Source organism: Euleptes europaea, chromosome 4 (genome assembly GCF_029931775.1).
Source record: "Euleptes europaea isolate rEulEur1 chromosome 4, rEulEur1.hap1, whole genome shotgun sequence".
Taxonomy (NCBI): domain Eukaryota; kingdom Metazoa; phylum Chordata; class Lepidosauria; order Squamata; family Sphaerodactylidae; genus Euleptes; species Euleptes europaea.
Genome location: NC_079315.1, coordinates 21,486,469 through 21,630,647, shown reverse-complemented (window position 1 = coordinate 21,630,647; position 144,179 = coordinate 21,486,469). Strand labels below are relative to the sequence as shown.

Below are 144,179 nucleotides of genomic sequence, written 5' to 3'. Positions count from 1 at the left end.
TCACAGGAGTGATGTTATTTTAGAACAGAATAAGAACAGAGTTAGAATAGAATCATAGAGTTGGAAGGGGCCATGCAGGCCATCTAGTCCAACCCCCTGCTCAAGCAGAATCAGCCTACAGCATCCCCGACAAGTGCTTCTCCAGCCTCTGCTTAAAGACTGCCAGCAAGGGGGGAGCTCACTACCTCCCTAGGTAGCTGATTCCTGTTGAACAACTCTTACTGTAAAATTTCTCCCCCTAATATCCAGCCGGTACCTTTCCGCCCTCAATTTAAACCCATTATTGTGAGTCCTATCCTCTGCTGCCAACAGCAACAGTTTCCTGCCCTCCTCTAAGTGACAAATATTTAAAGAAAGCAATCCTCCTCTCCTCCAGACTGAACATTCCAAACTCCCTCAGTCTTTCCTCATAGGGCTTTGTCTCCCGGCCCCTGATCATCCTCGTTGCCACTATAAAATCGAGCCGGTGCAGAGGAGAGCATGTCATCTACCTTGGAATAAGTTCCTGGCAAATATTATTTCCACTTTCCACTTATTATGTGATGCCGATAAACTAATTTTCTGGCTTTCCGATATTGACCCTTTTGTTTCCCAGAAAATGGCACTTTATGGCCAAGCAGCCAGGAAAATTAGGGCAAAGAAAGCCACTGAATGAGGAAAGGAGCCAAACTGGTGTGTTTTAATCTTATAACTTTTAAGGGTTTTATATATATTTTAAGTTGTTGTAATATTGTCTAGATTGTAAAGGCCTATGTGTGTGTTAAGTGCCGTCAAGTCGCTTCCAACTCATGGTGACCCTATGAATCAATGTCCTCCAAAATGTCCTATCTTTGACAGCCTTGCTCAGATCTTGCAAATTGAGGGTTGTGGCTTCCTTTATTGAGTGAATCCATTTCTTGTTGGGTTTTCCTCTTTTCCTGCTGCCCTCAACTTTTCCTAGCATAACTGTCTTTTCCAGTGACTCTTTGTCTTCTCATAATGTGACCAAAATACGATAGCCTCAGTTTAGACATTTTAGCTTCTAGGGTCAGTTCAGGCTTGATTTGATCTATAACCCACTGATTTGTTTTGTTTCCCATCCACAGTATCTGTAACACTCTCCTCCAACACCACATTTCAAAAGAATCTACTTTCTTCCTATCAGCTTTCTTCAATGTCCAGCTTTCACACCCATGCATAGTAATAGGGAATACAATGGCATGAATTAACTTGATCTTGGTGGCCAATGACACATCCTTACACTTAAGAATAATTTCTAGCTCTTTCATGGCTGCCCTTCCCAATCTCAATCTCCTTCTGATTTCTTGGCTGCAGTCTTCCTTTTGATTGATGATGGAGCCATATGGCCATGCACAATAAACATGACTTACAACTACATAAGCCCCCATGAACCTATTGGAAGGAGTCTTTAAGGTGCTACTGGACTCTTGCTCTTTTTTACTGGAAGAAGAAGACACACAATTACACAAAAAAAGCTACACCGGTTTTATATAAGCCTTTATTTACAACTTGTTTAACAACTGTACACTGGTTTTGTAGCCTTGGAAGCATTATTGTCTTTGAACTGAGAAAAAAAAATAAGATGGTTCGCACTCATAACCATTATTACCTTGGTTGTCTATATACATATATGTATATTAAAACCACGGCCAGGGCGCTCTGGCAGGTACAGGATAAGGATTCATAGGCAAAAAAAAAAAAAAAGGAGGGGGTGGGAAATTAACACATGGTGATTATAGGAATTTGTTCTTTTACAGAAATATATCACTGGCAATTTCACAAACAGGAATTTTGGTAACCAGTCAACACCTAGTTTAGGACAGTCAAAACAAGTTGCCGTTGCAAAAAATGGGGAAAAAGAAAAAGTCTCTTACATAACACACAGTAACTGAGATGTTGAAAAACGCGCTTAGGATCTCAGAAAATTGCAGCTGCTTCATGATATCGATGCTTAGAAACAAACAGTTCAGAATAGCCAGCAACACCAACCTACAAGAGGTTCCCAAGTGTAACCTCACATTTCTCTACTCCACCTAGTGGTAAAAAAATGGCATAGCAAGCAAATGGGGGGGAATTGAAGGAATACGAAAGGCTCTGGACCATAAACTACCTATGCCATCAGGGCGCATATCAGGCACAAAAGAAAAGAAAAAGAAACCTCCAGAACCACCACACCAGACCCCCTTCAAGACACATCCCCTCAAAGAGCTAATGGGTGGAAATTATGCAGGGGGGTCGACAGGAGGAAGAGGGCATTAATGTTCCATCACTGGAGGTAGCCTGAATAATAGACAGAAGCACAAGCCTGACGAAGAGAGGGTTTGGTGCTGCCAGCCGAAGGACTTGGGGACCTTTGCACACTGAACGCCAAACCCCCACAAACACTTTTTCACAAGCGGCGGGTCCAACGAGACACAGACCTACCTAACGTAATCTAGCTACCTTAACCAACAAACTACCCACCAGCAGCTCTTCTGTAATGGGAAGAAGAATCCGGGTCTACCTCTACCTCAGGGAGATCTCCCCCATACCTCAGTAGGCAGTGGCAGGCATTCCCCTTAACCCCCCATCTTTGACTCTCTTTTCAGAGAGCCTGTGAAGTTGGAGACCGAATACCCAATTCTGGCCTTGCTCTCCTCCTTTGCAACTGAGAATATAGTGGGAGGTGGGGCACGACTTTTGTCTACCCATCTTAGAAAGACGGACGCACGTTTCTCCAAAGTTTTTGAACATTAGCCTAAAACTGGGAAGGAAAGAAGATGTCTAGCCTCCTCCCCTTAGGATTGCCCTGAGCTGGATGGCCCAGGCTAGCCAATCTTGTCATATCTGGGAAGCTAAGCAGGGTCAGCTCTGGTTAGTATTTGGATGGAGACCACCAAAGAAGTCCAGGGTTGTTACACAGAGGCAGGCAATGAAAAACCACCTCTGAACGTCTCTTGCCTTGAAAACCCTAAGGGATTCGCCGTGAATCAGCTGTGACCTGAAAGAACTTTCTCTCACCAACCCTTATGATCAAGTACATGGCATAACAGAGGTTATAGAATTCAGGGAGATGCTCTCTCCTGCTCAACAGGTGGTGGTGGAAAGTGCCATCAAGTCACATCCCACTTATGGCAACCCCGTAGGGTTTTCAAGGCAAGAGATGTTTGGAGACGGTTTGCCATTGCCTGCCTCAGTGGAGCAACCCTGGACTTCCTTGGTGGTCTCCCATCTAAATACTAACCAGGGCTGACCCTGCTTAGCTTCTGAGGTCTGATACTGGGCTAGCCAGGGTCATCCAGGTCAGCGCACTGAACAGGCAGTAATGTCCCCCTCTGCTCTGAACCTCATCCATCTCTCTAGGGTTTGGTGCTTGCAACAAACACAAGGAAGATCTCTGCATGGACACACAGATCTGCAGAGCAGTTGGGATTCTGTGACCAGTGCTGCCAATTTGGCCAAACAGTTTTCAGCACAACCTCGTTCACCTTCAGGATGGAGACGATTCCTATGGCTTGGAGGAGGGACCAACAGTGGTAGACCTCAAAGGCAAATCTAGCCCCCTCAGCAGTTACCAGCAGGCTCCCCAGTTTCCAACAAAGAAGGAAGAGGTATGCAGAGGGGGTGGCAGCTCTAGTCATGAGACTCTCTGGTAATCCATTCGAGGAAACACAAGCAGGGCCCCCCTCTTCAAAGCAGCCTTCCCATACAAGTAGCTACTGACTGACCATCCTCCCTGGGATGGTAACTGTAACAGTAACGATACAACACGACCATAAAAACAACACTTCCTCGGGTTTCCTATCATATTGCCACATTTCCTAAAATCTGCCTCAATACAAACATGAACCTGCAGCAGCATAAGTAGATACTTAAGAGTAACTTTTAAAAAAAATAAGCAGCTTAAAAAAACCATTTTTTAAAGGCAGCATAAAAGCATTCTGAGTTACACTGTCGGCATATTGTACATGAATAATAGTAATATTTCATAATGTTAAAGACATGTTAGTGCAATCTGAAAGGATGTTAACGGACAGGGATCTAGAAGAGAGAACCAAGGTCAAACACAGAAACACCCAAATCGCCCCCTAGAAAGGGACATTTGCCATATGGTTCTGAAGTCCAAGAAGAAGCTCATTAGCGACTTCTTATTCCTTTCTGGAGCTGCTTGCACACGCAAACATGGAGGGGAACAAAGGAGGCCTCTATAAGGAAAATGTAAATGCTTTGCTACAGAATATGAAGGGGGGCAGGAGGAAAACTAAGGAATTATCGACATTAAGATGGTATGCAACATCAATAAATAATATATTGCATATATTTTGGGTCAAGACTTGGGAGTTGTAAATAGAGAACCTGGAAGAAGTCAGATACCACTTCCCATTTGTTTTCTCCAAGGTGGCGGAGGGGGGGACACCAGTTCTCAACTTTGCAAGAAATAAAAGGCAAAAAAAAAAAAAATTAGGACAACATGTCTCCTTTAGTGCACTTTAAAAAAAACACAGTAAACAAAGGTGCATTTATAAAAATACATTTAAGATTAAATGCTTTCTAGCTTAGTAAATGGAAGGTTTGCATGAGGCTTGCGGGTTAATACTGTTAATATTAAGAATGTGCAAGTTAAAGCAGGGAGGTAAAAAATGAACGCATGAAGAGCTATAGGAACCTTGTTAATCTTACCCAATTGTCCTTTTCAGGTTTCTTAAAAAAAAATTTTTTTAAGACTATCATTTCACTGTCTTAACAGATCTGAGGGAGTGAGGGCTTTTAGAATATTGGAAGGGGAAGTAGGAAAGAGGAAATAAGACACTTCTCTGCAAATGACTCCTCTCTTTGAAAAGCAGGTACCCAAAAAGTCTTAAAATGACAGGTCAAGGTTTTGGTTATAAAGGCTGAATTTGGGGACTGGTTAATACAGAAATCTCAAACTGAACAGTCCTTGTTTTATGAACAGTGGTGCAGGTCAAGGAATCTCAACTCTGCAAACTGAAACTGGGGAAAAAAGAGGTTGGTAAGATGCATCAAATATTTTACACCCATTGAAAAGTTTTTAAAAGCTGTTTAAGAAAGATATCTTAAGCAATTTAGCAAATCTTGTTTAGTTCAAATCCAGCTACTGCAGCAGCAATTTTTGTAGGCAGGAACTTGGCAGAGGCAACAGAAACGGTTTGTACAATATATAATACTAAGAGTTGAAAACACTTTTGTATGTTAATCCATAAATGTTACTTAACCTACTGGACAGGCTTACCCACAGGGTTGCCAGCGTTGGGAAATATCTGGAGATTATTGGGGTAGAGTTTGAGGAAGGTAGGGTTTGGGAAGGGGAGGAACTTCAATGGGGTATAATGCCATAGAGTCTACTTTTCAAAGCAGCCATTTTCTCTAAGTGAACTGATCTCTGTCACCTGGAGATCAGTTGTAATCCTGGGAGATCTCCAGCCACCACCTGGAGGATGGCAACCTTACCTATCCAGACATACCTAACTTGAAAAACAAGTGGGGCGGTGGACTCCAATATGGAGAACTGGGTTTGATTCCCCACTCCACATAAGCAGCTGACTCTAATCTGGTAACCCTGGGTTGGTTTCCCCACTCCTACACATGAAGCCAGCTGGGTGACCTTGGACTAGACATAGTTCTCTTACAGCTCTCTCTGCCTTACCTACCTCACAAGGTGTCTGTTATGGGGAGAGGAAGGGAAGGAGATTGTAAGCCGGTTTGATTCTCCTTAAAAGGTTGAGAAAATCGGCATATAAAAACCAACTCTTCTTCATCATCATCCTATGGTGATCATGTTAATTGATACTTAATCGAGTAAAGACCTTATCCATGAGAGAGAAAAATGTAAGGACTCAAATCTACCAGATGTCCTTAATAGGAGAATACAAACATGAAAGGAACATCTGAGGGTTTATTGGAGTAAAATACAATTCGCTAATTTTTTAAAATTAACAACTCCTTAAAGAAAAGCCAAAGCATACATAGGTTAAGTATACCTTGCATTATTATGAGTATTTAGCTAGTTTGTAGCCCAAAAGAATCCAGAGGACAAACCAATAAAGAAAGCCAATCTATAATGCATAAATGTGTAAAATCATGAACTTTAACAACTGAAGAGAAACATTTTCATACGTCCCATATTATTCCACGAACTTGCTGTTGAATGTTAAAATTAGGAAAAACTGAGGAACTTTTACATCCTTATATAGTACAACTCTTACACTTTGTCTTTACCCATTTAAGCTACATTAGAACATCCATTCTGTATTTTTCTTTTAGCCAAAAAAAATCTCCCTTTTATCAAATGAGTGAATGGATCCTTTCCATCCCGCCCTGATCTTTTAGACAGAATGCTTCCCTCCACCACAAAATCTGGCAAAGGCAGCAAGATTTCTCTTGAGAAATCAAATTGCACAAATCCTACTGAATTAATGGCATTACATTAGTTAAGGCTAATGTGCCACCGATTTCAACAGGACTTACTGCAACTAACTTTTTTTTAATTAGTTCTTGAAAGCAGTTTTTCATGGTTCTTTTGACCTACAGGAGAGCATGTTCAATTTTCAAAGTATCAGAACAAAACTAATGTATTTTTTTTTATTGAGAGGTCTCGATGGGACTTCGAAATTTGTTTACCTGACCACCTCAATGCAAGCAAGAAACAAGCGTAAGTGGAGAAATACTTTTCATGAAAGCTGAATGACAGAGAGGAATGAGAAATCGAAAGACGACATGGAAGGCAGAAAATACCAATCAACAGGGAAGGGGGGAATCAGCAAAAAGAATGAAAACCTGAAGCTGGAGGACCGGTCAATCCATTTATAAAGGTTGTGTTCAAGTTTCTTTCAGGCACAGAACCAAATGAAATTTTATCACATTCGCATGGTGGTCTGGAAACAATAATTATTTTCCCTCTGAACAACCCCCCCCCCCCAGGTTTTTAACTCTGTTTTGCATAGTGGAGCATACCACTGGTTAAAATGGAGAATAGCGGACATCTTATATGACTAGAGCTTGATCCGTCCTGAGAATGGCCAAGTGTGGTATTAGTCAAGACTAACAACCGCGCCTCTGTATGCAGTGTGTTACTAAGGAACCCATTCAACCAGCTTAAGAGATAAAATGGACACCAAATAATTTTGCTTGTTCACACGACATCAGTTCTCTCTGCCCTCTTGTTTGTTAAAGCACAAAAAAAAGCCACTTCACCAAGTGAATTATCCTTAGAAGTTTTATTTTTCTGCATACTGGGGGAGATACCTGGCTTCACCTAATTTGAAATACTATTACAAAAAGCCAACATCTATACGTTTAATTGTGATAAAAAGCAATGCTGCTTTTTATTAATAAAATGTACTGTGCGCTCTTGCAAGAAAAGGGGAGACGAATTGACCGTTTTGAACTGAACCGTGATTTTTTTAAAAAGAAATCCACTTTCTAGTAAAAGGGATTTCTGCCATTTTTTTTAAAAGGCAAAACTATATTGGAATACTTACTGTGACTCATGTTGACCTTTTAAAAAGAAGGGTGTCAAACAAGAGAAATTCTTTGTTGAAAAACAAACATATCAAAGATATAATTAATAAATAAATAGTTAAACAAGACCTCTCAAGTTATTCTAATGGTGGAAATGCCCCACACTGAGCCATCTCAAATTCCATCAACATTAATTTAAAGACAAAAGGAATCACTCAACACTTGGAAATCCTCAGCAGACCAGAATCCCAAAGGGAAACGCTATTCTTATTTCATGATTGAGACCAAGCATCCATAACTTCAGCCAGGTGAACATTTAGATTTGGCACCAAAAAGGAGCATGAACACGCGGGCCAGAATCACTTTGCACGGGCGGCCCCTGCAAGGCGATTTAATAACCTCACCCTCCTTACTGGCCTATCAAAACAGATGTTAAGTACTGGATGGCCGTTTTCAAGACAGTGTAGCAAGAAACAACCAAATACATTTCAGTGCAGAAAGAGGTGACCCCCTTCACCGCATTTGGTCACCCCTTTTTAATTTCCCTCGTGATGGTTTAACAACTTGGAGCACCGTTCCTCGGCAGGGTCCAACCATGCGCTGAACTAAACGCCCCGCTTCTTAGGCTTTCCGGACAGGCACAGGAGCATAGCAACAACCCTACGAATGGCCTGTTCTCCACATAGTTAAGAGTGCCACATTTTACAGTGGTGTCCCATGCGGTAACAAAGGTGCGTCTCTTTGAACCAATGGAGAAATAATCAAATCATCAAATCCCTTAACGCTGAGATGGCAGAGAGGGGATGTGAGCAGAGAAAGCAAAAAAAAAAAAACCCACAAGTTAGCCCGCTTCTCTAAAACTAAAGCCGAGGGAAGGAGCGACAGAAGCACAAGGGTACCTTATTGAACCACCCCTCCCTCCCCGACGAGGGACCTTGAGGCCAGGTTCCAGCTTCTGCTCACATCTGGGCCATCGCAACACATGCATTTTGTAATTATTCTACAGAGCATCGTTGCCTATCCTGTCATATCGTTTAAAAACAGACAACTTACACAGGGATGAGGGGGAGGAAAAAAAGGAGAATAATTCCCTTTTTATACAACGGCAGCCCTGGAAAGGACGACGGCGTCTTTCTCCAACAGAAAACTTCCAGGTCTGCTACCCAGTCCTCATCGGTTCGGGGAGACACAGAGAAGGGGAAGGTCTATATGCAGGGAGGGGATTAATGATTACGCTCCACTAGGTATCTTTTGATGTTTTGGCACATTAAAAGGCAAAAAAAAAAAGTGGAGGAAAATTAAAAACTTTGAGAGGAGTGGTGTGTTTTTTTAAAGCCTTCCTGAAAAGTAGAAGTTAGTTGTAGGAGCAAGGGAAGACAAATACAGGAGAGGATGCTGGCGAGGTTTCCTGAAATGCTGTCCCTTGCCACACAAGTGGGTCTTGATCCCAGGATGGCTTCCTATCAAAAGGCAATGCTTCCCTCTACCTTGCCGTGGCTGGCTGGACGTGGCCTGGATAAGCTCTTCTCGTGCTGGTGGCTTGCCTTTGTCTAGCCAGGAAGGACTGTCCGGAACCCGTGCTGGCAAGTCTGTCTTCTGCTGCTTTTTTATGAAGAGTCATCCCCTGTGGAGTGGAAACAGGCAAGCACGCGTTTGGCTGACTTCCCATCATGCAGATTGACCGGGCTGCTCTGTCCCTATCTGTGCCCCCCATTCATAAACCTGGATTGAGAGTACCGATTCTCCCCATTTTGCTCTAACCACCACCCCCATCAAACTGAAGACTGTAAACTAATGATCCTCCCAACCCCCCCCCCAAAACTAATAAATGTCTCCAGTAACCAAGGGAATTTCCGAAACCGACTCCAAAACCGACTCTACCCTTGTTCAGAAAAGCAGAGATTTTTTTCAAAAACACCACAGACCCGAGCAGTATTTTGCGCTTCACCTTGGGCTGCATTTTGAAGGCTTGCATTGGCTTCAGTATACTTACCATGTTGTACCAGGCACTGACGATGTATTTTTCTTCTGTTTCTCTTTGAGTCTTTGTTTTTTCAAATTCTTTCTAATTAGGAAAAAGCACATCAAATTCTTTGGATTATTTGACACGCATGTTTTTTTAAAATCAGCTTTTAAAATAGGGCTGCTGGTTAAGCGTCTAACAATTTAACCACCCCTTTTAATGGAATTAAAGAAATTATTGCCCCAGTCTTGGCTACCTCACCAAGTCACTCAGACCTGTTTTCCTTGGGGTAGACCCTACTCCTATCCTACCACTCCACTGAGGAAAGTTTATTTATTAATTCATGTATGTATTAAAATATTTATACCCCACCTTTCCTTCTGGCTCAATTTTGAAGTCTTCCTCAAGTCTAAGAAGGCTTCCTTGAATTCTACTGGAGGAAGAGCCACTCAGAATTGTTGGATCCACCCCCTTGTTTCTTTCTGGGGGTGATTATGAAGACGGAGCCCCTGTCTCCCTTCAGTAATACAACCGAGCTTTTCTGGGTTTGGCCAGATACTCAGACACAACAAAGCCAAATAAAGCTTTATTGAGAAAAGATTTAGAAAAAAAGATTTAAAAGCACCAGTTACAGTTCTGTAGCAATAAGCAGCAAAAGAAAATAACAAAGCTAACTCACTAAATGCATACTGGGAATCTTTCACAGCACAGATGATACTTGAGGCCTGAGGTATCTAGAGCATAATACAAAGTCTTTCTGGCAGCATAACAGGAAGGAGGAAAAGATAGGATAAGGAAAGGGATATCTAACTTCTGAATAGCTACTTCTTAAGGAAAAGCTGACCTCAAACAGGTGACCTCTAGCTACCAATCACTGAAGAAGAGTGGGTTTTTATATGCCGACTTTATCTACCTTTTAAGGAGAATCAAACCAGTTTACAATCTCCTTCCCTTCCTCTCCCTACAACAGACACCTTGAGAGGTAGGTGGGGCTGAGAGAGTTCAGAGAGAACTGTGACTAGCCCAAGGTCACCCAGCTGGCTTCATGTGGAGGAGTGGGGATACTAACCCGGTCCACCAGATTAGAGTCCACTGCTCATGTGGAGGAGTGGGGAATCAAACCCGGATCTCCAGATTAGAGTCCATCGCTCTTAACCACTACACCACGCTGGCTCCTTTGAAGCTTCTAGGTGCCGAGAACAGGCTAACCCCTCCCAACCAGACATTCCAGGGAAGAAGCAAGTACCCCTCCAACTGAAGTTCCCAGCTGGAGCTAATAAACCAGATAAGGTTTGGACTCACTGTGCAACTGGGACATCCACACATTCACCATGGTTAGGACTGCATCAAGGGACATTTTAAAACCCCGACTGCAAGGTTACTGCTGTAAGTGTTTCCGATTGGGAGCCTCAGGTGGAGAAGACCAAAGCCAACCAAGTTACCTCTAAAGAATGGTACATCCTGTCACGTTCCTGCAGCTGATTCTTTAGAGCCTGGATCTCTGGTCCTGAGCCCTGGTTCTGCTTGGGGTCTAAGGTACGGATAACCTGTAAGGGGCAAGAATCACACGTGTGGATCAAAGTGCTGAAAGCATATACACATGGAAGCCTTCAGCATAGGAAGCAATGAAGTAGCTTCAATAGGAAGTGAACACATTTAAAATTTGAAGTTGTTAAAGCTCGTGACAAACTTCTGCCTTTATTGGCCAGCTGACTGTCTACAGCCCAAAATTTTCCAGACCCTCTTTTGGTCAGTAACCTGTTTACCAGTGTGTCAATTCCTTCATATTGACCACCTTACAGTAAAAGCTCAAAGAGACTCCGTGACCACTCTATGGTTAGAACTGGAGCTCCCAAACCTATAATCTATTATATTTCAATTTGTCATTAAATTTCTGTACTCCCTCTTTGAGCTATCAACAGCTCCTGGTATGTTTCAGTCATTATTCTCAGATATCTCTGTGTCCACCAGGACTAGTAGGTTAGGCAAAAGATTTGCCCTTCCAGTAGAGTGACTGAAAGCTGCAACGAATAGTATTCGGAAACCAAGCTGTAAACAATTACAAAACAAGATCTTAAATTAGGATTGGTCCTTAGTGTTTAAGGATGCAAATCGTAAATGTTCACCTCACTTCTTCCAGATACCCTTTCACAGAACTTTTTCCTTGCCAGACTATTTCCGCTGGTTATAAATCCATACATTTAGATGAACTTTCTTTTAGCAAGGTATAATGCCTTAGACTCAGCTGAGACACAATGGAGATACAATAACATTACTGCAGAAGAAAGCAAAAGCCCATTTTGTCTGGATCAAGTAGTCTCCCTAGCCCACATTGTTTTAGCACATTCACAAAATAATACTGCATGAAAAAATATATATTACTCCCTGGATAAAACAGCTAATGACACTTTCTGAGAAGTGGATGCTGCGTTATCTCCTGTCAAATAGATCAGTGAATTGCGTGAGAGATGTGGCAACTTTTCTCTTTATGGCATCAAGAATTTTTTTTTTCATCTCCCCGCCTTTTTAAGAGTGAAATGGTAGATGAATAGCTAATGGCTGATAAATTTAGAGAAAGGAAATAAAAGGGGGAAGCTCAAAGAGTATGCTAATCAAGTGCTAGAAATGCTCCTCCTTCCTGCTAGGCCAATCCAGAGGTGTAAAGTGGCCTCCATTCTTCTTCCACCCAAAGTGGAGGTGTGGCTTCTTTGTTCAAGGTTGCCTCCATTTCCACCAAGGGTTAAACCTTGACGTGACTACACGTCGTGAGACCGGCAGCCCTTTAACGGTTTCACTTGTTTGTTAAGCACCTGTCCTCCCAGCCGATCCCAACTGTAGAAATCTGCCAGAAAGCTTTAAATGTCACTGATCATTTGCACAGCAAGCTTTCTCTCTCAGAGCTGATCAGAGCTTTGGCATGCCTCGCTGGCTTCTATTCTGAAGAAACAGGCAGCCGACACCACCTTCCTAGAACACCTTGAACGAAGCATTGTAATTCAGAGTAAATGTTTGTACTCTCCTGGCCAAACCAGTCGAGCACCATTCAGTGGAAGTAGACGGTGTTTTTACTACTTAAAAACAAAACAAAAACAAAAAAATTCTGCTATGTTTAGAAGTTCTCTGATTATTATTTTTTACTATAAGTTTCAAATACATTCTGATTTCCTTTTGTCATAAATCCTTTGGAAACGCTTTGATTTAGAATGCCTGGAGATCTACCTAGGTAAGACTTCAGTTATGCTATCAGGATAAGCTAAAATAACTCTGGAGTTCCTCAGCACTTATAATAAGGTAACTAATAAGTGTCCTCAGGAGCCTGGTGAACAGCTGAACTAGCAGGTTCTATAGGTTTTTGCCTTCTGACTTGACCAGGAAAAGGAGTTAGAGATACAAGGCAGATATCAAGGCTAGGAAGAACTCTGCATGTGCTCATGGACTCATTCTCCCTACCTATCTCATGGGGTGCAACTAGCTTAATTTCCCCAAAAGCATTAACAATAAATGTTTGGGGGAACTGCAAAAAGAAACCCTTTTTTGTGTGTTTATGGGGTGGTTTGCCATTGCCCTCCCTAGTCATCCACACTTTACCCCCAGCAAGCTGGGTGCTCATTTTACCGACCTCAGAAGGATGGAAGGCTGAGTCAACCTTGAGCCAGCTACCTGAAACTAACTTCCATTGGGATCGAACTCAAGTTGCAAGCAGACCTTTGACTGGAGTACTGCAGCTTACCACTCTGCGCCATGGGGCTCAGTGGGAGACCCCATGTTTTATTTGAAAAACGCCTGTGCATATCGAAACCATTTGCTTATCAGGTACAATATGCAGAAGTATGGAACGGGCCAGGTTCACGTAAACGTGGGTCCCCACAACCTACATATTCACTTCTATATATGGCAAGAGGAAGGAGGAATGTGTGAAGAAACCGATGCAAGCTCAAGGCACCAGACACAGAGTTAACGGAAAACAGTAACATCCAAATAGTCCAATGTGCAGCCAGAAATCACAGCTGGGGAGGGAATTAACGCAAGTCTCTATATGATGTTAATACCATCAGGGCAATTTATTAGGCTTTGGAGAGAGAACAAGTTGCAGCTCTCTAAGTGACATACGAGCAGAGCACAAAATACTTACGCTTTTGGCCTTTTCCAAGTACTTTTTGTACCGCTCTTCCATTTGCTTCATTTCTTCTTCTTTTTTCCGTAAAGCTTCTTGTAATTCTTCTATCTTGAGGGCTTTGCAAGGAGAAAAAGTCTACATTTCAGAATAATGCGGATCCTGAAAGCCACAGCATGCTGCTCTAATCAAATAGCCTGTTCAGTTACACCAGTGGTCGGCAAACCGCGGCTCCCGAGCCGCATGCGGCTCTTTGGCGCCTTGAGTGCGGCTCTCGGTCGGGTGACCGGAGAGGTGGCAACGGCTGTCGTCGCCTCCGCTGTGCGAATGAACTGAGCCTCTCCTCCCACCGCTGCTGCTCGCCCGCTCTGGCCGAGAGACGCTCGCCGCAGCCCTCCCTCCCCCCCCCCCAGTGTTGCTCAATCCCCTCAGGCAGGCCTGGGCAGAGCGGGCGGGCGTCCACACATGCGCGAGGAGAGAGGTGCGGGGACCCATCACCCGACCGACAGCCACGCGAGGTCCCCGAACCTGCTGGGAATCCTGGCTCAGGCTGTCTTGTTGAGGACGCGCTCGTGCCCCCTCCCCCCGCGCCTCTCCTGGCCAGGGCGGAGGAGCACAGCAAGACGAGGGGCCGCACCAGAGCCTCCTGCCTCCCTCCAGCCCCGCGGGGCAGCTACCAAGAGCGGCTGGATGGGCTGCTGCGCCCTTGCAACATGCAGCGACCCCCCAACCCACCCACCGCAGGTGCGCGCCCGGGTTTGCTCAAGTGGCCGCGCCCCACTGGCTTCTCTTGGAAGCGGCGGTCGCATTCCCTGGTTCCCACCTGCTGCGCCATTGAGGCTTGTCCGGGCCCGGATGCCGAGCCGGGGCTGGGGTGGGCAGGCTGGACCCCGTCCCCGGGGCAGCCCTAGACCCCCTCCCCGGCGGAGAGGAGGCGGCGGCAGCGGAGGTGCATTGCGGAGGCTTTGCCTCTCTAAACGCACATTTTCCCCAGCCTAATTCTCAAAGCTCAAAAATAAGCCCCCATGCAGAGTTTTGAGAATTCAGATGGGGAAAACGTATATCTACAGAGCGGCAAATCCAAGGCAAAACCTCCCATGCGTTTTCGCCCCAAAGGTCACCCAGGGAACTTCACAGCCACCTCGAACTCAGGTCGCGCCAGAAAAACACGGGCTGGTCCGGAGCGGACTGGCCCGGGCCCTTCCCTTCCAGACAGGCATGGGGCCGACCTCTGCTGCAGCAACGCCCCGGGGCCAACTCCGGGTCGAGCTCATTTGCGCCTCTCTCCGCCCAGGTTCCTACTTTCCCCCCGTCCCTCCCTCGATGCTCCTCCCCTTCCCTCGCCACGCTGCAGGGCCGGGAGCGCTCCGGGGCCGCCAGTCACTCCACCTCCTCTCTGGAGTGAAGGAAAAGTCCGCCGCGCTTTCTCAACGCTCTCCGGTCGGCTTCATCCCTTACCCCGCGCTCCGGCTCAAGGCTTGCGTCTCCCCCCATCTAGCTTTGGAAAGTGCGCGTCTGCACTCAATCACATGGCACGTTAAGCAATGCTCCAAAGATGGTGGTAGCGGCGGCCGGAGGGGGAGGCGTTGGTGGTCGGGTGCTACAGAGCAGCGGGCTGGAAGTTTTGTGAGCGACCGGTGGCACCGGGTGCTGGTGAGCCTGAGCCACGAGGCGCTGGTGCTGAGCGGCGAGGAGGGAGCTGCCGCTTGGCATGCAGAAGGTCCCAGGTTCAATCCCCGGCATCTCCTGTTAGGTGGCTCTCAAAAGAAATCTCAATCGTTGTACTGTTGATATTTGGCTCTGTTGACTAAGGAGTGTGCTGACCACTGAGTTACACAAAGGCAGATCATGAGAGGGAGGGCACCTTGGCCATCTTCGGGGCATGGAGTAGGGGTCACTGGGGGTGTGGGGGGGGACACGTAGTTTGGAATTTCCTGCATTGTGCAGTGGGTTGGACTAAATGACCCTGATCTGATTCCTACCACACAAGTTACAGCCTGCCTGTGTTTCTAAGCAAGCAGGCATGTTTTTTGCAAAGTAAATGCACACTCATAAGATCAGGATTCTGGATTTTACACATACCCAGCAACCCTCATAGTACAAATTCAAGGAACACTTATTTAATTTATTTGTTTGATTCATTTATACCCCAAGGTGGCTTAAATCATTTTAAGGGCACCCTAGGCGGCTTAAATCATTTTCCTCTCCTTCATTTTATTCTCAAAACAACCCTGTGAGGTAGGTTAAGCTGAGAAAGGGTGATTGGTCCAAGGTGAGTTCCATAACACGATTGGGGATTTGAACCTGGGTCTCCCAGATACTCGTCCAGCACTCTTAACCACTATACCACACTGGCTCTCACTGATGTCAGTAATAACATCTGAACAGTGCTTTTGTGTGTTCTGCCTGGGTCCTGGCATGCCAATGGGACAGGGCCAGAGGCAAAAAACCAAAGGGTGGAAGTCACAGAACTCTAGGCCCGTGGATCTTAGCCTGTGGCCAGTGCCTGTGACCTTCCACAAGAAGGCTCACTGCATAAAGGTCTGACTCGAGATGTAGTTGGTTATTTTTGTTCAGTTTAGGAGCCCCGTGGCGCAGAGTGGTAAGCGGCAGTACTGCAGTCAAAAGCTCTGCTCAGTACTGCAGTCAAAAGCTCTGAGTTCGATCCCGACGGAAGTCGGTCTCAAGTAGCCGGCTCAAGGTTGACTCAGCCTTCCATCCTTCCGAGGTCGGTAAAATGAGTACCCAGCTTGCTGGGGGTAAAGTGTAGACGACTGGCGAAGGCAGTGGCAAATCACCCCATAAATATAGTCTGCCTAGTCAATGTCAGGATGTGACGTCACCCCATGGGTTAGTAATGACCCAGTGCTTGCACAGGGGAAGACCTTTATCTTATTTAAATAGCTTTTTGCCATCAAGTCCAACCCCCTGCACAATGCAGGAAATTCACAACTACTTCCCTTTATTTAAAAGCATTAAAATAGCACAATGGCATTTCCTGAGGTTGATAACTATAACCACATACCAAACGTGTTTCGGCCTATAGGGCCTTCATCAGTGGATAATTGAAACCCTTGTTAAGACTGCACACATTTACAGAAATAAATTAATAAATACATATACAAACAGTTCAAACCCAACCAGGCATGTGCATGGCTTGTAAAATCTATTCCCAATTACTCAAACATCTGGTCAGATAGGTTCTAGTTGTAATACTGGTTAGTATATGTCTCTCATATGCCTGGTTGGGTTTGAACTGTTTGTATATGTATTTATTAATTTATTTCTGTAAATGTGTGCAGTCTTAACAAGGGTTTCAATTAACCACTGATGAAGGCCCTACAAACCAGACTGTGCCATAATTATTCCCTGCCATCCAGCCCTTAATAGAATAAAATGGGCTGTCTCCTTCTAGATTGCTTGGTCCCGTGAGCACAAACAGTGGGGTGAATTTTAATCAAAGAAATTCTTTAAGAACCAGGTGCAATCCAGCTTCATACAAATTAACAGGAGCATTGCCGTCGGTATCAATAAATTGGGCTGACTATTAATCCTCATCATAATACACGGTGAACGAAAACATTAGTTTTGAGCAACTACATTTATTGCAAATTACTGCACTGTCCATATAAAGCCATGTTTTGGGCTCAGCTTTTTAGCTTTAAACACACACACACACACACACACACACACACACACTGCTTTTAAGATTACCCAAATTAAAAAGAAGTTCCCAATTACAATATGAAACAGAAAACTACTCACAACTGTTGTTATATCGAGGTTCTAGATCTTCAATGATTGCACGTTTTTTCTGTAGCTCATTATTAGCTTCGTGCAGCTTTTCGCTAGGGAAAAAATAATAAAAAGACTTAAGACTACAGAATATAGCAAATATGGATATGACGAAGATCAAGCATCTCCATCTGTTTGTAAAATATAAACTGCAGGCTTGTGCAGCTTCAGCTTCCATTGGGGCCACAAGGCATCAGGCCCTGCAGTTTGCGTGTTACAGATGGACATTATCTTTGCTACACCCATTTTTGTCCTCTTATTCTACATTTTAGGGATAGATAAGACAAATAGATAGAATTTCAGATGCCTACAGATGGAATTAATGAAACAAAATGCCACAAATACCTACCACAAAATAAGCCTTGCTGAACTTGTGTTGCTGAACCAACACATCTAACACAGAAAACAGTCAGCAGACTATCCAGAATTCTCAGTTCCTCCTTACAAGGTAATTTGTTCTAGAGGGATGGGCACCATTGCTTGTCTTGGTTCTGGTATTCTTCTAGGCCTGCGGCGCTCACTCAAATCAAATCAAATTTATTAATACGGTCAACTGACCAATTACATGCCAACACATCAAAATTTCCAGACTCAATAGTTTGGCACCGCAGAATCAGACTGCCCGTACAAATAAAGGTGTAAGTTCAATAAAAACAACCCCTGGTTAAAATTATCACCTTAAAATTGATAAACTTGTAAAATATTTTAATGTTCATTCTCTAATAAAGTTCTGCATATTTTAATAGCAACAGTGCAGAACTTGGCAGTTTGGAGCGTGAGCTGAGGATCTTCTCCTAATAGGAGCTTCTTTGCCAAAAGCTCAACTGACTCTTCAGGGAATTTACCAAGCAGGGGTGGGGGAAGTGTGGTCCTCATTCTGCCACTTGCAGAGAGCCACATTCACCATTATCTTCAACCAAAAGAACCGAGCATGAGGCATGCACCTCTGGGAGGCTCTCAGTTTACCCATTGCTCCAGTGGCCACTGTTTCATGATGGGGACCACCTGCCAACCCCATGTCCCACTGGGCAAAGGCTTTGTCCGCTTTCCTGAAACATGGGGTACATGTCGAAGAGCCCCATGCGACTCCCGAGCCACTAAGTGACTATCATTGTGCTGGGCTTTCACGTTAGTGATGGTTGTTTTGTGTACACAGATGACATCCTTACTCTGTTCCTGTCTTACTAGAAACAGACTGTTGGTTTGTCTCCTAAGAGAGGAGAAGGAACAAGGACAAATGCTGATCAGAGTGTAATACCAGTTGTAAAAGTACATTTAATAGTATCCCAGCGAACAATGTGCCACTTTCCCTGGCTTTGCAAACTTTTCATTTACCGAGAGAGGTCAGTGTTCCACATCTGTGTTGAGCTGCAATTTTTTGTGCAAGCAAAATTAATTGTTAACTCTTGGAAAACTCTCTTCTAAGTAGCCTGAAATAACATTAGCTCATCTGGACCCAAAACAAACATTTGTTTCACTTTATAATAGCATAACAGCACCACATAAGATAACTTCCATTTACATAACCTCTCTGATAGCTTGCATTTGTATCAAGAAAAACCTTAGATATCCTCAGAGGGATAAGATACAATCTACTAAGTGTGTGTGTGTGTGTGTGTAAAGTGCCGTCAAGTCACAGCCGACTTATGGCGACCCCTTTTGGGGTTTTCATGGCAAGAGACTAACAGAGGTAGTTTGCCAGTGCCTTCCTCTGCACAGCAACCCTGGTATTCCTTGGTGGTCTCCCATCCAAATACTAACCAGGGCTGACCCTGCTTAGCTTCTGAGATCTGACGAGATCAGGCTAGCCTGGGCCATCCAGGTCAGGGCCTACTAAGTATACCAACCCCCCCCCCCAAAAGATGGGAAAATAATACAAAGAGAACCTATTAAAGACCTACGATAACAGACATCAATCCTAGAAATCTCCATCAATTGCTATTTTTGTTTTGAAAATGGTTGACAGGAAAGGGGTGCTACCTTGACTTAAGGAAGGAAGCTACAGGGAGATGTAATAATTTACAGTTACGGCGTTTTGTAAAAAGGCCTCATGATGCTGACCAGTCAGTCAAGGAATAAATGGAAAACTGGTCTGCAGAGACATTATCTCTAGAAATAATATGGCCCCCAAATTGTCAGTCATAGTTTCTTTCTGTGTAAGGGTAAGAGAGATCCACTTTAGTTTACTTTACTTAAAACATTTGCATATCTTCCTTTCTCACAAACATCCCATGACCCAAAGTGATGGTGTACATTACCCCTTTAAAAGTTTTTCTTCTAAAGATAAAGAACATGAAGCCAGCTGGGTGACCTTGGGCTAGTCACAGTTCTCTTAGAGCTCTCTCAGCCCCACCTACCTCACAGGTGTCTGTTGTGGGGAGGGGAAGGGAAGGTGAATGTAAGCTGGTTTGATTTTCCCTTAAGTGGTAGCGAAAGTCAGCATATAAAAAAAACCAACTCTTCTGTCTACACAAAGAACTAAGGCAGCAAGTAGGTTGATAGTTTTAACCTAATACTGATGGTTTCAGGTGATGGCCTTAAGTCTCTCCTGTCAAAATGCACATTTGCTGAATCTGTGTGACACTGGCAAACTGAGCATGTCGTGGCACTGGATTGAGCGGGCAGCGTGGAGGAAGCATTGAAGTGCTAGAGTGATGAGATGGGGCATATGTAGAAAAGCAACTGAGCGCTGTTGCATCTATCTGCCGAACCTCAGGCCTTGGGGGCAGGTACAAGCTTGGATATTTGTGTCCACTAGTTCTCAGCAGAGGCTAAGTGGAGAGCCAGCATAGTGTAGTGGTTAAGAGCAGTGGACTCTAATCTGGTGAACCGGGTTGGTTTCCCCACTCCTACACATGAAGTTAGCTGGGTGACCTTGGGCTAGTCATGGTTCTATCATAACTCTCTCAGCCCCACCTACCTTACAAGGTGTTTGTTGTGGGGAGGGGAAATCAATTGTAAGCCTCTTAAAGGTAAAGACTCCTTAAAGGTAAAGAAAAATGGTATGAAAACCAACTCTTCTCATCCTTCTCCTCCTTTGTGAGGGGCCGTGACTCAGTGGTAGAGCATCTGCTTGGCATGCAGAAGGTCCCAGGTTCAATCCCCGGCATCTCCAGTTCAAGGGACTAGGCAAGTAGGTGATGTGAAAGACCCCTGCCTGAGACCCTGGAGAGCCGCTGCCACTCTTGAGTAGATAAAACTGGACTTCGATGGACCAAGAGTCTGATTCAGTATAAGGCAGCTTCATGTGTGAATGAGTGCCAAAACATGAGGAGTTGGGGGCAGCAGGAATTCTCTGAACCTATATTTTAAGACCTCTGAAGTCCCAAACATGCTCAGGGGTTCTACGTCTTGATTATCTTAAAAAGCCCCACAGGTGAGCGTACGCCCATAGCAGGGTTTTCACCCTTTGACCCTCTCATGTCTCCCCTCCCTCTGTAGGTTGAACGACCCCAAGATGTCGGAGGCCGAGCGTCAGTCAATGGAGAGTGAGCGGGCCGATCGCAGCCTGTTTGTCCAGGAGCTTCTACTGTCCACTTTGATGCGGGAAGAAAGCTCTTCCTCTGACGAGGACGAGCGCGGGGAGGTGGCCGATTTTGGTGCTATGGGCTGTGTAGATATTATGCCTTTAGATGTTGCTTTAGAAAATCTAAATTTAAAAGAGAGTAATAAAGGAAACGAGCCTCCTCCACCTCCTCTTTGATGACATCCCACTTCGCAGACAATGTCCTCTGTGCTGTATTTGCCAATGAAAGTGGACGACAACTATCTTGGGTTTGTTTTTGGTGATTGTAATTTCAGGTCTGTCACTCTTGTTACATTGTGTACATTCAAAGGAAGAGAGAGAGAGATAAAAAAAAAGATATATATGATAATCATTTCCACTTAAAATAATTTTTACTTCTAGCAGGTAAATGTAGGTTGCAGCGCGGAGGAAAAGACTCCTTTGCGCCCCTGTACTTTTGACATGCAAAAAAGGCTCTCTTAATACTCCACATTCAAACTGAAGAGGAAAAAAAATGAAATCTCTAATGAAGCTGCTGTGTGTATTTATGAATATTAATGAATAAAAACTGCTTGGATGGTTTACCTTTACTGCATGAGGTTTTTTGCAGCGTGCATGAGTTTTAGTGACCTTGTCATTTAAAACGAGAATTTAAATACAAGGAGTAAAACTATAAAAACACCTTCCCCTCCCCTCCCCCCGAAAAAAAAGCTTTCCCATTATTCAAAGGTTACACCACCAAGCTAGTGCTCGCTTAGCGGCGTGTGGCCATCAGGTAGCTTTTGAATAATGTCTGTCGGAACCCACCGTCCCTGTCTGCGCCGCCGCGTTGGCACGCCGCGCAAGCTCTGCAGCGGGGCAGCTTGCCGTTTTCCAGGGTGTGGCGTTTTGCTCGGTGTGACCCTTGTGTTGCTCTCTTTAACCATCACGACATCCACGTGGAGTTTCAGCCTGCTTTATTTGCATCTCTGGGAGGCCACTGCCAAAACCTTCTGGCAAAGAAGGGGGGCTTTTGTGTGCCCTTGAATCAAAATACTTGTTCGACTTTGTTTAAGGTTTTTTTTTCTTTTTTTGTGGTTGTTAAGCAAAAAAAAAAAATTCAAAACTGTTAAACATGTTTTTATTCAGGTGTAGATGATTCATTTATTCATTGTCTTAAAACAAAAGAAAACAAACAAGTTTAACCTGAATTATGTTGTCTTAGTTTTAAAGCCTTCACAGTCTCAAATCATATGTTTTTGAGTTATTTATGTATTTGCTTCCTAGTTTGCAGAGATTTGTCAGTATCTGGAGAGCTTGAGGGAGGGTGACTTCCCAAACCTTTGTCAATATATTACAACTGCATTCTTAATGCTAACTCTAGCACCTTTTTATTTATTATTTCTTCTTGATTTTCTTTTCTGGCATAAAGTTTTTAAAAAAGAAGCCTTTTAATTGAATCATGCCACCTACATGCCTATATTATTAATCCTGTATGTATAAAAATGTACAGTGTTTTTGTGCATAGACTTTCATAATAGCCCCAAGGCAAAGACAGTGGGGGGTTTGGTTTTTTGGGGAGGGGGAGGGAGGGGATGTAAAGTTAGACTATAACGACAAAATTGCACACAGCTTCTGATAAAATCTAAACTAGGCTTAGACCATAATCATGTTTCTCTCTGGTTTTCCCACTCTCCTCACCCCTCTTTTTCCTCTGTACCCTCCCGTTTCCACCACATTACAAGCATCTTAGAATAAAATTACAGACTTGAACAGCAGGTGGGGTTTTCACAGAACTCTGATGTGGATGCTTATCTAAAATGGCAAAAACCCTGCCTCCCGGTTTTTGTTTCTGACTTGTTATTACTATATAAAATACAGTCCTAGACTCGTTTTCTTTTTAGTCTCTGCAACAGAATGTTCTAAGGGGGAGGGAGGGGATTTTACACCAGCCCTCTGGTTACCTTGGGAGTTTAACCCGGTAGGGAATTTTTTTTATTGTTGAGGATTTTCAAAAACCAGTTTTCAAGCTGTAGTCTTTTCAAACACATCTGCACATTACAATAAGACACACAGTTCAATAAAGCATTTTCAAGACTGTTGTTCAGTGGATTTTTCTTTGACGTTGGCGTTGTCATCCAGACAGATTGATTCCAGGCCGTCCCTTCCAGTTACGTTGTACAGGGACCTTCGCTGGAGACGTTCTTGGCAGATGATGCCCGAGCCCTGACGTGCCTTTCTATATTTTAAAAAAGTTCATCCATGTTGTAAAAATTGGGGCTTCGGTCCTAACCACGGGGCGTGGGGCAGTGGCTAAGATGTGTGTACAGAGGATGCTGTGTTGGGGCTGAGCCACGAGGAGTGGCGGAACAGCGGCTTGAGATGTGAAGCTGGCTCCCTGCGATGGGTTGAAATGAATGTTACATGGCCGTGAGTTGTCTATGACTTTCTCAACCGCCAACGACCGTCCCCCTGTGAAATTGTTGGAGTGAAGAGTTTTAGACTGCAGTGTTTGGTACAGCATGGCCTAGAATTCCTCTGGGGTAAAGCCTGCAGTTGCTCCTGAAGCTTCCTCAGAAAGAAGCGCTCAGTGAATGTGTTTAGGGTTGGATTTAAAGTGTGCAGAAGTGGCCTTTTTCCTTAACCCAAACTAAACTGAGTTTCATCTTCCATTACAGCAAGTTCTTGGTTTTATGTAATGTATTTGTAGGGATCCTTTTGTTGTTTTTTATTAAGGGTAGTACAGGAGGAAGACAGTCCTTCAGGTACCCTGTCCCCAAGCCATTTAGGATCTTGAAAGGTAAGAGCCAGTACTTTGAATTGTGCCTGGAAAAAGATGGGTAACTAATGCAGATCTTTCGGTGCTGGAGTGATACAGTCCCTGTGACCAACCCCTGCTACTTTTTGGACCAGTTTGGAAGTTCTCGAATGGTTTTAAAGGCAGCCCCATGTACAGTGCATTATAGTACTCCATTCTGGGATATGATCAGAGCATGGATTGCTGTGGCCAAATCATGCTTTTTCAAGGAACAGCCGGAGCATGCAAGTCAGCTGGAGCTGATAAAAGGAGCTCTGTGCCATGGAAGAGATCTAAGCCTCTGGCCATAGCCCGGGATCCAGTGGCACCCCCAACCTATGAACCTGCGCCTTCAGGGGCCATGCAACCCTCTCCAGGACAGATGAGCTCCTCAGTCCATTGGCAAACAGCACCTTCATCTCTAGGCTGAGCTTCAGTTTATTAAAGGTGAAGGTAGTCCCCCGGGCAAGCACCAGGTCATTCCTGACCCATGGGGTGACGTCACATCCCAACGTTTACTAGGCAGACTATGTTTATGGGGTGGTTTGCCATTGTCTTGCTCAGTCATCTTCCCTTTACCCCCAGCAAGCTGGGTACTCATTTTACCGACCTCGGAAGGATGGAAGGCTGAGTCAACCTCGAGCAGGCTACCTGAAACCGACTTCCGTCGGGATCGAACTCAGGTCGTGAGCAGAGCTTTTGACTGCAGTACCGCAGGTTAACACTCTGCGCCACAGGGCTCTATTTATTAACCCTCATCTATCCTGTAACCTCTCCAGGCACCTATTTAGGAATTCCACAGGCCTACCTGGCTTATCTGTTAAGGAGAAATAGAACTAGGTGTCATCTACATACTGGTGGCGCCTCACTCCAAATCCCTGCATGACCTCCCAGCAGTTTCATGCAACATTAATTAGCATGGGAGGACAAGATGGAATCCTGCAGGACCCTATAACATAAATGCCATGGCTGAGGTGTAGTCCCCTGGCCCCATTTTCTGAAACTGATCAAGAGTGGAACTTGCAAAGCATGGCCCCACCTCACACACTCTTGAGTTTTAGGCTTGGATCCCTTGGAACATTTTTGCGGATGGAAACTCATAAAACAACTTACTTGCTTTGGGAGGGGGAGGCAAGAAAGCCCTGCTTCCTCGGATGAAGCCTGCCAGCCAAAAAGAAATTGTGAACCCAAGGTAAAACGAACTGTCAGTGGGGCAGATAAAAAAGTAGAAGCTGAAAAGACCCACTAGTGAGTCCTTGCTCCTTGCAACCCCATTGTAGATGATGTAGGGGAGGGACTGTGGCTCAGTAGAGCATCTGCTTGGCCTGCAGAAGGTCCCAGGTTCAAACTCTGGCATCTCCAGTTAAAGGGACTTGGCGAGTAGGTGATGTTAAAGACCTCAGCCTGAGACCCTGGAGAGCCACTGCCAGTCAGAGTAGGCAATACTGACTTTGATGGACCAAGGGTCTGATTCAGGATAAGGCAGCTTCGTGTGTTCATGTGACCTTGGAACACAGGTTCATATTGGTAGATGCAGACCTACATGTATTTGGGGTCAGTTGACTAAAGCTATCAAAGATCCAAAACAGCACTTTCAATTTGGGCACAGGAGCAAACAAAGCTAGGGAAGTTGATACAACTCTGGATTTATATATATTTGTTGTGGCCTCTGCATTGTGTACCAGCTGAAGTTTCTAAGAGTCTGCAAAAGCAGCCCCATGTCAACTGTTCTGCCATAATCTAGGCTGGTTGTTAAGTGTGTGTTGGGTCAGAAATTGCCGCAGCTGGCAAGCCAACCTGAATTTCAGAAATCATGTTGCTTCTATGACTGGTAGTCTTCTGCATTCTCTTTCTTTATTAGTACACAAACAACAAAATCCAAGCAATTTAAATAATGAAAAAAACCACTGGTTTTCAAGGAAATGCAGTATGCAAGTAGAACCATCACAAGGACTCTGTAACTCATAACTATCAATTTTAGATAACGTTTGTAGGCATTGGCAGGACCCTAGATCACCTACCCAAATTGGCAATTTGAAGTCTGAGCTGGTGAACTATATCCCAACACTCATCTATGGCAGCAATATCTTCAGCATATAACTTCCCTCTAATGGACTGCTCTGTCCCTCTTCAAACATTCACCCACGTGTTAACTGAACGCCTATAGTAAGGATCATTCATCCTCTCCTGGCATCCCTTTATTCGGCCTAACATGGAGAAGGTTTTGTGTGGGCACTTGTATACATCCAGGGGCTTACTGCAGCCCTTCACCTGTGAATGCACAGATGAACATCTGAATGGGGCTTTGGGAGTTGTCAGCATCTGATGAAATGGGCTCTGGATCACGAAAGCTTATGCTACAATTAATTAGTTAGTCTTTAAGGAACCCCAAGACTGTGTGTTGTTTGGAAGCAACAGACTTACACATTAACCCCTTTGCAATTTACAAGGGAAGTGAAATTAACTGTGGCTCAATCTAAGTGAAAATAGCAGATTATGGCTCCAAGACTGGTTCTTCTCAGTATTATTTTGAAAGCCATCTCTGCATCATTAAATTTGGCTTAGGTTTGCACTTGAAAGTTGCCAGTAATCAAGGAAATTATCTGTCCTTTTTGGGGGGGTGGGGGTGGGGGTAGTTTTCTCAAGGCCCAAATGTTATGGCACACTCACAGGCCTGCAGCTACCCAGGGACACCCCACAAGTTTACAGGACTGAAGCTGGTGGGCAAAGGATGGAAACACTGCTGTGTAGCCAGAGACAAAAAGGGTCTCCTGGCATCCATCTTGTTTGGGCAAGGCTGTAGCAAGCTGACTGGGCTAAGTCCAGGCATGTCCCCATGATTAAATGTAGAAATTTCTTTGGGTTATTATGTTATCCCTTTAAAATAGTAGTGTCTTTCTAAAAGCTAAGAGTTTCCCTAACCTTTTTTGAGTCTGTAGTCCTGCAATGTTGCAGTGTGGGATAGTTTTCAGAAATCAACACTGGATGCTATACTTTCAAGAGTGAGTTAGACAAAATAAAATCAGAACTCTAGAACTTGTGAATGCAGATTTCTTAAGCATCAGTAACTGCCTAACGTTTGGTGAAAACTCCCCCACTATGTCTGTGTCAACATCTCACTTTGTACCATTATAAACATCTCCTTTGCAACAGCATGGTGTAGTGGTTAAGAGTCGTGGTTTGGAGTGGTGGACTCTGGAGAACCGGGTTTGATTCCCCATTTCTCCACATGAGTGGCGGACGCTAATCTGGTGGGCTAGGTTGGTTTCCCCATGACGCCAGCTGGGTGACCTTGGGCTAGTCACCGCTCTGGTAGAGCTCTCTCAGTCCCACCTACCTGACAGGGTGTCTGTTGTGGGGAGGGAAAGGGAAGGTGATTGTAAGCCGGTTTGAATCTTAAGTGGTAGAGAAAGTTGGCATATAAAAACCAACTCTTCTTCTTCTAATCTTGGTTATATTGGCCCAAGGGGAGGTCTTTTGACTACCTAAGAAATTTCAAGCTTCCTTTGAAAATACATGGACACAATCCAGAAAAATGCTGCGATGTCTCCTTCTCATTAAAATTCACTGTTCTCAAGTTGTTCACGACTAAATCCCATCTGATGCACATTTGTCACGGTTTAGACAGGACTGTCTTGTACCAGATTATACCTTACACTTTTGGTTTCCTACATAAGTTTTTAATAAGGGCGACAGCCAACAATACTAAATTAAAATAAAACATGCAAAGGCAAGACTAAATAATCTTCCATAACTTGAAATTTGTTTAGAGCTGTCTCAAGTTAGTAATTAATTTCCTGGAGCACTCTTTAACATACAATGCATTTGAAGAATGACTTGCCCACCATTAGCTTAACATGTATTTGACACAAAAATATGTCTGTCCACAAAGTCACACAACACCACTCCATTCATTGCTGGCAGAGGGAAGAAGTGGAGGAAGATCTTGCTGGCTACAAGCTAGCAGCAGCCAAGACCCATCTGGGGTGTTTGTTCTCTCTATGCTGGTATAAAAAAGCCTGGCCAGTACCAAAGGGTTCTTGGCTCCTCACCCACAACCCTGCAGCTTGTTAGCCAGTCTCACTGACCAGGACGAGACCAGGATGTTTTGTTTCTACTATCTTTGCTGGAATTGATGGACACTGGTTCTTTTAAAAGTCTTCAGTGTCCAAGCTAATCTACGAAATTCCCTGAGAGACCCTCTTTTGTGAATGAATTCAGGGAGTTGTTGGGGCAATTGTTAATTATTTTTATACCAAATGTGGAAAATATATCCCTGGAGCCATCTCAAGTTTTTAATCTAAAAATTTCTCCAATTACTCTTTTTGGTGCTGCTATTTGGATAACTGCTGTTAGTGAGTCTATAGCACGTCCTCTGCTTCAGTTTTTATGGGGGCTGTTAAACGCCCTTCAGTGCATCGCAGGTGTTGTTGTTCATTTTGAGTTTGGATGTAATGTCTCTTGAAGCAAGGGCATGGTTGTTTGCCTTCAAGCCACAAGTTAGGCTGTTTTTAGTACTGAGGGATATCTAGGTTCGTTTGTGTTCAACATAACTCGTACAGATCCTCATGGCAAAAAGTTTTTGATGAAAAATTGTTATTGATTGGCATATCGTAGGATATGATAGGAGATCTTTGGAAATCAGAGGCTTTCTCCAAAATAAAAAGCATAATAAAGAGATTCATTATGTTAGCACATCATTTTGTGCTCATTGCGTTTGCTCATCTCATTCTTTGGAATTCCTTCCCCCACGTTATTTGCCTGCTTATACCGATTTCTTGACAACTTCTCATTTCTTAAGAGCCCTTTTTCTTGCTAGACTAAATGCTAACCCTTCTATGGTTAGGCAGGGTAGGCAATATGAACCAACCATATTCGGAAAGGACCTGCCTGTGTTATTCTGGTTCTACTGATTCTCTAGCACACATGCTCCTGGAGTGTTGTTTCTATGAGGATCTAAGGTAAAGTTATAGCATTCCTCTTTGAAGACTGGACTAGTACCTCTGTGTCTGAGTTACTACTCTATTAAGTGACAAAATTTATCTCAGTCCTTATGTCCCTTAAACAATAGATTTAGGATTATGCTGCTCAAGCTTTATTAATCAAGGAGCTCAGGGAGAAAGGAAAGGAGAACTAATTCAGGGAGAACGTCTGAAGTATGATACGATTAGGAAGCTGCTGCTGTTTCTACTTGTTTCCCCAGGACAGAGTCCTTTTACCAACATCTTCAGCACCTTTTACCAACATCTTCAGTGTTTTTTATTGGGGGGGTAGGGTGGAGAAAGAATTTTGCCAGGTGAGAAAAACCACTTTTGGTTCAGTTCTTTTTCTTCTGGAGTTCATTTTCTATTATGTAGCAGATTTTATCTCCTCCAATGGCACTGGAAGTGGATAACTTGAATTGGATTCCAGTACCCCATCACTCAACAGAACGTTAATAAAGAATGCTTACATCATTTAAAAATATATAGAGAGTGAGCACTGTGCTGGGTTGTAAAAGCATGCTAAATTCAAACCCTCGATCTAGGTTTTGTGTTCGTCTGGTAAACCCACATCAAATAACCACTCTTGATTCATAAAAGGTAAAAGGCTGAAGTTGGGTGACAGCTTGCCATTTTGAACATCTCCAAAGCAAGCTTTGGGCCACTCCAAATTATATCCCTATGCTTTATTATATCCCAACGTACCTTTGGCTGAAGGGACAGGTCTCTAGCTCCAGGACTCAGGCCTACTGTTGGATAAGTAGGCAGCTGCAACTTGTTAGGCAGCTGCAGCCTTTCCTGGACAGAAAAGATCTGGCCACTGTGGTGCAGGCCCTGGTTACATCTAGATCAGATTACTGCAATGTGTTCTACATGGGGCTGCCCTTGAAAAGTATTCAGAAACTACAATTGGTGCAGATGCTGCAGCCAGGATGCTCATTGAAGGAGGATTGTAGGGATCACGTCACTCCAATCTTGGCTCCCAATCGGTTCCTGGGCCCAATTCAAGGTGCTGGTGTTGACTTTTAAAGCTCTATCTGGCTTGGGACTGGCATACCTGAAGGACTGCCTACTCCCATATGAACCTACTCTAGGATCATCTTCCAAGGGTGTGCTCTGGGTGCCCCCACCTCCTGAGATTAGGCAGGCAGCAACCCAAGAGAGGGGCTTCTGGGTCATAGCTTCAAAATTTTTGAACTCCTCCCATGGGCTACTGGACTGTCCCGATCTATCACTGTCTTCCGCCAGCACATAAAGACTTTAAAAAATATTTTGGCTCATGTCCCGAGTTATCTCTCCTGCCCTGTGTTTTAATGCCTATTTTTACACATCATTCCATTTTAGTTTCAATTAATGCCTTGTTTTTGATAGCCGCCTCAGAGGCCCGTATGGGGCAGGCAGAAAATGTTGTAAGTAAATAATAAAATGAATTATCTGATCCAAGTCAATCCCCAGTTGGCTGTCACAGGAGTGATGTTATTTTAGAACAGAATAAGAACAGAGTTAGAATAGAATCATAGAGTTGGAAGGGGCCATGCAGGCCATCTAGTCCAACCCCCTGCTCAAGCAGAATCAGCCTACAGCATCCCCGACAAGTGCTTCTCCAGCCTCTGCTTAAAGACTGCCAGCAAGGGGGGAGCTCACTACCTCCCTAGGTAGCTGATTCCTGTTGAACAACTCTTACTGTAAAATTTCTCCCCCTAATATCCAGCCGGTACCTTTCCGCCCTCAATTTAAACCCATTATTGTGAGTCCTATCCTCTGCTGCCAACAGCAACAGTTTCCTGCCCTCCTCTAAGTGACAAATATTTAAAGAAAGCAATCCTCCTCTCCTCCAGACTGAACATTCCAAACTCCCTCAGTCTTTCCTCATAGGGCTTTGTCTCCCGGCCCCTGATCATCCTCGTTGCCACTATAAAATCGAGCCGGTGCAGAGGAGAGCATGTCATCTACCTTGGAATAAGTTCCTGGCAAATATTATTTCCACTTTCCACTTATTATGTGATGCCGATAAACTAATTTTCTGGCTTTCCGATATTGACCCTTTTGTTTCCCAGAAAATGGCACTTTATGGCCAAGCAGCCAGGAAAATTAGGGCAAAGAAAGCCACTGAATGAGGAAAGGAGCCAAACTGGTGTGTTTTAATCTTATAACTTTTAAGGGTTTTATATATATTTTAAGTTGTTGTAATATTGTCTAGATTGTAAAGGCCTATGTGTGTGTTAAGTGCCGTCAAGTCGCTTCCAACTCATGGTGACCCTATGAATCAATGTCCTCCAAAATGTCCTATCTTTGACAGCCTTGCTCAGATCTTGCAAATTGAGGGTTGTGGCTTCCTTTATTGAGTGAATCCATTTCTTGTTGGGTTTTCCTCTTTTCCTGCTGCCCTCAACTTTTCCTAGCATAACTGTCTTTTCCAGTGACTCTTTGTCTTCTCATAATGTGACCAAAATACGATAGCCTCAGTTTAGACATTTTAGCTTCTAGGGTCAGTTCAGGCTTGATTTGATCTATAACCCACTGATTTGTTTTGTTTCCCATCCACAGTATCTGTAACACTCTCCTCCAACACCACATTTCAAAAGAATCTACTTTCTTCCTATCAGCTTTCTTCAATGTCCAGCTTTCACACCCATGCATAGTAATAGGGAATACAATGGCATGAATTAACTTGATCTTGGTGGCCAATGACACATCCTTACACTTAAGAATAATTTCTAGCTCTTTCATGGCTGCCCTTCCCAATCTCAATCTCCTTCTGATTTCTTGGCTGCAGTCTTCCTTTTGATTGATGATGGAGCCATATGGCCATGCACAATAAACATGACTTACAACTACATAAGCCCCCATGAACCTATTGGAAGGAGTCTTTAAGGTGCTACTGGACTCTTGCTCTTTTTTACTGGAAGAAGAAGACACACAATTACACAAAAAAAGCTACACCGGTTTTATATAAGCCTTTATTTACAACTTGTTTAACAACTGTACACTGGTTTTGTAGCCTTGGAAGCATTATTGTCTTTGAACTGAGAAAAAAAAATAAGATGGTTCGCACTCATAACCATTATTACCTTGGTTGTCTATATACATATATGTATATTAAAACCACGGCCAGGGCGCTCTGGCAGGTACAGGATAAGGATTCATAGGCAAAAAAAAAAAAAAAGGAGGGGGTGGGAAATTAACACATGGTGATTATAGGAATTTGTTCTTTTACAGAAATATATCACTGGCAATTTCACAAACAGGAATTTTGGTAACCAGTCAACACCTAGTTTAGGACAGTCAAAACAAGTTGCCGTTGCAAAAAATGGGGAAAAAGAAAAAGTCTCTTACATAACACACAGTAACTGAGATGTTGAAAAACGCGCTTAGGATCTCAGAAAATTGCAGCTGCTTCATGATATCGATGCTTAGAAACAAACAGTTCAGAATAGCCAGCAACACCAACCTACAAGAGGTTCCCAAGTGTAACCTCACATTTCTCTACTCCACCTAGTGGTAAAAAAATGGCATAGCAAGCAAATGGGGGGGAATTGAAGGAATACGAAAGGCTCTGGACCATAAACTACCTATGCCATCAGGGCGCATATCAGGCACAAAAGAAAAGAAAAAGAAACCTCCAGAACCACCACACCAGACCCCCTTCAAGACACATCCCCTCAAAGAGCTAATGGGTGGAAATTATGCAGGGGGGTCGACAGGAGGAAGAGGGCATTAATGTTCCATCACTGGAGGTAGCCTGAATAATAGACAGAAGCACAAGCCTGACGAAGAGAGGGTTTGGTGCTGCCAGCCGAAGGACTTGGGGACCTTTGCACACTGAACGCCAAACCCCCACAAACACTTTTTCACAAGCGGCGGGTCCAACGAGACACAGACCTACCTAACGTAATCTAGCTACCTTAACCAACAAACTACCCACCAGCAGCTCTTCTGTAATGGGAAGAAGAATCCGGGTCTACCTCTACCTCAGGGAGATCTCCCCCATACCTCAGTAGGCAGTGGCAGGCATTCCCCTTAACCCCCCATCTTTGACTCTCTTTTCAGAGAGCCTGTGAAGTTGGAGACCGAATACCCAATTCTGGCCTTGCTCTCCTCCTTTGCAACTGAGAATATAGTGGGAGGTGGGGCACGACTTTTGTCTACCCATCTTAGAAAGACGGACGCACGTTTCTCCAAAGTTTTTGAACATTAGCCTAAAACTGGGAAGGAAAGAAGATGTCTAGCCTCCTCCCCTTAGGATTGCCCTGAGCTGGATGGCCCAGGCTAGCCAATCTTGTCATATCTGGGAAGCTAAGCAGGGTCAGCTCTGGTTAGTATTTGGATGGAGACCACCAAAGAAGTCCAGGGTTGTTACACAGAGGCAGGCAATGAAAAACCACCTCTGAACGTCTCTTGCCTTGAAAACCCTAAGGGATTCGCCGTGAATCAGCTGTGACCTGAAAGAACTTTCTCTCACCAACCCTTATGATCAAGTACATGGCATAACAGAGGTTATAGAATTCAGGGAGATGCTCTCTCCTGCTCAACAGGTGGTGGTGGAAAGTGCCATCAAGTCACATCCCACTTATGGCAACCCCGTAGGGTTTTCAAGGCAAGAGATGTTTGGAGACGGTTTGCCATTGCCTGCCTCAGTGGAGCAACCCTGGACTTCCTTGGTGGTCTCCCATCTAAATACTAACCAGGGCTGACCCTGCTTAGCTTCTGAGGTCTGATACTGGGCTAGCCAGGGTCATCCAGGTCAGCGCACTGAACAGGCAGTAATGTCCCCCTCTGCTCTGAACCTCATCCATCTCTCTAGGGTTTGGTGCTTGCAACAAACACAAGGAAGATCTCTGCATGGACACACAGATCTGCAGAGCAGTTGGGATTCTGTGACCAGTGCTGCCAATTTGGCCAAACAGTTTTCAGCACAACCTCGTTCACCTTCAGGATGGAGACGATTCCTATGGCTTGGAGGAGGGACCAACAGTGGTAGACCTCAAAGGCAAATCTAGCCCCCTCAGCAGTTACCAGCAGGCTCCCCAGTTTCCAACAAAGAAGGAAGAGGTATGCAGAGGGGGTGGCAGCTCTAGTCATGAGACTCTCTGGTAATCCATTCGAGGAAACACAAGCAGGGCCCCCCTCTTCAAAGCAGCCTTCCCATACAAGTAGCTACTGACTGACCATCCTCCCTGGGATGGTAACTGTAACAGTAACGATACAACACGACCATAAAAACAACACTTCCTCGGGTTTCCTATCATATTGCCACATTTCCTAAAATCTGCCTCAATACAAACATGAACCTGCAGCAGCATAAGTAGATACTTAAGAGTAACTTTTAAAAAAAATAAGCAGCTTAAAAAAACCATTTTTTAAAGGCAGCATAAAAGCATTCTGAGTTACACTGTCGGCATATTGTACATGAATAATAGTAATATTTCATAATGTTAAAGACATGTTAGTGCAATCTGAAAGGATGTTAACGGACAGGGATCTAGAAGAGAGAACCAAGGTCAAACACAGAAACACCCAAATCGCCCCCTAGAAAGGGACATTTGCCATATGGTTCTGAAGTCCAAGAAGAAGCTCATTAGCGACTTCTTATTCCTTTCTGGAGCTGCTTGCACACGCAAACATGGAGGGGAACAAAGGAGGCCTCTATAAGGAAAATGTAAATGCTTTGCTACAGAATATGAAGGGGGGCAGGAGGAAAACTAAGGAATTATCGACATTAAGATGGTATGCAACATCAATAAATAATATATTGCATATATTTTGGGTCAAGACTTGGGAGTTGTAAATAGAGAACCTGGAAGAAGTCAGATACCACTTCCCATTTGTTTTCTCCAAGGTGGCGGAGGGGGGGACACCAGTTCTCAACTTTGCAAGAAATAAAAGGCAAAAAAAAAAAAAATTAGGACAACATGTCTCCTTTAGTGCACTTTAAAAAAAACACAGTAAACAAAGGTGCATTTATAAAAATACATTTAAGATTAAATGCTTTCTAGCTTAGTAAATGGAAGGTTTGCATGAGGCTTGCGGGTTAATACTGTTAATATTAAGAATGTGCAAGTTAAAGCAGGGAGGTAAAAAATGAACGCATGAAGAGCTATAGGAACCTTGTTAATCTTACCCAATTGTCCTTTTCAGGTTTCTTAAAAAAAAATTTTTTTAAGACTATCATTTCACTGTCTTAACAGATCTGAGGGAGTGAGGGCTTTTAGAATATTGGAAGGGGAAGTAGGAAAGAGGAAATAAGACACTTCTCTGCAAATGACTCCTCTCTTTGAAAAGCAGGTACCCAAAAAGTCTTAAAATGACAGGTCAAGGTTTTGGTTATAAAGGCTGAATTTGGGGACTGGTTAATACAGAAATCTCAAACTGAACAGTCCTTGTTTTATGAACAGTGGTGCAGGTCAAGGAATCTCAACTCTGCAAACTGAAACTGGGGAAAAAAGAGGTTGGTAAGATGCATCAAATATTTTACACCCATTGAAAAGTTTTTAAAAGCTGTTTAAGAAAGATATCTTAAGCAATTTAGCAAATCTTGTTTAGTTCAAATCCAGCTACTGCAGCAGCAATTTTTGTAGGCAGGAACTTGGCAGAGGCAACAGAAACGGTTTGTACAATATATAATACTAAGAGTTGAAAACACTTTTGTATGTTAATCCATAAATGTTACTTAACCTACTGGACAGGCTTACCCACAGGGTTGCCAGCGTTGGGAAATATCTGGAGATTATTGGGGTAGAGTTTGAGGAAGGTAGGGTTTGGGAAGGGGAGGAACTTCAATGGGGTATAATGCCATAGAGTCTACTTTTCAAAGCAGCCATTTTCTCTAAGTGAACTGATCTCTGTCACCTGGAGATCAGTTGTAATCCTGGGAGATCTCCAGCCACCACCTGGAGGATGGCAACCTTACCTATCCAGACATACCTAACTTGAAAAACAAGTGGGGCGGTGGACTCCAATATGGAGAACTGGGTTTGATTCCCCACTCCACATAAGCAGCTGACTCTAATCTGGTAACCCTGGGTTGGTTTCCCCACTCCTACACATGAAGCCAGCTGGGTGACCTTGGACTAGACATAGTTCTCTTACAGCTCTCTCTGCCTTACCTACCTCACAAGGTGTCTGTTATGGGGAGAGGAAGGGAAGGAGATTGTAAGCCGGTTTGATTCTCCTTAAAAGGTTGAGAAAATCGGCATATAAAAACCAACTCTTCTTCATCATCATCCTATGGTGATCATGTTAATTGATACTTAATCGAGTAAAGACCTTATCCATGAGAGAGAAAAATGTAAGGACTCAAATCTACCAGATGTCCTTAATAGGAGAATACAAACATGAAAGGAACATCTGAGGGTTTATTGGAGTAAAATACAATTCGCTAATTTTTTAAAATTAACAACTCCTTAAAGAAAAGCCAAAGCATACATAGGTTAAGTATACCTTGCATTATTATGAGTATTTAGCTAGTTTGTAGCCCAAAAGAATCCAGAGGACAAACCAATAAAGAAAGCCAATCTATAATGCATAAATGTGTAAAATCATGAACTTTAACAACTGAAGAGAAACATTTTCATACGTCCCATATTATTCCACGAACTTGCTGTTGAATGTTAAAATTAGGAAAAACTGAGGAACTTTTACATCCTTATATAGTACAACTCTTACACTTTGTCTTTACCCATTTAAGCTACATTAGAACATCCATTCTGTATTTTTCTTTTAGCCAAAAAAAATCTCCCTTTTATCAAATGAGTGAATGGATCCTTTCCATCCCGCCCTGATCTTTTAGACAGAATGCTTCCCTCCACCACAAAATCTGGCAAAGGCAGCAAGATTTCTCTTGAGAAATCAAATTGCACAAATCCTACTGAATTAATGGCATTACATTAGTTAAGGCTAATGTGCCACCGATTTCAACAGGACTTACTGCAACTAACTTTTTTTTAATTAGTTCTTGAAAGCAGTTTTTCATGGTTCTTTTGACCTACAGGAGAGCATGTTCAATTTTCAAAGTATCAGAACAAAACTAATGTATTTTTTTTTATTGAGAGGTCTCGATGGGACTTCGAAATTTGTTTACCTGACCACCTCAATGCAAGCAAGAAACAAGCGTAAGTGGAGAAATACTTTTCATGAAAGCTGAATGACAGAGAGGAATGAGAAATCGAAAGACGACATGGAAGGCAGAAAATACCAATCAACAGGGAAGGGGGGAATCAGCAAAAAGAATGAAAACCTGAAGCTGGAGGACCGGTCAATCCATTTATAAAGGTTGTGTTCAAGTTTCTTTCAGGCACAGAACCAAATGAAATTTTATCACATTCGCATGGTGGTCTGGAAACAATAATTATTTTCCCTCTGAACAACCCCCCCCCCCCAGGTTTTTAACTCTGTTTTGCATAGTGGAGCATACCACTGGTTAAAATGGAGAATAGCGGACATCTTATATGACTAGAGCTTGATCCGTCCTGAGAATGGCCAAGTGTGGTATTAGTCAAGACTAACAACCGCGCCTCTGTATGCAGTGTGTTACTAAGGAACCCATTCAACCAGCTTAAGAGATAAAATGGACACCAAATAATTTTGCTTGTTCACACGACATCAGTTCTCTCTGCCCTCTTGTTTGTTAAAGCACAAAAAAAAGCCACTTCACCAAGTGAATTATCCTTAGAAGTTTTATTTTTCTGCATACTGGGGGAGATACCTGGCTTCACCTAATTTGAAATACTATTACAAAAAGCCAACATCTATACGTTTAATTGTGATAAAAAGCAATGCTGCTTTTTATTAATAAAATGTACTGTGCGCTCTTGCAAGAAAAGGGGAGACGAATTGACCGTTTTGAACTGAACCGTGATTTTTTTAAAAAGAAATCCACTTTCTAGTAAAAGGGATTTCTGCCATTTTTTTTAAAAGGCAAAACTATATTGGAATACTTACTGTGACTCATGTTGACCTTTTAAAAAGAAGGGTGTCAAACAAGAGAAATTCTTTGTTGAAAAACAAACATATCAAAGATATAATTAATAAATAAATAGTTAAACAAGACCTCTCAAGTTATTCTAATGGTGGAAATGCCCCACACTGAGCCATCTCAAATTCCATCAACATTAATTTAAAGACAAAAGGAATCACTCAACACTTGGAAATCCTCAGCAGACCAGAATCCCAAAGGGAAACGCTATTCTTATTTCATGATTGAGACCAAGCATCCATAACTTCAGCCAGGTGAACATTTAGATTTGGCACCAAAAAGGAGCATGAACACGCGGGCCAGAATCACTTTGCACGGGCGGCCCCTGCAAGGCGATTTAATAACCTCACCCTCCTTACTGGCCTATCAAAACAGATGTTAAGTACTGGATGGCCGTTTTCAAGACAGTGTAGCAAGAAACAACCAAATACATTTCAGTGCAGAAAGAGGTGACCCCCTTCACCGCATTTGGTCACCCCTTTTTAATTTCCCTCGTGATGGTTTAACAACTTGGAGCACCGTTCCTCGGCAGGGTCCAACCATGCGCTGAACTAAACGCCCCGCTTCTTAGGCTTTCCGGACAGGCACAGGAGCATAGCAACAACCCTACGAATGGCCTGTTCTCCACATAGTTAAGAGTGCCACATTTTACAGTGGTGTCCCATGCGGTAACAAAGGTGCGTCTCTTTGAACCAATGGAGAAATAATCAAATCATCAAATCCCTTAACGCTGAGATGGCAGAGAGGGGATGTGAGCAGAGAAAGCAAAAAAAAAAAAACCCACAAGTTAGCCCGCTTCTCTAAAACTAAAGCCGAGGGAAGGAGCGACAGAAGCACAAGGGTACCTTATTGAACCACCCCTCCCTCCCCGACGAGGGACCTTGAGGCCAGGTTCCAGCTTCTGCTCACATCTGGGCCATCGCAACACATGCATTTTGTAATTATTCTACAGAGCATCGTTGCCTATCCTGTCATATCGTTTAAAAACAGACAACTTACACAGGGATGAGGGGGAGGAAAAAAAGGAGAATAATTCCCTTTTTATACAACGGCAGCCCTGGAAAGGACGACGGCGTCTTTCTCCAACAGAAAACTTCCAGGTCTGCTACCCAGTCCTCATCGGTTCGGGGAGACACAGAGAAGGGGAAGGTCTATATGCAGGGAGGGGATTAATGATTACGCTCCACTAGGTATCTTTTGATGTTTTGGCACATTAAAAGGCAAAAAAAAAAAGTGGAGGAAAATTAAAAACTTTGAGAGGAGTGGTGTGTTTTTTTAAAGCCTTCCTGAAAAGTAGAAGTTAGTTGTAGGAGCAAGGGAAGACAAATACAGGAGAGGATGCTGGCGAGGTTTCCTGAAATGCTGTCCCTTGCCACACAAGTGGGTCTTGATCCCAGGATGGCTTCCTATCAAAAGGCAATGCTTCCCTCTACCTTGCCGTGGCTGGCTGGACGTGGCCTGGATAAGCTCTTCTCGTGCTGGTGGCTTGCCTTTGTCTAGCCAGGAAGGACTGTCCGGAACCCGTGCTGGCAAGTCTGTCTTCTGCTGCTTTTTTATGAAGAGTCATCCCCTGTGGAGTGGAAACAGGCAAGCACGCGTTTGGCTGACTTCCCATCATGCAGATTGACCGGGCTGCTCTGTCCCTATCTGTGCCCCCCATTCATAAACCTGGATTGAGAGTACCGATTCTCCCCATTTTGCTCTAACCACCACCCCCATCAAACTGAAGACTGTAAACTAATGATCCTCCCAACCCCCCCCCCAAAACTAATAAATGTCTCCAGTAACCAAGGGAATTTCCGAAACCGACTCCAAAACCGACTCTACCCTTGTTCAGAAAAGCAGAGATTTTTTTCAAAAACACCACAGACCCGAGCAGTATTTTGCGCTTCACCTTGGGCTGCATTTTGAAGGCTTGCATTGGCTTCAGTATACTTACCATGTTGTACCAGGCACTGACGATGTATTTTTCTTCTGTTTCTCTTTGAGTCTTTGTTTTTTCAAATTCTTTCTAATTAGGAAAAAGCACATCAAATTCTTTGGATTATTTGACACGCATGTTTTTTTAAAATCAGCTTTTAAAATAGGGCTGCTGGTTAAGCGTCTAACAATTTAACCACCCCTTTTAATGGAATTAAAGAAATTATTGCCCCAGTCTTGGCTACCTCACCAAGTCACTCAGACCTGTTTTCCTTGGGGTAGACCCTACTCCTATCCTACCACTCCACTGAGGAAAGTTTATTTATTAATTCATGTATGTATTAAAATATTTATACCCCACCTTTCCTTCTGGCTCAATTTTGAAGTCTTCCTCAAGTCTAAGAAGGCTTCCTTGAATTCTACTGGAGGAAGAGCCACTCAGAATTGTTGGATCCACCCCCTTGTTTCTTTCTGGGGGTGATTATGAAGACGGAGCCCCTGTCTCCCTTCAGTAATACAACCGAGCTTTTCTGGGTTTGGCCAGATACTCAGACACAACAAAGCCAAATAAAGCTTTATTGAGAAAAGATTTAGAAAAAAAGATTTAAAAGCACCAGTTACAGTTCTGTAGCAATAAGCAGCAAAAGAAAATAACAAAGCTAACTCACTAAATGCATACTGGGAATCTTTCACAGCACAGATGATACTTGAGGCCTGAGGTATCTAGAGCATAATACAAAGTCTTTCTGGCAGCATAACAGGAAGGAGGAAAAGATAGGATAAGGAAAGGGATATCTAACTTCTGAATAGCTACTTCTTAAGGAAAAGCTGACCTCAAACAGGTGACCTCTAGCTACCAATCACTGAAGAAGAGTGGGTTTTTATATGCCGACTTTATCTACCTTTTAAGGAGAATCAAACCAGTTTACAATCTCCTTCCCTTCCTCTCCCTACAACAGACACCTTGAGAGGTAGGTGGGGCTGAGAGAGTTCAGAGAGAACTGTGACTAGCCCAAGGTCACCCAGCTGGCTTCATGTGGAGGAGTGGGGATACTAACCCGGTCCACCAGATTAGAGTCCACTGCTCATGTGGAGGAGTGGGGAATCAAACCCGGATCTCCAGATTAGAGTCCATCGCTCTTAACCACTACACCACGCTGGCTCCTTTGAAGCTTCTAGGTGCCGAGAACAGGCTAACCCCTCCCAACCAGACATTCCAGGGAAGAAGCAAGTACCCCTCCAACTGAAGTTCCCAGCTGGAGCTAATAAACCAGATAAGGTTTGGACTCACTGTGCAACTGGGACATCCACACATTCACCATGGTTAGGACTGCATCAAGGGACATTTTAAAACCCCGACTGCAAGGTTACTGCTGTAAGTGTTTCCGATTGGGAGCCTCAGGTGGAGAAGACCAAAGCCAACCAAGTTACCTCTAAAGAATGGTACATCCTGTCACGTTCCTGCAGCTGATTCTTTAGAGCCTGGATCTCTGGTCCTGAGCCCTGGTTCTGCTTGGGGTCTAAGGTACGGATAACCTGTAAGGGGCAAGAATCACACGTGTGGATCAAAGTGCTGAAAGCATATACACATGGAAGCCTTCAGCATAGGAAGCAATGAAGTAGCTTCAATAGGAAGTGAACACATTTAAAATTTGAAGTTGTTAAAGCTCGTGACAAACTTCTGCCTTTATTGGCCAGCTGACTGTCTACAGCCCAAAATTTTCCAGACCCTCTTTTGGTCAGTAACCTGTTTACCAGTGTGTCAATTCCTTCATATTGACCACCTTACAGTAAAAGCTCAAAGAGACTCCGTGACCACTCTATGGTTAGAACTGGAGCTCCCAAACCTATAATCTATTATATTTCAATTTGTCATTAAATTTCTGTACTCCCTCTTTGAGCTATCAACAGCTCCTGGTATGTTTCAGTCATTATTCTCAGATATCTCTGTGTCCACCAGGACTAGTAGGTTAGGCAAAAGATTTGCCCTTCCAGTAGAGTGACTGAAAGCTGCAACGAATAGTATTCGGAAACCAAGCTGTAAACAATTACAAAACAAGATCTTAAATTAGGATTGGTCCTTAGTGTTTAAGGATGCAAATCGTAAATGTTCACCTCACTTCTTCCAGATACCCTTTCACAGAACTTTTTCCTTGCCAGACTATTTCCGCTGGTTATAAATCCATACATTTAGATGAACTTTCTTTTAGCAAGGTATAATGCCTTAGACTCAGCTGAGACACAATGGAGATACAATAACATTACTGCAGAAGAAAGCAAAAGCCCATTTTGTCTGGATCAAGTAGTCTCCCTAGCCCACATTGTTTTAGCACATTCACAAAATAATACTGCATGAAAAAATATATATTACTCCCTGGATAAAACAGCTAATGACACTTTCTGAGAAGTGGATGCTGCGTTATCTCCTGTCAAATAGATCAGTGAATTGCGTGAGAGATGTGGCAACTTTTCTCTTTATGGCATCAAGAATTTTTTTTTTCATCTCCCCGCCTTTTTAAGAGTGAAATGGTAGATGAATAGCTAATGGCTGATAAATTTAGAGAAAGGAAATAAAAGGGGGAAGCTCAAAGAGTATGCTAATCAAGTGCTAGAAATGCTCCTCCTTCCTGCTAGGCCAATCCAGAGGTGTAAAGTGGCCTCCATTCTTCTTCCACCCAAAGTGGAGGTGTGGCTTCTTTGTTCAAGGTTGCCTCCATTTCCACCAAGGGTTAAACCTTGACGTGACTACACGTCGTGAGACCGGCAGCCCTTTAACGGTTTCACTTGTTTGTTAAGCACCTGTCCTCCCAGCCGATCCCAACTGTAGAAATCTGCCAGAAAGCTTTAAATGTCACTGATCATTTGCACAGCAAGCTTTCTCTCTCAGAGCTGATCAGAGCTTTGGCATGCCTCGCTGGCTTCTATTCTGAAGAAACAGGCAGCCGACACCACCTTCCTAGAACACCTTGAACGAAGCATTGTAATTCAGAGTAAATGTTTGTACTCTCCTGGCCAAACCAGTCGAGCACCATTCAGTGGAAGTAGACGGTGTTTTTACTACTTAAAAACAAAACAAAAACAAAAAAATTCTGCTATGTTTAGAAGTTCTCTGATTATTATTTTTTACTATAAGTTTCAAATACATTCTGATTTCCTTTTGTCATAAATCCTTTGGAAACGCTTTGATTTAGAATGCCTGGAGATCTACCTAGGTAAGACTTCAGTTATGCTATCAGGATAAGCTAAAATAACTCTGGAGTTCCTCAGCACTTATAATAAGGTAACTAATAAGTGTCCTCAGGAGCCTGGTGAACAGCTGAACTAGCAGGTTCTATAGGTTTTTGCCTTCTGACTTGACCAGGAAAAGGAGTTAGAGATACAAGGCAGATATCAAGGCTAGGAAGAACTCTGCATGTGCTCATGGACTCATTCTCCCTACCTATCTCATGGGGTGCAACTAGCTTAATTTCCCCAAAAGCATTAACAATAAATGTTTGGGGGAACTGCAAAAAGAAACCCTTTTTTGTGTGTTTATGGGGTGGTTTGCCATTGCCCTCCCTAGTCATCCACACTTTACCCCCAGCAAGCTGGGTGCTCATTTTACCGACCTCAGAAGGATGGAAGGCTGAGTCAACCTTGAGCCAGCTACCTGAAACTAACTTCCATTGGGATCGAACTCAAGTTGCAAGCAGACCTTTGACTGGAGTACTGCAGCTTACCACTCTGCGCCATGGGGCTCAGTGGGAGACCCCATGTTTTATTTGAAAAACGCCTGTGCATATCGAAACCATTTGCTTATCAGGTACAATATGCAGAAGTATGGAACGGGCCAGGTTCACGTAAACGTGGGTCCCCACAACCTACATATTCACTTCTATATATGGCAAGAGGAAGGAGGAATGTGTGAAGAAACCGATGCAAGCTCAAGGCACCAGACACAGAGTTAACGGAAAACAGTAACATCCAAATAGTCCAATGTGCAGCCAGAAATCACAGCTGGGGAGGGAATTAACGCAAGTCTCTATATGATGTTAATACCATCAGGGCAATTTATTAGGCTTTGGAGAGAGAACAAGTTGCAGCTCTCTAAGTGACATACGAGCAGAGCACAAAATACTTACGCTTTTGGCCTTTTCCAAGTACTTTTTGTACCGCTCTTCCATTTGCTTCATTTCTTCTTCTTTTTTCCGTAAAGCTTCTTGTAATTCTTCTATCTTGAGGGCTTTGCAAGGAGAAAAAGTCTACATTTCAGAATAATGCGGATCCTGAAAGCCACAGCATGCTGCTCTAATCAAATAGCCTGTTCAGTTACACCAGTGGTCGGCAAACCGCGGCTCCCGAGCCGCATGCGGCTCTTTGGCGCCTTGAGTGCGGCTCTCGGTCGGGTGACCGGAGAGGTGGCAACGGCTGTCGTCGCCTCCGCTGTGCGAATGAACTGAGCCTCTCCTCCCACCGCTGCTGCTCGCCCGCTCTGGCCGAGAGACGCTCGCCGCAGCCCTCCCTCCCCCCCCCCCAGTGTTGCTCAATCCCCTCAGGCAGGCCTGGGCAGAGCGGGCGGGCGTCCACACATGCGCGAGGAGAGAGGTGCGGGGACCCATCACCCGACCGACAGCCACGCGAGGTCCCCGAACCTGCTGGGAATCCTGGCTCAGGCTGTCTTGTTGAGGACGCGCTCGTGCCCCCTCCCCCCGCGCCTCTCCTGGCCAGGGCGGAGGAGCACAGCAAGACGAGGGGCCGCACCAGAGCCTCCTGCCTCCCTCCAGCCCCGCGGGGCAGCTACCAAGAGCGGCTGGATGGGCTGCTGCGCCCTTGCAACATGCAGCGACCCCCCAACCCACCCACCGCAGGTGCGCGCCCGGGTTTGCTCAAGTGGCCGCGCCCCACTGGCTTCTCTTGGAAGCGGCGGTCGCATTCCCTGGTTCCCACCTGCTGCGCCATTGAGGCTTGTCCGGGCCCGGATGCCGAGCCGGGGCTGGGGTGGGCAGGCTGGACCCCGTCCCCGGGGCAGCCCTAGACCCCCTCCCCGGCGGAGAGGAGGCGGCGGCAGCGGAGGTGCATTGCGGAGGCTTTGCCTCTCTAAACGCACATTTTCCCCAGCCTAATTCTCAAAGCTCAAAAATAAGCCCCCATGCAGAGTTTTGAGAATTCAGATGGGGAAAACGTATATCTACAGAGCGGCAAATCCAAGGCAAAACCTCCCATGCGTTTTCGCCCCAAAGGTCACCCAGGGAACTTCACAGCCACCTCGAACTCAGGTCGCGCCAGAAAAACACGGGCTGGTCCGGAGCGGACTGGCCCGGGCCCTTCCCTTCCAGACAGGCATGGGGCCGACCTCTGCTGCAGCAACGCCCCGGGGCCAACTCCGGGTCGAGCTCATTTGCGCCTCTCTCCGCCCAGGTTCCTACTTTCCCCCCGTCCCTCCCTCGATGCTCCTCCCCTTCCCTCGCCACGCTGCAGGGCCGGGAGCGCTCCGGGGCCGCCAGTCACTCCACCTCCTCTCTGGAGTGAAGGAAAAGTCCGCCGCGCTTTCTCAACGCTCTCCGGTCGGCTTCATCCCTTACCCCGCGCTCCGGCTCAAGGCTTGCGTCTCCCCCCATCTAGCTTTGGAAAGTGCGCGTCTGCACTCAATCACATGGCACGTTAAGCAATGCTCCAAAGATGGTGGTAGCGGCGGCCGGAGGGGGAGGCGTTGGTGGTCGGGTGCTACAGAGCAGCGGGCTGGAAGTTTTGTGAGCGACCGGTGGCACCGGGTGCTGGTGAGCCTGAGCCACGAGGCGCTGGTGCTGAGCGGCGAGGAGGGAGCTGCCGCTTGGCATGCAGAAGGTCCCAGGTTCAATCCCCGGCATCTCCTGTTAGGTGGCTCTCAAAAGAAATCTCAATCGTTGTACTGTTGATATTTGGCTCTGTTGACTAAGGAGTGTGCTGACCACTGAGTTACACAAAGGCAGATCATGAGAGGGAGGGCACCTTGGCCATCTTCGGGGCATGGAGTAGGGGTCACTGGGGGTGTGGGGGGGGACACGTAGTTTGGAATTTCCTGCATTGTGCAGTGGGTTGGACTAAATGACCCTGATCTGATTCCTACCACACAAGTTACAGCCTGCCTGTGTTTCTAAGCAAGCAGGCATGTTTTTTGCAAAGTAAATGCACACTCATAAGATCAGGATTCTGGATTTTACACATACCCAGCAACCCTCATAGTACAAATTCAAGGAACACTTATTTAATTTATTTGTTTGATTCATTTATACCCCAAGGTGGCTTAAATCATTTTAAGGGCACCCTAGGCGGCTTAAATCATTTTCCTCTCCTTCATTTTATTCTCAAAACAACCCTGTGAGGTAGGTTAAGCTGAGAAAGGGTGATTGGTCCAAGGTGAGTTCCATAACACGATTGGGGATTTGAACCTGGGTCTCCCAGATACTCGTCCAGCACTCTTAACCACTATACCACACTGGCTCTCACTGATGTCAGTAATAACATCTGAACAGTGCTTTTGTGTGTTCTGCCTGGGTCCTGGCATGCCAATGGGACAGGGCCAGAGGCAAAAAACCAAAGGGTGGAAGTCACAGAACTCTAGGCCCGTGGATCTTAGCCTGTGGCCAGTGCCTGTGACCTTCCACAAGAAGGCTCACTGCATAAAGGTCTGACTCGAGATGTAGTTGGTTATTTTTGTTCAGTTTAGGAGCCCCGTGGCGCAGAGTGGTAAGCGGCAGTACTGCAGTCAAAAGCTCTGCTCAGTACTGCAGTCAAAAGCTCTGAGTTCGATCCCGACGGAAGTCGGTCTCAAGTAGCCGGCTCAAGGTTGACTCAGCCTTCCATCCTTCCGAGGTCGGTAAAATGAGTACCCAGCTTGCTGGGGGTAAAGTGTAGACGACTGGCGAAGGCAGTGGCAAATCACCCCATAAATATAGTCTGCCTAGTCAATGTCAGGATGTGACGTCACCCCATGGGTTAGTAATGACCCAGTGCTTGCACAGGGGAAGACCTTTATCTTATTTAAATAGCTTTTTGCCATCAAGTCCAACCCCCTGCACAATGCAGGAAATTCACAACTACTTCCCTTTATTTAAAAGCATTAAAATAGCACAATGGCATTTCCTGAGGTTGATAACTATAACCACATACCAAACGTGTTTCGGCCTATAGGGCCTTCATCAGTGGATAATTGAAACCCTTGTTAAGACTGCACACATTTACAGAAATAAATTAATAAATACATATACAAACAGTTCAAACCCAACCAGGCATGTGCATGGCTTGTAAAATCTATTCCCAATTACTCAAACATCTGGTCAGATAGGTTCTAGTTGTAATACTGGTTAGTATATGTCTCTCATATGCCTGGTTGGGTTTGAACTGTTTGTATATGTATTTATTAATTTATTTCTGTAAATGTGTGCAGTCTTAACAAGGGTTTCAATTAACCACTGATGAAGGCCCTACAAACCAGACTGTGCCATAATTATTCCCTGCCATCCAGCCCTTAATAGAATAAAATGGGCTGTCTCCTTCTAGATTGCTTGGTCCCGTGAGCACAAACAGTGGGGTGAATTTTAATCAAAGAAATTCTTTAAGAACCAGGTGCAATCCAGCTTCATACAAATTAACAGGAGCATTGCCGTCGGTATCAATAAATTGGGCTGACTATTAATCCTCATCATAATACACGGTGAACGAAAACATTAGTTTTGAGCAACTACATTTATTGCAAATTACTGCACTGTCCATATAAAGCCATGTTTTGGGCTCAGCTTTTTAGCTTTAAACACACACACACACACACACACACACACACACACTGCTTTTAAGATTACCCAAATTAAAAAGAAGTTCCCAATTACAATATGAAACAGAAAACTACTCACAACTGTTGTTATATCGAGGTTCTAGATCTTCAATGATTGCACGTTTTTTCTGTAGCTCATTATTAGCTTCGTGCAGCTTTTCGCTAGGGAAAAAATAATAAAAAGACTTAAGACTACAGAATATAGCAAATATGGATATGACGAAGATCAAGCATCTCCATCTGTTTGTAAAATATAAACTGCAGGCTTGTGCAGCTTCAGCTTCCATTGGGGCCACAAGGCATCAGGCCCTGCAGTTTGCGTGTTACAGATGGACATTATCTTTGCTACACCCATTTTTGTCCTCTTATTCTACATTTTAGGGATAGATAAGACAAATAGATAGAATTTCAGATGCCTACAGATGGAATTAATGAAACAAAATGCCACAAATACCTACCACAAAATAAGCCTTGCTGAACTTCAGCGGACTCTCTTAAGGCTTGCCTGCCACCCACTCTATTCTCTTTTAGGCACCCAGCCAAACCATTTCTTTTTTACCCAGGCTTTTAACTAAGGAGGGTGATCTTTTAAAATTGCCATTTCCTTTTCTGTTTTAGGTTGTTTTTATGTTTTAAGGCGGCTAATACATGTTTTGTCCTGACTTGGATGGCCCAGGCTAGCTTGATATCATGAGATCTCAGCAACTAAGCAGCGTCGGCTCTGGTTAGTGCTTGGGTGGGAGACCACCAAGGAATATCAGGGTCAATCTGCAGAGGAAGGCAATACCTCTGCTAGTCTCTTGTCTTGAAAATCCTCCTGGGTTGCTGTAAGTCAGCTGTGACTTGATGGCACTTTAGATACACACACAATACATGTTTTAAATAAATTAAAGAAAAATGATAAACAAACAAATAAATAAATAATGTTCTGGTTTGTTTTTATTGCCTGTTATTAGTATTGCTTTACCTGTGAGCTACCTCAAGAAGGTCTTTAGAGAGGCAGCCTATACATTTTCTAAACAAATCAATAAATTATAGAAATGGTTTACATTCAAGCGTTTCCAGCCTCTATATTATCTTCATATATTTAGCAGCTTAACTGCTTACTGTTGTCCATAAAACAGCTTTTTTTAACTATTTGGATTAAAAATAGTAAGGCAGTTTTTTCCTTTCATTACTTACAGGTGTTCATCAAGTTTCTTCTTCAGAATGACAGACTGTAAAATAAAAGAGAGGGGAAAGGGGGTTAAGAGGAGGCATTCACTGTGTTATAGAAAGCTGAGCATGGAGCTGAAAGTCATACGCAAATGCACATAACAAAATCCCAGTGATCACATTGGTCAGACATGTGGTAGGGGGTGATTTGGGGGCAGCTCTTAACATCTTTGAGAATTTCATTTCTAGAATGAATACGGATGCAATCAGAAGTCCGGTTGACGCAGCAGCCCCGGAACGAGGCCCTAAGCACCCCAAAACCATTTTGTGGCAACTGCTCACTCGCCCTTCTGGCAGCTGAACTGGGCGATGAGTGACCGGCAGCGGTTCTCACTGCTGGGAGCCAAACCCATGGTGGGGAGGCCAAGGAGAGGGGCTGGCATGGCTAGCAGCTGCTCTAGATGCATGCAAACTTTGGTTTGTGTGGAGCCACCTGCCAAAACTCAGAGGAAGGGGCCTGAAAGCCAAACAAAAGTCCATCACGGCATATATAATTAGTGCCACGAGGATGATATGACAGCTGCCTGGGGAGGGCGAGATAAAAATCCAAATAATAAATATAATATAAATGTGGATCTACAGAGGCAGTCTACCTGTGACCACAGGCCATAATAGCTAGAGGCATGATTTTCCCATTAAAGATTTTTGACCTTATTCACACAAGGTTCCCAAGCACAAAAAGCCTAAACATGGGCAGGCAAATGGGGGCAGGTCACAGAGCTAAACAAAGCACTAACCTAACCAGGCACAGAAATTTGTTTTTTCTTCATTTATACTCTACATGCACTTGCCAATACCACTTTTGAAGGGGAAGCTGCCATGGCTCAGTGGTAGAGCATCTGCTTGGCATGCAGAAGGTCCCAGGTTCAATCCCCAGCATCTCCAGTTAAAGGGACCAGGCAAGTAGGTGATGTGAAAGACCTCTACTTGGGACCTGGAGAGCTGCTGCTGGTCTGAGCAGACAATACTGACTTTGATGGACCAAGGGTCTGATTCAGAATAAGGCAGCTTCATGTGTTTGAGATCCACGGCACATGCTACAGAACTTCCTACGTGAAGTCCACACATGAAAGTCAAGCTTGTATTACCATCAGCTGTGTGTCTGTGTATACACACATGGAATGGCCATGCACACGCACCTGCAGCAGTCTTTCATAAGTTCTGTTTCACACACTGCCACCTACATAAGGATTGTGTGCTAATTCCTACAAAAATGACTTCATTTAGGAACTTTATAGTGTCTGAAGCTGCCCAGGAATATGGATGAGGCCTGGTTTCGAAGGCCAGATTACGATTTGCGACATAGGGAGAACTTGTAAACACACCCCAATACATTAAAAATTAAATGTGGAGTGCAGACCTCAGACTGTTAAAAAAAAGTTATAATTTTTTTTACACCATAGCCTTCTGTTTCCATTGACTTCAGTTTTTACAGATTTCAATCTTGTTTCTTTGCAGATGTTTTCTTCTGTTCCTAAGGAAGCATGCAAACAAACTGCCCGAAGCGTTGCCACAATGATGACACAGAGAAAAATAATTTGTTACGTGTGCAACTGAGCTTTTAAACCACAGATGGAGAATGCATGTGTGTGTGTGCGCGTGTGTGAAACATTAGCATGAACAACTTTTAATCAGTTTACAACTTCTCTTACAAATTCTCTTACAAAGAACCCCAAATTGGGCACTGACTGATTCAGAGCAGGGTGAAGTAAAGAGGAAGCCATACTCACAATAGCCTTGAGCAGAAACCCATGCCAAGAAACAGAGATGGACAGATTAGTACGAAGCAAAACAGCAGCCAACAGAAGAAACTATTTTAGCGTCCTTCTGATGAGGAAAACATTTAAAGCTAGGCACTCTCAGAGCATGCACACGGATGTCTCTTTCTGCGCTCTCTACGGTTCCTTCCTCCCGTCTCGTCAACCTAGAGAGCTCTGAAAAGCTATCACAAATGTATTTCAGGTACAAGAATGAATGCTCCCACTCAAAGCAAAGGCTACAAGACATCATCTTCAGAAAAACAGAAAGGAAGAAAGAAACAAAAGGGGGTGGGAAGCAGCAAGCACACAAATTTGACTTAGTTATTGGAAAGCTGGCGCCGGGTCAGTTTTCCTGTGTGGTCCAGGAGGTTTTGATCAGACTGTATGCAAAAGCTATTAAGCTATTAGATGAGCTGCTGTATAACAGTACCTAACAATAATACAGAAAAACAAAATGCCATTTTTATTACGCTGATCACCAGTGCCGTGCTCCTGGTTTTTTTGTTATTAAATGGGAGCTCAACACTTTGGCATTGAACAGTGGCTGGCTGTACAACATGCTCATCCAAAAGTGTTAACATGGGGGTTCACACTCTTCATTCAGCACTTGTGAGATGGTGGTCCTGAAGGGGGGGGGGTCTGGACTCAGTCCTCTCCCCATCTTCTTCCTCCAGCGAGGACTGAGGCTCTCAGAATCAATGCTATCAATCCTCTGGGGGGATGGGGGGAATTCCATGCATAGCCTGTAATCAGGGGCTTACAGTGATCCTATCAGGTGGGCTCCACTCTTAAATGGTAGCAAGGTGGAAGAGTTCACAGGATTATACATAACACAGAGAGAACCTACAAACAGCCTTGAGTGCCAAGGAGTCAATTTAGGCAATGTTTCAAGTAGCCGGCTCAAGGTTGACTCAGCTTTTCATCCTCGTGAGGTCGGTAAAATGAGTACCCAGCTTGCTCAGGGTAAAGCAATGGCAAACTTAGTCTGCCTAGTAAACGTTGTGAAGTGACATCACCCCATGGGTCAGTAATGACCCGGTGCTTGCACAGGGCACTACCATTACCTTTTTAAGCTATCCAGAAGGCAGTCATTTTAACGTTCAAGTACCTGAAGCTACACTCGGCATGGCAACAGGTGGTTTGCAGAATGACTGTGGTCGCTACCTGGCTCTCCAGGTACAAACGCTTTTCTCCCCCTTTCCTCCACTTCCCCCCAGAATTAGCACATCGGTTGACTTGAGCACAAGGTTCATTCCATCTGCCTTTCCTTCCGAGAAGGAAGGGCTAGGCTGCTCTAGGCCAGGGAGTTGGAAAAACCAACCTCTGGACTGGGGCGCCCTGGGCTGATAGAAGAAAGAACAGAATGCATAAAGGAGATAAGCGTTCTTTTAGAACAGTCTGGTTTGTTCTTCCTACTGGCCTGACCTTGAAGAAATCTGGGCAAGGAAGGAGACCCAGTCTGGAGAGCATTAGTCTCCCTGGCCTTGTCTCTCTCTTCCCTCCCTCTTCGTTACTCTCTCTTGTCCAACCATGGACAGCAAGACAAGAGCATAGCATAGCAGCAAGCCTATCAACCTCCTTTTTGGCTGGCATGCTTCAATCTCTGCCTGACCATTCTTTTCAGAACTGGCACGGGCTTTCTGGAAAGCTGCTTCTAGAGTGGTGGGAACGCTTGCCACTCTCCCTCCACTCCAAGTGGTTCGCTGCTTTATAGATATGAAGGGTAATCAACACCATTTCACCTTCACATTTTCAGGTGGCGAAGCTTAAGCATGAAAATGTAGTACAGCAAAGACTGGGAAAGTTGGCACTAGAAAATTCAGCACCACTGCAAAACACATGGCCCAAGTTTTGTGTGTATTTCCACTTACATCTTCAGCTTTTGAACCTTGTTCCTGTAAAGATTTTTGCAGTTCTTCAACTTGAGACTGTACTTCGAGCAGTCTCTGATTTACAAGCCTGGAAATAAGGAACAAATTTTGGTTTTCAGAAAGAATGGCTGCTCTTACTTCTACTAGGCACCAGAAAAGGGGGGAGAAAAAACCCTGCACCCCCACAACCAGAAAACAAGAGAAGATGCGGTATATATTACGTAAGCATTAATTCATAAATCCAATAAATTCTCAAATACATAAACCTACTTTCATAAATATACAATGAATGTAACAAAACACATAACACTCTCATGTTGTTAAAAGACCAAACATACAGTATAACCAGCATTTAAACATCAGTAATATGAACTGTGCATATCTTGTTAAAGGAACACTTACTGGACATGGTCCAACAAGATATGCACACTTCATATTATTGATATTTTAATTATAGGTATACTGGGTACAAGCGTGCAAGACAGCCAGAGTGGTGTAGTGGTTAAGAGTGGTGGTTTGGAGCGGTGGACTCTGACCTGGAGAACCAGGTTTGATTCCCCACTCCTCCACATGAGCAGCAGACGCTAATCTGGTGAACTGGGTTGGTTTCCCCACTCCTATACATGAAGCCAGCTGGGTGACCCTGGACTAGTCACAGCTCTCTTAGCAACCACCTACCTCACAAGGTGTCTGTTGTGGGGAGGGGAAGGGAAGGTGATTGTAAGCTGGTTTGATTCTACCTTAAGTGGAAGAGAAAGTCAGCATATAAAAACCAACTCTTCAATAGTTTGCACGATTCACACGTATTTTTTTTTACATAGGAATCAGCTGTAACATGATTCCTATGATGTAGATAGCTTTGTCAAAATGAGCTTAGTCTTTTAATGGTTTACTTCACTTATACCCCACCTTTCTTCCTAATGGGGACCCAAACTCATTTACATCATTCTCTCGTCCTTCATTTTATCCTCACACTGCAAGGTAGGTTAGGTTGAGTGACAGTGACTGGCCCAAGGTCATCCAGCAAGCTTCCATGGCAGAGTAGGGATTTGAACCTGGGTCTTTCTAGTATCAACTGTACAACTGCATAGTTGAATTGTGGAGCTCCCTGCCCCAGGATGTGGTGATGGCTGCCAACCTGGAAGGCTTTAAGGGGGGAGTGGACATGTTCATGGAGGAGAGGGCTATTCATGGCTACTAATAAAAATGCATACGGTACCTATTCTCTCCAGGATCAGATGAGCGTGCCTATTAGGTGCCGTGGAACACAGGCAGGACAATGCTGCTGCAGTTGTCTTGTTTTTGTGGGCTTCCTAGAGGCACCTGGTTGGCCACTGTGTGAACAGAGTGCTGGTCTTGATGGACCTTGGTCTGACCCAGCAGGGCCTTTTTTATGTTCTTAAGAAGTGAGCTCCATCACATGAAAGCTCGTACTGGAATAAGTGTTGTTATAGTCTTTAAGATGTTACTGGACTTCTGTTTTGTTTTGCTATAACAAACTAACATGGCTACCCCACAGAAACTCCTAGATCCAACTCTGGCACTCTAACCACTACACTGCATCAGCTCTCTTAACTGACAATATGAGAGTTTTATATGTTACGATTATTGTATATTTTTCATACTTATGAATTTCGTCTAGTATTTACTGGATTTATCATTTCAGGCTTACATACACATATACCTCCATCTTCTTTTTGGTTTTTACTCCCAAAATCTTATTCTTACATATTTTCTAAGGGCCCAGACAAGACACTGAATGTTTACCCATCATTGGAGCTCCCAGCATTTTTTAAAAGCCCCCATATGCCAAATAATTTCACGGAAGGGAAGCAAACAAAGTGCCGGGACCTCTAATCACAGATCTCCCAGTATCTCGTGTGATTTGGCCCTGCCTCTCTAAATGTGGGCAATTCACTGTGCACCTGAATTAGACAGCAGTGTAGCACGCTGTTGCATTCATTTCCCAAGCATTTCAACACATCGCAGTTCGGCAAACGCAAGAGAACTAAGCTGACTGCAATATTTGCCACCTAAACTTCAACATCTGCAAAACGCTTCCCAGGCAAATGATGGTGGAAGAGCTCCTCGCTGACAACAGTGCGCTTCCCAAACTCTGTGAGGAACTCTCACATCCTGAGCATCGTTCTCCCGTAATGCGAAGAGAATAAAGTCTTCGCAGACCCTCCACATATCTATGCTGCAACAGAATTCTAGTCTATGGACTATGCACTCTGGAAAAGCTCCCTTGAGCAATCTGGGACAATAGTTACAGTTGGCAGACTCAAGAGCTCCAGATTAAAAGCACGGCTATACCAGAGTGCCTTCAAGTTTAAAGATTTTAGTGCTAACTTGAGGAAATAGAGGAAACAGTATGGATTACAGGCAGTCTGCATTCAACTTGGGGAAAAGGGCCGTGGCTCAGTGGTAGAGTATCTGCCTGGCATGCAGAAGGTCCCAGGTTCAATCCCTGGCATCTCCAGTTAAGAGGACCAGGCAGTAGGTGATGTGAAAGACCTCTGCCTGAGACCCTAGAGAGCCGCTGCTGGTCTGAGTACACAATACTGACTTTGATGGACCAATGGTCTGATTCAGTAGAATCATAAAGTTGGAAGGGACCACCAGGGTCATCTAGTCCAACCCGCTGCACAATGCAGGAAATTCACAACTGTCTCCCCCCCACACCCCTAGTGACCCCTACCCCATTCCCAGAAGATGGCCAAGATGCCCTCCCTCTCATCATCTGGCTTAAGGTAATAGAATCAGCATTGCTGACACATGGCCATCTAGCCTCTGTTTAAAAACCTCCAGGGAAGGAGAACTTACCACCTCCCAAGGAACCCTGTACCACTGAGGAACAGCTTGAACTGTTAGAAAATTCTTCCTGATGTCTAGATGGAAACTCTTTTGATTTAATTTCAACACGTTGGTTCTGGTCTGACCTTCTGGGGCAACTGAAAACAACTTGGCACTCTCCTCTCTATGACAGCCCTTCAAGTATTTGAAGATGGTTATCATATCACCTCTCAGTCTTCTCCTCTTCAGGCTAAACAGTATAAGGCAGCTTCATGTGTTCATATGTTCAACTTACACTTCAAGCATGGGTACATTTTTACATATTTTTCAGAGATGTAGGGTTACACAATACCAAAAAATAAGTTATACTATGTGCCACACACACATGCCAGGAATTACTGCCTCCTCTGCAAATACGTGCTCAACATGCTGACACGCATGCTTTCTTCGGCTTTTACCGCTGGTACACACTTCTTACCTGGAAGTTTAATGGCAGTCACCATACTATAGGCAACCCCCTCACCCCACACACACTATGGTTTCCACTGCAGAAAATGCCGCAGGCACCTTTTTTTTTCCTCACAGCATATGCAGCAGCCTTATTCCACCCATGAAAGATGTGGAAATCTGTAGCATTTGTCAAGAGATCACAGCTTATCGTTTCTGCTTATAAACTAAAGTCTACCTCCTTTGGGACAGGCCCAACCTATATTAACAAGAACAAGGTCCCAAGTGTACTATACTCAGGAGCAAAAAGGCTCCTTCCTACCTGTTTTCCGTCTCCAATTCATTCTTCCGGAGATTGGCGTCATCCAGGAGGCTTTGCAACAGGGCAATCTTTTCATTATCAGACCCTTCCTGGTTAAGCTTTAGCACTTTATTTTCATGCTGAAGGCGAATGAGTTTTTCCCTTGGGAAAAGAGGAGAGCTTTTGAGAAAATGTAAGCCTCCAAGAGCTGGGGGGGGGGAGAAATAATTTAACTGAACTATGAACAGAATTTTTGAACTGCCTTTCCAAATTTAAAGAAGGAAGAAAGGGAGGGTTGAATCTACTAAGCCAAGTCACCAATCTGAGATTCAAAACAATGACGATACTGGAAGAAAGTGCATTTATTTATTTTATTTATTTACTTAGTTGCTTATTTTCTTAAAATTATGCCCCATCTTACCAATTTCTGCAAAAGGATACCTAGAAAACATCTTTTAAACACACACAGAGACAGAGCTAGTAACAAAATATACACAGGAATTTGTCCGAAGCTTGTGAGAACTCAATGATCCATAGCAATATGAACCATCTGACATACACCCAATATAAAAGAGGCAGGAAGGGCCCCGCTAAACAGAATGGTGTTGTGGCTCTTCTAAGCACCATCAGAGAAGGAGCTTTTTGCACATCTTCTGGCAGATTGCTCCAAACCAAAGGCACAGCTTCAGAGAGTGGTCTAATTGTTGTGTCTATCGTCCCAGTTTAAGGGGCAGATAAAAGGGAACTGGCATGAGGATTTAAGCTGATGCACACACTAATGCCAGAAAAAGTCGTCCTTCAGATGTGTGGTCTCAGGTTGTGAAAGACTCTAAAGGTCTGCTTGTTTTTTAATTTGGCTTGTATGCCACCCTTTCCTGACTTTCAGTGGGGCTCAGAGCGGCTCACATCATATTAATACAGCTAAAACCCCAACTATTTACAATTTAAAACCATAGAATGACTTAAAAATTCCCAAGCGCCCTAAAACCATATCACAGAACCCTTGTGGTGACCTCTACAGAGGGAGGAACAGAAAAAACAATACATGCTTTCAGAAGGGAGGGGTGGGAAATACAAAAATAGGATAAATAAATAGAGGAAAAGGAGGGGGAGACAGGGGGGAGGCCAGCAAGACGGAAGCCATAGCTGTCTTCAACCACAGGCTCGGCGGAACATCTCAGTCTTACAGGTCCTGCGGAATTGATTCAGGTCCCGCAGGGCCCGGGTCTCATTTGACAAGAGTGTTCCACCAGGCTGGGGCCAGAGCCAAAAAGGCCCTGACTCTGGATGAGGACAGCCGAATGCTTTTAGGGCCAGAGACCACCAGTAGGTTGTTTCCAGGTCACTGTAATGCTCTTTGGGGTCATATTGGGAGAGGCAGTCTCTTGCCATGAAAACCCCATAAGGGGTCACACACAGTCCCTCAGGTTAGAATCATCCCCTTGAACTGCACCCAAAAGCAAGCTGATGACCAGTGTATAGAATCATAGAGTTGGAAGGTACCACCAGGGTCATCTAGTCCAACCCCCTGCACAATGCAGGAATTTCACAACTATCTCCTCCACCCACCCCCCGTGACCCCTTCTCCATGCCCAGAAGATGGCCAAGGTGCCCTCCCTCTCATGATCTGCCTAAGGTCATAGAATCAGCATTGCTGACAGATGGCCATCTAGCCTCTGCTTAAAAACCTCCAGGGAAGGAGAACTTACCACCTCCTGAGGAAGCCTGTTCCACTGAGGAACCACTCTGACTGTTAGAAAATTCTTCCTAATGTCTAGATGGAAACTCTTTTGATTTAATTTCAACCTGTTGGTTCTGGTCCGACCTTCTGGGGCAACAGAAAACAACTCGGCACCCTCCTCTATATGACAGCCCTTCAAGTACTTGAAGATGGTTATCATATCACCTCTCAGTTTTCTCCTCTTCAGGCTAAACATACCCAGCTCCTTCAACCTTTCTTGTAGTTCCTTCAGTTCTTGTGCAGTGTGCTCACAATATCTAATGCCCGCAGGGAGACGAGCGGCAGCATTTTACACTGGTTAAATTTTCAGGTAGCCTTCAGGGGCCATCCCAGACATCTGGCAGCCCAACTCGACGCAAAGAGGATTATACGACTTACTTGATTTCAGGGATACCGATTTCTGCCGCTAAACTATCTGAAGACTCCTGGCCTTCCAGTGGCAATAATCCTGCGGGTGGGTAGAGAGAAAAGAGATGAAAGGAACAAAAGAAACAATTGAAATGTGCACGGTTATGGCATGTCGAAGCCAAGTTAAAGCCCCCCCAAGGGGGGGGGGGAAGGCCTTGGGAGGCAGCGTGACTCCTGCGGCGGCGTAATTGCCACTTGAACCGTCCACATGGTCACTTATGCTGAGGAAGAAGAGGAGTTGGTTTTTATATGCCGACTTTCTCTACCACTGAAGGGAGACTCAAACCAGCTTATAATTCCCTTCCCCTCCCCACAACAGACACCCTGTGAGGTAGGTGAGGCTGAGAGAGTGTGAATAGCCCAAGGTCACCCAGCTGGCTTCGGGTGTAGGAGTGGGGAACCAACCCGGTCCACCAGATTAGTGTCCACCGCTCATGTGGAGGAGTGGGGAATCAAACCCGGTTCTCCAGATCAGAGTCCACCGCTCCATACCACTGCTCTTAACCACTACACCATGCTGGCTCTCTTGTTCATCTGCCTAGGGTGCTCAGCCCACAGGACAGCTACTTGCCTTCGGCTCCTGGACCAGAACTCTCCAACGCTCATTAAACCTTTGTGTAGCTGAGTACCTCTCCAACAGGCACAGCTAGCAATCACAAGACATTTACCTACAAAGCTACTGCGATCTGCTGATGAAAGTTAACTCATCCTTTAGGAATGTGTAAAGTTACAGGCTAGATATATAGTCAGGGTCAAAAATTGGGCAAATGTGAACATTTACCAGTAATCCTTGAGAAACCAGAGAAAACATCAGAAACCCAACTAAATGAGCACAATGATCAAATTTCATCTCTACTATTTATTACAGCTCTGTGGCAAATATTCAGAACAGGTATCACGGCTCACTGGGGAGCATCCTATAATCCATGAGTACAAGAAATTCCCCACCCCATCACCTCACCTAGAGCCACTTCTGATCCCAGGATTGGAAATGGCTCATGGGAAGTAGGGCGGAGAAGATCCTGTGAGGTCGAGAGACTTGCATGTACTAATAGTCGCACAAGTCACACTGGAGTAAATCCTCTTCTGGATAGGTGCACCAGCCCACAGCTTAAAACAGTAGTGTAATTTTACAGACCATACTTCAGAACTGAGCCAGCATAGCATAGTGGTTCAGAGCGGAGGACTCTAATCTGGAGAACTGGGTTTGATTCCCCACTCCTCCACACAAAGCCAGCTGGGTGACCTTGGGCTAGTCACAGCTCTCTTAGAGCTCTCTCAGCCCCACCTACCTCACAGGGTGTCTGTTCTGGAGAGGGGAAGGGAAGATGATTGTGATCCAGTTTGATTCTTTCTTAAGTGGTAGAGAAAGTTGGCATCTAAGTTGTCTTCTTCTATGACTTGACAGCGCACACACACACACTTCAGAATCTCTCATATTGAAGGAGGAAAAAGATCTGGCATGTTTTGTTTTTTTTGTTACCTGAAGTGGTAAGCTGTCCCTCTTGTGCTTGTACACACCGAATCTCTTCAATCGTTTCTTTTAGGGAGTCTCTCTCTGTCCTTAGCCGCTATGGAGGTGTAAAAGCACAAAAGTATTGGATTTAATTTTGCCGTATCGAAAACAGTCTTTCATACCAAGGACTTCAAAACAACCTGGGGTGGTCCATTTACATATGTCTCAAGGTCCCCACTGCTTAGGCTTCTGGCATTTCAGACCAATCCAAATCGTAATGCAAATGACAACGTCAACACAGCCGTTTCTCTTAACTGGAGAACTTTACTTGGCAACACCAAAAACCAGGAAGGGAGACAGACCACCGTGACCTACCAAAGGACTGCTCAACAGACTCACCAGGCCCACTCTCTTGGAAGCACAGCTCTGGCAGTGTCGCTTCAAATCAACAAGGAATTAAAGTACTAGTCCTACAGCAATGCCTGTAAAAATGACAATCAAAAGCAAACAGCAACTATGGCTCTAATCAAAGGTAAATATTTCTAAAAGAATACTGTAATCAGCTATAAATCTACATCTTTTAACATTTCACAAAAATCCAACATACAAAATACATTCACAAATGGTGCTAGTAACTTATCTAACCATAAACCCCAAACCTACAACGAATATCAACTCTAACTTAGCTCTTCGTATCCACAGTTCCATTCCGACTTTGCTTACTGTTCTTAAAGAGCCAAGAAGACTCTTTTCTTTGTCAGTCCAAAACACTAAACAGCTTTTCACTGTATATATTTATGACAAGTCAAAATAACAATTTGGATTATATTGTGGGATAGGAGTTCGGTAGACTCCTAAATTAGAGTTGATATTTGTAGGTTTAGGGTTTATGGTTCGATAAGTTAATACCACCATTTGTGAATGTATTTTTTATGTTGGATTTTTGTGAAATGTTAAAAGATATAGATTTATAGCTGATTAAAGTATTGTTCTTTTAGAAATATTTACCTTTGATTAGAGCCATAGTTGCTGTTTGCTTTTGATAGTCAACAACATTTTGCAGCATGATTATATTGGTTTTGTAAAAATGACAAGCCAGAGCCGGCTGCCCCCACTTAACCTTCCTCTTGCTTGCCACTGTGTAGCCTGATGCCCCAGAGTGTGGGGAGGGGAGAATGTGTGAATATACACACCACCTGCTAGTCAGACAGTGCAATCCTATGCAGAGTTACTCCAGTCAAAGTCCAGTGATTTCCATGGATTCAGACTACAGTAACTCTGCATAGGATTAGATCACGATGGGTAGCCATGTTAAGTCTGTAAATGGCAGTATAAAAGAGTCTTTAAGGTCCCACTGGACTCTTGCTAACAAAATTTCTGGCAGGGCATGAGCTTTCTAGCTGTATCTGAAGAAGTGAGCTGTGGCTCACAAAAGCTCATACCCCTGCCAGAAATTCTGTTAGTCTTTAAAGTGCTACTGGACTCGCGCTCTTTTCTTTTGCATAGTATTGCGTTGCAAAGAGTTTTAGCCTAATGCTCTAGCGTACAGACTGTACTTGGAGGAACCACATTTATGAACGCCACGACAAAAGGCTGCAACCCAAAACAGCAGCTGCGTGTCAAATCGTCTTTCCCATCCCCCAAAACAGAAAGTTCAATTTACCTCATGTCCTGGCATTTTATGTTACTTAAAAAACATTTATGTCTCTGCTTTCCGTAAGCTCAGACCCACTAACATCCCTGTGCTGTGCATCTCCTTGCCTCTGCCAGCCAACAGTGGGAAACAGGGCAGTGAAACACATCAGAATAATATCAGGACATGGGGAAAGATGAACTAGACATTTCTCAGGGTGGGGAGTGGAATTAGACACTGGGCTGCCATTTTCAGTGGAAGCCTGGTATTTTAACAGTTCTGCCCAAAGAACACATAAATGTAAGACAGGTAGTCAGTCATTCCTTCAGACACCTGAAGTGAATTTATTTTCCATACTGACTTATACAATTTTCAGTTTTAGAAGCCCATACAAAATACCGAATGTGTGAACAACGTATAGCTCAGACACACATGTAGGTTGGCGGAAGGGGTGACAATGTGAAACAACAAAAACTTAAAACACCACAAAGTAGGTTCGAAGACAGTTTGTTTCCAATCCAAGCAGTAGACAAAAGGTGAATGCAGGAAGAAAAGGCAGTAAAGCAAGTATGCGACGATCCGAACAAGACAGAAGAAAACATGGGAATGATAATAGAAAGACTTCACTGGGGAGGGGGGTTAGTCTAGGAGAGATGCCTTAACAGGACAGGGAAAGCAAGAACTGGATATCCAGGTCACAGTGAGAAACAGACACAAGAGACGGAAGTGGGAACAAAAAGGGCTGGCTGAAGTAGAAAAGCTTTTGCCAAAGCAGTAGGAAGCAAATATACAGACAGGAGAAGGATGTCAGCAAGTACTTGTGAAGAATACGGATTAGGAACAAGACGGTGATCTGGTGCAAAATCTGCTCTAGCTAATGCAATCTAAGGACATGCGAGGCATTTTGGTCAGGAACAAAGGAAAAGCAGTGTTTGTGACTATACTGATGTTGGGCTGCAGGTAGACCGAATTCCATTGCCACTATTCAGGATTTTGAATATGCACTCTGGGCAAAAGAACTATTGCAGAAGACTGACAGCTCATGGCTAGAAGAATTTTTAACAGGTGAGAGAGAGAGAAAGAGAGAGAGAGGGAGGGAGGAGAATACAGTAGTCTAGGTATGAAATTGTCTGAATGTGTGATGGAAGAAACGGCTCCTCGGTTACTGGACTGGCAAACAAGACAAAAGCATCATAGACAGATGAAAGCGGGCAAGAGCAAAAGGGAGCCAATGAAGATCTCCGTCTTCACTTTGTGAAGTTTGGAGCTGAGAACAACACATCCAGAAGATGTCGTCAAGCAAACAGCTGGTAAAAGGGAAGCCAAAAAAGTAAGACACAAGAAAGTAAATCTGGAAATTATCAAGCGTAACAAAACAGACAGTAGAAGACAAGAAGGACCAGAAAAAGCAGACTTGGCCCATTTAAAAACAGAATACACTGGGACAGAGAAATGTGCCATTAAAATCCAAGAAGGGAGCATAGCAACAGTCAGTGGAAACAGTATGAATGAAAGGCAAAGATGGCATAGAGCTGAAGAACAGTGCTTAGATTCACTCAAGCAGACTCAATACATTTCACAGACATCATTTGATAGGGATAAAGGGACAGGTTTAATCTGCATTCATAAAGAAGAGCTGGTAACAATTGCCTTAAGATATAAGGCTGCTTCTATCAAAGATGAAAAGACTGCATATACAATACATACATCTTTTTCTTTTTGTAGGCTGTCTACTTTTTCTTTCAGCATCTTGAACTCAAATTCTAACTTGTCTGCCTTCTTGGATTCTTCAGACAATCTATTCTGGAGTTCAACTACCTGTAAGAGCAAGAAGGCATCACCGGTCACCAATGTTAGAATGGAAAAGTATAAATTATTGTAAGCAGGTATCCTACCATTCTGCTCAGCAAAGTCTAGATCCTTCCTTCAGGCCAAGGAGCCAGTTTAAGTGGCTCTTCCACAAGCAAGCTGGAGGAAGGCGTAAAACTTTATGGGGCAGAACAGTAGGATCCATGAGGTTGCATGCCATAGTCCCAATCTGTAAGACTAAAAGGTCATCCATTGTACTGTCTTAATTGTGATAAGAGTACCAATAATTTTTATAGGTGACAAAGGTTTCAGAAACACACCTCTTCATTGGTAAGAGAATAGCATCAATAGTCAATATGTTGTAAGCTGCCTTGAGCTCCATAAGGAAGAAAGGAAGCTAATAAATATTTTAAATAAATAAATAGTCCATTTCTACTCAGTGGTCATAAACACTCAATATATTTTCCTTCTGTTTTCAATGGATAAAATAGCTAACCTGAGGTAAATCCAGTTAAATACCACTCAACCTTCTGGTTCACTGTCAATAAAATCAAAGGATGTGGTTTAGTGTTAGCACTACAAAGTCAGTCTGTTAATGGAAAGTGAGATCTGTTTTCCTGCAGTTATCCTGAAACTGCAATATGTAACATCACCGTTCAGATGCAAGCAACTTATTCCCCAGCACTGCTACATATATGCAGTATGTATGTAGGGGCTGTGTGGTTTACTGGAAGAGCCTCTGCTTTGGGCGCAGAAGGTTCCAGGTTCAATCCCGGCCATCTCCAGTTACAAAGGGAGGTGACATGAAAGACCTCTATCTAAGAATCTAGAGAGCCACTGCCAGTCTGAGTAGACGATACTGACCTTGATGGACCAATGGCCTGATTCAGTATAAGGCAGCTCCAGGTGCGTGCACATCTCAATCTCAGTTAAGAGTTCTCAACTCCTATCATTAGAATGTCCTTTACTTTTCTGACCTAATAACTTTTTAAAAAACGGTAAAGATTGTTCACAGCACTATTAGACAAGCAAAAAAAAAAAAAAAAAAAGAGGGGGGGAATGCTGTTTCCTCAAACACAAGGGAGAAAGTCAGAAGACTGACAATGGAAGAAAAAAGCATATAAAAATCGTACACAGGAAAGGTTTTTTGGAACACAGTCCCCATTTCTAGTTTTTTTTGGAGAAGAGGGGAATTAGTACCTTTTAACTTCCCTTTTTAACCTCCTCCCTGTTTCATTAATATGTTTATAAAGATACATTTGTCCAAAAAAAATATCTGTCCAGTTATTCTGTTAACAGCTGCTTTGCCGGTGTAGTAGGGAATGGGTACACGGGGGAGTAACTGATTATAAAAAGGCACAATAATTATTAATAAGAACTGCCAGTTTAATACAGAAATGTAAAATAATATATTTCATAATAACATGACAGCTTCCAATCAAATCCATAACTGTTGAAATAGAGAGAAATGATTAAAAATGTTGAAGGGAAAAAATGCCTTCAGATTTTTCTCTGCCCCAGAGGACCTGTTAGACACATATCGCTAACGAAGTAAAATGTCTGTTCAGACTCTTAAAGGAGACCAACTGTTAACAAACTTTCAAACCACATAAGAACTCAAAGGATGTGGGGAAAATATAACTATTTTAATCCAGCCATTCTTCCCAGCAGTATACCCACCAACCATCTGCAGTATGTTTGGGCTGAGGAACTGTGGCCCAAGGCCACCCAATAAGTTTCATATTTTGGGTGTGTGGGTGTTGTGAACAAGTTCATCCCAGTTGAAAGGCATGCATCTTTCTAAACACTACACCACTTTGCTCTTTCAAGAAGAATTCTGTGTTTGGGAAACAGAAGGAAATGGAGACTGGCTAGCTACACGCAAGCGAGGAAAATCCAGTGGCTGCAATTGTACATGCGTCTGCTCTCACCTGTCTCTTATACGTTTCCAGCTGACTCCGGGCTGCATTGGCTTTCCTGAGTTCTTCTTCCAGGCTTACAGTGTTCTGCATGTACATTGTGTTCTTCTCCTCCAAGAGTTTCACCTGACGCCGAAGATCCGCAAGATCTTCCAACTTCTTTTTATAGGATTCCACCTGGCTTTCTAACTTGGCGACTTTATCGGAGGAATGCCTGAGAGGGAGGGATATTACATAGGTCCAGAAGTTGGAAACCCTCTTTGGAACTGCTCCCATACATAAGAGTGTTTTACGTTTAATACAATTGTTAATAATAACGTATGACAAAATGGTTGATCCCGTAGCTGGAACAGGTTGAAAAAAAATATATCCCGCCGCAGTCATGAGTCATCACGCTGGAACCCAGCAAGTGTGGAAACACCTCCCTCCCTGCACAACAACCCTTCCAGACAGGTTAAGTTAACAGATGATAAGGCCAGACCACCCAGTGAACATTATGGCAGAGCAGGGATCTGAACCCGAGATTTTCAAGTTTTCAATTCTCTGCCTGGTATACCCCACTGGTTCTCTCATCAGTGTCCCTTCTTCAGCTATTTTCCCCGTCCTTTGCTTCTTCAATACCTAACTCTTAAAAATACCTAACCTTCTCGGTAAGTGTTCAAGGTTCCATTCTGCATGCCAAGCAGATGCTATGCCACTGAGCCACAGTCCCTCCCACGTCCTCTGATGACCCTCCCTCCTTTGTCAGCTATGCACAGAAGCAGCCAACCAACATGTGTGGATGCTGACAGGCTTCCCCGCTCCCACCCAACAAAATAAGGGAAAGAACCCTCCGCTCATCTTTTTTTCTACTCTGTTCCCTTCAAACTATTAATGCCCATTTTTAATTCTTAATCTGAATTCAACATCGTCAAACTTTTGTGACCAGTATTTTACTCGTGTTTCTGTCCTTTTATGTATCGATTGCATACTCTGCTACCACATTGTGTGACAACCCTGGTTGGTTTCCCCACAGGTGGCATGAAACTGCAGCCATCCTTTTTTCCTAACCACTAATTTGACAGAAATATTACCCTTAAATTGATGCCAGTTTTTGCATATAAATGGGTTGAAGTTGGCATTATACAAACAAAAACAGAAAATTTGCCAAAGACTGGGATGGCTACTGAAAAATACTATGAATGAACTGCAGCTGTCCTGACTGTGATGGGAGATGGGACAGGTGAGGTCATGTTGATCTGAGAAGACTTTACCTTAGTACGTCCATCTCGTCCTTCAAAGACTGAGCTTCTTCTGCGAGATTTGTTAATTCTTCATTCTGTTGTCGCAATTCTGCAATTTCCTTCTCTAACTCTTCGCAACGAATTCGATAATCGTCCTTTGCTGCTTCTAATCTGTAAGAGGACATTCAGAAAAATTACAAAAACTAAAGAAAACCAACCAGCCACAGTTTCTTCTTCATTCTTTACTGCTCAGCTTAAGATGCTGGAGCAAAGAGCAGGAATAAATCACACAAATGATAAACAGCATCCTAACTGAAGCTATCAGTTAGTTATCAGGCAGTAAAGTTTGTGGTTAAGAGTTTTGGGGTTTTAAAATAAAATACCTAGGGTAGTGTGGTGGAAACACACACACTCACTCTGTGTGAGAGCCAGCATGGTGTAGTGGTTATGAACGGTGGACTCTAATCTGGAGAACTGGGTTTGATTCCCCACTCTTGAACATGAGCGTCAGACTCTAATCTGGTGAACCGGGTTGGTTTCCCCACTCCTACACATGAAGCCAGCTGAGTGACCTTGGGCTAGTCATAGTTCTCTCTGAACTCTCTCAGCCTCACCTACTTCACAGGGTGTCTGTTGTGGGGAGAGGAAGAGAAGGTGATTGTAAGCCGGTTAGAGACTCCTTAAAGATATAGGAAAAGCAGGTTATAAAAGCCAACTCTTCTTCTTTGTGTGTGTGCGCACACAGTGTGCTACAGTTGCTATCTCAGGGGGGTAGTCACTAGAGATCAAGCTACCAGAATTGTATTGTGTGACACACTGATAGTTTCACACATGGGTGTCATGATCTAGTAAAAGTTAACACCACCTCCTAGTGAGAGCTTCATCATAACAGAGCACATACCCTGAAGCAAAGCTGGGCTATTTCACAGTGAACTGAAAGAGGTATCTGTCACTCATGGCACATGAGTATCTTTCACATTAAGCAAAGAAAGGAAACAAGTGGCCTGATTTGAGGGTTCAAATCTAGCTCAAAATCTGCCACTTGATCATCTCTTGGCTACCCAATCCGACAAGTCTTCCAGGCGGGGGGGGGGGGGGAATTCCAAGAAAAATCAATTCTCTGAATACTTTTCACGTCATTTTATTTGAAGTCAAGGGGAATCGTGATTGTTGCCAGAGCCACATTTGTGTCAAGCTTCTCACAGGAAAGTTCAATTAATGTCAGAATTATCTGCAACTATGAGAGTCAGAAAACCCACCAGAACACAACTAATACAGACAGAACATGCTAATACAGACAGACATATTTCATTCTAGTAGGAAACAAGAATGAAGCAGTTATCTTCTGATATATGGTGTCTACAGATTTAATATCTGAATGCATTACAGAACTCTTACCTGAAGGTTTCCTCTTGGAGCTGTTCTAACTGTGTCTGTAGTTGCAGGTGTCTACGTCCTGCCGGGCTGTTGGGGTCTTCTATGGAATCTGACTGATTCAAGCGTTCCATCAAGATCTGATTCTCAGCCAGCAAGCTACTTTTCTCCTCTTGCAGTGCAGCAACCTGTTACCAAAAATACAACAATGGACAAAAATGTAGCATGGCTTAAAAAAACAACAACCATCAAGCACAAGTCTGAACAGAGCTACTGTAGAACGGCTGCTAATGGACTGAGCAGTGAACCATGAAATCCCTGCTTCAAGACTTGCCTTTACAACAAATTCAGCTACAACCCTACACACACTTAGTTGGGAGCCTTAAGATGAGCGGGGCTTACTTCAAATTATACATGGACAGGAAAATACTGACAGAAAAATAGTGGTAGATCATGACGGGTAGCCGTGTTAGTCTGCCAATAGCAGTAGAAAGGAGCAAGAGTCCAGCAGCACCTCAAAGACTAACACAATTTCTGGCAGGGTATGAGCTTTCGTGAGCTCACTGAAGAAATGAGCTGTGGCTCACAAAAGCTCAGACCCTGCCAGAAATTTTGTTAGTCTTTAAGGTGCTACTTGACTCTTGCTCTTTTCTAGAGAAATAGTGGCTATCCTATGTCCACTGTGTTCTCTCCCCTCATGCTGTCAAATCAGCAATATTAGGCTTACAGTATTCTTTTAAGGATATAAGTACTTTTGAAATTCCACAATGCTATATAAATGCTACCATCTTATTAATGAAACAAACCATTTCTACCTTGCCTGTTTTTCTGTGGCCCTTTAAAAACTCAAGTCAGGGATACAGAACTGTCTTGCTCCTCCAAGACAGCAATTCAACAATGGGATAGTCAGTGCAACAGTAAAGGCGGGGTGGGGGTGGGGGGTGTAAGGTTCTAGTCTCTTCTCAACCCGAGAAGTCTGGTTTGTTCTGGGCAGGGAAGAGTCACACAGGGACGAAACTCACACCTTTGCTTAAATAATATAAACAAGTTTATTGCTTTCTGAGAGAGCAAAAGGAACAACATGCTCTCATACCCGTTACAGGCAATTTGAAAAGGAAAATAACAAACTTAAAGCAACTAGAAATCTACTCTACTTACAACGCAGAGCTGGTCATATTCCTCCTTACTATTAGTCGCTATAGAACAAACAAAATCCCAAACCAAGCTTTCTCCCCTCTGGAGCAACCTCCCTTTTTCACTTAACCGCGGACCTTGGCTTCCTGCCTCCTCATTAGTTACACGTGTTCTCAAAACTATCTCAGCTGTGATTCCCTGGGGGGTGAAACTCTCAAGGCCGGGTTGCTTAATGGCTTCTTCCTTACAGGGGGGACAACACAACACGAGAGCAGGGATTTCCAGCAGGTAGCTTGTGAACTACTGGATGCTACATACTGGCTCATGTACCCTCTAGAAGACCCCAGGAAAAGACTGCTTAGAGATCTGTTCTAGGATTTTTTAAAGCTTTTACATAATAGGATTTTTCTCTGTTTTTTAGCTGACAGCAACAACTCTGTTTCTAGGACAGAACATAACTTGGTAACATGCAGGGGGAATAGCTCTGGATATTTTTTTTTATTACCCAGTAGTTTTCATTAAGGACAGGGTTGGCAACCCCCTACACCAGGGTATTTGCTGTCAGCTATCTGAACCTGAGAGGGAGACTATTGAGTTCAATTAAGTTTTAATCACCAAATGCAACTTTAGTAAACAACCAAGTAAATGAAATGTATATAGTAACTGGTATGTTTTAAGTAGCTAGTAAAGGGTAAACAGATTTGAGCAACACACTGTGAATCAAAAATTTCTGAAAACCACTACTGAAGAATAGATTGTGTTCTTTAAGACTCTTCTTGTCTATAGCTACAACATAAGATTCTTAACACCCTGTTATCAATTCACATTTTAACCTTATTGCGAAGTGGACTGCTACCTGCATATCCAGTTCATGGCATCTCTGGGCAATTTCTTCTTTGGTTGCTAAGGCGTCATTTAATTCTTCGGTAGTTTTCTTCAGCTGGGTTTTTTAAAAAACACAATATCTTATTTCACTTACTCAAAATAATGTGACGCAATAATTCCTTATGGCTGTGATGTAAAAGAAGTCAATTATGCACGAGTAAGGAAACTCTGCATTACAGCCAGTCTTCTTGGAAGACTCCATAAAAACTCCCAGTCCCAGAGAGGCAGAGGCTCACCTCTTAGGAGGGCCAAGGCTGGCAGAGAAATCTTCCAAGGAGAAAGAAGTTCATAATTCCTTTATTCAATTGTGTCAACTCTGGATCACAGCGCACCCGTGCCAAGTTGCTCAGTGATATTATATTATGAAGGCAAAAGCTCTACGTCAACATTTATATATAAATGAAGAGATACAGCCAATTATTATTTTAACATATATGCGTTAGACTGCACGACTTATACAGGCTGGGGGGAAAACACTACTAGCCATGTTTCAAGTTTTTCAAAACCACTTTTCTTTATAAACGCAAGGACTGAATGGTGTCCACTGTAACCGTTTAAGCATATAACACGGAGGACTGGGGAACACAAGGAACAGACAAAGGTAAAACCTGCCTAGCCTGCGGGTTCTGCTCCTGCAAGGAGAAACACTGTGGTGGGGATTATTTCTTGGGTTTTCAAAAGACTAATCTTATCCCTTTATGCTATAAGAAATAGCCTCTGTCAAGCATTCTGTCCATTTATGAGAAGGTATGTATTTTCTTAAGAAATTAAATGGGGATGGTCGCCCTCTCCTTTTTTCCTCCTTTCTGCTGCCACCAAGAATGGCCTGAAGACAGACAAGGGCATTTTCACTGAGTACTTATTAAACTATGTCCAACCTTGGCTGCTAGCCAGGGTTGACGTTCCACCCTTTGCCAGAAAATAAACCCCTCCAATATTAAAGAAACTACAAAAATTCAAAAAAAGGACATCTCCAGAGCCTTTTCAGAATTTTTTTTTATTCTTGTTGGCTAATCATTCCATTCAGCGAACAAAAGTGTGGATTACCCAGTACAACAGGAACACAAGCCCTCTGTTTCTTTTTGAGAATCCTATGCTATCACTTCTGTGTTCTTCATAAGTAATTATGTCAGAGGCATAAGCACAAATATCAACAAAGAGAAACTGGTCTAAATTTGTGCACTGGCAAAATTACCACATCAAGTTCTGCTTAAATATCTAACTTATTTCGCAATACTCGCCACACTTCTGTGAAGCAAACAAGACTATGCTTATACACACTGTGTTAGAAATGAACCTCAAAAAGGCATGCTAGCCTATGAAAGGCGATCAACTGTTTTTACTCCAAGCCAGACTCGTTGCTCCGTTGGCTCAGAAAGGGAGCACAGCAGATGAAATTAACAATATAGTTAGGCTTGTTTGATAATAATTGTTAAAAAGGGCACATAAGGTAAGTGTAAAGGATGTTATCTTTGTCCATTTCACAGCCTTGGTGCTTCTGCCCTTGTGTCTCTTAATGATCCCCATCGATTAGTACGGGGAAGGCAGAACCTGTAAGCCGAAGGGAAGAAACTATACTTTGGCTACCAACAGTGTAGGTTTCAACACAGCAATTATTTTAGTTTGGCAAAATTGTGGGACTGCTTTTAAAAAAGAGGTACTGGTCAAGGATGTGTGGTATTTTATTGATGTTGTACTGCTAACTGGAAAAATTCCTGAATCTCTTACATTTTCCCAAGAAGCAGAATTCATAAAAACTTTGCACCAGTTTGTTACAGCTTATATGTTTAAGTCTCCCAATAGCCTCACAAAGGTACAAACTTTTTTTAAAAGCAAAACCAAATAAAAACACAACAGAAGTACTGCAGCTCATTTACAATATGCCAGGAAAACTGCACAATGAGCTCCACTAATAAAAAAGAAACATCTGGTATTAGATACCTGGCGATCAAGATCAACGTAAGCATCATTTCCAGCAGAGACTGGAGATTCTTTACTCATCAACTGCAATTAGATTACACTGGATTAGAAAAAGCAAAAGGTTTATTTGTATTCGTTTAAGAAACAGGGCAGTCTAAAAATAGAAGGAAGCTTTGGGGAATGGACAAAAAACCTCAGAATTAAACAATAAATAAAGTAACTTACTTTCACTAGTTGTTTCCACAAGTATATACCCTTTCCCCTTAACATAATAAGACCCCTTAAGGCAGTATCTGCACCAACACAACTGTCACATCTGATGTCACCTTTCAGTCCCCAGCCATTCCAAAATAATTTTTCTGTATTTTTCAGACAAACATGCTTCCTGTTCCCAGAACTGCATTCTCAAGCATTTTTAAAAAAGACTGATTAATTAATGCTGAATTTTTATAATGGAATGTGCAAACCCACTCGTTTATTCACATGCCAGGTTTTATACAGGAGTCCTTATCAAAAACAGGACTCACTTGGATATAGGGTCTTAAAATTAGATTGATTCTAAGACTGTAGATTCTGCCAGTGGACACAGTTTGATGACATATACATCAGTGGTTCCCAAAGTGGGCAATACCACCCCCAGGGGGGCAGTGAGATTACCTAGGCCCTAGGGGGGCACTAAGAGGCAAAAGGGCAGCAGGGGGCGCTAGAGGTGGGCCTCTTCAACTGCGCTGTTCACTAATTTACAATAGATCCAGCTATGGCACCTTGCTGACAAATTTGGTGGAAACTATTGGAATTTCCCCCCAGACTTTGACAAGATGGTACCACTGGATCAAGTTCATCCGTTTTGTTGAATAAATTGCAACTAAAAAGTTTTAATTTGATTTTGCATAGATGTGCAATTAATTGTTACTGTTTCAAAATTTTATTGTTATTATCTTTTTTAGTGAGTCATGCAACCCCCTATTTTGAATAATGCTTTTTATAGGGTAGGGTAGGGGGCGCTGGGGTGGTGGCCTGAAAAGTTTGGGAACCACTGATATACATTAATGACTACAGGTGAATGGGTGCAGAGATGCAATGGTGTGAAAAGAGAGAAAGAGAGAGAGAGAGGCTAGCTCCAACAGTACATGGGGGAGGGAGTTAATGGCCACAAAGGAAAACTTGACGCTCACTGTGTACTAGCTGTAACACTTTAATGCATGACCCCACACACAAGAGCCGTGGAACAGGAAGTGATATGCCCTGCATCCCTCCCTTGTGTTAATATTAGCACCAGATTGTTACAAATTGCTGATAAAGACACAGCCTTAGTTCCTGCAGTACCAAGGGTGTTCCACATTAAGCCACTCTTAAGCCTTTGCTGTTGTTTTTGAAGTCAGAGGAACCATGCATCTTAGGCTAAGGTCAGCTGACGCAAAAACACAATGCATCAAAGGCATGGAAAATATACTTCTTTGAGCAATCTTGTATATTTTTGCTCAAAAAGTATATTTTCCATGCCTTTGATTAAATTTTATGATTTGAATGATCCCAGTTCAATGAGGCTGGTTCAGGGGGAATACATTGATTGTTATGGTATTAGTGATGATATGTTTAGTTACATTTACTGTGTTTTAACTTTAACTATATGTTGGGTATTATAAATTGATTATTTGGTGTTGTTCTATTTTATGTATTAATGTTATGGTTAAGCTCAAGATCTTTGGTCAAAGGAGTTAGTAAATAAATGGAATGGCAATCTTGTATATTTATAAAGTAGGGGTATCACAGTTCACTAGACAGAAGACTAATTAATACTGATGCTACTTAACATAAATTTGTTTTAATGTTTTGCAGCCTTTCAAGATGTTTTGCAACAGCTCCACTAAGAAGGTGCAGTACACCCAGATTTCTAGTTCAGGCACATTCCAGTCATACTGACAATATTGTGTGAGGGATTCCTCTACACTGCTTTTCCACAGAGCCCCTTTGTAAAACCAGAGTTTTCCTCATGGCTCATAAGAAAGAGGTGCGAAGAAAGTGAGGTGAACCTCAAAAGGTGTTGAAAAATCTATTTTATACAGAACGTTCAAAAATGTTATGCCAGGTGCATTTCAGGTACAATTTTGCGAAAAGTGGTATCATTTCATGTCACCTGCATGAAGTATTTTCTCCTTCAGTTTGCACATCAATATGTTTTTCTCTTCCCACATTCTGCAGTTCACCTCACAGTCAGATTTTGAAACTGATCCTATTTTCCTCCTCTCCATAAGAACAAGAACATTTTAAAGCTTCCAGGATCCCATAAAGCTTCCAGGATCCCAGAAAGTACTAACCCTTTTGAATTCCAGGGTCCAGAATTCAGTAAACCATGAATACAGTTTGGAGGAAAATTATCTGCAGGTTGAGTATCCCTTATCAGGATTGCTTGGGACCAGAGGTGGTCCAAATTTAAGATCTTTCCGTATATTGGAATATTTTGAGGATGGGACCCCAATTCATTTATGTTTTATATACACTTTATACACATAGCCTGATTGTAATTTTAAACAATATTTTTTATAATTTTGTGAACACTGAACCATCAGAAAGTAAAGGTATAACTATCTCACCAGAATACCTGTATCCGTATTGTAATTTTAAACAATATTTTTTATAATTTTGTGAACACTGAACCATCAGAAAGTAAAGGTATAATTATCTCACCAGAATTCCTGTATCCGCTGTTAAATAAGAACTAACTAACTAACAATGGCAGGCTTTCAGTCTCCACCTAGGATGTAGTGTACACTGCATTTTATTTTTTTAGGTGAGAGGAAACATTGGAAGCAGGCAACATGGATCTGCCTGCATGATGGCTTGAAGCGTCCGGTTTTCGGATCAGTTCGGATATGGGATGTCCGGATAAGGGATACTCTACCTGTACTGTGTTGAGAAACAACCCTTACTACTCTGTGCCAGGCCTGGATTATCACCATGTGTGGTTGGATCCAGCAGTAAAAGAAGTGGAATAGATTTTTTTGTTCAATCCCTCTTTGCACTGCAGATTCCCTTCCCATGCAGCACCTGGGGGGGGGGGTCCCTTGTTCCCCACAAGTCACATTTTGGGGAGCCCTTTTGGGCTGCAGTGGGGGACGCAATAAAGTCTCATTCTTCTGATGACAGCCTTTTCCACCCATTTTCTCCACCCAAGTAGAAACAACTAAGAAGTTCAAGTGCCTGAAGGGAAAGGCAATGGAGAAAGCTGGAACTGGTAAGCAGGACTCTGGATTATCCTCATTGTACTGTCTGTTACATTCCTCTCATGCCAGCTGAAAGCCTAACAGGGAAGCTTTCTTGTTGAATCATGATTCAGATGTGATCTCTTCAATGCCACAATGAGTTAGTTGCACAATATTTAAGAATCACTATGTTTCTTCATGCCACAGACTAGGATTTACATTTTGACTTTTAATATGCTGACTAAGATCTGAAAGTTGGAATACTAGCATCTTTTGCGGCATCATTTACTTTTAAAGACTAGTTAAGCATTTCATGAGTTACTTTTCCCCTTCCAGAATAACCCAGCCATTCAGTGATGACCCCCCCCCCAAAGGTATTAAACTTGTTTCTTAATATAGGGGCAGCTATCCATACGATGTGATAGACGGGCAAAGGCGGGTAGAAAAAGGAACACCATCTGACTTCATAACGCAAATGACCATTGTGATGCCGCAGGATTCAAAGACATTTCAGTTTAAATATAATCATCTGAAGTGCCTAAACCGAGGCTTAAAATTTAGACATTTATATTCAATTCAATGTATTGGATAATCAATTCTTTCAACAGCACAAAGCAAGAAGCTGTAACGATTCCCCGCTACCACTTTGCTATTATTATTATTATTATTTATCTTGTCAACAGGATTCAAAGGCTGCACCCATTATACTGCTCAAAGTGTGTTAGGTTACTAAACTTTTAAGAACTTGTGGCATGACCTAGCCAAAGTGGGTTATGTTGTGTACACTAATATTTAAGCACATGTTGAACTTTTCAACTGAATCTATAGAAATAAAAGGGGGCTAAGAAGCTGGTTCTGTCCCTCATTTCCACATTTACTTCAGTAAAATAATCAGTATGAAGACATTATTACTGTACAGTATGCTCACGTACAAGTAGTAGTAATCAGACAACTGACACCCAGTTTCATTTGACCTGAAAACTATTATTCCAGAGTTTGAAACTTTTGACTTGACATCCAAAGATTCGTATTTAAGCTTCCTTAGATTTCGGAAATGTTCAGCAATTAAATCCTGTGCTGCTAATTAAACTAGCAATTCTGAAGTATTGTAGGAGCCACAGGGAAAGGAAAGACAAAGGAAGGAAACCTAGTATCAGCATCCAGAAGTTTAAACCTTCTAGATTTAAAGAAAAGTGGAACATTTGACTGAATTCTATAACCTACATGTGGGGGGGGGGGATTATTTTCCCTCAGAGGAAAACAAAATGTCTGATTTCTCAGAACATCACATCTTTATGTAAATTTGTTTCTTTCGGCCATAAATTAAGCCAAAAGCAGCAGTCCCAACGTAATAGTATACATATTCTAGGCCACAGAGCCAAGATCCTTACCTCCTGGATGGCTGTCATGACTACATGTTGAACAGACTCCTCCATCATCATGATGGTCTGGATATATTCTGTAAAAAGAGTAATTTGGCCATGCAGCCATTCATATCCAAGATGATAAAAAATATGGAACATCTAGTTTGGCCTTTACCAGTTTCATGCCATATGCTAAAGATCACACCTACCAAAACAGGTACAGGTTGAGTATCCCTTATCCGGACATCTGATATCTGGACTGATCTGAAAACCGGACCTTTTGAGCCGGCATGCAGGCATTACTCACAGGCCCCTCAGCAGTGCCACTGTTGTTTCAATGTACACAACATTAAAAAATATTGTTTAAAATTACATTTAGGCTATGTGTATAAAGTACATATAAACATAAATGAATTTCGTGTTTAGACTAGGGTCCCATCCCCAAGATATCTCATTATGTATATGCAAAAATTCCAAAATATTCAAAAATACAGTAATATCTAAAATACGGACCACTTTGGGTCCCATGCAGTCCGAACAAGGGATAGTCAACCTGTAATATGCTGCAGACCTAACTCCAAAATTACCATTGCTCTTAACCACTTCTTGGTCCTTACAGAGGACACATGGGAGGGAAGGTGGCATGGTATAGTCTGATGTTGTCACATCTCTGAAGCTAAGCAAGGCTGGTACTTGGAAAGGAGCCCTCCAAGGAAGACTCTGTAGAGGAAGGCAACGGGCAACCCCCCCTCTGCTTCTCACTTGCAACCTGACGGCACTAACGTACGCACAGTGGACCTTTAAAGTCAAACAGCACACCAGCTGCTCAGGCCACAGAGCCAGCCGAAGATGTACACGAAATATGCCAAGTAGACAGATCAACTCATGTCTTGTTTGACTAAACAAAAAAGTCTTGTGGGTCCAGCTTGGAGGACAGTGTTTAATCAAGTTTCACCCACCTTGTTTTTGTTCACAGTTCACAGCACATCCCAGAATGAGCTGAAGCATTCTTCCCAGCTCAGCAGCATCTGAATGCTCCCCAATCAAGTTAACATCAGGAAGGGTAAAATCATTGATTTGCTGTCCCAAAATCTGCGCAGAGACCAGAACGTATTCATACAAAAATGCACAGTTATGACGAAAACAGTGTTAAGCAGAGAACATCTCAAACGGACAGGTTTCAAATCTTGGATCCAAATTAAATGTTCAATGGCAGATTCAGGATGCCAAACACACTGCATGTTGTTGCACAACAACACACAACCTCATACCCAGGTCTGCTGGGGAGCATACAGTTTGGCCTGCAGCTAAAGACTTCAGAAGAAATTAGCTGGGTAGCTCCATTTAATCTGAGGCCTCAACACACAGTTCTGCTCCAACTGGGGATGGACGTGGACAACCCACTCATCACATTTAAGATCCTGAAGACAAAGAACTCAGGGTGTCAAGTTAATCTGGCAGTATGGAGCTTCCTATTTACAAAATTGTTCTATATTTACAGTAAATTCATTGTTCAGGGAGAACGTTATGAAAATTGCTAACCAATAATACCTATTACCAAGAAGATTAGGACTAATCTAGAACCTAGCCGGAAACTGTTGGTATTATCGTATTGGAAAAACCTCCTTTTACTATTTGCGGTATGAGTGCCCTCACACATGTGAATACTGGAAAATGATAGCAATTATTATTTCAAATAGTGCTGTTTTCAGAATACCATGTGCACCAGAACTGCTGCTATTAAATTTATGTAGCAAAGTTCCTTATAGCTTGCAAGAGTTGGTTTCGTACTCTGCTGTGGCTGCTCATACTGTATTTGATAGACACTGGGGGGGAAATCTACCCCCCTTAGCAAAGGGGAATGGATGGGCTAGTTAAAAGGCATGTTTTATACTATTAGACTAACAGCTTTTAAAAAAATGAAAACTCTAAAAGATATCAATGTTTGGAGTCAAATTATTCAACAAATGGAAAATTTCAAAAATTAGAAAAATTAATTTAAGTTGTTATCAATGGAAAACTTGTAATACATAGGTTGTGTAAATATCAGAATACATATAATATGTTAAATATTGTTTAATTACACTAACAATAATACAAAAAACACACACTTTAGCTCCAATTCAGTATGGCATGCCTACATATTGATACATTCATGGCTGCCCATCCACATCAGCATGATATAATTCATCAAAGCCATTGATGAATATACATTATGTCCATCAACATCACTAGCTATTATGTGGAACCGTAATTGGATTGAAGTATAATATATGTGTTCTTTCAAGCGAAGGACAAACTACTACTAGCAACACAAAAGCTTGTTAATTAATTACCTACCATCTGAGTATGAAAAACAATAGGAACTTAAAAATGTAACTGACCACCAACTTCTTAAAATTTACTCCAAAAACCACCAATATCCACACAATCCATTCAAGAAAGCATGCTTTCTGTGCATTCCTATACTGGATATTAAAATGTGGTGATTCTTGTTTCACTTAGGGAAATTGCAAACCAAAAAGGAAAACTATATTTTCACACAACAACACTGTCAAGAAGAGTAATTTATAATGCTCAAAATCGAATTTTTTTTAATTACATATCAAATACTACATGTAGAAGAGATTTAAAACTATAAACCAGTTATTTCCAATCATACCTATCAGTAGGGTTGCCAGATCCCCCCTCTCCTCCAGCGGGAGGTTTTTTGGGCAGAAGTGAGGCAAAGATCAGGAGCCAGAAGCGCCGACGCGATCACATCACTTCCGGAATACACCCAGAAGTGCCGCTTCATTTCAAGTTGTGATGCGGCGCTTCTGGATGTAAACCAGAAGTGATGTGGCGCAGCGGGCAGGAGCACATGCACGTGTTGGCCGCCACCCATCAGCTGTCAACCCTACCAATCAACAAAGCCTGAAGCTTTTATCCAACTCAGTGGCTCTTCCATGAGAGGAAGTCTTAACTTAAATTGGAGAAAGGCTCCTGACAATGTTGAACGGAGTGGTAGGATACAGGCCAATGAAGATGAAATATAATTATAATAATACCAGAATAAAATGAAACTATACGCTTGCACCACTGATAAAAGTCCTTACCTCATGATTGTAATCCAAAATTCCTTTTAAAATTTTCTTCAGATTGCTTACCTTTGTGAGGGAAGAGGGAGGGGGGAGATGCAATTCAGGAACTGAGATAAATGTCACAAGAAAATACAGTCACACACTGAAATTTGCAGGAACTTGCTTTTCTAATCAAAGGCCTTTGACTAAAGCAATTAATCATTAAGATCAGACAATTATGTTTCTATAATGATTTCCAGATTCAATCTTCTTACACTCATGGGAGCACGTCAAAGGCAGGAAAAAGGCCAGCAGACATAATCTAGAAAGAAGTACACTAACTACCAGCTGGTTTTCAGACCCCTTTCAACGTACTGCTCTTGATCTTATAAGCCCACTGGGGCTAAAAGCGCAATCCTATGCAGAGTTACTCCAGTCTAAGCCCATTCATTTCAACAGGCTTGGACTGGAGTAATTCTGTATAGGACAAGACTGATCTGTTTCAATATGTAGGCATTTGGGTCCAGTGAGTTTTAGTTGCTCTTCTACTGTCTGTTATTACTTTTTTCCTCTTCTGATGGACATTTTAACTTGATAGTGCTGATTTTTGATCTTTATGCTTTAAAAAGTACTGATTGCTTTGGGGGATTGTCAGGCTAAAAAGTAGGACAATTTTTATTAAATAAATATATTTCTCAATGGGTTATGAGACCAAGTCAGTTGACTCTGCATCTCTTCTGACTTGAAAACTACATGTCAAAATAGCTCTCTTTAACATTTTCATTAGTCAATATAAAAAAAAATGCTTGTTGTTTTGGCAAATCTTCTGGTCCACCAAAAATAACGTTTCCCAGGTTTATCTTTAAAAAATTATGTTCTGCAAATAAGAACAGCCTTTGAAGCAGAAGTTGATCAAGCAAATAAATTCAAAATTACAATGATCAACACAGATAAGCATTGCAAAGATCATCAGAGTATGAGGACAACAGCTCAGTGGCAAGATGCGATTTACTAATAAAATCAAACACCAGAAAAAGAAAGCACCAAGCATGAACAAAAACAGATTTATGACAAATTATTTCTAAAGTTAATTCAATGGGAAAACAAATCAATACTAATATAGGCTGTGTTCTTGAGTGACCAGAAAACCATGGCAATTTAGTCATGCCACCTGATAAGTGCAACTTACTGAATGTCTCAAAGTGCATAAGTAGTCACTTGCAAAATCTCTCTCAGTTGCCCTTGCTGGGATGCATGCTATTGGTTGGCCCATCTTATCTTTAACTGTATTTTAGAAATATTTGAAATAATGTTTAATGCATCGTTCAAGTAGTTTCGGTTGCGATGTAGCATCTTAGTTGCTTGTTCTCGGTCACCTCTACAAAGAGGTCTTTTCTTAGCTGTTCAGTCATCCCATCCATGGGCTACTTGACATTCCAAAAACAGGTAAAGGCTTCTTTTTTTTTACTTCCTTTTCAGAGTTCACCTTATTCTGCTGCTCCTGCTGATTTTTCTTCTGTTTTTAGGTTTTTAATCTGAATGTTATTGATTTCACTGTTTCAGCTGCATAGTTACTATACTTTTATATTTTACTATACAATTCTTTTTTAGCAGCCTGAATAGCCCAGTTTAGCCCCAGGTTGTCAGAGCTGGGAAGCTAAGCAGGGTCAGCCATGGTCAGTACTTGGATGGGACACCTCCAAGGAAGACAGGGGTTGCTGTGAAGAGGAAGGCAATGGCAAACCACGTCTCATCCTCTCTTGGGGAGGGGCCGTGGCTCAGTGGTAGAGCATCTGCTTGGCATGCAGAAGGTCCCAGGTTCAATCCCCAGCATCTCCAGTTAAAGGGACTAGGCAAGTAGGTGAGGTGAAAGACCTCTACCTGAGACCCTGGAGAGCAGCTGCCGGTCTGAGTAGACAATACTGATTTTGATGGACCAAGGGTCTAATTCAGTATAAGGCAGCTTCATGCGTTTGTCTGGATCACACCGTAGATAGGGTTGCCCTGTGGTGGTTGTGACTCAACAGCACATTGTTCATTCTTACAATGCTTTGGGAAGCGCTTCAGGAAAGTCGTGCATACATTTGTTAAATACAAACCATCAAACTCATCCTTGCCAAGCAAGCAAGGGTGTAAGTAAAGAAAACCGCGATGGGCATAAAACCTGGTTCTTGAACCCCTTGAACAAACTGACAGATTCAGATACCCTGGGGTGACTTGCAGGCAACACACTATCTCCATGATTTAACCCAATTGTGACAAAAAAAAAAAAAAAGATTGCTAGAAAGTTGGGGCCATTGCCAAGCAAAACGCTTTCCTGAGTCTTCATGAGAACATCACTCCAAACACTGTGTAGCTGCTAATCCTGTACTGTTTGGCGAGAGGTCAGAGCTGCTTGCACATTCTTTATGCCTCAGAAGGACAGTGACATTAATTGTACGTAAAAACAGCCTTCAAGAACTCAGTAGATCAGCCAAGAATCATCAGAAGGCCAGATTAGACACAGAGCCACGCAAGAGTAATTTATCATGTTCTAAATTCCCCTAGGGTAACAGTAACCACCATGAAGCAATTAAGCAAAAGCCTTTGAGAATTTAAAATCAATAATGTGGAATAATGAAGATAATGTACAGCAATTTTCAACTGCTTGATTTTTAACAGCCCAGAAGATTCTATGACAGAAGCTCCTATGTTACCTCCAGATCATCAGCAGGTAAGCCTTAAAAAGACTCCAATGGAAGGCAATTTGGCATTTGCCTTCTGCAGACATGTACTGCAAACACAAAGAGGATTAATTCATCCTTCTCTTGTTTCTGGTGCAAATCCCTGGTTAGTAATTAGTTTTATGGACAGGCCTGCTTTGAGGAGCAAATGGAGACTGGCAAGTCAGGGCCACCCCATCCACCAGATCAATCTGGCAGCAAACCTTGCTGCCGAAGTCAATACTCTTTCCACACGCTATCTTGCCAGGCTGGAAGTGCGTATTTGGTGTTGGGGCCTCCAGTTGTTGATCATTTCTGTAAAACTGCTTCCACATTAGGTATCACGAAACAAAAGGAACTGAAGTTATAAAGCCAAAACACCATCGAAGCTTAGAATGTACCACTGAAATTAACCCATTTGGACAATTTCCAAATAAACTATGCCACTCAATAAAGGACTGTAGTCTCAAGTGCATTATCTACAGCAATCACTCACATAAATGCAATATTAAATGAAAAACCTTCTAAAATTTGCAGACAGCTGTGATTCTCCAATATATACTACACCTAGCCCATATTGTGGCTGATGCAAGGAAGTCCACAGGGTAGGACTTTAAGGCATTAATTCAGAGATTCTCACACTGGAAAGAGTGAGAGCTACAGCAGTCAGGCTACTATTCTATAATTGGATAGAAGTTACTGGCCACTGAAGTACTCTAAAACTGACTTGAGAAAAAAATTATTTCACTGTTGACCGAATATGCTAGCACTGTGTTTCTTTTACAACGAAACTTTTATGCAGCGTCTGGAGAATTTCTCTTGACATAGCATAAACCTAGTTCCCAACCAGAAAGGGCACCCCAATTTTACAGCTGTGAAAAATGATCTGTGAGTGAGTCATGAGGTGCTACCATCGGGGAAAAAATTAAGCACTATCTGAGGTCGCGATGGCAAAAGTTGTTTGTAAGACTGGGGAAATAGCTGGTTAAGCCTCAACTGAATCACCATAGGAGTTTTGATCACAATTTATGCAGCATACAAAATCCAAACACTTCAGAGGAGAGTGACTGAACTAAAATATCTAAAGGATAAACAAAAGATTGATTAGATAAGGTTATTATGTAAGAGCATCGACTTCTGCACTGGCTTCCCACTGTATTCTTGGCACAATCCAGACACTAACCTGTGAAACCCCAACCATTTGGGTCCTGTGCTCCTTTCTGCACCATTTAGCTTAACAAATTAAACATCGTAACAAAAAACTATTGTCTAGTTAAAAGAAAGTTTTCACTATGCTGAGGTCTCTTAGTGTACACGTGTGTGTGTGTGTGTGTGTGTGTGTGTAAAGTGCCCTCAAGTCGCAGCCGACTTATGGCGACTCCTTACGGGGTTTTCATGGCGAGACTAACAGAGGTGGTTTGCCAGTGCCTTCCTCTGCACAGCAACCCTGGTATTCCTTGGTGGTCTCCCATCCAAATACTAACCAGGGCTGACCCTGCTTAGCTTCTGAGATCTGACGAGATCAGGCTAGCCTGGGCTGTCCAGGTCAGGGCCTTAGTGTACACACACACACACACACACACATATACCCTGGCCCACATCTTGGCGTACAATCTCTTGCTTTCGCCAGAAACAGTTTAATGAAATGCTTACATTTAAGGGAAGGAGGGGGCTGAAAGACTACAGGGCAATCATTTTATTATAAAGTAACATAGGTAGCATGAACTGGCACATGTGGGGGGAGGTTTTACATTTTTGTAACACTTTGGAATTCATTAGGAACCAAAACTATAGGAGAGCTAAATAGGAATTAATTCTTATATGTTTAAATCAGCTGGGTCTTCGGCTCACACATTTCAGAAATTTGGAATCCTACCCTGAACTCTAAGGACAGACTAAAATCTAAATTGTGCACAAATAATGGCAATATTTTTACAAACAAAAGTTAAAAATGAAAATACCTTCAGTCTCCAATTGTCTCCTACTTCTGTTTTGATTCTGTTTAACCAGTTTTCATCAAAATACGCCGGATCTCTAAATGGAGAAATGCAGAATATACTTGTTAAAACAGGGGTGGGGAACCTTTTTCCTGCCAAGGGCCATTTGCACATTTATGACATAATTCAGGGGCCATTCCAGGTGTAGATCTCCCGGGGGGGGAGAGGCTAGGGTTGCCAGGTCTCCAGCCACCACCTGGAGGTTGGCAACCCCAGGGGAGGCCACACAGAGAAGACCTGCCGGGGGGCCCCGCTCCCCCCCTCCCAGGCGGGAGGGCAGCCAGCAGTGGGCCCGAGCAAACGAGGTGCCAGGGGGGCACAGCCCACAGTTGGTCAGCAAGGGAGGAAGGAAAACAGAGAAAGAGGAGAAGGGAGGGAGAAAGAGAGAGAAAGGAAGAAAGAAATGGAGAGTGGGGGAGAAAGAAAAGGACGGAGAAGAAAAGGACGGAGGGAGACAAAGAGACAGAAAAAGAGGGAGAAAAGAGAGAGAGAGAGAGAGAGAGAGAGAGAAAGGAGAAAGAGTGACAGAAAAAGAGGCAGGGCCCCAGAGCTCCCGAGGGCCACAAAAAATGTCCTCGGGGGCAGCATACGGCCCCCGGGCCTGAGGTTCCCCATCCCTGTGTTAAAAGGGTTACGTAAAAACTCACATAGATTCTAAAACATTGCATATGGTTTTCACTACAGTTACTGTAAATAAGATAGTAGAGATAGGTTAATAACATTCTGTACTTTGTTTTATTTTTTTGTCCAGAATATGAAAGCGTACCATGGTTACCATCCTAAAACCGTTTCTAGAAATGTAAAAGTTCATCTAAATTACCAGATTGTTATAGATCCTGTACCACAATAGTCTTTTTTCTTTTCCTAATCAACCTGAAACTCTGTTATATCGTATAATCAAATGGGGATACTGGAGAGATCCGGAAACTTGACACAGGTTTGACCGTTATTCTCTGTCCATACTTTTAACATCTTCATTCTGCCCTCTCAAATAAATCTATTCTTCTAACATCAAGGTTAAGATCCAAAGAATGACTAACTACTTTTTAAGCCCAAGGGGACGTACATTTTTTTCTAAACCCACTGTTACATTGATAAAAGTACTAATTCCTCAGTCTTAATACATTATTCTAAATGACTGACATACAATATTCCATTTCATATTTTTGGATGGGTCAATTTTATAATTTAACAGAAACGGACACATTCTTTTTTAGGGATTACAACATTTGAAAGGTGCAATCCCATGTACATTTACATGGTAATATGCACCATTAATTTCAGCAGCGCTTACTTCCAATATGTGCTTATGACTGCAATGAAAAGACAGCATTCAGATTTAGTTTGCCTTCGCTAAATAAACTTCCCTTACCAAGGTCTAACACTTTCTTTCCCCCAAACTTCTGAAGAGCTGGTTTTTATATGCTGACTTTCTCTACCACTTAAGAATCAAACCGGCTTACAATCACCTTCCCCTCCCTACAACACACACCCTGTGAGGTAGGTGGGGCTGAGAGAGCTCTGAGAGAACTGTGACTAGCCCAAGGTTACCCAGCTGGCTTCAGGTGTAGGAGTGGGGAAACAAATCCAGTTCTCTAGATTAGCCTCTGCCGCTCATGTGGAGGCGTGGGGAAATCAAACCCAGTTCTCCAGATTAGAGTCCACCGCTTTTAACCACTACATCACACTGGGAGCCTTAAGCACCTTATTGGTTGCAAATCTTACTTTAAGACTTGAAATAGTTTCACTTACAAAATGTGTAACTACCATCAAGCCTAACAGGGGCTCACCCTTCACTTCCTGCATAGTGAGGATAGGCTTCCTAACCCGAAAGAGATGTCAGTTATTACCTCACCCATTACAGCACTTCTCAGAAATATGGAAAAGTACAGCATGACATGATGCCAGTTATGGAGGACCGAGCAAAAAAATTACAAACAGCACGGTGGCCAAACCAGCAAGACAAGGTCTTGATGACATGGAGAAATGGCTATGACAGGCAGTGGCGGTACCAAGGTTACCCCCAATGTTCCACAACAACATCTGAGCCACAGGCTATCCTAATAGAGAGACAGCTTGTGAACAGTGTGGTTAGGTGCTATTTCTAGGGGGAAGGTCCACCAGCCACCTCTTACACTGTTTATACAAGTGTTGGACCAGTAAGAATTTATCCACTGTGTCCATCCATCCATCTGATCTCTTGCAAGTCAAGAACACCTCCAGGCTGGGTCCTCCCCACACTAGTTCATTGAGGGAAGATCCTCTGGAAGATTCCTTTTCTGCTTCAATTGCTGACATCTTTACGGACCCTTCTCAAGAAATCTAGCTTTTCTTTTAATATTACATAACTTTGACCCCACACATTATTTACTATTCTCCTTCTTACCTTGACCTTGCTGTTATTAACAGATAAATCCTGGAGGAGGAGGCCAAAAGGGGTTTGGAACTGGCATGACCAGTGATGCCGTTAGTGCCACTTGCGCTGACTAAATTAGCACTAACGCCAGCACAAGGCCACTTATGCCAGTGTTGGGGAGCCGCACAGTAGTGCCATGCATGGGAGCTGGCACAGCTGCCATGGCGGTTTCCCAGCTCAAGGGCTCTCGCAGGCACCAAAGGGGGCACTCCCAGGACTGGAACTGACTTTAGTCAGCTCCCTGGGGCCTTTTGCCCTGGGAACGCCCCCTTTTGCCAGCAGGAACTTGTGCCTGCAAAAAGGGAGCCCTAGCCTCGAGAAACTCAATGGGGCAGTATCACAGGGTTTGGGGCAATACACATTTCCAGCTTGCTGAACTGAGGCAGCAAGCTGCTCTGGAGGTAGCGTGGCTGCGCCGTCCCCAGGCCCACCCCAACTACCCCTCCCCCTAAGGACTGCTCTTGTAAGCAAGAGAAGCAATTGCAGAGAAGCATGCAGAAATTAAGCAGGCAGCTTTTCTTTGTAAACAGATGGGCATTGCGGGCAGATAAGAACTTTTCATTAATTTATTCCTCTTGGTATCCTAGTACGCCCTGCCTGGAACACTGGGAATTACTGGCCTGACACCTACCTTCCTGCTGTCATGCTTTGTTTTTGTGCGCGTGTATTTTGAGACATAGTGGAAATCATACTACTGATCTAGAGGTATGGAATGTCACCCCCCCCACTCGCTCCTGACACCTTCCTCTGCTTAAACTATCACATGGGACCTAAGGCAATCTTTTCTGTAATACCTGCTTGAACTGAAGGAGAATTATGAATAGTCATTTAGACATATTTTAGCTTATCACTGTTGGGAGATATACATGGAGTTTTCCAGGTGTAGATCTCCCGGCGGGGGGAAGGGGAGAGACACTGGGGATGCCAGGTCTCCAGCCACCACCTGGAGGTTGGCAACCCTAGGAGAGGCAATGCAGAGGAAGGGAGGGAGGGAGGCTTCCCACACCCACACACACTCACCTGGTTTCCCCCCTCCACACACACACACACACACACACACACACACACACACACATTGGGAGGCGCAAGCGGCCCGGCCATTGGGGGAAGCTTTCCCGGCTTCCCCCCCTCTACACTCACCGGGCACTCACCTGACTTCCCCCCCTATCCATACACACACACACACACACACACACACACACACACACACGCACTCAAAGGCCAGCGCAAGTGGCCCGGTGATCGGGGGAAGCTTTCCCGGCTCCCCCCAACTCTGCACGCACGCACCGGGCACTCACCTGGCTTTCCCCCCTCGACAAACACACACACACACTCAACGGGCAGTGCAAGCGGCCTGGCGATTGAGGGAAGCTTTCCCGGCTCCCCCCCTCTACACGCACGCACTCACCGGGCACTCACCTGACTTTCCCCCCCTCAACACATACACACGCACTCACCGGGCTGCGCAAGGGGCCCGGCGATCGGGGGGCAGCTTTCCCGGCCTCCCCACCCGCTACACACACAGTCACCGCACAATTGGAGGAAGCCTTCCCAGCTTCCCCCCCACGCGCGCAAGGCCCTGCAGTGGCAATGGCGGCTTCCCCAGGAGAGTCCGCAGACCACACCAAATGATGTCGTGAGCCTTAAATGGCCCACAGGCTGGAGGTTCCCCACCCCTGCTCTAGAGTAGAACAGGTTGTGCTACAAGAATGTTTGGCTATTAAGGTAAACATTATAACATGAAATGCACTGAACTTCTAAATAATGAATTGCCATTAAAACCTTTACAGTATATTAATTGTTGCCCAAATTATTTATACTTAAACCAAAAAAAATCCCTTGAAAATGATGTTTGGCATGCACATTGACCCCCTATGCATTCCAGTTCCAACAGGCTTAAATCTTTTGAAATACAGACAGAAAAAGTGATGTTTTTTGCAGGCAGATGTCAATACATCAGGAAGAAGCTGTAGTCTGGCACACTCAATTCTGGAAGCCAACTAATGTCATCAGGTTACTTTTTCTTCAGACTTCACCATGTCAAGACTATTTTATCCTTAGGGTTGTTGTCAACCTCCAGGTATTAGCTGGAGATCTCCTGTTATTACAACTGATCTCCAGCTGATCGAGATCAGTTCACTTGGAGAAAATGGCTGCTTTGGCAACTGGCCTCTATGGCATCCCCTCCCCAAACCCAGCCCTCCTCAGGCTCCGCCCCAAAAATCTCCAGGTATTTCCCAACCCAGAGCTGGCAACTCTATTTATGCTGGCAGTAAGCAGAGAGAGATATAGTGGATAAAAGTCATGACTCTAGAACAAACATTTTTGTGTTTCAAACTGTTAGACTACCTAGGTATTTGTGAAAATGAATTTAATACACATTAACTGAAAGTGAAACTGTTGAAGTTATACTCTACACAAATTGGTACTTCCACAGCTAAGTCTAACAGCTATACTAAAGGCTTCTCCAGAATTTTCTTTAGCTATACAATCATCATCAATTAATATTAAAACATCTATTCTCACTAAGGCACTAGATTTCATAACTACTGCAGTCCAACAATTAACTTGCAATACTGTGGGAGAAATAAGGTATTTGGGGCTAACCAGATGAGCTCTATCAGATAAACTGATTAAAATCTATTTACATAGTGCCAGCAGCTAGTTAAGTCAACAGCATGGGTATTTCATGGGAATATGAAGAGATATTTCATAAGCACTGTAGCACTCTCACTCACTCACTCTCTAATGGATGGGTGTATGACATTAAGTTGTTAAACCCTTCATTTTGATGGATTCTCTCATGAGATACAAATATGTTTGCCAAATCTTAAGACTTGTATCATATACATCCCTAGCTATTAGTGTACAGGATGAACCTTTAATATTGGCCTAGCAACATATTCTTTTGTCCTGCAGAAGCTACACATATTACTCCTCACGCTCATATAAGATCTTGAGGCACATATATCTTAATCCAACTTAGCCTTATCTACCCAACAAGTTTTGAAGCTAGTCTTCAAAGTATCTTTAGATACAAAGACAGGTCCATTTTTGTAACATAACCCTTTCCTCAGCTTATTATACAGCATGATTTCAGGTATACGAAAGGCCTCCATAAGGTCCAGAACACAGCTGGATTCCAGCAAACCACTTGTGATAACTGCATTGGAACAACTTGCACAAGTAGGTTTGTACAACATTTAACAGCCCTACAGACTCTCAGAGGACTTCTTTACATAACTGATGGTTGCTTGCTTTTCCCACTATCATAAAGCTCTGTGACAGTCTGCACATTTCCAAAGTAAATCTTCCTTATTATAAAGAACTCTGACTCTTTACCATCACCATATAATTCAAAGTTCATAACTTGATCTGCACTAAACAGAAAGATCTAAATTCACATTCTGCTGTTTACAGGAACTGAAACACAAATATCTCTGTACCACTCAAAGTGGACTTGTGGTGTGTGGAGATTTACCATTGTATATGGAGGTCATCTTGAACTGGAAGTAAGCATTGTTGTTTTGAACATCTAAGTTACACTTTGCTTTGGAAGACTCTTTAATGGACTATATATGGACTGTACATTTGACAACTATCCTATGTTTTGCTGAGGTTCCACTTTTTATTATATTTTGTATTGTATGCAAGAATTGGGTTTATAGAATATAAGTAATACAATGTGTGTGTGTTTTTGTGTGTGTGCGTGTGTGTGCGTAAAGTGCAGTCAAGTCGCAGCCAACTTATGGCAACCCCTTATGGGATTTTCAAGGCAAGAGACTAACAGAGGTGGTTTGCCAGTGCCTTCCTCTGTATAGCAACCCTGGACTTCATTGGTGGTCTCCCATCCGAATACTAACCAGGGTTGACCCTGCTTAGCTTCTGAGATCTGACGAGATGAGGCTAGCCTGGGCCATCCAGGTCAGCGCAAGTACAGTAGTGGTGATTTTATTATATGCTTGGCATCCTGTACTTTTTTTCTTAATTAGTTTATAGGAACTGAACATTTTAATTAATCTTCTGAACTTCTCATGGCATTCAAAGTCATTGATGAGCCAGTTTCTGAACTACAGCTTTATTTTCAGTGCTCAATAAAAGGATGACTGAAACAGAAAGCACAGGAGAAGTGGCCAACTAACCACAAAAAACCTGTTTTTGGCACTTCAAGGAAATACTTTATCCTACTTCCATTTGTGATGCAAGGTACACAGTGAACATTCCAGTTTTTGTGAATACACTTTTTGTGTTTGATACAAGAATTTTGAGCGCAATCCTGAAGGGGGGGTAAATCCATGCCGATTGGGAGTGGTGGGGCCACGCCTCCTCTTCAGAGGCTTCCTGCCTGCCGCGGAGACAAAAAAAGCAATTTTAAAAATAAAATAATGGGAAAAAGGGGGAAATGCCCCCAAAGTACAAAGTGGGACTGCGCCACCCAAAAAAGGTGGTGCAGCCGTGCCACTGCTCAAGGGGGCATTTCCAGGGCAAAAGTGCTGTGGAAGCTGCCTAAACGCAGCTCTATGCCTGGGAAGGCCCCCACCCATGCTGGCGCGAGTTTTCCCTTCCAGGAAAGCCCCGCCAGTGTGGCTGTGGCGGCGGGCAGCACCTGGACGCCAGCGTGTTTGCCCCTGCGCCGGCGTAGATGCCATCTTATTCCGTGATAATCTGGCACCTACGCCAGCACGGGGTCACGCCAACTCCTAAGGAGCTTTGACCCCCTTTTCAGAAATTTTGGCTGTCCATAGATTAACTGTTTTATGCAGTATGTTATACTAGAATAATGCTATCAAATGGGAATATGTAGAAACATGGTCTTTCTCACAAAACCCTCTTCTCTATGCTCCAAGAGGCTTGGGTATAGAGGACCTGATGGACCATCTCCACCTCTATGTCCCTGCCTGTGATCAGGTTGACTGAGGAGGCTCTATTGTAGGAACCAGGGGTCCACAAGTTGCAACGCTGTTCAATAGTCAAGTGGTACTTTCCACTGGCCAGCTGGAAAGTCCATAACAATATTACATGTAAGCTTAAGATAATCAGACCATATATTGTATTAATAGATGGGGGGTAGGATGAGGGAAGCATTTCACTCTACTGAGAAAGCACATCAAAATCACTTAAAACAAAGCAAACTCCTCCTATCCAAGAGTCTTACTTATTATGAAAAACTGCCCTAAAATTGAGGGCAACTTAATTGCATTATAGTGTATCAGACAACTGGGTCCATCGAAGTCAATACTTACTCAGACTGGCTTTCCAGGGTCTTAGGTCGAGGTCTTCTCACACTACTTACTACATTATGCTTTTAACTGGAGATGTCAGGGATTAAACCTGGGTCCTGGCACATGCTCTACCACTGAGCCATAGCCCTTCCCCAGGAAGCTGGAAGTAGAGGATGGGGACAAGAGTGGAGGTGGGAATGAAGCAAAAATTGAAGAACAAACTGTTTAGAAGGTGGATCTTTCACTATAATCTTATGGGAAAAGAATGCTGGGATGTCTACCCCACAGTATAGGTGGTAATGCAGCGTCCTCTAGTGGTATGAGTCCCGAGACAGGGGACACTAAGGTTCAAATCCCCAACCATGAATCTCTCTGGGTAATCCTAGGGCAGTCACATATACTTAGGCAGACCTGTCTCACAGGGTCATTACAAGGATTAAAAAGAAGAGCGATAACTCCTGTAAGCCACCCTGAGCTCCTTGGATGAAAGGTGGGAATAAAACTGTCATATGTAAACAGATCCAAAGTTTCTTTTGATTAGGAAGAGATCTTTCCACCCATCCCATAAAGGAGGACAAAATAAAATAAAAATAAAAAGGAGACTTCCAAAAACAGAGGCAGGAAGAACAGAGGCAGGATGAAAGTACAAAAAGGCAGGACAAAAAATGACAGGCAGAAGTTACTTTCAAGGGGAATGGAGGAAAAAGGGGAAGTAAAGAGCCAGACAAGCTACCCTCAACTGCACCGAAAGTTATTTTTCAAAAATGAGAACGGGAGAAGCAAACCTAGGGGTGACAAAAAGAGGCTGCAAATGGAGAAGCAAAGTCAAAAGCAAGTCAGAAGTTGCTTTCAGACTGGGGAGTAGAAGTACCGTTTGCCAGCCATAATGCAGCAATAGGAGGGAGATGGCATTATGCAATGCCACAACACTTCCAGCTAGAACCCAAAAGTAACATTGCTGCAACACTCTAGGAATTTCCCCAATATCTATGGTTTTTACCACAGGGATTGGGGGAATTGTAGAGCATCACTTGATGCCGTGATGTCACTTCCAGGTTCCTTCCCAGAAATGATGCTGTAGTGTCACACAATGCCATTTTACAAAACTCCGCCCACCAAATGCTCTCACCGCTGTGTGGGGATGGCAACCCTACTGGGAAAGGGTGAGAAAGACCAAAAATACAGAAAAAACAAAAACAAATTAAAACTAATGGGGGGGAGGGGACTGCACAAGACACTATTATGGAAGACATTACTATGCAAGTCTATTTAACATAAGACCTACATCAGAGATGGTAGGACATGACCGGTTTAAAAGAAAGATAGACCTACAAATGTTTCAAATAAAATAAATATATAACTCTGCAGGAAAAACCTTCATCCATTTAGTCGCATCTTGGTTCATGAAAGACGCCAGACAACACTGCAGGAAACAGAGCCCTACTGTCTTACTTCAGAACACACGCTATACAAACAACAACACTCCCCAACACTGCCTTGACACAGCCATGATATTGAGATGCTGATGCTGAGCAGGGGCTCAAGGGTAATTTATATTTGCTACAATAAACCAAGTCACAACCAATGAGACTTTAAAAGAACAGAAATAGCTCTGTGATTTACCCCACTACTGCATGATCAACTGTACGTACAAACCTATTTTTATTTAATATATTTTGCATAAGAGGCTCTTGCCTCATCCTGTCCTTTCTCTCCCTCCACTGCCTCCCCCGTGGACCAGCCACTTTTACTTATGTACATAACTCTATAAAGTACCAATACATTGATATGTGTGTGTGTTAAGTGCCGTCAAGTCGCTTTCGACTTATGGCGACCCTATGAATCATTGTCCTCCAAAATGTTCTGTCTTTAACAGCCTTGCTCAGGTCTTGCAAATTGAGGGCCGTGATTTCCTTTATTGAGTCAATCCATCTCTTGTTGGGTCTTCCTCTTTTCCTGCTGCCTTGTCTTTCCCAGTGACTCGTCTTCTCATAATGTGATCAAAGTACGGCAGCCTCAGTTTAGTCATTTTAGCTTCTAGGGTCAATTCAGGCTTGATTTGATCTATAACCCACTGATTTGGGTTTTTTTTGGCAGTCCACAGTATCCTTTCCTCCAACACCACATTTCAAAGGAAACTACTTTCTTCCTATCAGCTTTCTTCATTGTCCAGCTTTCATACCCATACATAGTAATAGGGAATACTATAGCATGAATTAACTTGATCTTGATTAACTAACTTGATACATTGATGGCACTCTATAAATAATAAAATCAGAGAAAAGGATAACCGTGTTGTTACAATATTTCTGAATTGATCAGTTCAACATTAACAAACATGTTAGATTTTCCTATGTTTTAAACAATCATGTTAAAGTTGGATCTTTGGGATATACTTTCTCCCAAATTACATATTTGTTCTGAACAGGGTGCGGGGAAAAGACTGGTGTAATTGCTTCCTGGGTTTGAAAACAAGATGTCCAACACTTCAACAAACATTTCTGTCAATGAATTCTACATCAGCAGCACTTACAGTTAAGCAGTAAAAGTGTTCAGGACTGCAGCACAAGGTAGGAGGTTTGCATCAGCCGAACACAAAAGAAGTTACAAATCCGAATAAACTGACACATTTACAATGTTAAAAAAAAAAAGTTCTCTTACATTTTTTGAAGAACTTGGGCCATCACCACTCCATTGGTTAAATCTTCTACAGTTTGGCAGGGTGCTTCAACGTTGAATGTCTGGATCTGAAAAAGAAGGAGTAGGGGGTGTTAAATAGCCTCCAGCTATTGCACTGTGTGGGCACAGCAAGGAATCTTTGGGAGTGGTAGAAAGCGCTTATCACCCATCTACAATACACAGGACAGAACAGCCTCGAAAGTAAATGTTTAAAACCAGCAGTATACATGCTGCATGTCAATTAGCAAGCAAAAGCATAAATAGAGAACGGGTGTAGCATAGTGGCTAAGAGTCTGCAACAGGAAGGCTCTGGTTCAAATATCACTTCAGCCAATAATTCAAATTGGGGGGGGGGGGCAATTGTCAGCTTCTGCGTGCAGGGACCTGAATTTTTTTTCTTATCCTGCTCTTAAAAGCACCATATATACCGACAACATATAGATTATAAAGATTGCCTGCAGAAACCTTAACTAAAAGGCGTGCTCAACATTTTCCTGGTGCATCCTAACATTTTCAGGATGGTTCTAGCAAAGTGGTCCAGATTCAGCATAACCCACACACACACACATACACACTTGAACATGTATGTCTCTCAGACAACATGGTATATGTCCTCAGACCTTAGCCAATCACATTTTTATTTATTTACTTCATTTACATTGCACTCCCCCCCTAAAACTTAAGGCAGATGATACAACAATGCAATAATAACCTGTATACTACAAACAGTGCTATAAAAAAGCAGATTACAAAATTAGAAAGAGCAGATACACATGCTAAAGATAGCTTAGTTTGCAGGAGTTTGCTGCTCTTTCTCAAATACAGGCTATATTTCAGGGCATACCATTATCCAGTATATTTGGGTATTAGTATTAGGAACCAGCATGGTATAGTGGTTAGAGGGGTTGGAGCCCAGGGTTTGAACCCTCTTTGTTCAATACAAGCTTACTAAAGGATCATGGGCCATTCACTCTCTCTCAGCCTCCCCTACCTCACAGTATTGTTGTTGTGAGGATAAAACGGGAGGGGGGATTTTCCCACTGGGAAGAAAAGCAAGCTATAAATCTTTAACATAAAGGATGCCTTGGTCCTTACCGTGAAGGCTCTTTCTCTTCCAAGGCGAAGGGCATCTCAGGATTGGGTGTTTTCCCGCTGCTTCCAGGAGGCAGGACTAAAGGAAACTTCCTGTCTCCTTGGCGGGAAGACCGCCCACTATCCTCAGTTACTTGCTTGCCTAGCTCCTAGAGAATTGCTAAACAAGGCTGAGAACAGTACACATGTAAGGAAGGAAACAGGAGTGTTAAAAACATTGAACAGTGAACCTAAATGACCCCGGAGGGTTAATTGGAAACTGGGCCGCCAAAACGGGCGGAAAAAACTTGAGAACTTCAAGTCCAAACGCACTGCTTGAGCGTGAACAATCAGGTGTTGGCCGAGAGAGCGCCGTGCATTTCTTGATCCAATAGACAGTGGAGTCAGGAGCAACCTGGTCTGCAAATGAGTAGATATTCCATCCGGGTGGGCCAGATGTCCTTCGCCTCGGAAGAGAAAGAGCCTTCACGGTAAGGACCAAGGCATCCTTCTCCTCCGAGGCAAGGGCATCTCAGGATTGGGACCTTCTAGAGCTCCCAGAGAGGGTGGGTCAGTTCTGTTCCAGCACGTGTTGGAGGACCCTGCGTCCGAAGGCCGCCTGAGCAGAAGACCAGGTGTTAATTCTGTAGTGCTTGATGAATGTGTTAATAGAAGACCAGGTGGCCGCACGGCAAATTTCGTCAACTGGGGCCTGTCGGTTGAACGCCGCTGAGGTCGCCGAACTGCGAAGGGAGTGAGCAGTGATCCCTTCTGGAGGAGTGACCTTAGCAGCTTTGTAGGCTTCTATGATGCACCTACGCAGAGTGTAGCTTATGGAGGCGGACGACATTCTTAACCCCTTGTTGGGGTTGGAGATATTGATGAACATCGAGTCAGACTTTCGGAACTCTTCTGTTCTATCGATGTAGATGCGGATAGCCCTGCGAAGGTCCAGGGTGTGCCATGCTTTCTCGGCCTGACAAGAAGGTTTCGGGCAGAATGATGGAAGAGAGATGTCCTGGGCTCTGTGGAAGAAGGAGTTTACTTTTGGAAGGAAGGCTGGATCCAACCGTAGGACGACCTTATCCTTATGGAAGGTGCACAGGCCCTTGTGGATTGAGAGGGCTCTGAGTTCAGAAACTCTGCGGGCTGAGGTGATAGCCGTTAAAAATAGTACCTTCATCCGAAGGAACTGAAGGGGTATCTTCCTCAGCGGCTCGAATGGGGCTGAGGTGAGAGCCTTTAAGACTAGGTTCAGCTTCCAAGTGGGGAAGCGGTGGATGGTCGGTGGGCGCATGTGTGTGACACCTTTTAGGAAGGCAGAGATGTCCCTGTGTTGAGAGGTGGCAACGCCCTCTATAGAAGGAACGACTGTGGAGATGGCTGCGATCTGACGTTTGAGAGTTGAGGCTGATAATTTTAGCCTCACGCCCTCCTGTAGAAATTCCAATATCTTGCTAACTCCTGGATTTAAGGGGTTCACTTTCTTTCTCTGTCCCCATCTAACGAAGGCCTTCCAGGATGCAGTATATATTCGTCGCGTCGATGGCTTGCGAGCTTCTAGGATGGTAGCCACCACCTCTTGTGAGTATCCGCAAGCTAGGAGTCTTGAGCGCTCAAGAGCCAAGCGGTCAAGCAGAACCACTGGGGCTTTGGATGAGTCAGAGGGCCCTGCTGAAGCATGGTTGGAGAGGTTGGGATCCTCCAGGGCTCCTGGATGGAGAGGTTGCGGAGTGTCGCAAACCAGGGTCTGCGTGGCCAAAAGGGGGCCACTAGAAGGACCGTGGCCCTCTCCTGTCGAATCTTGCGCAGGACCTTGGGAAGAATTGGAATCGGTGGGAAGGCGAATAGCAGTCCCTGGGGCCAGGGGAGGAGGAGAGCATCTGTTCCCTCTGCCCTTGGGTGGAAAAGAACCGAGGGGTCTTGTGGTTGGAGGCAGACGCGAAGAGATCTATTACGGGATGACCGAACTTGGCTGTGATGGTCTGGTAGGTCATCTGGTCTAAGGACCACTCTCCCTCTTGCACTGTCTGTCGACTTAGCCAGTCCGCTTGTGTGTTCAGGACTCCGCTGATGTGCTCTGCCTTCAATGATTGCACGTTGGCCTGTGCCCACTTGAAAATCAGGGACGTCTCCTGGTGAAGGGCCGAGGACCTGGTCCCTCCCTGCTTGTTGATATACGCCTTCGTGGTCATGTTGTCCGAGCGCACGAGGACGTGATGGTGTTGAATGTCCTTTGCGAACGCCCGCAAGGCCAGCCGGACCGCCTGAAGCTCCAGGAGGTTGATATGGAGCCCCTTTTCCTGTGGTGACCAACGACCTTGTGCTACCTTGGAATTGAGGGTTGCTCCCCAGCCTTCTAAACTGGCGTCCGTGAAGACTTGCAGCGGATCGTCGTGGAGGTACTTCAGAGCCTTGCCCAGATTGGATGGGTTGGTCCACCATTGGAGGCTGTGCTTCACAGAGACTGGCACTTGGATTAGTTTGTGTGTCTTGCGGGTGATGTGTCTTTGAAAAGGTCGGAGCAGCCACTGGAGTGGGCGAAGGTGGAATCTTGCCCATGGAACGATGTTTATGCACGAGACCATGTGACCCATGAGTTTTGCTAGCGCCTTTAGACTGGATCTTCTGTTCAGTATAGTGGCTCTGGATAGGGTGATTATCTTGTGGATTCTTTTCCGTGGTAGGGAAAGGCTGTTGGTAGTTGAGTTTATGTGGACTCCGAGGTGGATGATGTTCTGGGAGGGTTCCAGGGAGCTCTTCTCCAAGTTGAGGACGTATCCGTGATCCTGTAGGATCTGTGCCACTCTCGCGGTATGCGCCAGGGACTGGTGTCGAGATTGTGCGCAGATCAGGATGTCGTCCAAGTAAGGGTGTACTTGGATAGATTCCTGTCTGAGGGATGCCATGATGGTGATGAGGATCTTGGAGAAGACTCGGGGCGCTGAGGAAAGACCAAAAGGGAGTGCCCGGAACTGGTAGTGTTCCTGGGCATACGTAAAGCGGAGGAAACGTCTGTGGATGGGGTGGATAGGAATATGAAGGTAGGCTTCTTTTAGATCCAGCGCCGTCATGTAGGTTCCTGGTAAGAGGGATTCCACAATGGAGCGCATTGTTTCCATCCGAAAACGCTTCTTCAGGATCCTGCGGTTGACAAACTTCAAATCCAAAATTGCCCTCCAGTCCCCATTTGCTTTGGGGACTGTAAAAAAGATGGAATACACTCCCTGAAACCATTCTTGGTTTGGGACCATCTCTATGGCTGCCAGTTTTTGAAGATGGAAAATGGCCTGAAGAGTTCTTTGATGTTTCTTCTTGTTTGCTGGAAGTGGGGAAGGAATGAAGCGATCCGGAGGTGGGGTAGAAAATTCCAGGAGGTAGCCCCTGGAAACAATCGGCATGGTCCAGTTGTCGGGGTTCGATTGTTGCCACCTTGTTGCGAACGCTTGCAGTCTTCCGCCGATGGGGAGGGAGCTGGAGTCATTGGGGGTTAGGTTTAGCAAACTTGTCGGATTTATCTGACCGGGTTTGCTGGCCTTGCCTAAGGAATCTGCCGCCCTTACGAAAGGTTCGGGAGTTGGAACTATTGCTGCTCCAAGACCCTTTCCTGGACTCTGATCTGTATCTGAAGGGAGCTCTGGGGGCACGAAAGGACTGGTATCCGGATGGGCGATTGTCCTTTCTCAATTGCTTAGGCATCACGTGTCTTTTGTCCCTAGTTTCCACTAGGATTTTATCCAACTTCTCTCCAAATAACCTCCCCTCTTGGATAGGATAGGCCATCAATGTAGACTTGGCCTTGAAGTCAGCAGGCCAAGCTCTGAGCCATAGTGCTCTTCTGACTGAGGTGACCGAAGCCATGGATTTGGCTGAGAAGGAGATAGCATCCAGAGAAGCATCAGCCATTAAGGAAGTTGCCTTAAGTACCCTATCCAGTCCAGCAACCACACGTTGGTTCTCCTGAGGAACCAGCTGGATAAGTTTCTTTATCCAGAGGTAGGAAGCTCTGGCAAAGATGGAAGTAGTTGCGTTTGCTTGGATCGCCATGGCAGCAGCCTCATGAGCCTTCCTGGTCAGTGATTCAGCTTTCCTGTCTAGTTGGTCTTTGATGGAACCAGCGCCATCCTCAGGAACTAGGCCGGGGTTTTGAAGGTCAATAACTGGAGCTTCCACCAGGGGGACCTTGAGGAGGCTCATTGCATGAGGTGCTAGGTTGTAATTCTTTTTAACCCCACTAGGAATTGATTTCCCTGAGGTGGGGTTGTCCCATTCGTCTGTAACCGCTTGCAGAAAAAATTCTGGAAATGGTACCGTGTTAGTCTGGGGCCTTTTCCTAGGAAAGCACTCCTGCACCCCCCGCTTGCGTTTTGGGGAAGGATCCTCTAAGGCTTCCTGATCCTCCATGAGGTCCAGTGCCAGAAGGGCCTTAGCTAATAGACTCTGAAAATCCTCCCCAGAAAACAGCCTTGGCTGTTGCTCATCTGGAGGGGGAATGTCTTCGTCTGAGTCGTATTCACCTTCCTCGCGCTCCCCTAGATCCGAGGACTGATCCTCCTCTGAGGAAGGGTCCTCGTCTTGAAGCACTGTGGACTGAACTGTGGCCTTCTTGGCCGCCTTAGTGGGCCACTTAGCGGAGGTAGAGGGGCCAGGACCTGGATCCTCTCTATCAGTGCTAGCAGGGTAGGAGGAGGAAGAGTGTGGGGAAGCTTGTTGCACTACCCAGGGGAAGGAGGGGGGAAGCCTCATCTGAAAGGCTTGGAAGGCTTGCCATTGCCTCTGTAAGGCCAGGTTGACCAGGTCACTAGCCTCCTCACTGGAATAGGTCCGCCCCTCACTCCCAGCACTCAAGGGGGGGGTTGCCACCTCCCGCCTGGAGCCCTCCTACCGGTAATCCGACGAGGTTCAAAGGCTGCACCGAGGTAGCAGGCTGAACTGGGGTCGTCTTTTTGGCGGACGATGGAGCAAGCTTGGAAGAGCCGACCTTCAGCTTGCTGGAGCGCCTCTTTCTTCTCTGTGCGCCCGGGAGCGGCGCCACCTTCGGCACGGTTTTTCGCGCCTTTTTCTTTGAAGGCGCGGGCTCCCCTTCCTCGCCCGATAGCGTTGCCGCGGCTGCCTCCCTGTCCGATGATCCGCCGATGCGGTCATTGGAAGGGGCCTGGGCGGAGTGGACCAGCCCGCCAGCCTGAAAATCCTCGACGGAGAGGAGGTCGTCCTCCCTCTCCGTTGTTGCGTCGGCCATCTTGGATGAGTGGCCGGCTTCTTCTAGTCCCTCGCTAACCCGCCCTAGCGGGAAGGGGGGGGGACGAAAAAACGAGGGGGGGGAGACTAGAAATACGAGGAGACAAGGGAGGACGAACAGGCACAAAGGGAATTTTTTTTTTTTTTTTTAACGAAATAAGCTAGAGCTAGAGGAGGTCGCTGCTCTCCGGAGCAAGGCAGGACAAAGACTGAGGATAGTGGGCGGTCTTCCCGCCAAGGAGACAGGAAGTTTCCTTTAGTCCTGCCTCCTGGAAGCAGCGGGAAAACACCCAATCCTGAGATGCCCTTGCCTCGGAGGAGAATAGCTATTTACAATTTTGCTTATAGAAATCCAAGACATTTATACTTCTAAGCTCTCTAAATATGTTAAACAGTATAATAATATGTGGTGCTTTATAAATGATGCATACTATGCTGCAGAGCAGTAAGGAAGTTAAATATTGCATATATTTCAGAATCAAACTGGAGTTTAGCGGCATCTTAATGATTAACAAAATTTATTCCAGAATAAGCTTTTGTGAATCAGAGTTTAAAGGTAAAGATCCCCTGTGCAAGCATCGGGTCATTACTGACCCATGGGGTGACGTCACATCTCGACATTTACTAGGCAGACTTTGTTTACGGGGTAGTTTGCTATTGCCTTCCCCTGTCATCTACACTTTACCCCCAGCAAGCTGGGTACTCATTTTACCAACCTCGGAAGGATGGAAGGCTGAGTCAACCTTGAGCCGGCTACCTGAAACCAACTTCCATCAGGATCGAACTCAGGTCATGAGCAGAGCTTAGACTGCAGTACTGCAGCATACCACTCTGCGCCACGGGGTTCATTTGAATCAGAGTTTACACTAGGATAAATTTGGTGATTGTTAAGGTGCCACTAAACTTTGAGAGCCAGCGTGGTGTAGTGGTTAAGAGTGGCTGACTCTAATCTGGAGAACCAAGTTTGATTCCCCACTCCTCCACGTGAAGCCTGCTGGGTGACACTGGGCCAGTCACAGTTCTCTCTGAACTCTCTCAGCCCACGTGGAGGGAGGCAATGGCAAAGCACCTCTGAACGTCTCTTGCCTTAAAAACCTTACCAAGTCGCCATAAATTAGCTGTGACCTCATGGCACGCGGACACATACAAACACACACTTCTGTTTAATTTTGCTGCTACAGACTAACACAGCCACCTGTCTGGATACTGTTTAATTTTTTTTTTAATCACAGCTTCAAAGTTTACATCTCTAATGAAAACATCATAGCACACTATAATCAAGCAAACCAATTAAGGAAGGGGCACGTTTGTTCAGGAGATTAGAAACATGCACAGAGCCCAGATGGCTGTACTGTCCTGGTTTAAACTAGGTAAGCATGCAAGTTTACAACCCTTGTGCAGTCCCTTTTATTGCTAAGATTATGGTTTTTCATGATGCTCCTACACATAGCCTCAATATGTGCCAAAACTACACTGCAAACAGCAAAAGCATCTCTAAAAAGAAAAGCATGAACATTTCCAGCTAAAAGTACATAGAAATGCTTTAAAATATGTAGATTATAAAAAAGCTGAACTATCCAATGTGTTTTGCATTTTTACCTGCACCTTTGGTGCTGATTTGTGGGAATCTCTGTATCATTTCATGAAAGATGTGCTTTGGTCAACTCATCATCTTTGCTAGTGATGACTTATTACAGAGTTTTCCACTCATCCTTATTTGGCCATATTTTCACAAAAATTCCCAGAACATCTTCAGACCACCGATGGCACAACTATTTCTACAAACTCCCTTTCAAGTCACTTTGAGACCTAGTGACGATCATGCTTTTATTGAAAGGGGGGAGGGGAAACAATCTTCTGTTTAATATTGGATCACGTAATGCTAATCCCATTTTTTACCATTCAGGATGCCTAGATTATCCTCAAAGTGTCAGTTTAAAAACTAACTGACAATTTATGTGGCACCAAACACTTACAAATTTATTGCATAAAATATTTGTTTTATTTACATTATTTATACTCTGCCTTTCTCACTGAGGCGCAAGACAGATTACATGATTTAAGTCAGTACAACCAATAGGATGAGGAGACATATAATAAACAATGTACTAGGACTAGCATTTCTGAAACAAGGCATAAAAATTAAACATGACATATTAAGCAATGCAAGAAATTGTATTACATAAATAGAAATATAATGCAGAGCAAGATAAAAAATATACAACAGATAATACATCTGTAGTATAGTTCACAGTACAGTTCTCTCTACTGAAATGTCTCCCTAACTCATTCTGTTAATAATGCAGTCCCATTACTTCATAAAAATGGCTCCTGAACAGTTTTTACATACTTTGCATAAAAGCCAAGTAAGGGATACTTCCTGACCCCCTTAGCCAGGCCATTCCATAAGGCAGGGGGCCACTACAGAGAATGCATGTGTACGGGAACTTGCTGATCTTGCCCATTAACACGGTGGCACGGGAAAAGGCCTCAAGCAAAGCTATCATACTGGAGCATAGGGAGAGAGGCGGTCCTGAAGACATGAGGGTCCAAGGCTCTGTATGTGATGGCCAGTACCTTGAATTGTACCCAGTAACTGATGGGCAGCCAATGGAGGGATTGCAGAATGGGTGCAATATGCAACAAAGGAATTAGGAGGTGCGTTAAGGAAAAAGGCATCAATGTGGACACTTGCTAAAAGAATGATTTGGTTGCAGCTTCCTGGTGCATTGCATACTTAGAAACAGACTTATAAAATCCTAATGCATTGGTTACTTAATGTCTTGTTTGGTTGATTGTACTCACTATGTGTAAACTACCTTGAGTCCCTGTGAGAAAGGTGGACTATAAATAATGTCAATAAATAAATAAATTTTCCCTTGGAAGCTGGCTGTTTACTACAGCAAATGTAAGACATGCATCCAAGAAGCCACCTGAAGTCATTCTAAAAGCTGCAGTTACGGGACACATCAAGGGAACACTCAGGGTCCCAGTCAGGAATCCAGAAGATTTCATTTCAGCTGGCTTACTAGACAGCCATTATTTACAACTGCTACTGGCCCCTCCACCCTCTCAATCGTCTCTGTATGCTGGGGAAAGGGGCTGGGTCTCCCATCATTTTATGCAAGTCTTCTGCCATCACAAAGCGAGACACACCCCATCTCTCCCCACACATTATCTGCAATATACAGAGAAATCAGGAGAGTGACATTTACCAGATGTAGAGTAGGGTTCATCATTGGCAAGCGGGCCAGGGGATTTGTGCAGCCTTGCACCAGCACTAAATAATGCCTCTCCTTGCTCCACAAATCTTTGAGTTCTGTGGATGAATATTTTCACTAAAGCTTCCTTACCTTCATTTAAACTTATAATCTTGCAGTCTTAGGGCAGAACTATATATTTGAAGAAGAAAAAAGTGTGACTGCTGCCAGAACTGCAACCATGTATTGAGGTGTCCTCTATAACACATTTAGGACAATGTACTTGTATTTTGGGAGTCCCATGCAACTGCAAATTATGCAGTGAAGTCCGTGTAGATGACTAGGGAAGGCAATGGCAAACCACCCCATAAACATAGTCTGCCTAGTAAACATCGGGATGTGACATCACCCTGTGGGTCACTAATGACCCGGTGCTTGCACAGGGGACTACCTTTACCTTTACTAGAGGATACCTAATTGTGAAGTCCTACTAGAGGAGAGGAGAGAGCTGCTGTTTTCAGTGGTAACTTGTGTTTTTTGTAACATTTAGTTCCGCCCTGGAGCTCCTCAAAATCAACAGGAAGCATCTGGAATATCTAAGGGATGCCTACTTCCTAAGGAATGGATGCCAGGGAATTGTACATCTGAAAATTCATAACATCCAGGGCACGCCAGAGCCTGTCTCTGACTGTAAACCAAGTGGCCGCTTTGAGACTTGCTCAGAAACCAACTAACTTCTTACCTTAAAAACATAAATCTCCACGTAGAAGGGAACAGATGAGAACAAGCATTTCTGAAACTTTGTGGATTTTGAAAAGAATTAAAGGTAAAGATTTCCAAACCCTGAACTTCCATCCCTACAGTATAACAATATTAAAAGCTATGCCCTATAAAACAGGAAGTTAACACCTCGGAAAAAGAATGGGAGGGTCAATGCTAGTCTACATACACCCAGGCATTCATTAATTGTTGCATATGGGAAGAGTTTCAACTGAACAAACCTGCTGACCCAACAAACAGAATGAATGCACCCCAACAAGTTCTTAAAACGTTCACAAACAGGTTAGGACACTTGGGTGGATTTGGAAAGTTCTACTAGCATTTTAAGAACTCATTTTCTTGCCTAAACAAGTAAAAACAGCTTTTGGTACTTCGGAAGAATAATCGCCCTTCATAATTAATGACAAAAGAATTTTATGGGGGGGACTTCACTGGCAATTGAATATTTCCATTCAGTTTTTCATTTCCCACATTTATTAACTATAAGAAGATTTAGCAGAACATGTACAATTTTCAAGGGAGAAGATGTCATTTGGCATTATATTTTTATATCATAACTAATGTCAGTTAATTTTCTCAGGCTTCACACTGTTTCTTCCTTCATTAGTTTATTTGCCCTACTTCACTGCACTTTTGTTTATCTTCCCCTTTTCTGAGAGAGGCTAGAACTTCTAAGCAGTTTCATCAAACCTGATTTATGATACCAGGCCTTAATTTGCTTACTTTCCCCCCTTCCCCTCCCGTAATTTTCTGGATAAATATGAGGAAAATTATTTTCTTTCCATTGCATCTAAAGAAGTGAGGTCTGGCTCATGGAAGCTCATGATGGAATAAATGCTGTTAAGTCTTTAAGGTGCTACAGGACTTCTGTTTTGTTGCAATAGACTGACATGGCTACCCCTCTGGAATAACAAATATTTGCCATCGTTGTACTGAACTTCTTCACACAGGCAGACATATTGGGGTTCAACAAATCTCTTTATGCCTGAACACAAGCAATCCTTTCTCTAGATCATAAAAGGCTCCTGACCCCCATGACCAGCAAAACTCAACATTCAAAAGTATTTTTAATGTCAAGAACTATGGTTGAGTGTGTTTGTAGGGAATGCCTATGTGCCATTCAGAAGAAAGCTCCAGTGTGTATGCATATAATCTGTCTCTCTGGATCTCAGCCCATAATTCCAGTATAGGCACGTCAGTAGAAGAAAAATCTTCTGAACTGGTCAACTGAATAGTACTTACAAATTACAGGCTAGGGCGGGAGTTATCTGCTTCCTAGCAAATAATTTCACAAGAAAATCCTTCTCTTTTCTTATAGAACTGGAAAAATATATATCAGAGTATAAATTTATTAAAAGACAGAAGAGTAAATTGTTATATGTTTTACATTTTTATTGCAACCAGAGGTAGTACATCCTTTTTAACTTTAATTCAACTAAGTCTTATAAACAAATTGAAATTACAGCATGACAGCTTCAAGTAGAGGAGCATTTTCCAAAGCATTATACGTACCCTGTTGGGTGGAAAGCATCTTGATATGGTATATCAGTTCACAAATATATATTTTCACTTTAATCTACATTATTTTTGTATTCTTTTATTCTAAATTGCTGATTATCAACTGCATGCTACGCTATAGCCACTTTCCTCATGGACTTTGCCGACTAGTGGGAACACATTTCATAAATGCTTCAAAGTCAGGTTTTGGCAAAAACTGGGAAACTATCATAGTACAAAAATAAGCCATACAAGTGTCTGCCTTTTCTAAACACTTTAGCCAGTAAAAGGTCCAATAATGTCTCTCTATATTTATATATTTCAGTTCTACTGTGGCTGAGCCAGTCTTTTAAGAAACACTGGGGTCCTGTCAAAACCTGTCTAAAAGTAATTAATAGGTTACTTGATCTCTAATGCCACTACCCTATAATAAAGTTCCAGACCATATGCAAGTACTTAAAAAGTCCACTTCATTCAAACCACTCCCTGGAAAAAATGACAATTTTCTGTCCCTTTAAACAACTAAAATCTTTTTTTTTTCCAAATCTGGGTTGCATGCCTGCATCATTGGATACTGCGCTATCATTGCGCTATAGCAATAATTCAATGCTGGATTTCCTTAAACTGCAAGTGATTGCTATATCTCCAAAAGAGTACAATGTCCAGCAATGTATGGATGCATGCATGGACTTAGCAACAATTATGCGTGCTTTTGTGACTGCACTGTGAGCCAGTACCTAGTAACAGTTTAGGAACGTCTAGCCAATGCAGAAACTTGTTGCAGGTCATCAGAAGCACATCACTTTGGTGTTGCCCTGACTTTCTGTACTGAACTCAAAGAGCTGACTACAACCCACAAGACTTAACAGCCCTGAGCACAATATACCTGATTGACTACTGCTATTCCTACGTGACTTCTAAAATTAACTGAGAGCCCCTTATTAAAATTTACCACCTATGCCCCAAGAAAGAACTGAAAAGGCACCCCAGTGGTTGGTTAAACCAATTCAAATATTTCACTGCACTAGCTCTAAAGCCATAGCAAATACTACAACTCCAACATAGCAAATAATAAGAAATGCGCAGGCCTTTCCCACATGGTGATGCTTATCTATGGAAACCCCAAGGTGCTGCATCGGCAGCTGCAGAGAAACTGTGGCTTCCAGACAGCAGCTTTCCCTGCATTTCCTCTGTCCCTGTCCCCACAGTGGCCACCCTCCTAGCACTACAGAAGGGGGCATTTTCTGGGTGTTTTTTTTTTAACGTAATGGACCTAACAATATTGATATATCAATATGCCAATTGCCAATTTTTAAAAAAATGTCTGCTGCATTGGTGAGGCCAGCAAAATTCGGACTTTTAGGAAAGGTCACTGAAAAGTTGTGTACAAAGGTACCATGATGCTTTGGGGGGGAACAGAAAAACTCCCACTTCCTAACAGCATCCAACCCGGGGAAGTCAAGCATGTGCAAGCTGCTACTGTTGCAGGAACTGTCTCACTCAAAGTACCTTTAGCACTTCCAGACCCCAAATACCTTCAGAAACAACGGGTTACATTTTATACTGACAGGTCCCTAGTGACCAGGATTAGAATAGTGTGACAGAATTTTATGTTCATACATAGAATCATAGAGTTGGAAGGGTCCACTAGGGTCATCTAGTCCAACCCCCTGCACAATGCAGGAAATTCACAACTACCTCCCCCCCGTGACCCCTACTCCATACCCAGAAGATGGCCAAGATGCCCTCCCTCTCATGATCTGCCTGTCATAGAATCAGAATTGGTGATAGATGGCCATCAGTCCTTATTATGAGACAATTGCTGGAGGCAGCAGAATTTGGCATAATTAAAAGGCAGCAGAGCTAGAGATGGAAAGATTTGTTTCATGGGGTTCTATACCCAGGGCTAGAAAGAACCGTGAACAGCAGGTTCCTGTGTGCCAACTACGGTAATCAGGCAGCCATCTGTTGGCTATCCTACTGCTTAGGGTGGCTCGTCTGGTATTGACCAGAGCCAGGGCCTTTTCCAGCATGGCTCTGGCTCTGTGGAACAGGCTCCCTGAAGAGGTGAGAGGGGCCCCCAACATACTTGTTATTACCACCTCCCCATCCATAACATGGTTTTTAAAAAAACGAGTCCACTAAAACTGCAAAGGAGTTGGACTCTCCCACCTTTTCTTCTTTCTTTTCCTAGTTTTGGCTTTCAGAAATGAAAAAAAAAGAATAGTTTATGTGGGATACATCAATATGACAAGGAAACTAGATGCAGTGGGAAAGAAAAAGGAGACTGTTCATATCACAGAGCTAAAAGAGTAAAGAAGCTAAGGGGTTCAGCGTTTATTCTTTTTGCTGTCAATCTCAGCCAGTGTGAATTCCACCATTACTGATCCTTCTCCTTGCACAATATAGAGTGTAAGAAGTTTGAATTTCCATTTTAGTTACTTCTCTTTAGTAGAGGAAGAAGTCAATCCCAAGGAAAAAATCTCATCAATCTAGATACCCTGAATTTCCATGTTTCATGCCTTCCACATACAGATGAAAAGGCTCCGGAAAATAATGGTTATTTCCCCTATTCCTCCTCCCTCCCAGACATTCCTCTGTTTTTCCAGTTGAAAAACTAGACTTGGGGGAGCGCTGAAAAACACTCCTATAAAATGCTTTGGAATGAGTGGAATGTTTCTGAAGATAAGAGTTTATTTACTCAGAATGTGCAGTATAAAGATTTCTAGGTAGATAATCTATAGCATTAAAGAATTGTAAGCATTGTACACATATACAACACTCAACGTTGAAGGTGCTGCCATCTTCATAAGATATGAATACAGGGCCTTTTTTGCTTGTGGATTTCTGCTTGCGCTTCTCTGATGATCATTAAGACTAACCTCTAGCCTCTCTCTTTAGTACTGGGTACAGGAATAATTTTGGTTGTAGAAAACAAAGGCATTTATACTTACAATAATAAATACATCAAATAGGACAGTTTTATATGCTAGGTCAGCGATACTGAGCTCTCGTATTGCTTTGGTTTATCCTGATATCCGCATGTATTTTTCTGCCTTTAGTTTTCACTTCTCCCCTTCCCCCTGTTTTTTTCTGGCTCTTTCACCCCAATGTTTTTCTAAAAGCCAATTTTGAGCTGGCATTTTCCTAGCACCTCAGTTTCAATTGGTTTTCTTTTCCCCATCCACCTCCAGCCCACTTTTCAATGACTGGACTGTCCTCATTGTTAAACCACTCCCTCTCACCCCCATGAAGACAAGTGATTTCAGCCTTTTTTAAGGCCCTAAAATACTGGTTTATTGTTGTAGTGTTGTATTGATAGTTTTTTATCCTATGTATGTTGTGCTCAAGACCTTTGGTGAGATGAGCCTGAAATAAAAGGAAAGGTAATGATAGTTTAAGCAGGTTCCCTTTCCCTTTCACAGATATGCCTTTCTTCTTATATTTTTGTGAGGGAATATGCATTTTATTTTAAAGGAGTAAAATAAGTTTAGGCTTCATATATTTTATTTTTCCCCCTCCCAGGAACGTCCCTCCCCAAATAACTTCAACATTTTAGGAAATTTTACATTACTACTTTTGCATAATAGAGAGCCAGCGTGGTGTAGAGGCTAGGAGCGGTGGACTCTAATCTGGAGAACCAGATTTGACTCCCCATTCCTACACATGAGCGGTGGAAGCTAATCTGGTCAACCAGTATGGTTTCCCCACTCCTACACATGAAGCCAGCTGGGTGACCATGGGCTAGTCACAACTCTCTTAGAGCTTTCTCAGCCCCACCTACCTCACAGGGTATCTGCTGTGGGAAGGGGAAGGAAAGATGATTGCAAGCCGGTTTGATTCTCTCTTAAGCAGTAGAGAAAGTCAACATATAAAAACCAACTCTTCTTCTTTTACTACTACTTCTCTCCCAAACCACTAAATATTTTTGCTGGGTTTTCCTTTCTTTAGCTTCTAACACTTGGATTCTGGATGGCTAAACAAAAGGAACAGCAAAGGGGCCAAGCAACAGCCAAGCAGATACAGGAGGAGATGTAGTACAAGCACATCCAGTTTCCACAGCCATTCCTAGCCACACACCCCTTTTTGTGCTGACCTGTTTCCTGCTACTAATTTCACTTTCCAACTTTCACCAACAGCCAAAATAAGAACTCCTATTAAACACCTAATCAATAACTTGCACTCTTCATCCAGTGAAACCTTTCTACTCTTAAGGGAGAATCAAACAGGCAACACAAAGTTATCTACTAAATTAGTTCAAGGAAATCCGTGGGATAATCCTATAAACTGCTGCACTGCCAAATACATGTGTAGGAGAGACTGTAATATGACATTTTACAATTGCATCACCTGTATCATAAACCATTCTAGTATGTTGTATTAGTGGTACTGCAGTAATGCAATACGGGCCACACCTACCACCAACAGAATATAGTGACAGCATGAAATGTTGTTAACACTGTATGGAAATGGGCTTGGTAGGTGAATAACATTTGGGGACATTCACCATGGAGCCAGGAATGTGAGAAATTAGCACATCCAATGGCTCAGTGGTAGAGCATCTGCTTGGCATGCAGAAGGTCCCAGGTTCAATCCCCGGCATCTCCAGTTAAAGGGACTAGGCAAGTAGGTGATGGGAAAGACCTTTGCCTGAGACCCTGGAGAGCCGCTGCCGATCTGAGTAGACAATACTGACCTTGATAGACCAAGGGTCTGATTCAGTATAAGGCAGCGTCATGTGTTAAGACAGCATAGTGGGACAGCAGTACTATACGTAGATTGCTAATAACATCCACATCACGCAAACTGCTGCCTGCTCCACGGTGTGTATATGGATTCAGGAGGCAATACTACAGTATTTGTCCTACTTCACCTAAAGAGGTTACACAGTAACATATTTGATACCAAGGCAGACCATTGGTTTATCTAGCTCAGTACTGTCTACTCTGACCAACAGTAGCTCTCCAGGGTCTCACACACAGAAACGTCTTTCCCTTTCTCCAACTCTACTACCCGTGATCCTTTAATTGGAGATGCCAAGGACTGAATCTGGGAACTTTTGAATGCAAAGCACGTGCTTTATAATCGAGCCACCACACCTCTCTAATCGTTCATTTCATAGAGGTACAGCAGAGTCTTGTTAACATTACTGATAGCACGACAAAATAAGTAATAAAAATAATAGTGTAAACAAACGTAAACTGTAATCACATAAATAGGAAGTAATTATCCACACGTAAAGCCACACAGCATGAAATATCTTGGCATGACAAAGGGCAGAATTCAGAGAAAGGTGGTGAGATCTATATGTATTTGAAATCAATGGAACTTCATTACCGCACTGTGCACTTCTGGCTAAATTGCAGTATGTACTTTTTATAGTTAATCCTCAGGTAGTGCAACCCTAAGAACAAACTGACCACATTCTCTTGATTAATTTAACCTTCAAGGGCAAACAATGAATATGTAGACAGCAGCTTTGTATGCAAGAACATTTAAAAAGCCCGGCTGTAATCAATGGAATCAAACTGGTTGATGTGGGCCAGATTTCTAGATTCAAGTGATAACCAAGAATATCCTTACCCCCAGGAACAGCGTGACCCCTGACACATATTCTTAAGAGAGGTTTACCTTGTTTCCACAATGAGAACATTATCTAGAAGTACTGTATTCTATGGGTTAAGAACATAAGAAAAGCCATGCTGGATTAGACCAAGGCCCATCAAGTCCAGCAATCTGTTCTCAGTAGCCAACCAGGTGCCTCTAGGAAGCCCACAAACAAGACAACTGCAGCAGCATCCTGTCTGGGTTCCACAGTACCTGTGTTCCACAGCAATACAGAAAGCCATAAATTGACTTCCTGCATCACCACATGTCTGGCTGAAGGTATATGCAAGGACTAGTAACGACAACACTAAAAGGTGTGTTGTTTTCTCTCTGTATGATGTTGATGTGTGAGCACCCCTCTTCAATAATATACTTCAAACCTCCTTTTTAACTAGAAGGGTCCTTCTGGAAAACAGCTTCTACAACAAACAATCCAAACCCCCAAAAACAATTTAAAAATAGAATGCAAGAGAATCAGAGTGATTTTAGATACACAAAGCACACAAGGAGGAGTGGTGGTATGTTTCTATCAGTTCATAAGTAGCTCAAAAGCCTGCATTCTTGGAGAAAAGCTGACTCAAAGTTTGGGAACTCCTTTAATGTGCTCTGTTTTCCTCCCACGCCAACAGATCCTACATCATTTCTTTCCAAAGATTTACTGAAATCCTGGGAGTAAATTATACTGCTGGAAACTACAGTGGCCAACTTTTGCACAAAAATTTTGTACAAACACTGAAGATTAAAAAAAGGATAAGATGCGCTTCAAAGAAAAACAAAGGACACACTTAAGGCTATAGAATAAGTTGGACACTGAAGTGAGTGAACAAAGACAGCCTTCTAAACCTAGTGGATAGCATTAATGATGCCAACAGAAAGAGGGAGAAAAGGGGAGAAAACCACACACAGCAGCTAACCCAAGCACGCCTTCAACTGTACAGCGTGTTGTGGAGATCAGAGCAGGGAAGGCCTCACTTGGCATGGAACTTACTAGATGACCTTGGGCCGGTCACTCTCACTCAGTTTAATCTACCTCACAGGGCTGTTGTGAATGTAAATAAAGAGAGGGAGGACCCCAAGCTCACTCCTTGGAGAAAAGGCAGGAAAAAAATGCAATGAAATACAATAGTGACCAATAATACCCCAATCAGGGCTCTCTGGCAAACATACCTGTATGATGCATCTGCTTATCACAGTCACATGTAATACTCACCCCTCCCTCCATTTAAGACTGTCAAAAGGTAAAGGTCCCCTGTGCAAGCACCAGGCCATTCCTGACCCATGGGGTGATGTCACATCCCCGTTTACTAGGCAGACTTTGGGCGAAAACGCATGGGAGGTTTTGCCTTGGATTTGCCACTCTCTAAATGCACACCTTACCCAGCCAAATTCTCAAAACTAAAAAATAAGCCTCCATGCAGAGTTTTGAGAATTCAGATGGGGAAAATGCACATGCAGAGGGCGGCGAAACCTCCCATGCCTTTTCGCCCTTTGTTTACGGGGTGGTTTGCCAGTGCCTTCCCCAGTCATCTTCCCTTGACCCCCGGCCAGCTGTAACACTACATCACCTCGAAGAACACTTAGAATCGTAAGAGTTGGAAGGGACCACCAGGGTCATCTAGTCCAACCCCCTGCCCAATGCAGGAAATCCCAAACTACCTCCCCCCCCACACACACACACACACAGGACTTCACCTCATGAATAAACATGCACAGAATCGTGCTCTTAAAAGCATCCACTTTAGGAACCACCGCCAGAAACGAGGCCCACACAACCGGCAAAGCACCCCCCCCCCAAAAAAGCAGAGGGCAGGAGCCGCGAGCCTGGGCCATTGAAGAGGAGGAGGAGACAGGCGAAGGGAGCGTCCAGCCCCGTAAGGCGAGAGAAGGAGGGCCTGGCCAGGAGACCGGCACCCGCGCCTCGGGTCACTCACCCAGGTGAGCAGGCTCTCTCCCAGCTCGGCCCGCTCGAGGCTCTCCACGTTAAACATGGTGCAGGCCAGGCGGGGCTCGCTCTCGTCCCTCCTGGCGGCGGCGGCGGCGCAGCTCCTGGGCCTGAGGTGGACTCCCGCCAAGACACCCTTTTCGCCCCCCGGCTCCTCACGGCCGTCGCCCTCTTCCTCCTTCTTCTTCCCTCACCCAGGCCGGCAGAGCCGGGCCGGCCCTGCTTGTGGCGCAGACACGTCACCGGGCCCCGCCGGGGATCCGCCCGCACCGACCGGCAGGCAGGCAACGCGCAGGCGCCCGCCGGCCTACCAGGCCCCGCCTCGCTCAGCCAGTCACGCCGTGAGGGGATGGAGGGAGGGGGGCGGCTGGCGCGCGACGAGGCCTTGCCGGACGAGCCCGCCGAGGACTGAGGTACTGAGGCCCGCCTGGTCCTCCCCTTCCGCCGCGGCCGCCCGCTTAGTCAACCGCCGCCCGGGCCGTCCGTCTCCCCCTCAGCGCCCGGCCCAGTGAGGCCGGCCGCCAGTTTCCCCACACGCGGAAACCCGTCAGGGAAATTTGGCTCTCGTTTTAACCACGTCCCTGTTCTCCTGCTTGGGTCGTGTGAGGTTTATTTATTTATTATTGTTGTTATTATTATTATTATTATTTATTATCTCCCCCTCCCCCTTGTAGTGAGTCCTCCGTGCTTGCTTTGCCAGCGTGGTGTGGCGGTTAAGAGCGGTGGACTCTGATCTGGAGAGACCCGGGTTCGATTCCCCGCTCCTCCGCACGAAGCCGGCTGGGTGACCTTGGGCGAGGCACGGCTCTATTAAGAGCTCTCTCAGCAGGGTTGCCAACCTCCGGGTGGTGAAAGCAAGCCGCGCTGACTGGGCTGGTTTGTGAGACCTGTGAAGATTTGTGCATCTGCTCCACGAACGCGCCATAGGAAGAACTTCCTTTTCCGACTTAACCGAGGCTTGGAAAACGCGATACTTTGCAAAAAAAGGAAGTTGAGTGGCTGATAATAATATTCCAATGTGGACTCTGTTAGCTGGATTGATTTAGGCCAGTGGTTCCCAACCTTTTTTTTTTGACCAGGGACCACTAGGACTTTTTTGTTGGGTGCAGGGACCCCAAGGTTCAAAATAAAAATTCTGAGAATTTGAAAATAAACTGTAATCATAACTGTTAGTTAAACATTAAACTTAGAATAATATTTGAATATATATTTTTATAATAGAGAACTTTTAATTGAAAATATTAATTTATTATGGGTTTATAACTTTGTTTCGCGGACCTTGATTTAGTTCTCATGGACCCCTGGTTGGGAACCAGTGATTTAGACGTATATATGATGTTATAGGATTGTTTTATGTGTATTGATTGGTTGGTGATGTACGCTATCTTATAAGTTATTACACTTGGTTATTTAAAAAAGCTGGGCCGTTTTCTGCTGTTATTTATTTCAAAACACGTTACAGCAGGCTGACCAATTGTTGTTGCCATAACCTCCGGGTAGTAGCTGGAGATCTCCCGCTATTACAACAGATCTCCAGCTGGTAGAGATCAGTTCACCTGGAGAAAAGGGCTCCTTTGGCAATGGGACTCTATTGGCATGGAAGTCCCTCCCCAAAACCGCGCCCTCCTCAGGCTTCGCCCCAAAAAACCTCCTGCAGGTGGCGAAGAGGGACCTGGCAACCCTATCTCTCAGCCCCACCCACTTCACAGGGTGTCTGTTGTGGGGAGGGGAAGGGAAGGTGATGGTAAACCGGTTTGAGTCTCTCTTAAGTGGTAGAGAAAGTTGGCATATAAAAACCAACTCCTTCTTCTCTCTCATCTGCCCCCAGCCCCTTTCTCCTGAGGAGGTGTGTATTTTGTTCCACTCTCTGACCTGGCCGGGCCCGGGAATATTAAAATGTTAGGGCGCTTTAGGGTGTCTTTGCTGTCTCCCCTTTGCAAAAACATCAGGCCGCATGATCGTGGTCTGAAATGTCTTTTTTTTATTTTCTTCACCCCTTATTTTCTTTCCATTTTAAAAATGTTCATCCCAATCATTGAACAGTTCTGAGAACTGGAAAGTTTGCCCGCTGTCAGTGCAATCCTGTGCAAGGTTATGCTCTTCTAAAGCTATCGTAGCCAGTTGGCTTAGAAGGGTGTAATTCTGCTTACGATTTCTCTATGTGTTTCTTTTTTGGTTAGTCCTAATAAAAGATATTGCATGGCTTTGGTTTCAACGACATTCATTCGTTCAGCTGTAAGGTTTACTTTCCCGCAGTGTTGGCGGAACCGACAGGGAAGTACTTTATTGCTAGGGGGAACTACTGATTGAATATGTAGCTGTAGGAGGACTCGGTGCGGGGTTGTTTCCTTGTGTAGGGAGAGAAAAGATAGCATGAAGGAGATTCTGGCCTGTGACGTTCTGATAACTTGGAATTTGTGTGGTTTGTTTCCCAGTGGATTGTATCATATCTGCTGCCTTTGATGGCTTTCCAGACCTTCCCCTGAGGCAGAAAGAGTTTCTTTGCGCTATCAGTGTTTTTGTATTTAGCGTATTTCTTTATTCATCTGCATTCATACCCTGCTTTATTCCCCAGCATTGACTTGAAGTTGCTGACAATGCCGCACTCTTATCTTCCGTTTTGTTTTCACAACCAGCACCCTGGGAGGTATGTTCGGCTGAGAACATTTGACTAGTCCAAGGTTCCACCCACAGTGAGTCCATGGCAGAACAGGGACTCAGACCTTGGTCTCCCAGAGCCTACTCTGACAATAACCCCCTGCACTGGTCCTGAATATCAAGATCTATGATACCCAGGTTTGATTCCCCATGCTGCAATGGATGTTTGCTGGGTGACTTGGAGCCAATCACACTCCCAGCCTAACCTGTTTCTCAGGGTTGTTGTGAAGATAAAATGAAGCAGAGAATGACAAAAGCCACTTTGGGTCTCTGGGGCCTAACGCACTCAGTATATACTACATTTTAAAAAACGTGTTATCCAGGTTCGATCGCACCTCAGACCTCCCATTTCGGCTTGGAAATGCTTTGGAAGCGCCACACATCTGTTTATTCCCAAAACGCCTATACCACGATGTATTTCATTATGTCGTTTCAAAACCGGCAATCCAAGGGGTGCGTTCAGTTACATACGCTGTTCAGTTCTCCTCCCCTCTTTTTGCAACACCCAATGAAAAGCCTTTCTCCTCCCATCCCACCTTCCCCCTCCCCTCCCTTTTGCATCCACCAATCATTATTGTTACTTAATCCCCCCCATAAGTGCTTGGGGTCTTACAAAGGAACACAGGAACGTTGGAACATTAGACCAACCATTTTTATTTGTGCAGGGTCCCAATCAAATATTTCCCTCATATGGAATGTCCTTAAAGTGGATTTTGTAAATGGTTCATGGGCTTGAGGGGGAAGGAATGCAGAGGAGGGTGAGGGCTGGAAAAGTAACAAAATTGCTGCGAGCAGCAGATGGGGGAGGGGGAAGCAGCAGGAGGAGTAAGGGAGAGAGACTGAGGGATAGAGAGAGCGCCCGCACACGCACACACACGTCTGGGCTCTCCTGCCGGCACAAAGTTTCTCCCCTCCTGTTCCTCTCTTTCTCCCGCTGCCGGGGTTGAGCGTGCCTCCCTGCTCTCAAAAATTTTTTTTAATGTGCTCGTCCCAACGAAAAAATGCAAGATCGTTGGACCAACGCCCAAAAAGACGGCAGCTCTGTGATTAGCACTGTGCAAGGAACGGCTCATTTTGGTGTTTTTTTTTGGGGGGGGGGAATGCCGGCATAGGTTGTGATAAGGGTTTCCCTGCCGTGCAAATGAGGCGATTCTTAATGGTGTACAGCTCACCTTCGGATCAATGATATTGCGCATGCGTGAAACAAAGAAAGGGGAGACGAGACGGGGAAGCATCAGCGACGTAGACATGACGCAGTGCTCCCCCACGCTCCTCCTCTCAACTTTTCGGACTATTACTTTGGAGGTGCGATACGATGATAAACTGTCTTGGGATCAGTCTTAACAGGCACGGTGCGATCGGAAATGAAGAATACGCATCCAAAACACACACACAGACCACGACGATAATATGCTGTAAATTGTTGGTGCGTTAGGCCCCTCTGTTTGCGGGAAAGGCAGGGTAGAAATGAAGTATATACAAAATCAAAGTGCAGGGTTACATTCCGGTGTTACATATTAATCTGGAACAGTTCATCCTTCTGAGTCTTAGCTTGCTGACATGAACCAGACTTTTTATTCATTTCAAAGGCACGTATTGGAACAAGTGGAAAATGGGATGTACTAAAATGCATGACAAGCGAGCCCATTAGAAACAATGGCAGAAGCTGCCCAGCCCATTGAAGATAATGGGATAGCTTGTCATGCATTTTAGTACATCCCTGGAAAATTCCACTTTCTTGCTGTCTTAATTTTGAGTGCAGTGGGGTGAACTTGATTAAAATGTGCTCACTGTGCATTAGGAAAAGCTAATCTGCCCCAGAAGAACTGTTTGGGATGAGTATATCAAACATGTTTTAAATTTAGTATGTCCTGAAGTTGGGGGCTTGCTAGATAACTCTTGAAATTTCTTCCAGATTATGTGACTTTATTATTAAAAACCCATTGTGAGTACTGCAGTTTTGAAATTATCCGTGCACAGATTGTACATACATTCACTGTAACTTGTGATCAGGGCTCCTCTTCCCATGTAGCCTGCTTTATTTGAATTAGGTTGGCCATCTTGAAATTGAAGACCAAGGGTCGAGATGTTTTGCATAGATTCCTCTTGGCAAATCATTGGCAGTTAAAGTCAGATGTATTTGTACCTACAGAGTTAAATGTTGTTGCTGTTCTTCCTAGCCATGAATCTCAGTCAGTCTGAAATGTTAACCAAGTTCTTGTAGGTTATCCGGGCTGTGTGACCGTGGTCTTGGTATTTTCTTTCCTGACGTTTCGCCAGCAGCTGTGGCAGGCATCTTAAGATCAGGAAAGAAAATACCAAGACCACGGTCACACAGCCCGGATAACCTACAAGAACCAATGAACTCTGACCGTGAAAGCCTTCGACAATATTTTGTTAACCAAGTGTTTTCGTCAGTTTCCAGAACTCGCCTATGAGGACATTGGGACATCAGAGCTGAGAGACCTCATCTATAAAGGGGACTGCAATAGAGATGTGCAACCTTGCACAGAGTCCCATTGAAATGAATGGGCTTAGAAGGGTGCAACTCCTTTTAGAATTGCATTATTAGCCTTGTTTTCTTCAGCACCATCTGAACCACTTGACACGCAGGAAATCCGTGATTAGGATCTTTTGAGTTTGGGGGGGGGGATTTTTTAAACTAATTAGCCGACTCCTGTAGCAGACTAAAAATCAGAGAAGTGGCACTGGAAAAGGTAGATTAATTCTTTCTTCCTGTACTGTTTCCTGATGCAAATCATGCAGACGCCCAAGTTGCAATTAGCTCTGTAAGCTAATTCTAGCTTTCTAAAAATAGTGCTTTTCAACATAAAAGCTAGGACAATGAACTGTTTGTTTGGAAACTGAAAATGAAGTCCCTCCGTTTGCTAGGAATGGGGGCTGGGACTCTGCATCTCAAGGAACGGGGTCAGAGCTGTCTTCCCCCTCTTTCAAGGGGCTGGAGAGCATGGAGCTGCCCACAGTTACCAGCTTCCAGATCACCTCAGCTAGGAAATGTGCTGACTGGCTAGGGGCTGGGGAGTAGCTCAGCTCTAAGATCTCTAGTGGGGTGAGGTGGTACCAGGGAGATATAGTCCTAAATGCAGTCATAATAGTTACTTTCAGCATACGATTTAACTTTGTGTGACAGTGGGTGTTTTTGTGTTTCTATAAGTAGCTCTAAAAAGTTTTACCTGGGCCCTTCCTGCTAATGTTTAACGAACTTCTATCTAGAAGTTATTGACAATAAGGCGCTCCCTACTGTCTCTGGTGCAAAGTTCCTTCCAGTCAAGAACTTGGGTCAGCTTTTGAGTTGGGGTCTATTGAATCAACTACCCTCTAAGACCTGATCTTATAGGCCATGCACAGACAATTTTTTAAAAGACCTGATTAAACTTAGAGGTAAAATTAGGGTCAGGAATCACATGCAGTTAGGGTATGCATCTCCCAAGTATTAACTGGTCCAACTCAACTCTCATACAAAATAGGGAGGAAAAGTACCCCTCCAGTGCTGTACTGATCAGGATTCGAACTAGATCAGCTTCCTGGTCACCTAACTCTGAATTAATTGTGATAGTCCTGGGAGGAGCTGTGGCTCAGTGGTAGAGCATATGCTTGGCATGCAGAAGGCCTTAAGTTCAATCCCTGGCTTCTGCAATTAAAGGGACTAGGCAAGTGGGTGATGTGAATGACCTCTGCCTGAGACCCTGGAGAGCCGCTGCCGGTCTGAGTAGACATTACTGACTTTGAGGGACCAAGGGTCTGATTCAGTATAAGGCAGCTTCATGTGTTCATGTGACTCAGTTTAGGGGAGGGGCTGTGGCTCAGTGGTAGAGCATCTGCTTTGCATGCAGAAGGTAAAGATGATTCAGTATAAGTTTTCCCACCCAGGATCGTGTGTTCAAGATTTGGGGCTAGATAAGTATCAAACCATTCATCTAGCCCTGAAGATCAGTAGTATTACACAATGGATTTCCTGGTCTTTTTTCCATCTTCTGAACAATTCCTTGCAGGTCTCTTGACTTGTATAGCTACATTGAAACTAAGATTTAGAGGATCTAATGTATTTATTTAAAGTATAATTGTTGCAGTATAGATGTCACATACTGGAAATCTCCTTTTATTGGCTGTAATGAAAAGTCATGCTTAAATTTAATCTATTACTATGTAGCTTTTTTTGCCATCAAGTCACAGCTGACTTATGCTGACCCTGTAGGGTTTTCAAAGCATGAGATGTTCAGAGGTGGCTTGGCATTGCTTGCCTCTGCATCACGGCCCTGGTATTCCTTGGAGGTCTCCCATCCAAATACTAGCCAGGGTCAGGGCTGAGTGTGTGTGATTGGCCCAGGGTCACCTAGCAAGCTTCCACAGCACAGGTGGGCATTTGAACCTGGGTTTCCCAAGTCCTAGTTCCTTTCCTTTTATCCCTTAGAAGCTCCTTGATCAATTGATCTTGAGCAGCATATATCTAGTGTTGGAGGGATATAAGGACTGAAACAAATCTTGCCACTGACAATGTAGCCTTGGGGCCCCTGTCGCTTAGTAAAAAAAGACATTATGTCAGTCACAGAGGCATTGGATTTGTATATTAAAAGGGGGGAAATATAGTGCGATCGAAGTTCCTCATAAAAGCGGCATTCCAAAAGGGCATGGGCTAATGTGTCAATAGAGCCAGAAGAGCAAGGGCAGATCCTGTCAGAGTATGGTATATTCAGAATTCTGCCCTGCATTACCATAGAAGGGTTAGCATTCAATCTAGCCAAGCAAAAAGCTCTACAGAGACGAGGAGCTGTCAGATAATATGTATAGGCAGGCAGACCACGTGGAGGGGGTATTCCGAAGAACTGGGATGAACAGACGCAACGAGCACAAAAAGTAGTGCTGTTATAATCGAGCTCTTTAATGCGCTTTTTAATTTTGGCAAAAGCTTCAGTTTTCCCAAGATCTGATAACATATCCTGCGAGAAGCCCAACAATGCCAGTTTCTCATCTAAGATTTTTTGCCATGAGGATTTGAAAGGGTCAAGTCCTAGTTCAACTTCTTAACCACAACACCATGCTGGCTCTCACTGTGTAGCTAAACTATATAAAATAAATTGCAAGAGGACACCATCAGTACAACCCTAAACAGAGTTACATTCTTGTAACCCCATTGACATCAGTGGATTTAGAAGGGTGTCACGCTGCCTAGGAATACACTGTGTGGCTTGCAGTCAGTTCCGTGTTATGAATTTGTAAATCTTTCTCATATCAATCTAAGCTGATGATAGTTTTCCCTCCCAGGATTGACTATTGACTGAGCCAGCGTGGTGTAGTGGTTAAGAGAACCTGGTTGGATTCCCCCCTCTGCCACATGAGCAGCGAAGGCTAATCTGGTGAACTGGATTGTTTCCCCACTCCTACACATGAAGCCAGCTGGGTGACCTTGGGCAAGTTACAGCTCTCTTAGAGCTCTCTCAGCCCCACCTACCTCACAGGGTGTCTGTTGTGAGGAGGGGAAGGGGAGGTGATTGTAAGCCGGTTTGATTCTGCCTTAAGTGGTAGAGAAAGTAGGCATATAAAAACAAACTTCTATTTAGTTGATTCTCACCAACTTGATTCTCACCAACAGGGAAGAACTGGTCGATGAGGTTAAAGTAGTAGGCACCCTGGGTAGTAGTGACCACGTACTCTTGGAATTTACAATCTTGGGGAAAGGAAAACCTGTACGTAGTCAAACATGTAGGTTGGACTTCAAAAGAGCAAATTTTAACAAACTTAAACTTATGCTAGGTAGAATCCCATGGTCAGAAATACTTAAGGAGAAGGGAGTTCAAGAAGTGTGGGCATTTCTTAAAAATAAAATACTGAAGGCGCAATCCCAAACCATTCCTATGAGAAGGAAAAATGGGAGGAGCCTAAAGAGGCCAGGGTGGCTCTATAAACAGCTTTTTAAAGAGTTGAGAAATAAAAAAGACTAATTTAGGAAGTGGAAGGAGGGCCTTATAACCAAAGAGGAATATAAGCAAATAACTAGTGCTTGCAGGGAGAGTGTTAGGAAAGCTAAAGCTCAGTATGAACTTAGGCTAGCGAGAGATGCTAAACGCAACAAAAAAGGGTTCTTTTCCTATGTACAGAGTAAGAGTAACAACAAGGAAAAGATAAGCCCATTGCGTGGACTGGAAAGTGAAATTGTAACAGGAGATGAAGAGAGGGCAGAACTCCTCAATTCCTACTTTTCCTCAGTTTTTTCTCATGAGGGAAGTGGTGCTCAACATGGCATAAACAGAACTTGATGAGGGAAGGGATTTGCAGCCTAGAATTGGCATTGGGGTAGTGCATAAACACCTGGTTTCTTTAAATGAAATAAAATCCTCTGGGCCAGATGAATTGCACCCAAGGGTACTCAAAGAACTTGCAGATGTAATTTCAGAAGCTCTGTCCATTATTTTTGAAAAGTCTTGGCAAACAGGTGAGGTGCCAGATGATTGGAGGCGGGCAAATGTTGTCCCCATCTTCAAGAAGGGGAAAAAGGAGGATCCGGGTAACTACCGACCCATCAGCTTGACTTCTATACCAGGAAAGGTGTTCGAACAAATCATCAAACAGTCCTTCCTTGAGCATTTAGAAAGGATGGATCTGATCACTAAGAGCCAGCATGGGTTTCTCAAGAATAAGTCATGTCAGACTAATCTTATCTCCTTTTTTGAGAAAGTTACTACCTTGCTGGATCAGGGGAATGCTGTAGACATAGTTTATCTAGATTTCAGTAAGGCTTTTGATAAGGTTCCACATAGTATTCTAGTTGACAAATTGGGAAAATGTGGGTTAGATCCTGTTATTGTTAGATGGATCTGCAACTGGTTGACAGATCGTACCCAATGAGTGCTAGTTAATGGTTCCTCGTCCACTTGGAGAGAAGCGACTAGTGGAGTTCCTCAGGGATCTGTGCTGGGCCCTGTGTTGTTCAACATCTTTATAAATGATTTGGATGAAGGAATAGAGGGGATGCTTATTAAATTTGCAGATGATACTAAATTGGGAGGGGTAGCAAATACGGTAGAAGACAGAGCCAAGATGCAGGATGATCTTGACAGGCTGGAGAAATGGGCTAGAACTAATAAAATGCACTTCAACGAAGACAAATGTAAAGTTCTGCATTTAGGTTGGAAAAATCAAATGCATATTTATAGGATGGGGGAGACTTGTTTGAGCAGTAGTGTGTGTGAAAAGGATCTTGGGGTCTTAGTAGACCAAACGCTGAACATGAGTCAGCAGTGTGATGCTGTAACTAAAAAGGCAAATGCAGTCTTGGGCTGCATCAACAGAAGTATAGTGTCCAGATCACGCGAAGTGCTGGTATCGCTTTACTCTGCTCTAGTTAGACCTCAACTAGAGTACTGTGTTCAGTTTTGGGCACCACAATTTAAGAAAGATGTAGACAAGCTGGAACGTTTCCAGAGAAGGGCAACGAAGATGATGAGGGGTCTGGAGACCAAGTCCTATGAGGAAAGGTTGAAGGATCTGGGTATGTTTAGCCTGAAGAGGAGAAGACTGAGAGGGGATATGATAACCATGTTCAAGTACTTGAAGGGCTGTCATATAGAAGAGGTTGCCGAGTTGTCTTCTGTTGCTCAAGAAGGTCGGACCAGAACCAACGGTTTGAAATTAAATCAAAAGAGTTTCCGTCTAGACATTAGGAAGAATTTTCTAACAGTTAGAGCGGTTCCTCAGTAGAATAGGCTCCTCGGGAGGTGGTAAGCTCTCCTTTCCTGGAGGATTTTAAGAAGAGGTTAGATGGCCATCTGTCAGCAATGCTGATTCTGTGACCTTAGGCAGATGATGAGAGGGAGGGCATCTTGGCCATCTTCTGGTCGCTGGGGGTGTGGAGGGAGGAGATAGTTGTGAATTTCCTGCATTGTGCAGGGGGTTGGACTTGATGGCCCTGGTGGTCCCTTCCAACTCTATGATTCTATGATTCTAGTCTTTCCAGATTTGACTAAATTTGCCTGTGAAAATTTCATTTATTTTAAAGTATTTATATTCTGTTTTTCCAGAGCTCAGAGCAGATCACAACAGCAGATATAAAAACTTGTAGATAGCATGCTTTTTGAGGAAAATTCTAGGCTGATAGATTCTCTTTGTGTCGGGTACTAACTGTGAAGACAGTGCACAATACAACAGGAATCTTATCAACCGAGAACCAGTGTTTTATGAAAGACAAGGGTAAGAGCACTATCACAGAATATTAAAAGCCATTACTTTTTTCCCAACAGCTATGACTTTTGCGTCAGCTTTCTTTAAAAGGCGTTTCCCACCACTGAATCATGTCTGTTGAAATTCAGGCTTGGTAGCAGAATAATTTGTAGTCTCTGCATAGCATTATGTCCATAAAAGATCACTCGGTAGCAGAATAATTTGTAGTCTCTGCATAGCATTATGTCCATAAAAGATCACTCCTTGAGCAAGATACTAATAGCTATTTGTTTCTCTAGTTTCAGGGGAAAATGTTCCCAGTGATCACTGATTCCAGATCTTTCAAGGTCCTGATTAATTAAATATACATTCTGGATTGGAAATTGTTCTTTGTATTTGGGGTGAGTATTTGTGTTATTTGAGGAGTAAAGTTTAAGGAAAGGTGAACTCGCTTTCCAGTAAGAAAAAAACCCCGCAACCACTCCTGTTTGCCAACCGGCTCAATTACATCCACATTCCGCACTAAGTCACTGGCAGCACCACAGAGTATTAATTCCAGGATCGCCTCCCCTCTGGTTGGGTCTATGACCAACTGTTCGAGGGCACAGTCATTTAGGATGTCTAAAAATTTTATCTCTTTGGCTTGACTGGAGCATACATTTATCCAATCAATATGAGGGAAGTTGAAGTCTCCCATTATTACTACTTCATTACCTTTACATGCTTCCTTAATTTCATTCTCCATCTCAAGATGACCCTGAGCCATTTGGTCAGGGGGCCGATAGAACGTCCCCAGTACTAAATGTCCTTTGGGGCCCGGAATTGTCACCCATAAGGGTTCTGTGGACGAGTCTGCCCTTTTTATGGTCTCTAGCTTATTAGACACTATGCCTTCCTTGATATACATAGCAACACCCCCTCCAATATACCCTTCCCTATCATTTCTATACAGTTTGTAACCAGGAATGACTGTATCCCACTGGTTCTCTCCCCTCCACCAGGTTTCTGTAATGCTCACTATATCTATGTTTTCTCTTAAAACCATGCACTCGTCCCCCATTTTTGCTTGGAGGCTTCTAGCATTAGCATAGAAACACCTCCACACTGTTTCTCTCTTTCGACTTGCCTGGCATGTGCCTTTGAGCATCTTTAAGTGGCTGTCCATCATTTTTTTTCCATTCCCTTTCATGTCTAAGTAATTCCTATGTGGGCAATCTGAAGCAATTTTCCCTTTGTCCGTGTGCACTGAGTTTGCCCGAACCGGATGCTTCTCAGCTCCTGTCGGCTTTCCCCCCAGGTTCAGTTTAAAAGCTGCTCTGCCACCTTTTTTATATTACGCGCCAGCAGTCTGGTTCCATCCTGGTTCAGGTGGAGCCCATCCCTTTTGTATAGGCCCGGCTTGTCCCAAAATGTTGCCCAGTTCCTTACAAATCTAAAGCCCTCTTCCCTGCACCACCGTCTCATCCACGCATTGAGACTCACCAACTGTGCCTGCCTAGCTGGTCCTGTACGTGGAACAGGTAGCATTTCTGAGAAAGCTACCTTTGAGGTCCTGGCTTTTAGTCTCCTGCCTTGCAACCTAAATTTGGATTCCAAGACCTCTGGACTACATTTCCCCACATCGTTGGTGCCAACAAGCACCACAACCACTGGCTCCTCCCCAGCACTATCTACCAGACTACCTATATGACGGGTAATGTCCGTAACCTTCGCACCAGGCAGGCAAGTCACCATGCGGTCCATGCACCCGCCAGAAACCCAGCTATCTACATTCCAAAGGATTGAATCCCCCACTACAAGAAGCCCCCCCCCCCACGAGGCATATCCTCGGTACGAGAGGATATCTGTTCATCCACCAAGGAAGAGGTCCCTTCTAAGGTACCACATCCCCCTACCTTAGTGAGATGGCCTCCTTCCCCAAGGGCTCCATCATCCGTGACTGGCAGGTTGCCGTCACCTTGGGCCTGGGATGTGACTATTTCATCCCCGGAGTCCTTAGTCACCTCTCTCTCTCTGCCTTCCTCAGCTCATCCAGTTGAGCTACCTTGGCCTCAAGGAAGTGAACTCGCTTCCTGAGAGCCAAGAGTTCCCTGCACCGAGCACACACCCACGATGTCTGTCTAATAGATACTCAATGTGGTTACAGAAAATGGGGCCAAAGAACAAAGTTCTTGCATCATCATTCCACATGACAAATAGTGGCTATTAAGCTAGTATAAGTGACTGTTATTTAATGTAACAGCAGAGTAAAATAAATATGGTTACTGTAAGAGAAAATACTACAAATTATTGGGGAAAAAACCAGATGCAATGAAATCAATGCAACTTGCCTTCAAGCAGATGCAAGTGGGATTTTACTTTGGCTGGCCAGCCACAATTATTTCTTGTATTCTTACAGGCACTGGGACATTTTAATTCTTTCTGAACCATGCCATGTGGCAGAATTTAAGTTTTGCCACATGAGAAACATTTAACAAGGTCTTTACAGTCTACCTCTTATGAGCCATCTATTCAAAAGCCTGGTGAGATAAGACATCTGCACTAACATGTTCTTTTGTGACCTTAATATTCAATGTTTTTTTGAAATCTGAACTCACAAGAATAAAAGCCTCTGTTGTAACACAAATGCAGCTGTTCATGGTACTTAGTAAAAAAAAAAGGCAGAAAAAGACTGGCTATAAAGAACTTTAGCTCTTTGTCTTAGAGCTGGTTAATAAAATCAGCCGTGAAAAGTTCTGTTTCCTGAAGGCAAAGAATTACCCCCCCCATAATTCTGATGATAGTTTTTTTCATACATTATTATTTTATTTTACAAAATTTATACTCTGCAACCGTGGTCTTGGTATTTTCTTTCCTGACGTTTCGCCAGCAGCTGTGGCAGGCATCTTCAGAGGAGTAACACTGAAGGACAGTGACACTGTCCTTCAGTGTTACTCCTCTGAAGATGCCTGCCACAGCTGCTGGCGAAATGTCAGGAAAGAAAATACCAAGACCACGGTTACACAGCCCGGATAACCTACAAGAACCAATGAACTCTGACTGTGAAAGCCTTCGACAATATTTATACTCTGCCTTTCTGCTCTCATAAGAGTTACCAAGGTGGCTAACAAATTGAAAACATTCATAATAAAACCAATAAAAATAATTAAAGCTAGAGCTAGAATACACATACAGAACCATAAAAACAATTAAAACATTGGGTAGGAAGGAGGGATCACTGAGGGAATGCCAAACAAAACAAAAAAGCCTTCACCCACCTGCTAACAGAAGGGAATAGATGAGTCTCTCCAGGTAGTGAGTTCTAGCGTTTTGGTGCCATGACCAAGAAGACATTTAACAGTCTTTGTATTGATAAAAAGCTATTCCTTGGTTGCATACTTACCTAAGCCTTGATCAAAAAGTTGTAACCCTCCTAAGTCACAAGGCTAGTTCACACTGTCAGTGGCATAACCATAGCTAAGCTGTAGAGAGTGGGCCACAGGGCTGTATGTACAGTGTATTGGGATATTTGGTTAATATAGCAATTTCCCCAGTCACAGAAGCATGTAGTATTGAGTGCAGTAAATAAATCTCCCGAGAAGTATACTGCAAAAAATTAAACTTGCATTTATTCAGGTAGTTTCTGGTCACAGTCAGGTTGCAGTCGAAAGGAAGAAAGAGAAACGTAATCTAAAGAGTACTTTTCCCTGTAACAAGTGGCCAGCTGATCATGTATATGGGACTATGAGGAATTTTTCTACAGGAGAGACCCGTAGATACGCGTGACTCCATGAAAAGCCATGTGGAGACTGGGAAGAACAATAGAGATGGGAGGGGTCAGAGGGCAGGTCCCAGGTTAAGACGAAGAGAGGGACATCCCATTCAAGGAGATAACACATATACACATTTGGAGTGATGTAGCGCCCTCTAATGTTCAGGCATGCTGAGTTGCTCACTCCAACAGTATGTACCCTCTTGCCAGACTCTTCCCCCTTCTCCCATTCCTTTTGGAGCAGAAGGTCCCTAGCTGGGCCTAATTGTGATTAGCCATTTCATAAGCATTAATGTTAATATACTTAGAACTTACAGTTAATTGGAGTTCTACTTACGCAAGTTGAACTGGAGAGCAGCTTGAAACCAATTTTAGATCTGTATTAAGTACATTTTCAGTCATGATGCATACCTATTCTCTCCAGGATCAGAGGAGCATGCCTATTATCTTGGGTGCTGTGGAACACAGGCAGGATAATACTGCTGCAGTCGTCTTGTTTGGGGACTTCCTAGAGGCCCCTGGTTGGCCACTGTGTGAGTAGACTGCTGGACTTGATGGGCCTTGGTCTGATCCAGCAGGGCTTTTCTTATGTTCAAATTGTGGTTAGCTTTGGTGCCAGTGTAACTGCTAACTACAGTTTTACCCAGCAGGGGTAATTAGCCCTGCAGAAAGATGGGGACAATAATCGGCACTTCCTGCAGCAGGTGAAGAAAAAAATCTGCCTGTTATCTTCTTCCTTTCAGATAAGAGACCATGTTTATCTCTGCAAGTCAGCTTTTACCATGTGTCTTCTCTGTGTTGTTCACTGGTGTTCCGGAAAACCCAGTGAATGGGAGGCAATGGTGAAAGTGTGTCATTGGCCATGTATTTAAATGTATAACCCTTATGTCCCAAGGGTTTAAAATATATAACAAATGTAAAGATGTGTAAGAAACTCCCAGCAAGTATGAATAAATTTTAGTCGGACTACAGCCCCTTCTTTAAAGGCCAGTCACTTGCTAGCATGGCCTTGATTCCCTGTTTTGGAAAAGCAGAGCCCAGAACAAAGGTCTTTAGACACTTCTAGATTATTACAGTAAGGCTTTGAGTTGGGCATATATCCAAGGGAAAAGAAGGCTTGTATCTGTGGGACCCTGTTAAGAAGGCCTTTCTTTCTACCTTTGCTGCCTAAACCTGATGCATGTATAAAAAGGAGAAGGAGAACTTGGTAAGCTGTTTTGGGTCCCCGCTGGGGAGAAAAGTGGTCTATAAATGAAGTAAATAAATGTAGGTCATTATAGAAATGATGCCTTCATTCAGTTTTGACACTGCAGTAGGACAGGGTGTGAGGCAGACTATAGGCTGGCCCCTAAGCTTTTTTGTAGCTCAAAATCAACAGCTTCAGTTATACCCAGATGACAACAGGAAGCAGATGTAGATGCTAAAGTACTGATGTCCCCATCACCCCAATCCAGTCAGGATTACCTCTATGTCATTGCTGGAATGTTTTAATAGTGTAATAGTGTAATTTTCCATTACTCAGTCCTTTCTCTACAAATGGCTGTGGCTGGGAGAGGCTGTGGCTCAGTGGTAGAGCATCTGCTTGGCATGCAGAAGGCCCCAGGTTCAATCCCTGGCATCTCCAGTTAAAGGGACTAGGCAAGTAGGTGATGTGAAAAACCCCAGCCTGAAACCCTGGAGAGCCACTGCCGTTCTGAGTAGACAATACTGACATTGATGGACCAAGGGTCTGATTCAGTATAAGGCAGCTTCATGTGTTCGTATATAAAACAAATGCTATGGTGAGGTATGGATCAAGAAGCAGCTTGAAAATACTCCTTTCTTTCAAGGCACTGCTTAGAACGGTTGAAATCGTGGCCTGTGAAGCGTTTACTGTGGATCCAAAGAGACTGATGACATGGTGCTAAGTCTGCCGAATTCCAGCTGAGGTAAATAAAGGACTTTAATGTTATCTCTGCCATTGCACTAAGCAAAGGATTTCCCCATCTAGCAGTTTCATAGTTAATAGTCTCATCCTTATTAACACTTCATTCTTCAGATGGAGGAGGCTGTCAAAGTTAGTTTCTCGATATAACTTAGCTCGTCATTATAAAACTCAGATGTAGTGATGGTTTATCTTCTGTTTAAATTTTTTAAATTACAGTATTTACTTTTTTCAATACAATGCAAAACAACAAAAAGAGATACAATATAAAACATTTAACATACAAACTTAATAATACACACCTCAGACAAGACACTTCTCTATAAATATCTGTAAATATCTGAAGCAGGTCTGCAACCCATCTGACTTCTACTATTCTGAAACTATTGGATATCTATCAAAAGGTCACATTATATATATGGGAACTTAATACGCCTATTATTTCTCCCATTATACACTATTATTCTTATAATAATAATAATTTATTGGTAGTCAATCCGACCAGTAAAAAACTATACAACAATAAACCTCACATGAACAATATAAAAAGCATTTTAAAAAGGGACATATTCATATAAATTTTAAGAACACTTTGCATAAAAGTGAATGAAGTAGAAAAAGGTGGAATAAGTGCCGATAACATCATTCTAGCAGAAGTCTGCAAAGCTTCATAGAGACAACACAAAATTTGGCAACCTGAGTTGTAACCTGAGGGTTCTCAAAGCAGATCCTCTTGTCTTTAGAGACTTGCGAGATAGGGTTCTGAAAGATAAAGGGACTTCAGTAGTAGGCTAGGGCCTCAATTAAGTGATGCATTTCTCACGAAATTATTTATTTGTTTGTTCGATGTTATTTATAGCCCGCTTTTCTCCCTCGGACTCAAAGCAGATTGCACAAAGTGAGTCAATACAATCGACAGGTGGGACGTTCAGTAAGCAGTGAAATGAGATTAGGGTTCTCGAATCAATCAGAAGTCTAAGAATAGAACTGAAACAAAGTAGAAGTATTAACATGACGCATGATGCAAAATTCCATAGCAGGATTCTAGTTTCAGCAAGCTACACACAGTACTATAGACCACCATCAAAAGTGGAAGCGCAATGTCCTTCAAGATCTCCGCCTTCCCAACCAGCGTTACCTTTTTCTTCTCAGAGTTTAGTTTCAATTTGTTCACTCTCAGCCAGTTTACCACCGCAGCCAAGCAGTTATTCAGGATCTCTGCTGAATTACCAGGGGATTTGGATAAGGATATATAAAGCTGGGTATGATCTGCATATTGATGACATCCAACCCCAAAGTGATGAATGATTTGTCCTAAAGGCTTTACGTAGAGATTGAAAAGCACGGGGTGGGGGGAATAGGATTGCACCCTGTGGAGCTCAACGGTGTAGGTCCCACATCTTGGGGTTCCCCCAACCAGACTCACCTGCCAGACAACACAGCAGGGAACATTTCCCCAAGTACCTCAAGGCTCAATTTGGATCAGAACCACAGTACAAGAGAAGGGGCTTCAGTCCCTCCGAAGTCATTCTCCCAACCCAAAATGGCATTAGGGGCATTATTTGCCCTTTGAATTAACAGCCACCCAGGCCGTTTTGGATCTGGAAAGTCGTGTGTGTGTGTGCTGAGATCCCAATCCAAATTGGTCCCAGGGGTGCTTGGGGAAATACGTTCCCCACTGCTCCCATGTGGCTGTGGGAAAGATGAGTTGGGTCAGGGAAACCCTAGCCTGACTCATGGGGAAATGTATCATTTAATGCATGACAAGGATGGAGAGTACCCAGCTTGCTGGGGGTAAAGGGAAGATGACTGGGGAAGGCACTGGAAAACCACCCCATAAACAAAGTCTGCCTAGAAAACGTCGGGATGTGAATTCACCCCATGGGTCAAGAATGACCCGGTGCTTGCACAGGGGACCTTTACCTTTTTAAGGATAGAGAGTGATGTACCAGCTGAGACAAAGCAAAAATTTGGCTTGCTTGTGTGTTTGCGTTATGGTAACTAGGTTAAGAACTTACACTTTGATTAAATTTAACCTAATTCCAGCCTTGAAATAGCTGGACTTGGTCTAACAGACTAAAATCCCAACAAGCCGTATTTGACAAGTTCCACACAGTGGCATATAGGGTTCTCTCATGTAACTGACATTTGCCCTGACCCATGTGCTAACTGGTACTGTTAGTATTGTTATTGCTTATTAAATACTTATTTCATTTATTTTCACAATAATTTTGTGAGATTTCTCATATAATGATTTCCCATGTACCGCTTGTAGGCCCAAGCACAATGCTCTACATGCAGGACTAACTGCTTGCAATGGTATGGTATCATTTCCTTCTGAACAATCAGTATGAGCCAGCGTGGTGTAGTGGTTAAGAGCAGTGGACTCTAATCTGGTAAAATGGTTTGGTTTCCCCACTCCTACACACAAAGCCTGCTGGGTGACCTTGGGCCAGTCACAGTTCTCTTAGAGCCCTCTCATCCCCACCTACCTCACAGGGTGTCTGTTGTGGGGAGAGGAAGGAAAGGAGGTTGTAAGCCGGTTTCACACACAAGGAGAAGACTGAGAGGGGATATGAAAGGAGAAGACTGAGAGGGGATATGATAACCATGTTCAAATACTTGAGGGGCTGTCATATAGAGAATGGTGTGGTTTTCTGTTGCCCCAGAAGGTCGGACCAGAACCAACGGGTTGAAATTAAAAGAGTTTCCGTCTAGACATTAGGAAGAATTTTCTAACAGTCAGAGCTGTTCCTCAGTGGAACAGGCTTCCTCAGGAGGTGGTGAGCTCTCCTTCCCTGTAGGTTTTTAAGAAGAGGTTAGATGGCCATCTGTCAGCAATGCTGATTCTGTGACCTTAGGCAGATGATGAGAGGGAGGGCAACTTGGCCATCTTCTGGTCACTAGGGGTGTGTGAGGGGGGAAGGTAGTTGTGAATTTCCTGCATTGTGCAGGGAGTTGGACTTGATGACCCTGGTGGTCCCTTCCAACTCTATTATACTATGATTCCTTAAAGGTAGAGAAAATCGGGGTATAAAAACCAACTCATTGTCTTCTTCTTACATGTTGCTCTGTGGGACAGATGTGGGGTGGAGTTCCATGCATCTCATCTTGACTATTTGAAAGACGTGCACAGTGCAGTCTGAAGAAGAGCTACACCTTTTGAAGTCTTAGAAGGGTGTAACTCTGCTTATGGTTGCACTAGAACCAGCATGTTGTAGTGGTTAAGAGCGGTGGACTCTAATCTGACGAACCAGGTTTGATTCCCCACTCCTCCACAAGAGCAGCGGAAGCTAATCTGGTGAACCGGGTTGGTTTCCCCACGCATACACATGAAAACAGCTGGGTGACCTTGGGCTAGTCACAGCTCTCCTACAGCTTTCTCAGCCCCACCTACCTCACAGGGTGTCTGTGGTTGGGAGGGGAAGGGAAGGTGATTGTAAGCCGGTTTGATTCCTCTTCTTCCTCTTCCTCCTCCTCTTCCTCCTCTTTCACTGTACCAAAGTATATGGTGCAGTTTGACTCTGAAGTTTGAAGCTTTCTTGGAAGCTAATTTTTGTTGTTGTTTATCCTTTTACTTGTAGAGAATGCATGAATATTTTTTGTGTGCATGTATAAAGTGGTAATCGATGTGTTTCTTGGGTTCTAGCTCTGGAATGGCCAATCAAGAAGTCCAGCTAGACAACGATTCAATGATAGAAGGAATAAGCGACCAGGTGCTGCTGGCGGTTGTGCTCGGCTTCACCTTCCTTGTTGTCCTGGCCTATGTGCTTCTAAGGTGAGATGTTTGTCAGAATCTCTGGAAACATTTTGTGATGTGTCTAAGATGCTCTTTTAAAAGACTCAATTAAACAATTGTGTGTGTGCCTCAACAAACTGTTACTGGACCGAGCATTCCAGAAGTGATATCAGGAGTAGATGTGTTTGAGAACCGATATAGTGCAGTGGGTAGACTGACAATGGGCAGACGTGGATCCAAACGTGCAATCGTCTTCAAAGTTTGCTGACAGTGCAGTCCTCAGTAGAGTTACACCCATATAAGCTCACTGACTTCACTGGATTTAGAAGGGTGTGACTCTCCTTAGGTTGTACTGTGAATGACGTTTGACAGAAAGCTGTATCGCCATTCCCTGTAACTGATCGTGTAAACATGCCCTTAAAGTAGGCAGTTCAAAGAATTAACAAACATGATACAATTACTGTGTTTCCTTACACCTGTTATTTGTTCCTATGAGTGTTCAAATTCAAAATAACCCATCTCCCACAATAGCATTATTTATGTGGTCAGTGAGAAAAACTCAATACTTTGCTGGGGATAAGTGTATTAAGACGGAAGTGCTACTGGTAGGCAGAAGACCTGATATAGGATTTGTCACCCATTCTGGATGGGGTTGCACTCCCCTTGAAGGAACAGGTTCATGGTCTGGGGGTGTTCATGGACCCAGGCCTACTGCTGGATAAGTAGGTGGCAGCTGTGCCCAGGAGTGCCTTTAACCAGCTTCGATCCAGCTGCAGCCGTTCCTGGGCAGAAAAGATCTGGCCACTGTGGTGCGTGTAGTTACATCTAGATTAGATTACTATAATGCGATCCACATGGGGCTGCCCTTGAAAAGTGTTTGGAAAGTTCAGTTGGTGCAGATGCCGGAGCCAGAATGTTGACTGGAGTGGATCATACAGACAATATCACTCCAGTCCTGGCCTTTCTACACTGGCTTCCCGTTTGTTTCTAGGTGCAATTCAAGGTGCTGGACTTGACCTTCAGAGCCCTGTATGGTTTGGGACCAGCATACCTGAAGGACCACCTAATCCCTTATGAACCCACCCAACCATTATGGTCATCTTTAGAGGCCCTGCTTTGGGTGCTCCAGCCTTCTGAGAATAGGCCCGTGGCAACCCCAGGAAGGGCCTTCTTCGTCATGGCACCAAAGCTCTGGAACTCTCTCCCCAGAGAGATTTGTCTGTCCCTTTCTGTTGCCATCTTCCACCAGCAGGCTAAGGCTTTCTGTTTCGTTCAGCACGCCTTCAATGATCCCTCCTTCCCAACCATTGTTTTTACGTTTTGTACATATTTTAACTTTAAAAAACTCTTTTTAAAACACTGTCCTTCAGTGTTACTCCTCTGAAGATGCCTGCCATGGCTGCTGGCGAAACGTCAGGAAAGAAAATACCAAGACCACGGTCACACAGCCCGGATAACCTACAAGAACCAATCTTTTAAAAACTGTTTTAATGACGTGTGTTTGGGAGGGGTGTTGATTTTAATGTTTTTGTAATGTGATTTTATCTTGTGTGCTTTAAATTGTTAGGCTCTTGTAAGGACAGAAAGGTGGGATATAAATTTTGTAAATAAAATGAATTAATGTGTAGAATAAATAATGGAAATGTTACTGTCATTTTACTCATTGCTTCATAATTGAGCTGTGAGTACACATCAAGAAAAATCTTGAAAGTATTTGTTTTTAATGTCTACTATTTATTTATTTCCCCCCAAATTTATTTATACTAATGGCATTGATGGAAGCACATTCATTTACTAACTGCCTTTGGGGTGAAATATTTCCCCATCGCTTATGCCAAGTGACGTATTACTGCATAAAATACTGGAATCACACATGCTGTGCCTTCCATGAAGATAGTTTCTGACAGTGCATTCCTAAGGAGAGTTATTCCAGTCTAAGCTCATTAATTTCATTGGGCTTAGACTGGAGTAACTCTTAGGAATGCATTGTAAGAGTAGCCGTGTTGGTCTGCAGTCTGACGAAGGGAGCTTAGACTTTTGAAAGCTTATACCCTGAAACTCTTGTTGTCTCTGAGGTACAACTGGACTTGAATCTAACTATAATCCCACAGTTAATCGAAATGCTTTAGAATAGTTAATGGTGCAATCCTGTGCGGAGTTACTCCACTCTAAGCCCACTGATTTTCTTGTTAATGTGGCAGATAAATACTATTGGGCTTCACTCTGTTTCTCTAAATATTTTGTTATTTGCGACTCCATATTTTCTTTTCTCAGAAATGAACATCCAGGTATTCACCCAGAAAACCAAGAGCTAGTAAGAGCGGTTCGACAGCAGCTGCAATCAGAACAGGTATAGTATTGTTCACTGGTAGTACTGGTATCTACTCCTTGGATAAGTTACATTGTGTGCCAACTGTGTCTCAATATTTGTGTAACCAACAGAGCGTTGGTAAATTTGAGCCTGGTTGCTTTTGCGTTCCTGAGCTCTTCGTACCAGGGCCAAATCTGGTTGTTACATTAATTTATAAGAGAAGGGCAATGCTGTCTCATGGACTTGTAACATTCAACGGTAATAATACATAATTGTGTAGAGTGCACTTGGCCTTTTGAAAAGCCTATGAAAACTTCCTTGTTCTGTGTATGCATGTGTCTTTTTGTAAATGTCCATTCTGGGAAAGGCCAATGGTTTAAGAATTCAATCCAGAGCTTTCAATATATGTCTAATAAATAAAACTTCATCTTAAAATCAGAATGGACATAATAAAGCTGCCTCACAGGCTGCATTCAGATGTCACAATAAGTCATAGTTTGTTTAAACCACAGATGGTTGCAAAAACCCTGGTTAGTCTGCCAGATGTACACAACAGGCCTGAGGCAATTATGAATAATAAATAAACAATTTGCACCCCTCACCCCTTTCTCTTTTGCAGACTGTCAGTTCCCCTACCTCTTTCTATCCAGCCATGTCATTTCATCCCTTCAGCTGCGCTCTGAAACAAAAATAGATCTTTTACAGTCCTCCATACTACAGACAACAGTCTCTTGCCATTTCTTTGCTTTTTAAACTTTGGAAGAGTGCTTCATATTCCTACATGCAAGATTTTCACTAGCAAGAAAGCAGTGTAGAAACAGAAGGCAGAGGGAAGGAGGGAGGCAGAGCCCGTAGAAAGCACCTCCAATTCCTGAATGCAACTGGAATAGCAAGGTTTTCTGTTGGTCTGCCCTTCCTGTGCAGGAGACTAAAAGGGAAGGTACTACGGAGCAAATTGGGATTTATTTATTCAGACATCATGACAAGCTACGCACAAACCATGGTTTAGAATCCCAGTTTATCATCTCATCAACAAACCAGCATTTGTGGGCAGCCTGCATTTAAACACTACATTAAACCAGAGTTCAGTAAAACCGTGGTTTAAAAACTTGGAGTTTAATATGATGTCTGGTGTGCAGCCAGAGCGAGTTAGATTATTGGTACATGTGGCTCATTCCTATGTACTCTAACTGGCAACTTGCTGACCAAGATCTCAGCAGGGAACCTGCTACTAAAGAACCTTTTTATTGGGGGATGCCAGAAATTAAACTGGGCATCTTACATTTGTGCTTTATCAGTGACAGATGGCTCCTTCCAATTAAAAAGGTTAAAAGGTGATGCATGTTAAAATCTTCTTCCTTAGCGTAGCTCTGGCCATTGAAAAGCAGAGCAAGTGGGAAACATCGCAAACGGTTTCTGCCAAAGATTTCGGTTTGGGCAGGTTCCATAGGGGAGGTTCTCTTGCAGTGGGTCTCATTGGGTTTGATTTTAGTCCTAGATTATTCTGATTGTTTTTGTTTGTATTGCTGTGTTGCAGAAAACAGTAAACTTGTCTTTAAAAAAAAAACATTGGCTTGTGTCCTATGATAGATCTTAGCTGAAAGAAGCGATTTCCCTCTGTGGAATTCGTCCCCTCCCTTCTCCCACTGCAGCCTGAAAAGATTCCCAAATAGCCCAGACTAGACCCAGACTGGAAGCTAAGCAGGTTGGCCACAGTTAGTATTTGGCTGGAAGCCCACCAAGGAAGACGGGTTGCTATGCAGAGGAAGGCAATGGCAAATCACGTCTGATCATTTTACCTTGAAAACTCCATGAAGGGTCTCCATGTGGGGTCGGTTGCAACTTGACAGCACTTAATTATTGTTATAGGAAATAGGGGGGCTCCTGGAACAGCCTGAGGAGGGAGTTAGAGGTCTCTTGTGGGAGAAGGGGATTGGTGAAAATTGCCTGCCCTTTCCCTTAATGGAAATTTTCCACAAGATCCAGCCCATTTTTTTATGATCTTGCTAATAGATCAAAGCTTTCCACAGGCGAAAGAATATTCTCTGCTTGAACATCAGGCATTTCTCATTTCTCTCAGCAGAATGCAACTGAAGACAGGCAACGCTTCTATACTGATATGTCCTGCCCTGTCTGTTTACAACAGGCTACGTTTCCTATTGAGACAAACTGTGGGCACCTGTTCTGTGGTAAGCAAAAAAAAGTTTTTTTTATATCATTTCTTGCATTCCATCACACTAGCAAGATGAATGGACACAGCAGAATGCAGACAGAGGGTGATTTTAAAAGAATGGCTCCATTTTATAGAAGCAGAGAACCCCACTTCAGTTCCTTATTTAATTCACCTTGCTTCTGCTAGTTGATACCGTTAATTTCTAATAAGTATATCATGCCTTTTAATCATTTATCATTTCAGTTTGCTCTCCACTATAACATTAATCGTAATGAACTTATTACATTTTGCCATTTTTTTTATTTTCCAAACAACATAAAAACAACACATACAACATATACATAGTCAATGCTCCATGCCTAAAACAGGATCTTCAACTATGAGCAGAGATACATCATTATTATCTAACATTAATCTTTAAATCTTACAAGTAAATAAATCTTTTAAACCAGGCAGGGGGCTATATATAATTATCCTCCCCTCTCCAGCTAAATTAACAACCATGCGAAACTTAATAGTTATTGCCTTACGCTTAACAGTTGATGATATAGTAATTGATATAACATCTAAAAAATAAATGGTACATTTTGCCAAATCTGTTTTCAGTCCTTCTCTGCTTCTATCCAGGGTTACCCTGAGTTCTCCTTAAATTACAATTGATTGTCAGACTACAGAAATCAGTTCCCCGTGGAAAAAAATGGCAGCTTCAGAGGGTGAACTCTGTGGCATCACCTCCCCTCTGAGCTCCTCTCCTCCCCAAACTCCACCCTGCACAGACACCACCCCCAAATCTCCAGGAATTTCCCACACTAGAGATGGCAACCCTACTTCTGTCTTTAATGTATTTTTATATTATATGTTAACGTTGAGGATCACAGCAACCCTTACAACGCTCATAAGAGAGGTTAGGCATTATTGGCATTTAAATTCATTTCAGTCTAAAAATTCACACCTGAACAACTTCCTCCGGTATTGTTTGTTAAGAGTTCTGGAGACACTACTTTAAGAGCCCAGAGTGGCGCAGAGTGGTAAGTTGCAGTACTGTAGTCAAAAGCTCTGCTCACGACCTGAGTTCGATCACAATGGGAGTCAGTTTCAGGTAGCCGGCTCAAGGTTGACTCTGCCTTCCATATTTCCGAGGTCGATAAAATGAGTACCCAACTTGCTGGGGGTAAAGTGTAGACGACTGGGGGGGGGGGAGGGCCCTGGCAAACCACCCTGTAAACATAATCTGCCTAGTAAACGTCAGGATGTGACGTCACCCCATGGGTCAGGAATGACCTGGTGCTTGCACAGGGGACTACCTTTACCTTTAGACACTACTTTGTATTGGTGTTTAAATGTCTTTTGATGTAAAGAGTCACCCCCCATGTATTTTATAGCTTAGCATCTTAGCTCAGAGGTGGGTCAACATCAGGCCACTGAATTCTCTCAAGTCTGTTGTTTAATGCTATAGCTCATTACCTTATCGTTGTATTGATACCAAGGAGCTTCAGGCACTTTTTCCTTGCACAGTTTGTATGATCTGGTGATGGAAATATTTCATGAATTCACTGCATCACATAAGGTTACCCAGCATCCAAAGCCTGGGGAAATTCATAAAAGAGGCTGCGGGTGGAACCTACAAAACAGGATACAAATCAGTGGTCTGGCTGCCTGGAGCAACCAGCCACCCTGACTAAAACTGTAATGTTAAACTTTCCTTTCCATCTGCTTCTCAGAGAAATAACGACTTCCATTTACATATTGTCATTTTGAAAAGATAAAACGGAGGAGAACCATGTACACCACCTTGCATTCCTTGGAAGAAGGCTGAAGTAGTAATGTCATAGTTAGATAGGGAAAAAAGCAGCTAGTAATGGTGTCGTTTCTTCTGTTTAGGTCCCTGTATTATTGCATACTGGCGGTGTGGCTCATGGCTGGGTGCGATACATTGCCCCATTTGCAGGCAGACGGTAATATGATGACTTGCGAAATTCTGATATCAAATTCAAGTCGCAGTTCTGTAAATATTAACCAGTGCTTTACTTCAATGGGGTGTGTGATGTGTTTTGAGATCAGACATTCAAATGAAGGTGTTCAATTGCAGGGCAGGTTCACCAAGCCTCTATTGCTTTTTTTTTTAATGTAATGACTTTTTAAATTTTTTATTGAATTTTTAGGATACAGAATTAAAAAGGGAGTGGGGAGGGGAAAAGCAGGGGGAAAGTTAGGTTTCTGTGTCCAGGTCTGGTCAATACATTCACTACATATCTCGGAACAATTTATCATACTATATTGTGCACCCGATCAATCTTCTAGTGTTAAAATGTAGCATTAAAATATATAATAATTCATCTGATAGTCATTACCTATACCAGTAGAAATGTTAACTCTCACAGTATCGGATATGAAGTTTTCTTACATTAAAACTGTTCTTTAATATTTCTAATACTTAGTTTGTGATCTGGTGAGCCTATTAATACAATGTAATGACTTCTTAAAACAGATTGATGTGTTGAAAGTAAAGTTTGAAAGTCGTCTTGTTTGTTTAAGGATACACAGACTGGCAAGGTAAAGTTAATGGCTGCAGTAGCAGGGCATTTCTTTAGAAGGTGGTGCTGAATGCTATTTTACATTAAAAATTCCAAAAGGTTGGCCATGCTAGACCACTGTAGCAAAATAAATCAAGGGTTCTGGGGACATCTTTATTGTGGCTTAAGTAAGGTCTAGCCCATGAAACGTCATGCCATCTTACAGTTACTACCGGACTTTTGTTTGTTTTAAATCCACTTATGGGGTATGCAACAAGAACAGACCCGAATTGCTGCCAGTAAAACGTCTGCAGGACTGCCTCATATATTCTGTATTGGTAACAGTTTGTTTCTTTAAGTCATCTGCTTGCTGTCAATCCAGATGAATGTTTATAGAGAGATGCAATGTTTAGCCTGTGGGCTAAATTTCCTGTTTTGTTGGGGCTGCAAGCGCACCTGTTTTGGACTGATATGGCAAGCGCTTCAAGGCAGAACACCCCGACTGTCAGAATGGACGCGTTTCCCTGAGCCTCAGTAGTATGTGTAAGCTCAGCAGTCGCAAGGGAATCCCATCTCAAAGTTTGGATTTTGTTCTTCTCCTTGAGTTGATGTTGAGAGGCCATTTTAGAACATGTTATTGTGGCGCAGAGTGGTAAGCTGCAGTACTGCAGTCCAAGCTCTGCTCATCACCTGAGTTCGATCCCGACGGAAGTTGGCTTGAGAGGTAGCCGGCTCAAGGTTGACTCAGCCTTCCATCCTTCCGAGGTCGGTAAAATGAGGACCCAGCTCGCTGGGGGTAAAGGGAAGATGACTGGGGAAGGCACTGGCAAACCACCCCGTAAACAAAGTCTGCCTAGGAAACGTCGGGATGTGCCGTCACCCCATGGGTCAGGAATGACCCTGTGCTTGCACAGGGGACCTTTACCTTTTTACTTACTGTCTATCTTTTAAAACTACTTTAAAAAGAAAAATAAGTAGCATACAGGCATTAAATGACTGATTTCTGTTGTGTTCAGGTAACTTTATTTTTACCACTCTTCAATGAGAGTCAACAGGATGCAATACAAGTACTTCAGGATGTCATTGATTATAACAGGAGATTCTCAGGACAGCCAAGATCGGTATGTGTGGAGATAAAGACTATATATGTGTGTGTATTTTACACGAGGATTCATACATTGTCCATATATAGTTTAGGAAGCAAAGATGGGGTTTACTTAAATACAGGCCTTTGAGAATTAATCTAGTCTAGTATAAGAGTTCTTGGATTTATTTATTTATCCTCTTTGAACACACAGCTGTTTATACTCAGAAAAGTCCTGCAGTACTAAGCCAACTTACTAGGAAGAAAGCTTAGGCATTGCGGTTAAAAGAATTAACTATGAGCCAAGAAGTTTCCTAGTTCAAGTCTCCATGTGCTCACTAAGGGGCCTTTGCCAAGCCGCTCTGTTTCCTTGCTCTCCCACTGGTAATAGGGTTATAAGACTCGCCTGTCTTCCAGGATTGCTTTTAAGAATATTGAGGGAATTTATATGAAATTCATTGGGAACTTGGGGAAAGTTCTATAATAGATATTAACTTCTGGTCTGCATTGGTATATACTCTTGAAATATATAGTTTATTTAGCCCTTGTTCTTGCATAACTTTGTATTTCTGTTATAAAAAAGATTCAGCTCCCCGGTATTATTTTTCTTCCTTTCCGATCCACAAGTGAAAGGGATTGGAGAAGATGACCACAGGCACACTGAATAGTAGTCAGCGTGGTGTAGTGGTTAAGAGCGGTGGTTTGGAGCGGTGGACTGTAATCTGGAGAATCAAGTCTGATTCCCCACTCCTCCACATGAGCGGCGGACGCTAATCTGGTGAACCAGGTTGGTTTCCCCACTCCTCCACACGAAGCCATCTGGGTGACCTTGGGCTAGTCACAGTTCTCTCCAAACTCTCTCAGCCCCATCTACTTCACAGGGTGTCCGTTGTGGGGAAGGGAAGGTGATTGTAAATTGGTTTGATTCTTCCTTAAGTGGTGGAGAAAAGTTGGCATATAAAAACCAACTTTTTTTTCTTCTAGTCATAACACCCATGTTATTTCAGATTTCTGTTTGCGGGTATGAGTTTACAGCATACGTGCTCATTAAAAAGCCCCTATTAGAAGTTATGTATTGAAGTTACGTGTTGATGTATTGACTAGACGTGACGTATTAACGCTGTACCTTTTTAATTTTTTTAAAGATTATGGAAAGGATTATGGATTTGCCCACGTTATTGCGTCATGCGTTCAGAGAAATGTTCTCGCTCGGCGGTCTCTTCTGGATGTTCCGTATCAGAATATTCCTCTGTCTGTTGGGAGCTTTGTTGTATCTCGCGTCACCCCTGGATTTTCTGCCCGAAGCTCTATTTGGAATTCTGGGATTTCTAGACGATTTCTTTGTGGTCTTTCTGCTGCTTATATATATCTCCATCATGTACCGAGAGGTTGTAACACAGAGGCTGAATAGATGAGAGCGACGTGTCACGACTAATATTCAGGAGGATTAAGGGGAACGCTTAACTGAACGAACCACTGCTGAGTAAAGCACACGGTAAAGCATCTTAAACACGCTTTCAGTTTCTGCTGTTAAGGAGCTCCTAGCCAAACATGCAAGCATGATGAATTGGAATCACTGTGACAGCAAACTGGAATTTTTGTAGGTGTTCGATAAAAGAGATTTATTTGAGATTACATATGTTTACAATGGATGAGTAATTGTACAGCATCCAAGGTGTCACCAGTTCTAAAAAGGAATTTCTTTGGGGATACGGGGGGGTGGGGAGTATTGAATTAGCTTAGACATCAGTGTACAGTTTTGTGTTCAGTTTACATTTTTGAAGACTGGAATGACTTCCTGAGAATCTGGAGAGAAAGGGATAATTGGGAGGGGCAGATTACAGATGTTGAGGCAGCCTGGAGGAAGCTGAGCCAGGGGGCCCCTGCAGGGCTGGTAGAGCTGGGCTGGAGTGACAGTGGGTGTAGGCTCACTCATCGTCACCATGCTGTGGCCTGGGTCCAGGCCAAGCAACCCATGACACTCTGCCCCATACCACGCAGCATAGGTGACTCGGCTCTCTGCTGACCACCAGCGGCCCTCCAGGCAGCAGTTCACCGGGTGTTCTCCAGGCGAGTTAAAGGGCCGGTCTACCCCGCCCCCCCCAGACGGTTGGATTTTTTTAAAAAATGAAAAATGCAGGAAATGCTCAAGTAGCGCTGTGGTCAGCTTGGGGTGGGGCGTCACATTGCACAAAGACCGTAAATACAGTATTGCTTCAGCTGCAGCTATGAACAAATTAACGTGCATGCCGTGCCATGTGACCTTTGCGCACTTTGCAGGAGGGAGAGATTCCTTGAACACTCCTTTTTGGAAGGTGCTGGGTTTGTTTGTTTTTTAAAAGTGCATTGACCGTTTCAAACTGATGTGGATAAAAGAGAAGATTGCCTCCATCTTGAGGTGGGCTAACACAGATATACAAGTATGGTGCAATATTAGACAGATCTTTCAGAGCTGGAATTTTAACTGGGGTCCCCAGTTGTACGTGAAATAATTTAATGTTTACCCAGCTTATGGCTGATACAGCAGTTAGCTAAAATCTAAAAGTTAATTTTCTATTGGAGCTACTTGAAAGAATAGTAGGGACCACAGATACCAGGTTATTGACCTGTATACAACCGTACAGTTCCAAAAACTTAAAGGCATGTAAATTTTCTTAAGACAGTGCTGTGATTTCTGCCAGCTTCCCCCTCCCGCTGAGCCTG

The 144,179-nt window shown here is 43.6% G+C and overlaps 4 protein-coding genes across 4 annotated transcripts; 2 read left to right on the top strand and 2 right to left on the bottom strand.

The window, feature by feature from the left end:
- Positions 1-8,866: 8,866 nt before the first annotated feature.
- LOC130476897 (protein Hook homolog 3-like) lies at positions 8,867-17,377 on the bottom strand. Its single transcript, XM_056848904.1, has 5 exons — positions 17,301-17,377; positions 13,554-13,654; positions 10,864-10,968; positions 9,452-9,523; positions 8,867-9,082 (listed from the first exon to the last, which is right to left on the bottom strand). The coding sequence occupies exons 2-5, from the start codon at positions 13,602-13,604 to the stop codon at positions 8,942-8,944; spliced, it is 369 nt and encodes a 122-aa protein (XP_056704882.1). The 5' UTR covers positions 13,605-13,654; positions 17,301-17,377; the 3' UTR covers positions 8,867-8,941.
- Positions 17,378-17,718: 341 nt separating this feature from the next.
- LOC130476574 (E3 ubiquitin-protein ligase KCMF1-like) lies at positions 17,719-21,534 on the top strand. Its single transcript, XM_056848524.1, has 2 exons — positions 17,719-17,778; positions 20,772-21,534. Exon 2 carries the CDS (start codon positions 20,788-20,790, stop codon positions 21,031-21,033), a length of 246 nt encoding a protein of 81 aa, XP_056704502.1. The 5' UTR covers positions 17,719-17,778; positions 20,772-20,787; the 3' UTR covers positions 21,034-21,534.
- Positions 21,535-38,921: 17,387 nt separating this feature from the next.
- Positions 38,922-113,208, bottom strand: HOOK3 (hook microtubule tethering protein 3). Its single transcript, XM_056848065.1, has 22 exons — positions 113,138-113,208; positions 93,796-93,881; positions 83,461-83,533; positions 78,834-78,884; positions 76,695-76,827; positions 75,763-75,830; positions 71,190-71,252; positions 69,220-69,303; positions 67,254-67,417; positions 65,886-66,026; positions 64,645-64,846; positions 62,612-62,722; positions 59,299-59,386; positions 57,786-57,855; positions 55,688-55,828; positions 52,123-52,210; positions 48,459-48,493; positions 47,356-47,438; positions 43,609-43,709; positions 40,919-41,023; positions 39,507-39,578; positions 38,922-39,137 (listed from the first exon to the last, which is right to left on the bottom strand). Exons 1-22 carry the CDS (start codon positions 113,192-113,194, stop codon positions 38,997-38,999), a joined length of 2,157 nt encoding a protein of 718 aa, XP_056704043.1. The 5' UTR covers positions 113,195-113,208; the 3' UTR covers positions 38,922-38,996.
- Positions 113,209-129,594: 16,386 nt separating this feature from the next.
- On the top strand, positions 129,595-142,979 carry RNF170 (ring finger protein 170). The gene is made up of 7 exons (XM_056848685.1): positions 129,595-129,660; positions 133,306-133,434; positions 135,670-135,745; positions 137,790-137,895; positions 139,761-139,834; positions 141,409-141,513; positions 142,622-142,979. The coding sequence occupies exons 2-7, from the start codon at positions 133,313-133,315 to the stop codon at positions 142,889-142,891; spliced, it is 753 nt and encodes a 250-aa protein (XP_056704663.1). The 5' UTR covers positions 129,595-129,660; positions 133,306-133,312; the 3' UTR covers positions 142,892-142,979.
- The last annotated feature ends 1,200 nt before the right edge of the window (positions 142,980-144,179 follow it).

Bases quoted from the DNA above. Each gene is read 5' to 3' on its own strand.
- LOC130476897 (XM_056848904.1), bottom strand. From the start codon at position 13,604: ATGAAGCAAATGGAAGAGCGGTACAAAAAGTACTTGGAAAAGGCCAAA. The intron at 9,524-10,863 runs GTAACTTGGTTG...TTTCCTAATTAG, and splicing joins GGATGTACCATTCTTTAGAG to AAAGAATTTGAAAAAACAAA. The intron at 9,083-9,451 runs GTAAGTATACTG...TCCACTCCACAG, and splicing joins TCAGTGCCTGGTACAACATG to GGGATGACTCTTCATAAAAA.
- LOC130476574 (XM_056848524.1), top strand. From the start codon at position 20,788: ATGTCGGAGGCCGAGCGTCAGTCAATGGAGAGTGAGCGGGCCGATCGC.
- HOOK3 (XM_056848065.1), bottom strand. From the start codon at position 113,194: ATGTTTAACGTGGAGAGCCTCGAGCGGGCCGAGCTGGGAGAGAGCCTG. The intron at 59,387-62,611 runs GTATGTATTGTA...ACACCTCCATAG, and splicing joins GCCTACAAAAAGAAAAAGAT to CGGCTAAGGACAGAGAGAGA. The intron at 55,829-57,785 runs GTAAGTCGTATA...TCTTTTCCCAAG, and splicing joins ATCGGTATCCCTGAAATCAA to GGAAAAACTCATTCGCCTTC.
- RNF170 (XM_056848685.1), top strand. From the start codon at position 133,313: ATGGCCAATCAAGAAGTCCAGCTAGACAACGATTCAATGATAGAAGGA. The intron at 137,896-139,760 runs GTAAGCAAAAAA...TCTTCTGTTTAG, and splicing joins CTGTGGGCACCTGTTCTGTG to GTCCCTGTATTATTGCATAC. The intron at 139,835-141,408 runs GTAATATGATGA...TGTTGTGTTCAG, and splicing joins GCCCCATTTGCAGGCAGACG to GTAACTTTATTTTTACCACT.